At 36.7% G+C, this 144,179-nt stretch overlaps 2 protein-coding genes and 1 non-coding gene across 7 annotated transcripts in view; 2 read left to right on the top strand and 1 right to left on the bottom strand.

Moving 5' to 3' along the window:
- The window catches only part of SLCO1A2 (solute carrier organic anion transporter family member 1A2), a 58,533-nt gene extending 1,417 nt beyond the window's left edge, over positions 1-57,116 (top strand). For 2 of the 5 annotated variants that reach the window (XM_070453726.1, XM_020869516.2), the window contains exons 2-17: positions 918-1,027; positions 3,823-4,008; positions 4,350-4,471; positions 9,410-9,551; positions 11,532-11,664; positions 19,875-19,981; positions 23,708-23,854; positions 28,088-28,186; positions 29,284-29,499; positions 31,418-31,582; positions 33,979-34,174; positions 38,906-39,068; positions 41,282-41,454; positions 48,942-49,006; positions 49,549-49,666; positions 54,554-57,116. In XM_070453726.1, coding sequence (XP_070309827.1) covers positions 4,412-4,471; positions 9,410-9,551; positions 11,532-11,664; positions 19,875-19,981; positions 23,708-23,854; positions 28,088-28,186; positions 29,284-29,499; positions 31,418-31,582; positions 33,979-34,174; positions 38,906-39,068; positions 41,282-41,454; positions 48,942-49,006; positions 49,549-49,666; positions 54,554-54,770 — 2,001 coding nt within the window. In that variant the 5' untranslated portion in view covers positions 918-1,027; positions 3,823-4,008; positions 4,350-4,411 and the 3' untranslated portion in view covers positions 54,771-57,116. Of the gene's footprint in view, positions 1-917; positions 1,028-3,822; positions 4,009-4,041; positions 4,236-4,349; positions 4,472-9,409; positions 9,552-11,531; positions 11,665-19,874; positions 19,982-23,707; positions 23,855-28,087; positions 28,187-29,283; positions 29,500-31,417; positions 31,583-33,978; positions 34,175-38,905; positions 39,069-41,281; positions 41,455-48,941; positions 49,007-49,548; positions 49,667-54,553 lie in introns of those variants that run through there. The other 3 variants (XM_020869517.2, XM_070453727.1, XM_020869518.2) reach the window with 3 other exon arrangements.
- A 9,878-nt stretch (positions 57,117-66,994) lies between these two features.
- On the bottom strand, positions 66,995-131,139 carry LOC110122120 (solute carrier organic anion transporter family member 1B3-like). Its single transcript, XM_020869519.2, has 15 exons — positions 131,035-131,139; positions 128,143-128,289; positions 98,997-99,138; positions 96,853-96,985; positions 92,677-92,798; positions 91,425-91,571; positions 91,133-91,231; positions 87,942-88,187; positions 84,344-84,508; positions 81,574-81,769; positions 77,672-77,837; positions 75,394-75,578; positions 72,679-72,743; positions 68,807-68,924; positions 66,995-67,764 (listed from the first exon to the last, which is right to left on the bottom strand). The coding sequence occupies exons 2-15, from the start codon at positions 128,230-128,232 to the stop codon at positions 67,569-67,571; spliced, it is 2,070 nt and encodes a 689-aa protein (XP_020725178.2). The 5' UTR covers positions 128,233-128,289; positions 131,035-131,139; the 3' UTR covers positions 66,995-67,568.
- LOC139030750 (U6 spliceosomal RNA) lies at positions 105,601-105,707 on the top strand. Its single transcript, XR_011483152.1, has one exon. It is a non-coding gene; the product is annotated as a U6 spliceosomal RNA (small nuclear RNA).
- Positions 131,140-144,179: the final 13,040 nt, after the last annotated feature.

The raw sequence follows: 144,179 nt of genomic DNA, 5'->3' as shown, positions 1-144,179 counted from the left end.
AACAAGTTTTTGTATCTAAAACTATGCCTATGAAGGCAAAAGAAAGAGAAATTGGGATAAAAATATGAAAAATGAAACAGTTTAAGTTGCTGATGTGAAAAAACATTGGCTACTCCCATAATTATCTAATCATTCCCTAGAGTTACTTGGCATGAAATGTAACACTGATGATATTCACAACCAGCTCTCCTAAAGACTTCGAAGACAGATTTTAGCTTTACTTTTCCAGGTCTTGGTTTATTATCCAATGTTTGTGCATGCTAAATCATTTCAGTTGTGTCTGACTTTTTGCAACCCCATGGACTGCAGCCTGCCAGGCTCCTCTGTCCTTGGGATTCTCCAGGCAAGAATACTGGAGTGGGTTACCATGCCCTCCTCCAGGGGATCGTCCCAACCCAGGGATTTAATCTGCATCTTTGGTGTCTCCTGCTTTGGCACGTGGTTTCTTTACCACTAGCACCACCTGGGAAGCCCATATTATCTAGCACTAGACAGTAAAGTAACTGGGTATCCAAAGTAACTGGGGTAGGTATGTCTATTGCTGGACTACTGATGATGGTTTTTACTTATATTTCTGAGTGCTCCATTCTTTGCTTTGCATAGTAAAATCATATGTGCAAGTCTATTGCCTGATTAAGTTTTTCCCTTAGTGTTAGCAGAGTGATGCATTCCTGATACCTCCTCTGAGTTTGCACTTAAAATAATGCCTCTATTTGTAAGGCTGATTTCAGAATCCATTGTCTTATTCTTTGATTTCTGATGAAAAGGAACTAATAGAAGCAAGATAATTCGGTAGGCATCAAACAAAGAGCTGTTGTTGACTCTCCTTGCGCTTCTTTGGCATGTACTTGCCTGGTTTGGTATTCGCTGATATGATTTCAGCTGATACCACCAAGAGGCTGTTCTCTTTTTTGCAGAGCAAGGAGCCATTTGAAGATTCTGGAAATAAACAAGTTTTATAAGATTTTTGTTGATGTGACCCTGTCTTTTTTCCCAGGGAAAGGATGTTCTCCTAAATCTTCTTCATGTATGTACTATTAGTTTTGTCATGATAAAGTAAAGCTTTTATTATGTTGATTCAATAGTGTAGAATAATAGAAAATTAAATGTATGCATTTCCCCAGGTAGTTTGTAACAATAGAAGCTATGTTTGTGTATTTATCATTGGGAAAAGAGCTCAATAAGACCATTTCCTTATTTTATAAAAAATTGTATTCTTAAAAAAAAATTGTATTCTTTTATGGTTGAGATGCATCATTATGGGCTAGATACCAAGGGGTGTCAAAAACCTGAGTGTTGTTGTTTCATGGGTATAGACTTTCAATCACATAAGATGAAAAATTTCTAGAAATCCACTAACCAAACACGTGCTAATTGTTCTGGAGTGAACAATTCCATAATGTGATTTTACCACAATTAGAATGAAAACAAAAAGACACAAAAGGCAGAGTTGTGACCAGTAGACATGGAAAAAATTCAACTACATTCATGCTGCAGAATTACCTGCTCCCGTTTGAATGCTTAGAAGGAGTTAGAGAAATAAACTGATTCTTTACTTAATAAAACTGCTGCAAGGCATTTTCATCAGCAGTGATGATTGATGGGGATTGGGTCAGTGATGCTGCAGTCCTAGAAGCAGAAATCACCATGTGGACAGAGCTGTGATGACAAAAGGGTTCATAAGGCTGGCTCTAGTCTGGTCTTCAGGATATGAAGGAAAAATCATGTGTAGTCTCTGATTTAGGGCCAAAGTGCTCAGCAGTGATGGTGACATTAATTAATTTTGTAAGATAAGAAGAATAAAACATATTTACTTATTTCCACTAAAATTTTTCCAAAGTGTCTGAAAAGCTGAAATGTTTTCACTGTATAAGTTGGCAAATTTGGGAAAGTTTAGTGCTAACTGAGGGCTTCTCTGGTGGCTAAGATGGTAAAGAATCTGCCTGCAATGCAGGAGACATGGGTTTGATCCTTGGGTTGGGAAGATCCCCTGGAGAAGGGAATGGCTACCCATTCCAGTATTCTTGCCTGGAGAATTCCATGGACAGAGAAGCCTGGTGGGCTACAGTCCATGAGATCTCAGAGAGTTGGACACGACTGAGGGTTAACACTAGTGCTAATTGAATCATGTTTAATTCTTTCCAAATCCTTAGCTTTAAACATTGCATTTTGTCCCAGTTAAGACAATTGTTTAAAAACTTCTTTCAAGGCTGGAAACACATTTTGTAACAAATCCTTGAGGCATGATGATAAAACCTGCACAGTATCACAGTGCTTATAAGGAAACACAGAATTCCCCAGGGTAGGGATTTTCTCTTACCAACTCCAACTTCTATGCCTCTGCAGCAATATGGGGAAAATGGGCATCTAGAATAGTCATGATTTTAGCCACCAAGATGCAAGAGTACAACTTTGATGCCAAGAGGAATAAGTTCTCTCCCTCTTATTGTTTAGTTAGGTGGTTATATTGAGCTCTAATACATTGAAATATAAGCAAGCAAGGATGGGGAAAAAAGGGAAAAAAAGCATAGGAGAGAGGGATTTAGAAATGGATGAGAAGGAAAAAATGAGGGCAGATAAGTTTATGATAAAACCAGATAAGGACTGTGTGTGCTCAATCGCTCAGTCTGACTCTTTGCGACCCCTTGGACTATAGCCTGCCAGTCTCCTCTGTCCATGGGATTCTCCAGGCAAGAATACTGGAGTGAGTGGGTTGCCATTTCCTTCTCCAGGGGATCTTCCCAATCCAGGATAGAGCCTGGGTCTCTTGCATTTCCTGCATTGCATCCAAATAGATGAAGACCAAAGAAGAGGAGTTCCTAGTCTTTTGATAAATCATCCCTGTCTATGGGTTTTTCTAAAACTAGTGTCATGTACTTGCACTGTACTTAAGGTGATTTGGAATTTTATGGGAGGGATTTCAGTGTGAATTCATTTGTATTGTCATTCAGAAGTGCTAAGTTTGGTCTCGAATACTTTTCACTTGTGACCTATGAATTTTTTTTACCACTTACATACCAAACGCTTTGTATTTGATCACACACTGTCCAGTTCTATTCCAATATATTTTATTGAAGAGTTTTACCTTTCCCAAGAGAAATATAAGTTCCTTGGGATCTGGGTTCAAGTACCATCCACAGAACTTTATTCTTCTCTAGTGATATATATTTATTGTCTTTAGGGCAACTTATCTGTCCTGTTCTCAGCTGGAATCCTGTGCTTAACACAATGATTGGCATAGAGTAGACTTTTGATACATATTTGTTGTTTTCATAAAAGAAGGACTAAAGATAATTAAATTCATATATAATTTTTCAGTGGCTATTGCGTTAATGTGTGTAGGGAATTAGATTCAGGTTTTTAAAAATTAAGGCCAGTCTGGATATTGTTAAATGGATGTGTTTCAGAAGATTTTAGTCAATTAATCCTGGGGATACTGTTATGATAGCATCTGACAGCTTGAAGTAAATTTACTAGAATAAATATTGTCAGAGTGAAATAGTTTGGTTTTGTTACAAAATATTGCCCTGGTTTCAAGAAAGGAAATAGGCAAAATCTTTGAAAACTCAGTAGAATTTAAATGACTATGCCATCTTTTTATTTTACATATAAAAGCATGTATCTATATACTGTGTATATATACCTAGACACACATATATCTGTATTTAATATATATGTATATGTATAGATCACCACCTTTGTTTGGTCTTCTCCTAGATCTCACTTCTTAACTGGCAGCTGTAAGATTCCTTTCCAGATCAAAGAATTATTTGTTGTTTTTACTTAGGCTATTTCCATGATTAAAATTCCATGTCTCCCCAGGTTTCCGTGAATCAGCAGTGCCCCAGAAAGTGTTTCCCTTCTTGAGACTCCAGGGAAGTCTTGGAATCCAAAGAACTTGAAGAGGGAGCCTGGCCAAACAAGATTTTTGAGTCTTTGTAGGCTTGCTAAACCAGATACTTAGCACACAAATCAAAGTCCGTGTGTTCCTAAAAGCAGCATTTTCATGTAAGTCCAGGGAGCTCATTGTGGTTTTATTTATTTTGGCTAAAGAAGTGAAAAGTTTTGTTTTAGCCATATGATTATTATTTTACCAGAACATAACAAATTATTTTAATCTTTAATCTCACTAAAGAGTAACTGAAATGATTTGATGTAACTTTTTCAATGGAAAACTAACAACTAAATCTTTTCTAAGGTCATTACTTTCCGGATCTGAATCAGAAGCTTCCTAGGTATTTTTGTTACACAATGGATTCTTGATTCTGTTACTCAGATTCAGTGTTTTCTTCCCAGGAATGATGTTTTATGACTGTCAGTAATTTAATAGATTTTTGTCTTCTTAAAAGACTAGAATTAAGAAATATCAAGATCTAGAACATAAATATCTTGGACTATTCAGAAGAACAACATGGGAGAAACTGAGGAAAGAATTGAAACTCATAGAATAAGATGTCTTTCCAAGTTGAAGGTATGGACTTGCTTTGTGTGGATATATGTATATGTACTGTATTTTCTTTTTAAACCTAGATCTTGTAAAGTTGTTTATATCTTCATGCACTAATCTGATAACATCATACTACCTGATATATTGATAATTTCTTACTTTAATGAAATTGGTTTGTAACTGAGAGTGTGTCTAAATAGGATTATTGATTCAGGAAATTTAATCAGAATAGCTTTGAAGGATTTAAATGGGAGACAGGATCTTAAACATTTTCAAGCACACATAATACAGTACAATTTACTTTCCTGGCTACTGCTGCTAAGTAGCTTCAGTCGTGTCCGACTCTGTGCGACCCCAGAGACGGCAGCCCACCGGGCTCCGCCGTCCCTGGGATTCTCCAGGCAAGAACACTGGAGTGGGTTGCCATTTCCTTCTCCAATGCAAGAAAGTGAAAAGTGAAAGTGAAGTCACTCAGTCTTGTCCGACTCGTAGCGACCCCATGGACTGCAGCCCACCAGGCTCCTCTGTCCATGGGAGTTTTTAGGCAAGAGTACTGGAGTGGGGTGCCATTGCCTTCTCCGAACTTTCCTGGATTAAAGGCCTATTTAACGTTCACCCTTCTGGTGAGAGGAGTATGGAGATCGCTCCTGGAAAACGGTACATTGGACAGAAAAGCTTTGTTAATCTGTATTCAGTGATGACTTCACAATGACCCACTAAAACAAATGCTTACTTCAAGCTTTGGCAACATACGAGTCATTCTCTATAAGAAAAATGCCCATTTTGCTAGCTGTTTTGGGTACTCTTAACTACTTCAGAGCAATTCTTTTTGCATAGCCATAAAACCATTTTGCCTTCAAGCAAAATTTGAATTTATTTTAGACCCGAAGATCTGGATACTTGTCTTGATTCTACAGCTAGTGCCTGTAAGTGGCTATCAAACTATGACACTGTCACCAATTTTCTTCCTATCAAAAGTTTGTTTTCTCTTTATATGTGTGTAGGAAAAATCTACATATGTACAGGAAAGTTGAGAATCATGATATAGAGTTAGAAAACTACTTTTGCCTGAAATGCTACATTAATTATGTATTTTAAAAATCCCCCTAAATTTTTCCTTAATTCTGATGTCCATCTCCTAAAACCGAGGATTTAAAAATAAAGCTTGAGGACCAGGCTTCCTAGATTTGTGCTGAGTTCAACTGCTGGTTTGCTGTGTGCCCTTGGATAAGTTGCTTAACCTCTTTGTAGACCAGTTTTCTCCTCTGAAAGAGATAATGATAATTTACTCTTATCTCATAGAATTTTTTTTTTCTTTTTACATGCTCTGAACAATGACTGGAATATTGTAAGCTTTCAATAAATACTAGTTATTATTAAGAGCATTTGTGGATAAAAGTCAAGAATTATATATTAACAATTGGCTTTTAATTTTTTGTAATGTTGGAGTTTGGCAGGATAAGATATTGATCTGAATGTGACAGCCACGTATTGCAAGTACAAGTTTATTAGGTAAAAGTTGCTTAATAAGTCGAGCATTTGTGGATAAAAGTCAATAATTATATATTAACGATTGGCTTTTAATTTTTTGTAATGTTGGAGTTTGGCAGGATTAGATATTGATCTGAATGTGACAGCCACGTATTGTAAGCGCAAGTTTATCAGGTAAAAGACAGTTGCTTAATAAGTCGTCTGGGTTTCTCTGATTCTCTCACCTTAGAAATCTGCTCATTAAGCAAGCATTTTTTGAAAGTAATAAAGGACTCTCTTCAACAAGTTTGCTTCAAAGGCTGGGGCATTATTGAGAGCTGATAGGACTAGCTTTATAAATATCAAGGTTATTTTGTACTAGACACGGGTAAGAATAGCCACTATTTAGACAGTGGCTACCTAGATGTTTCAGGAAAAGGAAAGTGGGATCATGATTTATCTAGTTTCCTTTCTTAAAATGTTAAATAAAAGAAATTATTCCTTAAAATATGATTTGTACTGTGCTTGGTTGGCTTTGCTTGTTATTAAATATAAAATCTGAATTATAAAATCATGTGAAAGTATTTACAGTGTGCTCTGCAAAGATTTACAAGGAGTTGCCAGACATGGTTTTTATAAATGGGATTTATTATAAAAGGACAAATAGCTAGAGATATAACTATGCTATATAGTCAGTCATATGACAATATGCATTTTGACTTATATTGAGCTTGATATTTAAATTTCCCAAGTCTTTTCCACATATATTTATATTCAGATTTCCCCAAATCAATTGGTGAGGTAACTTTTGGCTTAGATGTAGTTAATCCTATTGAATTTCATCTATAGTCAGCTTACTTTCAGAACTGACTACTTTTTCAAGATGTTTTTGAATACTGATTCTGTCATTTATCCAATAAATTGCACTGAGAACCTATTGTTTGTGAGACTGAAGACACAAAGGTAAATAATATATGGCTCCTATCATTGAGATGCTCACAGGACAGTGAAGTAGGAGGTTATAGGCATCCAAACACATAAGTAAAGTGTACTGTGGGGAATTCCCTGGAAGTTAAGTGGTTAGGACTCTGGCTTCCTTTGCAGGGGACTAAGATCCTTGAGCTGTGTGGCAAGGCCAATAAAAAAATTAATTCCCTTAAAAATAATAAAGTGCACTGTGCTGAGGGCTGTAACAGAGGCAGGAACACAGCAGAGTGGAAAGATAAGGAGGATACCTGGGAATTAGAAAGACAAGGAAGACTACACAATAGAAATAATGGTATAGTGAATTTTAAATATTGAGCATACATTTATCAGATGCACAAAGTGAAGAAAACACTACAAGTGGAGGACCACCTGTAAAAGTCACTGAGATGTAAAGTAGCATGATGAATTAAAAGAACTATAAGTAGAATATTATGCTTGGGGACAAGGGGCAGGAGATGATAGTGAGATATAAATGAGGCTTTGTTTGCATGTAAAAAGTAGGGGTTTTTGTTAATTGGAATCCACTGAAAAGTTTCAGAAAGTGGAATCACATGCTAATTATGAATTTTATTCATTAATTGGATGAATAATTATCATGCTCCAAGTTAGTGGTGGTGGCAGGTAGAAGGGAGATTGGAAGTCGGAAAGAGTAGAGGAGACAAAAAAAATGATTGAAATTGTCTAAGCTAAACTGTGTATCAATTTGAGAGATTTCAGCATCTGGGTGGTAGTTAAAGCTATAGAAATATGAGAATTACTAGAAAGAAGATATCAGGCGAAAACTAGAGGGTATGAGACAAATGCCTGAAGAAGTTGGCCAAAGAAGAGATGACTGAATACAGAGTCTAGCAGGTAGGCAGAGACATAAATATGCATTGGGAGAGGAAATTTTAGGAAGGAAAGAGAGATTGATGATGCTAAATGACTCTGAGACATCAAGTTAGCTGAGGACCGAGAAGTACCTATTGGATGTGGAAATCAGGAAGTTATTAATGACCTTTTACAGAGTAGCTTCAGGAGGAGCTAGACTGTAATAGACTGAAGGGTGAGTGGAAGGTTTGCGTAGGCAATGAATCTAGACTCTTCTTCCAAACAGCTTGATAGTACCTGCACCAGGGCAGAAAGAAGATTTTTTAGGACAGAAATACCTTGCATATATTTATAAGTTAGTAGAGAGGGAGGTAGTGAAGAGTATGAGGTTGAAAATAGAGGAGGGGGTTAGTAATTGATGAATTAGGATTTCAGCGATGGAAAGAATGGGTTCCAGAGCATGGATGGATAGATTTTCTTATATAGGGGGAGGGATCCATCCTTTTAAAAGTGGAAGGAAAATTAGAGTGGCAGGGAGAGGTAAATTTGAAGGTGAAGATGCTGAGACCATTTTCTGATCAAGAGGAGCACATGGCTGAGTTGGAGCCCTCCCTCTTGAAAGGAATGTATAAATTATGGGGTTGGTTCAAGATTGAGAAATTGGAGGGGTAAGGATTTTAGTGTATGTGTGTACTAGCTGGACAGTGAATTGAATGGTCTTTCAGGATGGAAGTGTCATCAGGAAATACTTTTAAGGAGGTCAAGGAAAAAGCCCCGTGGTATAAGATTGGAGACCACCATTCAGGTTGACATAAACATATTTATCCCTAATTTGTTGATTTTGAAGCAGTAATTAATCTACCTAACTTATGATTACCCAGTATACAATGCTCCTTTTTCAAATCCCTTTCTAAGATCTAAATATTTTCCTTTCTGATTTAATAAAACTATCAAAATGTTAACCTTTCATATTTAACCATGCTCGTTCCTACTGATCACAATGATTCTATCTGTTAAGTTGTCCTTGATTTTTGTTATGGATTATGTCAGCCTGACAGCTGTCTGGAGTTATACCAATACATAGGAAATGTGATTCAATATGTGGAATATTGTATTCTTATTTGTTTATCTTAGAAAGTATCTGTTCAGTTTAGAAATATTTCTGTTATTGTTTATAATTAAAATATTGCTTTAAATAAATTAACTGGCAGCAAATAGCAAAATACTGCTGTATACATTGCATATAGCTTTGCCTAAAAGAGAACTTAAGCAAATTTGCTACAGAAATAATGCCTTTGTGTAATGCTACATTCTTTTAAAAAAATTAACATGAATGTATTCTTTTGTTCTACCATAGCATTGTAATGCTGAAAATCTATTTAAATCATTTGCTATGTCTTATTTAGAATGATAACTTGTTTCTATGTATGTATAAGACATTTCCATAAAATAATGAGGCTACCAATGACCTGCAAAATTCAATATCACTAGTCAATTAGTTCAACTTTGAATTTTTAAAGTGAGAACATAGCATAGAAAACAAGAAGAGTTCACTTTAAAAGGTTCTCTCAAACATAAGAGTTACTTGAACTGGAAACAACCAGTATTTTGGTAGAAGATATTATATCAACAAGTGGCAAATATACAATTTAAAAATAAAATTTTCGTGTTTTCTTGTACTTTTTTTCTTCCTAGATGTTTCTGTTGGCAATAACATGTGCATTTGTATCCAAAACACTATCCGGATCTTATATGAATACCATGCTCACACAAATAGAAAGACAATTCAACATCCCAACATCTCTAGTTGGATTTATTAATGGAAGTTTTGAGATTGGTAATGAATTGTTTTTGCATTGCTTCTTTGTATGTATTGTCTATGGAGCTAGTCTGAATTTTACTTTCCTTATTTTCTGCTTTACATCATTCAATCTGACTGCATGTATTTTCTAAAATGGCTTAAATAACCTGGCTCACTTTGGAGTATATTTAGAAAGAATTCATTTAAATATTACCCCCAAATAACACTTAAACATTGCCACATATCCAATCACGGGTCTTTTTATTCTAATGGTTAAATTTTTAAAAATCTAATAGTCTTTTGGTCAGCTAGCATGAGCAGCAGAGTGTTCAGAGTACTAATATTTAATCTATCACTTAATGACCTTTAGGGCTTTATCTTCATGTTTAGAAGACATCAAGGGGAAAAAGGGAATTCATTTTTTTTTTTAAAAGCAAATATTTTTCTTCTCCTGTTGTTTCTGGGAGGTTGACAATTCTCTTTCCTAAGTGGGAAGAAGAAACTGTTTTCGTGTCTCATTGACTTTATTTTAGAAACAGCCTGTAGGGAAGCATAAAGTCTATTCTTGGGCTCTGGTATTTGTGGCTGATTGGGAAGATGTGAGGCCAGAGAGAAAGAATGAGGAAGGGAAAGATTTCTCCTATGAGCAAAGTGGCAGGGAACTACAAAAGCTACTCCTGTAGTTTTAGAGTGGATTTTACTTCCTTTAAGAGGAAAGTTGCCTTTAATACTTTTAATCAGTATCTGACAGAAAAGTTAGAATTGGAGAGAGGCAAAACTGAAACCAGTGATGCTTGATCTTGTCTTCTAGTCTTCCGTCCTGTCAGACCTCATTCAGCATCACACGTGTGACAGATCCTGGCCGCGGAGCCAGAAATCACTCCTTCTATAGGCCCTTTGAAAACCCAGCTCACGGTCTAATGAAGGGCATAGATGCAAAATAGTTTAATTGAACGCAGTAAGTTTGGTGACATAGGTATATGACAGTTCCTATAGGAACACAGAGTAGGGACACAACCTCCCTTAATGAAGATAGGCTCTTGACGTAAAGGTTTTCCAGATGAAGAAACAGGGTTGATAAGTTTGAAGAGAATTCCTGAAGAAGAAGCATAAGGATGAAGCAGTATGGTAGCTCATGTATAGAGCAACGTTAAGCCCAATATTATCAACTGGCCAAGCTTCAGGTGGGAATTACTAGATTATAAATCTGGAGAAATGGGCAGGAGTGAGAAATAAGCTACTGGAGAGCTTTGTATGCTCACTACAAAACTTATCTTTTATCCTCTAGGTAACAGAGAGTCACTAAGAGATTGGCCAGGGTTATTAATATTTCTGTGTCAAGGACCTCTTTGGCAATCTGATGCCAAATGTTCTCAGAATAACATTTTAATTGAATAAATTAAAAATTACAAGAGTACAAAGGAAGCCAGTTATTTTGAAATAAATTTATCAAAATATTAAAAATAAAATATATTTGCATTTTTTACCAACACATTAGATAACAATATCTACACCAGTTTTGAAGTAATCATCAGTGTCAATAATATTTTGAGGCATCTGCATCAACTGTAATGTCATATGCAAATACCTGTAACTTCTGTTGGTGATAGTTGGTGACAAAATTGTACATGCTTCCAATACTACTGAAGTTTGCATCTGCTTTCATTGTCAAAAGAAATACTAATGTTTAGTTAATTTAGTGAAAATAAAGATGCAATTTTATTTTCGTCACTCAAGTTCATGGAACACCTGATTTCTATTCATGGACTATTTCAGGGTTTATAGATTGCAGGTCAAGAACATTTGTTGAAACATATTGTAAAACAGAGCCCTCCTTCATGGCAGGAGTTGTGTTTTAATCACTTATTATTTTGTGCACCTCTAGCACCAATTCCAGTATTTGAGATATTTATTATACAATGAATGCTGGATAGTTAATGATTGGGTGAGGCTGTTAATTCAGACTTTGATCATAATTATTGAAATATTCATTTCTCACATCAATTTTTTTTCTAGGAAATCTTTTGTTGATCATATTCGTGAGTTATTTTGGACCAAAACTGCATAGACCAATAATGATTGGTGTTGGATGTGTGGTTATGGGCCTAGGGTGTTTCTTACAATCACTACCTCACTTCCTCATGGGCCGGTAAGTATTGCAGCTTCCGACGATTTTTTAGGTGCAATTTTCAGCTGCAGGAAATAAGCTTGGATTTCCTTTCTAGGAAAAGTGCTTCCTAAAGGCACAGAGAACTGTCATGAGAACTGTCATAAGAACTGCAAGAAGAACTATAGGTGCAGATTCTGTCCTACTTGCCTCTTCTACGCTCTTGGCTGTCTGACTTCCATTTAACATGTCGATTTATGAAACAGAGATTTGGGACAGAGTTGAGTGGAGTTGAGTCTGATGAAGATTCTTTTTTTAATTTTAATTTTTTAAAATTATACAACTATGATAACACATTTATCAGAGACTTGGAAAATACAGAACAAGGTTGCTATATATTATAATTATTTTTTTAAGTAGATAAATTGAGATCTTTGTTGGAGTTTCAATATCAAAGTCTCAAAAATTAATAGAATGAATATACAGAGAAGTAGAAGGATATAGTGAACCAATTCAACATAATTAAATTTATACAATTTTCACACAATCAGTTCAGTTCAGTCACTCAGTTGGGTCTGACTCTTTGCGACCCCATGAATTGCAGCACACCAGGCCTCCCTGTCCATCACCAACTCCCGGAGTTTACACAAACTCATGTCCATCAAGTCAGTGATGCCATCTAGCCATCTCATCCTCTGTCGTCCCCTTCTCCTTCTGCCCCCAATCCCTCCCAGCAGCAGGGTCTTTTCCAAAGAGTCAACTCTTTGCATCAGGTGCCAAAGTATTGGAGTTTCAGCTTCAGCATCAGTCCTTCCAATGAACACTCAGGACTGATTCCTTTAGGATGGGCTGGTTGGATCTCCTTGCAGTCCAAGGTGCTCTCAAGAGTCTTCTCCAACACCACAGTTCAAAAGCATCAATTCTTCAGCACTCAACCTTCTTTGCAGTCCAACTCTCACATCCATACATGACCACTGGACAAACCATAGCCTTCACTAGACGGACTTTGTTGGCAAAGTAATGTCTCTGCTTTTTAAAATGCTGTCTAGGTTGGTCATAACTTTCCTTCTAAGGAGTAAGCGTCTTTTAATTTCAAGGCTGCAATCACCATCTGCAGTGATTTTGGAGCCTAGAAAAATAAAGTCTGACACTGTTTCCACACAATAGTAGGATACAAATTCTATTCAAATTTCCATAGGCTGTAAACTGGGGGACACTGGAACGTAGCCAGGGACATCAAACAAGGTGCAAAAATTTCATGGCCTAAGATCACACAGTCTGTTCCCTTATTGTGGAATTATGTTAGAAATTGATGAAATTTCTTAGGACCTGGAAAAATTTGGGATTACTCCTTTCTAGGGACAATTTTTTTCCCAGTTATTTCTGTTTAATTATAAGTTATTCTGTACAGTTATAGTTTTCATTTAATTATAGGTCAACAAGAGATAGACTAGTCTCCAGGTTGATTTTTATTTTAACTTTTACCACATTAATGAGTACAAAGTTGCAAAAAGTAAAATTATTTTGAAAAAGTGTTGTCCTCCACCCCTTCAACATTGCTCATGTTACTGCTCCTCAGAGGTGGCCACTCCCAACTCATTTTGCTCTTCTGCTCTTTGCTTCCATATTTCTAAGTAAATGTTTATCCTTTTAGTTTTTGATACTTTAGTGTTATGTAATAAACATATTGCCTTCCTACTGTAAAATCATAGTCACTATTCCTGTGACTATGTAAATATTTTTTATATTTCAGCTGAACCATGCTATTTTTCCTTTTTTATATCACTTTTAATTTTTCCTAGATTAAATAATTGCCTCATTTTATGTATATTAAAAATATTAATTGATTTATTTTTGGTTGCATCAGGTCTTAGTTGCAGTGCATGGGTTGAGTAGTTGTGGCCCATGGGCTTAGTTGCCTTGCAGCATGTGGGATCTTAGTTTCCTGACCAGGGATTGAACCTGTGTCCCCTGCATTAGAAGGTGGAATCTTAACCACTGGACCAACAGGGAAATCCCCCTCATTCTATATTTGATTCGTTTTCATTTCCCTTGAATCATCACCAAATTCTCTACCAGTAGGGTGATGTCTTCTGAATATACTCATACACATCAGAGGGTTTCATTTTTGTCTTTGAGCTGCGTCCCCTGCCACCATGGATTCTCCACCTGCAGTCTGAACTAGGAAATCTCCATGTCTGCGGCATGGCTGCTTCCTTGAAAGTTTCACTCACTATTCTCCTTGAAAACTTGTTTTGCTTCTTTCTTCCATTCAATTACTTACTTCCTGGGTATCATATCTCCCGCTTTCCTTTTTGTTCTTACTCTTTGTGGAAAACATTATCTAATAGGTTTCTGAGAAAGTGTAAGGGATGTAACAATTTTAAGACCTTGGACATCTGAAAATATTCCTATTTTCCTTTCATACATGGTTTACAGTTTACCTGGTATAAAATCCTGGCTTGAGGTTTTCTCCCTAGGGATGTTGAAAACATCATTTTCAATGTTTTCCTCAAGAATCCTGTACCATTTTAAACCCTGTGACCAGTTTCTTCTCTCTGGAGTTATTGGGATTTTCCTTTGAACTCCAGAGTTTGAATTCATGGTAATTGCCTTGGTATAAGTGTTTTTCCTTTATTGTTATAGGTGCTTTCAATCTGGACATTTATAAAAATTATTTGCATTGTTTCTTGGATAACAACCCTTCCCCCCACTTTCATTCCCCTATGGCATGGTGTGTGTGCTCGGTCGTGGCTGACTCTGCGACCCCACGGACTGCAGCCCACCAGGCTCCTCTGTCCATGGGATTTTCCAGGCAAAAATACAAGAGTAGATCACCATTTCCTTCTCCAGGGGCTCTTCCTGACCCGGGGATCCAACCCAGGTCTCCTGCCCGGCAGGCAGATTCTTTACCAACTGAGGAATGGCGACCGACTCCAGTATTCTTGCAACACGAATGAGCACACATGCTCTGGAACTTCCACTCCTCCACTTCTCTTTATAAAACTTTCATTCATTCCTGAATATCGTTACGCTCTGAGTTAACCTACAGTTTTCTCATCTTTTCTCTCCAATTTTCTATCTGTCTTCTCATTACTTTCAGGGGAGATTTCTTTTCTCTTCCAAACATTTGAGTGCATTTCTAACTTTTGCTCTCATATTTTAAACTTCCAAGGTATTGTGTGTTGTTCTTTGAAGGTATCTTTTTAAGAAACATCTTGCTCTTATTTTAAGCATGCAATGTCTTTTTCCATCTACATTTTCTTCATATGTCTTCTTGTCTCTGTCTCTTTCAAGTGTACAGTTTTTTATTTGCTTTGTCTCTGTTCTTATGTTACAGGTCTTCATACATCTGGTGGTCCTTGGTTAGCTATTCATACTTAAGAAACAGGGATAACAACAACAAACTAACCGGAAGTTCTGTGTCCATGTGTACGACATGGTGGTGGGAGGACTTCTTCCCAGCGCAGGGACTAGATGGTTCAGAGCTGGCTCAGAACTGCCCATAACCTGTCAGTTAAACTAGGCAGGGGTTCTCCAATCTGCTGTCTGAGACATGGTGCAACTTGGCTACCAGCCAGGTGCGAGTGGGAGTCTCACTCTTCAGTACATAGATTCTTCTTTTACTTAATATCGCTAGTTTTTAGTGTGGCCTCTTAGACGACTTAGGGGTTAAATGATAACCACAAGCTATCCTCAAAGTGCCTGTTCTGACTGTCTGCAGTCAAAGGCCATTTTGGTTGGGCTGGTGGACAATGCCTATAAAGGTTTAGCTGCTCTTTATACACATTTTAAATCAATCCTCTGATTTTGGGGATCACACCCACTCCCACCTTGATCTAGTATCCTGTCTGAAATTTACAAGGATGTGTGGCTCATGTTTGGTTGCTCCCCTGCAAACGCTTCCTCGAGCCTGTGCTTCTCATATTTTTTAGTTCAGTGACCACCCACTTATTGATTTTCCCATTTTCCAAATCTTATCTTCTTGTCAAAATTTCAAATTCGCTTTCTTCTTGTCAATCTTCCATTCTCTTTACCTTTGTGGCATTATATTTCCTTTGCCATTTTATAATCCATCAGCTGTTATTTTGCTGAAGTTTTTGGGATGAACAGACTTGGAATGAATTATTTTGATGAGTTTCATGGATCAGATAAATGAAAATGATATGACATCTTCTCAGGCATTACTGAAGGAATCAAGAGTTTTCAGGCAAAAAGTTTTTATTATCCTTTTATTTTCTATCCTGTCCAAGACAACATCAAGTAATATTCAGCTATTATTTACATTTCTTTCTACCCTCTGCTAAAGGTGTTAATTTTTTGTCTGAAGCTGGCATGTCTCATGGGATCATGGGATTGGAGACAAAAGCCTTTGTCCACAGTTCACAGCCAAGCTCTGTGGCCATGACTGGACAATTGTTCTAAGGGGAAGGTATATTGACCTTTTTTATTATGTTCAATAGCATAGAAACTAGACTTATCAGTGACTTCCTAGTATAAAATTTTTAGCTCATTTGTTATTCAGAAGGGCAATTCTATTTATATATTTATTTTGGCTTTCTCTTATCTAGTAGAAATATAGAAACTAGTCCAGCATAATTTCTAACAAAGAGAGACTTAGCTGGAGATATTTTCTTTCATTATTGCAGCTTATAATTTACTTTCAGAGAAAGGGCATGGGGATCTTGATGTGTACACACTATGATATTTAAAATAGATAACTAATAAGAACTTGATGTATGGCACAGGGAAATCTACTCAATGCTCCATGAGGACTGAAAAGGGAAAAGAATCTAAAAAAGAGTGGATATATGTATCAGTCCCAGTTCAGTCACTCAGCAGTGTCCAACTCTCTGCTACCCCATGAACCGCAGCACGCCAAGCCTCCCTACCCATCACCAACTCCCGGAGTCCACCCAAACCCATGTCCATTGAGTCGGTGATGCCATCCAACCATCTCATCCTCTGTCGTCCCCTTCTCCTACTGCCCTAAATCGTTCCCATCGTCAGGGTATTTTCAAATGAGTCAGCTCTTCACATTAGGTGGCCAAAGTATTGGAGTTCCAGCTTCAACATTAGTCCTTCCAATGAACACCCAGGACTTATCTCCTTTAGAATGGACTGGTTGGATCTCCTTGCAGTCCAAAGGACTCTCAAGAGTCTTCTCCAACACCACAGTTCAAAAGCATCAATTCTTCGGTGCTCAGCTTTCTTTATAGTCCAACTCTCACATCCATACATGACTACTGGAAAAACCATAGCCTTCACTAGATGGACCTTTGTTGGCAAAGTAATGTGTCTGCTTTCTAATATGCTGTCTAGGTTGGTCATACCTTTTCTTCTAAGGAGTAAGTGTCTTTTAATTTCAAGGCTGCAATCACCATCTGCAGTGATTTTGGAGCCCAGAAAGATGAAGTCAGCCACTGTTACCACTGTTTCCCCATCTATTTCCCATGAAGTGATGGGACCAGATGCCATGATCTTAGTTTTCTGAATGTTGAGTTTTAAGCCAATTTTTTCACTCTCCTCTTTCACTTTCATCAAGAGGCTCTTTAGTTCTTCTTCACTTTCTGCCACAAGGGTGGTGTCATCTGCATATCTGAGGTTATTGATATTTCTCCCAGCAATCTTGATTCCAGCTGGTGCTTCCTCCAGCCCAGCGTTTCTCATGATGTACTCTGCATATAAGTTAAATAAGCAGGGTGACAATATACAGCCTTGACATACTCCTTTTCCTATTTGGAACCAGTCTGTTGTTCCATGTCCAGTTCTAACTGTTGCTTCCTGACCTGCATAGAGGTTTCTCAAGAGGCAGGTCAGATAGTCTGGTATTCCCATCTCTTGAAGAATTTTCCACAGTTTGTTGTGATCCACACATCCAAAGGCTTTGCCATAGTTAATAAAGAAGAAATAGATGATTTTCTGGAACTCCCTTGCTTTTTTGATGATCCAGCGGATGTTGGCAATTTGATCTCTGGTTCCTCTGCCTTTTCTAAAACCAGCCTGAACATCTGGAAGTTCACGGTTCACGTACTGTTGAAGCCTGGCTTGGAGAATTTTAAGCATCACTTTACTAGCGTGTGTGATGCGTGCAATTGTGCGGTAGTTTGAGCATTCTTTGGGATTGGAATGAAAACTGACCTTTTCCAGTCCTGTGGCCACTGCTGAGTTTTCCAAATTTGCTGGCATATTGAGGGCAGCACTTTCACAGCATCATCTTTCAGGATTTGAAATAGTTCAACTGGAATTCCATCACCTCCACTAGCTTTGTTCATAGTGATGCTTCCTAAGGCCCACTTGACTTCATATTCCAGGATGTCTGGCTCTAGGTGAGTGATCACACCATCGTGATTATCTGGGTCATGGAGATCTTTTTTGTACAGTTCTTCTGTGTATTCTTGCCACCTCTTCTTAGTATCTTCTGCTTCTGTTAGGTCCATACTATTTCTGTCCTTTATTGAGCCCATCTTTGCATGAAATGTTCCTTTGGTATCTCTAATTTCCTTGGAGAGATCTCTAGTCTTTTCCATTATATTGTTTTCCTCTATTTCTTTGCATTGATCACTGAGGAAGGCTTTCTTATCTCTCCTTGCTATTCTTTGAAACTCTGCATTCAAATGGATATATCTTTCCTTTTCTCCTTTGCTTTTTGCTTCCCTTCTTTTCACAGCTATTTGTAAGGCCTTCTCAGACAGCCATTTTGATTTTTTGCATTTCTTTTTCTTGGGGATGATCTTGATTCCTGTTTCTGTACAGTGTCATGAACCTCCATCCATAGTTCTTCAGGCACTCTGTCTATCAGATCTAATTCCTTGAATCTATTTATCACTTCAACTGTATAATCATAAGGGATTTGATTTAGGTCATACCTGAATGGTCTAGTGGTTTTCTCCGCTTTCTTCAATTTCAGTCTGAATTTGGCAATAAGGAGTTCATGATCTGAGCCACAGTCAGTTCCTGGTCTTGTTTTTGCTGACTGTATAGAGCTTCTCCATCTTTGGCTGCAAAGAATATAATCACACAATGATTTTGGTGTCGACCATCTGGTGATGTCCATGTGTAGAGTCTTATGCTGGTGAAGAGGGTGTTTGCTATGACCAGTGTGTTCTTTTGGCAGAACTCTACTAGCCTTTGCCCTGCTTCATTCTGTACTCCAAGGCCAAATTTGCCTGTTACTCCATGTGTTTCTTGACTTCCTACTTTTGCATTCCAGTCCCCTATAATGAAAAGGACATCCTTTTTGAGTGTTAGTTCTAGAAGGTCTTGTAGGTCTTCATAGAACTGTTCAACTTCAGCTTCTTCAGCGTCACTGGTTGGGGCATAGACTTGAATTACCGTGATATTGAATGGTTTGCCTTGGAAATGAACAGAGATCATTCTGTTGTTTTTGAGATTGCATCCAAGTACTGCATTTTGGACACTTTTGTTGACTATGATTGCTACTCCATTTCTTCTAAGGGATTCCTGCCCACAGTAGTAGATATATGTATATATATAACTGATTCACCTTGCTGTACAATAGAAACTAACATAACATTATAAATCAACTACACTCCAAGAAAAATTAATTAAAAAATAATTTACTTTTTGAGAAAGGGCCTAGGATTCTTGTGGTAATTTGCCTATGGTATATAAAATATACGTTCACAATCTATTAACCATTTTGTGCTTATGAGAAGAGAAAATGTCATTACACTGCACTGTCACAGTGTTTGAATATCCAAAGGTCTCTCATTATGATGGGCAAATACTTTGTTTTCCTTGGAGATTGGTGAATGCATGAAAAGATTATTGTTTGGATTCTCAGAAAGTGGGAGTATGTATTTTATGAGCAAACCTTAGAGAAAACAAAGTGGGAGACTTGTTTCATTATGTTGTTCCTCTCCCCCCACAAGCCTTTATTTTCCTAATTATACTTTGTAGAGTCTATTATTTTTCTTAGTTTTTGTTCCTTATCCCACAGTAATATTTCCAGGGAATGATCACCTAAAAAATCACAAAAGGTTGAGTTAGGTAATCTAAACTGTAGATATGCAGATAATCAAAAGCTAACTGTGAGTGAATCGCACATTTACAAGAGTGGCGAGTTCTTTTTGACAACATCAATCCAGGATGATTAGGTGTCAAAGATAAAAGGACACCTCATTTCCTGGGTTTGGATGTTGTCTCTTAAATGAAGCATGAACATCTTCACAATGCTCATGTTGTCCTCATCGATTCCATAACACAAGCATGTTTTTGTGTTTATACAGATATGAATATGAATCTACAGTTTCAATTTCCGGCAATTTGTCCTCAAACAGTTTCTTGTGTATGGAAAATGGAACCCAGATTTTCAAACCAACAAAAGACCCATCAGGTTATAAATTTCATTACTTTGGTTAATTTGTAACTGAACACTTTCTATGGAGGGGCTTTGAATGGGTTATTGGGTTTGGTTAAGTAAGGTAAATGAACAAAAAGATATTTCCCCCCAAGGATTTTTGAGAGGATCACAGAGAATAGGAATGGAGAACAGAGAATGTTAGTCCTCTTATATTTGCATATACTTACTAAGCCTGCCTTGTCTATTCTTTAAAATGGTTATTTAAAAAAAGTCAGGGACTTCCCTGGTAATCTAGTGGCTAAAACTGCATTCCCAATCCAGGGTCCCTGGGTTCAATCCCTGGTCAGGGAGCTAGATCCCATATACCACAGCTAAGGGTTCACATGCTGCAACTAAAAAGATCTCACCTGCCACAACTAAGAACTGTTGCAGCCAAATAAATAAACAGATATTAAAAAAAAAAAGTCGAATATATCCTCCCAAGGGCCGCTGTAGAGTTAATTCCATTGTGGAAAGCATCTTAGGATAGGTTTATACTGACGATTTGGTCTATACAATTTTCTAAACAGGAAACAGAGGTAGAAAGAAAAATCTTAAGATTTGTGTTATATTACTGGCCACCTTATGCAAAAAACTGACTCACTGAAAGGGACCCTGATGCTGGGAAAGATTGAGGGAAGGAGGAGAAGGGGAAGATAGAGGATGAGATGGTTGGATGGCATCACTGACTCAATGGACATGAGTTTGAGCAAACTTCAGGTGATAGTGAAGGGACAGGAAAGCCTGATGTGCTGCAGTCCATGGGGTCACAAAGAGTCAGACATGACTGAGCGACTGAATAACAAACAATTGATATTCTATAGCAAAGAGGTGACCCTACAGACTTGCCTCAGACCAGAACTTCTTTTCCTCTGATGGGGACATTTTCATGTTGGATTCATATTAGTGAAAGTTATGGTGGTCCCCTAGGTTGGAAATTTCACTACCAGCATGGAATAAGAGGGAAGCAAAATAGTTTATTTTTCTTGATGTATACTTGATTTAAAACATTGTGTTAGTTTCAGATGTACAGCAGAGTGAATGTTATACATATATATATATATATATATCCATTCTTTTTTAGATTCTTTTCCCATATAGGCCATTATTAAGTATTGAGGAGAGTTTCCTGTGCTATTATCTAGTGGGTCCTTATTCAAAATAGTTCAAAGGAGTTTAAGAATAGCTGTCTCAGAAACTCTAAGCGAAAGGAACCCCCTGGGGAAACAAAGGGAAACAGTGACATCAGCAGTAGCCTGTGTTCCCCTTCAGCTGGTTTTTATCAAAGAGTGATTCAGGTCCTATTTCCTATTTTTCTTCATGTGCTTTGTAGTAGATAAACAAAGCCTTCCCAATATGGTGTGCCTCCAGGAGAGTGTGTTGATTCCTTGAATCCTTGGTATATTCATTTTTGCCTCAGAGGAAACCTAGAGTTTGCTTTATACCTATAGACATAAATCTTTATGCTTGTCAAAGATAAAATATGAATACCAAGAAATGGAGATTATGATTTTCTGGACTGGACATGACTGACAGATAGCCTCACAAGAAATTTCAACATCCAGCTGTGTTCAGGACACTCACTTCTGCAGGTGGCACAGTTTACTAGTCATTGGGAAAATGCAAATAAAAAACCACAATGAGATACCATCTTACACCTGCCAGAATAGCTGTCCTAAAAAAGATGACAACTAACAAATGTTGGTGATGATGTGGAGAAAAGGGAACTCTTGTAGGCCCCTGATGGGAATGTAAATTTGTGTAGCCACTGTGAAAAACAGTATGGAAGTCCCTCAAAAGATTAAAAATAGAGCTAACATATTGCTGTTCAGTTGCTATGCCGTGTTTGAGTCTTTGTGACCCCATGGACTACAGCCTGCCAGGCTCTTCTGTCCATGGGATTTCCCAGGTAAGAATACTGGAGTGGGTAGCAATTTCTTTAGGATTCAGAAATTCTACTCCTATATATATATATAGTACATATATATATATATATATATATACACACACACACATATATATATAACAAAAATATTAATTCATAGAGATATAGGCATCTCAATGTTCACAGTTACATTATTTATAATAGCCAAGATATGGAAGCAAGCTAAGTATCCATCAACAGATGAATGAATAAAGAAGGTGTGGTATATACACAATGGAATATGTTAGCCACAAAGAAGAATGAAATTTTGCCATTTACAACAACATGGAGGGTATGCTTGGTGAAATAAGTCAGAAACAGAGAAACACTGTCTGTTTTGACTTACATGTGGAATCTAAAAAATGAAACAAATGAATGAATATATCAAATCCAAAACAGGCTCATAAGTACAAAGAACAAACTAGTGATTACCAGTGGGGAGAAGGATAGGAGAGGGGAAAACAGGAGAAGGGAATTAAGAGATACAAATTACTAGGTGTAAAATAAATCAGACAAAAGGATATATTGTACAACACAGGGAAAGTAGCCAATATTTTATAGTAGCCTTATATAGAGTATAATCTATAAAAATATTGAATTACTATGTGGTACACCTGAAACTAATATAGTATTGTAAGTCACTATACTTCAATTTTAAAAAAAGTTATTTGGGGGTCAAGTACATAGTGGACTCTGTATTACTATGCAGTTAAATATTTTTAGTTTCTATAAAATAATTATAACTGTAGAGAACTTAAACTCTTAAATCTTATAGTAACAATTCTAGAAAGAGATACTTGTGTTTTTTCGTCTCCCCAAAGTTCGTATATAAATTGGGTAGCAGTTATAGCAGTTAGCTAAGTTTAGTAATTGCTAGTAAATTAAGTCTCTGCAGGGGAAAAAAAGGTTATGACTTTTAGTGTTTGTAAATTTCTGTGGTGTAAATACTCTCACCAAACTGTTGCTAAATACTGAATTGGGAAAAGATGTGTGTATTCACATCTCCTAACCCAGTAGGAACCGGCTCCAGGATACCACTTATTGTTGGCCATACCTAAGTATCTGTTAGAAAATGCAAAAAAGATAGCCCAATGAGTCTTTGCTGGCATAGTAAAGTTTTTTCACTTTATGCAATATTGCTTTGAATTCAATATCTATATTTTTAAATAACTTTTGCTTTATATTGGAGTCAGATCACCTGGAGAAGGAAATGGTAACTTGCTCCAGTACTGTTGCCTAGAAAATCCCATGGAAAGGGGAGCCTGGTGGGCTACAGTCCAGGGGGTCTCAGAGGATCGAACACAGCTTAGCAAGTAAACAGCAGCCGTGAAAGAGTTGATCAATGGGCTTCCCTAGGGTGGCTCAGTGCTAAAGAATCTGCCTGAAATGCAGGAGATATGAGTTTGATCCCTGGGTTGGGATGATCCCCTGGAGAAGGAAATGGCAACCCACTTCCGTATTCTTGCCTGGAGAATTCCGTGGACAGAAAAGCCTGGCTGGCTACAGTCCCTGGGGTCACAAAGAATCAGACATGATGCAGCAACGAAATGACAACAAAATGGCTGATTAACAGCGTTGAGATCCTTTCAGGCAGACAGCAAAGGGACTCAGCCGTACATGTACGTGTGTCCATTTCCCCCAGACTCCCCTCGCATACAGACTCTGGCATAGTAAACTGTTGGCAAGTGCTGGGGTCACAGAAAAACTGTGACATGCTTACCAAAAACTCAGAGTTAAATATTGCTAATATTTCACTACTCAAACACTAATGCGATGCCTTTTTTCTTTTAATGCAGAGTGTGTGAAGGAAGTTAAATCATTAATGTGGGTGTATGTACTAGTTGGAAATATTATACGTGGAATTGGTGAAACTCCCATCATGCCTTTGGGTATTTCCTACATAGAAGATTTTGCCAAATCTGAAAACTCTCCTTTGTATATTGGTGAGTTGGAAAATCTACCTTAGCCTCTTTTCAGGACAGTAATCTCCTTGGGCATGGATATGAGTTATTTATTTAGATGCTTAGGCATTTCCAGAATGTTGAACAGAGTGCTTTGGTGTAATAGGCCATCAATTAAAGTTTGTTGAATAGAGCAATTATAAGCTATCTTCAAGTAAGCCACTTTGCTAAAACTGCTTTTTACTATTGAAAATACCAATAATCTAGTTCCCCTGGAGTTCTATTTGCCTTCTCCATTTCCTTGACACCACTATATACCCAATCTGTGAAGAAATTTAGCAATGCTTTCTCTAAAATGTCATTTATTCAAATCTTTCTCACTATTTTCATTACTTCTATTTTTGTTCAGGTCTTTGTTAGCTTTGATAGTGTTCATTTGATCTGTAGTAGTTAAAATCAGTTTCTTATAAAAATTTTTGCAGCATAATTTTTCTCAAATATACTTAATGTCTTCTCTCTCATGTTGATGAAGCATGCTGACTCTTTATTAAATATGAGCTCTCCACTTATTCCTAGCTCTGCCCTCAATTTGTCTATTTAGTTTCCTATGTAGTTTCTCTTTATTACAATCTCTCTATGATATCACAGCCTCTCTACAATATTTTCCATAAATATCTGTCTTCAGACCTTTGGTTATGTTTCCTGAAATTTCCTTTTCTAAATTCTATCAGTACCTCCTACAATAGGCAACTTAACATTCACCTTTGTATGTTGCCTTACAATCTCCTAAAGAGTCTTAATTTATTGTGCATAATTTGTTTATATTCCTTAGTTACTCCATCTGCTTGTTAGTTGTAAAATCATAACTTTGAATACTGGGATATTTTGCTATTAATGTTGAAATAGCTTTTTAAAACCAGAAAAATCAAAGAGGGTGAGAGAAAGTAGGAACAGAGGTACATATAATGAGGAGTTAAAATATTTAGGAACCATTATTTGAAGCAACTTTGGGAGATTTTTGATGACTTATTGATTTTGCAATAATCTTTTTCAGTGTCTTTCTATTCAATCCTTTCAAATCCCTCTACATACTTATATTGGAAGAATACAAAATGCTCACCTGCAATAAATTAACAAATGTCTTGTTACAATATGTATTTCTGTCTTCAACAAATATTAGAGTATATAATACATAGAAACAACTGATAATCTCTAGATGTATTAAGATGAGTAAGACATTGTCCATATAAAATTTAGCATATAAATAACTACATGTGCTCAGTTGCTAAGTTGTGTCTAGCTCTTTGTGACCCTCTGGACTGTTGCCCACTGGTCTTCTCTGTCCACAAGATTTTCTAGGCAAGAATACTGGAGTGAGTTGTCAAGCCCTCCTCAAGGGATTCTTCCTGACCCAGGGATTGAACCCTCATCTGCTGTGTCTCCTACAGTTAGATTCTTTATCACTGAGCCACCTGGGAAACCAAATAATTACATAATTATAAATAAATGAAATTTGATAAATATGTATATAACTAAATTTGAAAAATTACATTGAACTTAGGGGAAAGTGAAATAAATATGGCCAGGTATAATTTAACTAGCTACATGTATTTCCATGGAAAAAAATTTCCATGTATGTCTCTGGAGTTTAGGAAAGAATATGAAAGCTAGACATAAAATTTGAGGATCATCTATACAGAGACAAAAATAAAATCAAGAGGGAGAAATAAGATTGTGATAGGATGACTCATGTGATATAGTGAAAGGTCCCAGGATAATATACTAAGCAACATTCTTATTTGTTGAGTAGAAGGAAGGAAGGAAGTAGAAGGAAGAAAATTTAAAAAAGGGGTAGTCATAAGGGAAAAAGTAGAACAATAGATGAATGTATAGATTTCTGAGTCTTAAGAAGAGCATCAAAAGAAAGCTGGCCAGATAAGAAGATGAAGACCATAAAAAGGACACTAGGTAAGTGGCTGAGCAACTAACATAGATAAGTGGCAAAGAGATCACCGAGAGTGTTTTGAGTAGAAAGTGATAGCATTTGAGTAGAGTGAGTGGTGAGGAAGTAGATGCAGAGTGTAATGACAGGAAAGAAATCAGTGTGAATTTGATATATTGCAGAAATCAGTGAATGAGGGAGATTGAACAGATACACAAGAGAGAGTGTTTGGTTGAACAAGACATCAGAGACGACAGACAGGGTTAGTATCAAGAAGTCAGGTGTGTACAGGGTGGACTAACCCATAGAACTATGGAGAAGGCATAAGCAATACGTGAAGATCTATTTTGAAATAAAGAGGAAGAAAGTTGAAGAAGCTCATGCCTTGATCTTTAATGGAAGAAGGGAAGGATCACTATAGACTCAGAATTATAGACAAGTCGTGAGATAGCTGATGATAACAATCCAGATGAGTAAAAAGTCAAGTGAGGATGAAGGGGGATGTGGAGGGTAAGAAAGGATATGACAGTAAGATGGAAGAGAAGTATCATTAAAAGTGAGGATAGAACCAGAAAAAGTTCAAGTGTTCTAACTTGGGAGTATTCCCCAAATTGATCTACATATTCAGTGCAATGCCTAGGAAAATTATAATACCAGTTGCTTTTTATTTTTGGAGAAATGGACAAGCTGATCTTAAAATGCAAGTGGAAATGCAAGGGGCACTGGGCAGCCAAAACATCCTTAGAAAGTAACAATGAACTTCCCTGGTGGTCTAGTGGTTGGGAATTCATCTGCCAGTGCAGGGGATACGGATTTGATCTCTGGCCCAGGAAGATCCCACATGCCTGTGGCAACTAAACCCATGTACCACCGCTGCTGACCCTGTGTGCCCTAGAGCCCGTGCTCTGCAGTGAGAGTAGCCTCCATTCACCACAACTCGAGAAAAGCCCATGTAGCAACGAAGACCCAGCACAGTCAAAAATAAATGAATAAATAAAACAAACAAAAAAACACACAAAACAACAGACTCACACTTCTGATTTCAAGATTTGATACAAAATTACAATAATAACACTGTGATTCTGGCACAAGGGTAGATCTATAGGTCAATAAAATAGAAGTGCTAGTCTAGGAATCAACCCATACCTTTATGGTTAATTGACTTTAAGATAGATGTTAAGATCATTCAATGAGAAAAGATTATTTTCAACAAATGGTGAAAGGGCAACTGGCTATCCAGGTGCCAAAGTATGAATTTGGATTCCTATCTGGTACCATATACAAAAATTTAACTCAAGATGGATAAAAGACCTAAATGTAAGAGGTAAACTGATGAAACTCTTAGATGGAAACACAGGTGTAAATCTTCATGACTTTGAACTAGACAACAGTTTTTAAATATGAAACCAAAAGCACAAGCAACAAGAGAAAAAAATAGATAATTAGACTTTATCAAAATTTAAAAGTCTGTGCATTTAAGGACATTATCAAGTTGTTGATTTGGGAATGAATTTTTTCTGAAAATATGCCACAAGAAATTTATCATAACCTGATATTGCTTTAAAATTCATTCAAAAATATGACTGTGGAAAACATCAGAAGGGTTTTGCTCTATATTGTGACTTTTTCAATAGCAAGATCTCAGCTGTAATAAAAATGTCCACCCATGATACAGTATTGAAAATTCTATCCCAATATGGGACTCAGTAATGGTTTACTCACAAAACACAACAGAATTCGCCATAAAAGGCTATCACTTTAACCAACCTACAAGAGAACCAACCACAAGAGAAAATGGTTGAATCATAATATGGACAGTCTACTAATCTAATCTTTGTCTTATCAACTTACCAGATCAATTTGAGATTGTGGAATCTGATGCCATAGAATTTAAAGATTCACATTTCCTTAGTTTCATTTCAAAATTATTATTAAGGAATGGAGTCATACAAACACTCTTATCATTTTAAGTAAGTTAGTCTTTCATGAGTGAAAAGGGATATTTTCATCTTGGAGAAGGGAGTTTGCATACAATATCCTCATCCTGCTGCAGCCAGTCACTTCTAGCCACAAGTCTTTACTTGTAACCTGGCATGAAAGAGAATTTGGAGGCCTAGAGAAAGTGGCATCAAATTATGAGATTCCTTTTTCAACATTTAAAGAAACAACTGTGTTACTTATTGTAAATCAAGTTTAAGTTTCCAACAGATTGAATACGTAAGACAAAAATATCTAAGGTAAAAACAATTCAATCCTCAGATTCTTCATTTGATTAGACCTCTTTTTGTGGGTGTAGTACTTTACCATAACTTTACGTTTACCTTCATTTTTAGGGTTAATCGAAACAGGAGCTATCATTGGTCCTTTGATTGGTCTTTCATTAGCGTCATTCTGTGCAAATGTTTATGTTGACATTGAATCGGTGAACACAGGTAATTCCATAAAATCTATACAATGTCTATAATACACAAAGCATCATCAAGTATGTCATCACATTTAAATTTTGCTTACTTGACCCTCAGATAGAATCTCCACTTTTCAGGTGACCAAGTTGAGGTTGAGGAGTTTAAATAATTTTTCAAGTATTTCAAACCAGTGAACAGGAGAGCATGATAAAATGGTGATGTTCTAACACAGAATCCAATACTCATTCTATCGCATGGGTCATATTTCTTTTTTTCAGGAAATTTAAGCACATAGGTTTGAATTTTTTAAAATCAAGCAATCATTTGTGGATAACAAAGTAGAAAGTGAAAGTGAAAGTCACTCAGTTGTGTCTGACTCTTTGTGACCCCATGGACTATACAGTCCACGGAATTCTCCAGGCCAGAATACTGGAGTGGGTAGTCTTTCCCTTCTTCAGGGGATCTTCCCAACCCAGGGATCAAACCCAGGTCTCCTGCATTGCAGGTGGATTCTTTACCAGCTGAGCCACAAGGGAAGCCCAAGTATACCGGGGTTGGTAATCTATCCCTTCTCCAGTGGATCTTACTGACCCAGGAATCAAACCAGATTGCAGGTGGATTCTTTACCAACTGAGCTATACGGGAAGTCCCCTTATATCTAATTAATATGTACATATTTATATATATATATATTTTGTGTGCTCAGTTGTGTCTGACTCTTTGAAACCCTGTGCACTGTAGCCCACCAGTCTTCTATCCATGGGATGTCCCAAGCAAGAATATTGGAGTGGGTTGCCATTTCCTACTCCAGGGAATTTTCCTGACCCAGGGATCAAACCCGAGTCTCTGGCATCTCCTGCATTGGCAGGGGAATTCTTTACCACCTGAGAAGCCCTTGTACCTATTTATTAATTCCTTACCTGGTAGGACAAATAGTCAAACTAGTTTACTGCTAGGCAACATTGTAATACTGTATGTTTTCAGACAAGTTTTATCAGTGTCTGAATTTTATGCAAATTCTATACTTGGCTAGAACTTGACAGTTGTAATGGTAATAATTTTCTATAGCTTGTATAGGAAATGATGACTTAAGCTAATAAAAAAATATGTATATCTCTTTACAGACGATCTGACCATAACTCCCACTGATACTCGTTGGGTTGGTGCATGGTGGATTGGCTTTTTGATTTGTGCAGGAGTGAATGTGCTCACTGCCATTCCTTTTTTCTTTTTGCCCAAAACGCTTCCAAAGGAAGGACTAGAGGATAATGCTGAGGCCATTAAAAATGACAAAGAGAAACAAGGAGACGTCAAGAAGGAAAGGGATGGAATCACTAAAGGCAAATATAAACATTTCAAGTCTATATAATTTCCTTTTATTTTCTATAATTGTGTCTGTATTTTACTCTGACATTACAGTGTGCTAGGCTACATGAAGACAATTTGATATTAACAGACAGCAGTCAATTTCTAGCTAGTCTGATTCTTCACATGCTACTACATGAAAGTAAGCAATATTATTTAGAAGCTGAATCATCTCAGATCAGCATTTATATAAAATTTTATGTCAAGCTGGGCATTCAAATAAATATGTAAATAAATCTGTCCCCATTTGCCTTAAAAAACTATTTTATATAGAGCATGCTGCTGCTGCTGCTGCTAAGTCGCTTCAGTCGTGTCCGACTTTGTGCGACCCCATAGACGGCAGCCCACCAGGCTCCCCCATCCCTGGGATTCTCCAGGCAAGAACACTGGAGTAGGTTGCCATTTCCTTTTCCAATGCATGAAAGTGAAAAGTGAAAGTGAAGTCGCACAGTCGTGTCTGACTCTTAGCGACCCGATGACTGCAGCCCACCAGGCTCCTCCATCCATGAGATTTTCCAGGCAAGAGTACTGGAGTGGGTTTACCATTGCCTTCTCCGATAGAGAGCATAGATCTAATTAAAAAAGAAATTCAAACCAAGGATAAAAAGAGGAAAGATATATGCTAATCAAAATAAATACTATATAGTTCTGAGACAAAAATACTAGCTTATCTGTGAGCTTCTTGGAAGCTAAGGCAGAAAAAGAAAAATGACAGGTCATGTAATTCTCTGTATTTGATACAGGAAAGGATAACAAGGGCTTAACTCAGAATAAGAAATCTAGAAAATAAATAGAAACTACTCAGACTCATCTATTATAACAGAATGTCAAGAAACATGGGTAACTTAAGAAGCTTCAAAGAGCTCTAACACGTTTCTCCCCGGCCATGACTTTATTCATGAATATGAATCCTACAACTAGATTCATTTCTTTCCTTCTCTTCCAGTTTATTTATTGATTGTTTGTTCTAGATGGTTATTAGGCAGTTTATGAAGCAAATTAAGATAGTATATGATAAGCAAGGAAATCAAGATGAAGAACGTGAAGATAGGAGAAGTAAAAAGAAACCGTAAGTGACACTTTGACCTCAAATGCAGGCAGCATGACCCAGAATCTTTGCCAGGGCTAGGCCACAAATTTGACTCTGAGCTTTCTTAGTCCATACAAACAGGAAAATGTTTTGGTTAAAGCATTTACACAGTATGTAAAGTGTATCTTTATTATATACCAAATGATTTGCATGGTATATTCTTAGTGTATACCAAATGAATCAGGATCTCAGGCATGAGACCTATTTTAAGAGATTATTTGTGAACCATAAGCAGAACCACCAAAATTGTACTGCAGAAGCAGAGAACCTAGTACTTGAGAAAATTTTTATGCTGTGAATTTCCACATGTGTCTTCATTTTAAATGCTCAGGAATGATAATATCAAATGTGAACCTCTCTATCAAATTAATTTCCTTCCTGACTTCAGAGAACAGAACGAGAGAATAAGTATCTCTCATGCTAGACAATATCTAAAGAGAGGATAGTAGTAGAGGAAAAAAGAAGGATAAAAAAGGAAATGGTGTGAACTCGAACAATATTTTACTCATGTTACGCTTTTTCCTGAAGGCGCGATAGTAACTTAGTGAAGGTAAATGTTTGTGTTTTGATCCATGTCCAGTCAGCAGTCTCACTGACTTGGAGAAGCTACCAAAACAATGATACAACTTTATGTTTCAAAGGGTAAAAAGAATCAAAATCAATCATTTTGTAATGCACATTTTGTAGTGTGCATTACAAAACAGGAAAACAGAATTTAGAGGGGAGGTTGATATTTAAGAAAAAGTCAGTCATAAAATGCAAAGCCAACTGAGTGTGACACCTTTGTCATTCTTTCCTTTCAGATTTTTTACCCTTCATGAAAAGTCTTTTATTCAACCCAATTTACATGCTTTTCATACTGATAAGTGTGCTGCAGTTCAACGCATTTGTCAGTATGATTTCCTTCATGCCTAAATATATGGAACAGCACTATGGAAAATCAACTTCAGAGGCAATCTTTCTCATGGGTATGTTTGTTCTTCTCTGTATTTGTAGCTCACTTTTTTCCCCCATGAAATGCTGAACAGTGTGATAATGAATCTAGGAAACTCCTCAATTGAAATCTGTTGGGATATTTTTGCCTGCGGTACTCTCCCCCTTCTGCTTCCAGGGAAATCGTGAGAGGGTAGGGAAGGGGAGAAGGCAGAGAATCCTGATTTTTTTTTCTCTTTGAGTCTTTCTCTGGGCTTGCCTGGTGGCTCAGAAGGTAAAGAATCTGCCTGCAGTGCAGGAGATCTAGGTTCAATCTCTGGGTTGAGAAGATCCCCTGGAAAAAGAAATAGCAACCCACTCCAGTATTCTTGCCTGGAGAATTCTATAAACAGTGGAGCCTGGTAGGCTATAGTCCATGAGATCGCAGAATTGGACATAACTGAGTGACTAACACACTTAGTTCTTTCTCTAGTCAGAATGCAAATATGAAATGTTTGTAGAAATCTTGGGGAATGCGCGTGTGATAAAATTTTCACATTGGTAATTTGTTCGTGTAAAAAGTAAGACAGTTAATTCATCAGGAGTTGTATTTCACTTCCAGATTTTGCTTTTCTGGCTCCAATCCATTAATTCCATGGTTTCTAATTTAGCTCCTCAGCTCCTCTGATTTTATTTATTTATTTATGCATTTTTGGCCGTGCTGGATCTTTGTGACTATGTCCTAGCTTTTACTAGTTGTGGTGAGTAGGGGCTACTTTCTAGTTGAGGAGCAGGGGCTCTTGAGTGTGAGGGCTTCAGTTAGTTGAAAAGCATGTGGGCTCAGTATTTGCAGCTCCCGTGCTCTAGAGCACAAGCTATTCGTGGCACCAGGGTTGAGTTGCCCCATGGCATGTGGGATCCTCTAGGATATAACCCATGTCTCCTGCATCAGCAGGCAGATTCTTTACCACTGAGCCACCAGGGAAGCCCCTCTTCTGGTATTTTGAGATATCTCTGCTATGCATATATTCTGATTTTCCTGCTACCACACTAATCTCTGTGGACTTAAAAAATATTCACAACCTAAAAGCTGAATTATGGCTTATTCATGAGAAATTTTTAGGACTTTTAGCCTGGGAAATAGCATCTCAAGTAACCCCCTGAGAGAACTGCTTCTAAGAGGTAAGGGAGTGAGGAGCTAGGTTATAAAGTTTTTCAACAAAGGGCAGGTAGTCAGAACATCAAAAGATGATTGCTAATTAAAGGAAACCAGATATGGCAAGTTAAGGAATTTAGCACTTTTCTATGTATGGAAAAATGCAAGAGTCTGGGCTCACTGAAATCATTCCTTTGAAATGCATCTCAGCTATCTGGGGCCGGTTCTGGGTGTTTTAACATCCTGAATTTCACATCCTCAGGGCTCACCATAGGGAGTGGCTGCAGTCTGATAGCTGCTAGATGTCACGTATTCTTTCTTTCCTGAGCTCCTTCAGGGCTCACCAGCTCGCCATCTGTGGTGGCTACAACTGCTGATGACTGTGCTGTCCTTTATTTACTGTTATGGCACGAAGCAGTCTATTTCTCAACTCCATAGTTCTACTCCACCTTGAGTTTTTCCTGAGATTTTTTTTACTGTTTTGAAAGGAGAATTTCCAGATTACATGTATCCACATCACCTAGAGTGTTAAAGTCCATATACCTAGGACCCATCTCAAACATACTAAATTGGACTCTCTGGTATGGGACTCAAGAATGGATGTTAAGCTCTTCCAAGAATGTGATTCAGTAGACAGACCTTGGTATTGTAAGGATATAACCTAGGGCTCTCTTTTCCCCCCTTTTTTCTTTCCTTTATTAGGGGATTAGGGGAGGGAGAATGCTAGTCAGTAGGAGTAAGGCATGGAATGTAAAGACACTTGACAATTACAGGCTCAGCAAAATATCTTTAAAATACCTTGAGCTGAGTCAAATTCTTAACAATCAGAGTGGGAATAAACAGCTGTAGAATCATACAAATCATACTATTTATGATTTACTATTACTATTTATGATTTAACAATATACATTACATATAAATCATTATATATATAATCCCACCCAAAGAACAGGAAGTAATAAATGGCTGGTTGACTTTGATTTGTCACTTCTACCTGCATCCTAAGAAAAAAGATATAGAACATAATCCTTTCAGACAAGAAATTTACATACTTCTTCTATTAATTAAATACATGATAGTAATAACAGTCTTCCAATATTACTTTGATGTTGTGGGAGTATTTAAAAATCTCCTTGTATGTAATATGTAACTAAGTAGGGATAAGTTTAAATTAAACTTCTTCACTATAAGTTGGACCTAAATGATTTTTTACATAAGACGTAGTAGATCAACGTGTTATAATATTTGTTCCTTCGCTATGTCACTTTGTATATAATATTCTAATTGCATTTATAGGTATTTATAACTTCCCTCCAATATGCATTGGATATATAGTTGGCGGTTTAATTATGAAGAAGTTCAAGATTACTGTCATACAAGCTGCCCACATAGGATGTTGGTTATCTTTTACTGAGTATATTTTCTATTTTTTGTGTTTTTTCATGATCTGTGATAGTTCTTCAGTTGCTGGCATCACCACATCTTATGAAGGGTATGTTGTTTTCTAATGAATATTATACTCTTTCAACTGTTAATATTTTCCACAATGATTATCCATGACCAGATTAGTTGCCCATTGGAGTTAATTTGTGGTCTTTCTCCATCTTATTAAAAAGGTTGGGAATATATCACAGAGTGAGTGAGTTTATGATTGTGTTTTTGTGTCTTTGTGATATACTAGTAGACAGTAAAATGAAGATCACAGAAACTACCTATGGTTTTAGGTTGTATTAGGATGTGTTATGCATACATTTTATACAACCATAAATAGGTGAAATTAAGAGTTGACTATATATATATATATACCTTTATATTTTATATTTATATTATATATATATTATATTTATATATTTTATATTATATATTACCTTTATATCTTTCCTTGATGGGCTTAAATTTAGCTTAACTGAATCATAACACATGTATAGCAATGCTACAAAAATGTATAATGTATAATATACATTACAATATATAATGTATAATAATGTATAAAAATACATTTATATATTTTATTTGAATATATATATCTATATCATTGAATGGGTTTAGATTCATATTTTGAGGGTTACCTGGGTTCACAGGAAGATTTTGCATATTGATGTGAATTTTTAAAATTCATTTATAGAACATATCTAGATAAAGGAGTAATTAGTTAAGATGAAATTAAGAGAATCATAAAATGGTTCCTTTAAAATTATCAAGGACTATATGATTAGAATCATGTCAAATACATAATATGAGTATTTATTAGATTGCATCATGCAAATGTAATCATATTATACCATGCGAAATGCTGGGGTGGATGAAGCACAAGCTAGAATTAAGATTGCAGGGAGAAATATCAATAATCTCAGATATGCAGATGACACCACCCTTATGGCAGAAAGTGAAGAAGAACTAAAGAGCCTCTTGATGAAAGTGTAAGAGGAGAATGAAAAAGTTGGCTTAAAGCTCAATATTCAGAAAACTAAGATCATGGCATCCGGTCCCATCACTTCATGCCAAATAGATAGGGAAACAATGGACACAGTGACAGACTTTATTTTTGGGGGCTCCAAAATCACTGCAGATGGTGGGTGACTGCAGTCATGAAATAAAAAGATGTTTGTTCCTTGGAAGAAAAGCTATGACCAACTTAGCATATTGAAAAGCAGAGACATTACTTTGTCAACAAAGGTCTGTATAGTCAAAGTTATGGTATTTCCAATAGTCATGTATGGAAGTGAGAGATCGACTATAGAGAAAGCTGAATGCTGAAGAATTGATGCTTTTGAACTGTGGTGTTGGGGAAGACTCTTGAGAGTCCCTTGGACAGCAAGGAGATCCAACCAGTCCATTCTAAAGGAAATCAGTCCTGAACATTCATTGGAAGGACTGATGCTGAAGCTGAAACTCTAATACTTTGGCTACCTGAAGTGTAGAACTGATTCAGTGGAAAAGACCCTGATGCTAGGAAAGATTGAAGGCAGGAGAAGAAGGGATGACAGAGGATGAGATGGTTGGATGGCATCACCGACTCAATGGACATGAGCTTGAGTAAACTCTGGGAGTTGGTGATGGACAGGGAGGTCTGATGTGCTGCAGTCCATGGCGTCGCAGAGCCTTGGACACGACTGAGTGATTGAACTGAACTGAACTGAAAATCTTAAAGATTATCTCCATGTCCAATTATCCTGATTCCCAGAGCAAATGTATAAAAAGGCATCATCTAGTCATGAGCCAGGACTTTAATTCAGTTTCTAGACTCCCATGCTAGGGTTCATTTTTATCATATTACATTAAGCCAAGAAAACTATTGTAATTAGACTTTTAGATTTGTTTTTAAATTGAAAGAAAGTGAAAGTCGTTCAGTAGGGTCTGACTCTTTGTGACCACATGGACTGTATAGTCCATGGAATTCACCAGGCCAGAATGCTGGAGTGGGTAGTTGTTCCCTTCTCCAGGGGGTCTTCACAACCCGGAGATTGAACCGAGGTCTCCCACATTGCAGATAGATTCTTTACCAGCTGGGTCACCATGGAGGCTCAAGAATACTGGAGTGGGTAGCCTATTCCTTCTCCAGGAGATCTTCCTGACCCAGGAATTGAACTGGGGTCTCCTGCATTGCAGGTGGGTTCTTTACCAGCTGAGCTACCAGGGAAGCCCTCTTTTTGAATTGAAATATGCCGGGGTCCAGCCTTGGCAGGATCCAGGGGGTACCCTCGGATCGAGGGTGTCGGCGAGAGAGAGAGAGAAGACACGTGAGACCAGCCTTGATAGGGCCAAGTCTGCGAGGGAGAGAGAGAGAAAGAGAGAGAGAGAGAGAGAGAGAGAGAGAGAGAGAGAGAGAGAGAGAGAGAGAGAGAGAGAGTGATCAGACGGGGGCAGGGTCTGGCAATGCTTTATTTTTTACTATAGCTTTATATACCCTAAGTTAGTACATTTATAAGCGGAAGATAGTTTAACATTACATCAGCTTGTTCTTCACAAAACCAGGGTGTTTTCTGCATACTTCTTTGTTTATGAGGGTCTTGTACATTATCTTTTGGCCTTGGGGCCTATTAACATTTTGTGCAAGTCAGGTGAATGTAAACCTGTTTTCTGTTTCTATGGTGACCTTAACTGAAAGGTAGCAGTCTCATAGGGCAACAGTACAGAGTAGAAGTATAATCTTGTTAATACAAAAATTAATCCTTCTGCAGAAATTGTCAGTTGCATTGTTACCACACTAGGGCTAAGTTCTTATTTCTCTAGATCTTTAACTATATTAACAATGGTTTCTATAACACAACTTTAGCACATTAAAAGCAAAAACACAGCAAGCAAAACACAGCAAGCAAACGTCAACCCAATAACAACCTTTAGAATAATTTTTTGTTTTCTAATAGGACTCCTTCACCCCTCAGAGAGGCTCTACGTCTATTAGGGCCTTTATATAATCAGGTTCTTTATGCTATTTTATGATTAGGATATTATAAGCAATCATGTATATTAGCACTAAGGGCATAAATGCATTTGGCTAACAAACTGCCAGCAAAGGAGTTTAAATTAAAACACTCCTTTCACCCTGGATAATCTCATAAAATACCACCACCTGGGAAACTTATTGATTAAAGTTCTAAATTGATTCTTATTTGGAAAGAGATTGGGGAAGGCCTTCTGCCTGTGTCACAGAAATTAGGGAGTAGTCTATTGAAGCAAGCATCAGAAAGACAGATATCATCTTTAAGGTGAGCGCAGGGGGCAGCTTTTCGAAATCGCTGAAAACCTAATCTGCCTTGCCCGTCAGATTTTCTCCCTCATGACCTTGTCATGGGTGGGATCTCGTGTGCTGGCTCCCAACAGAAATATAGTTGATGTACAATGTGTTAGTCTCAGCTGTACAATAAAGTGATTCAGTTACACACACACACACATAGTTCCCTATGATATATAGTAGGTTCTTATTTATTTTACATAAACTATTTTTTATGCCATTTCATTTATTTTCATAGTGTATATCAGTTAATCCCAAACTTCTAGTTTTATCCCTCCTCTCCTTCCACTTTGGTAACCATAAATTTGTTTCCTATGTCTGTGAGTCTGTTTCTGTTTTTGTAAATAAGTTCATTTGTATCATTTTTTTTAGATTCCACATGTAAGTTATATCATATAAATGTTTGTCTTTCTCTGTGTCATGTCCTTTTCCCCCTGATTTTATTAAGACATAAATGACAAAAACCATCAGGTATAATCTGATGATTTGATACATTATATGTTCTCGGGTCAGACTCTGCAGACCCCGGTGATCCCTCAGTGGACTTTCTGGGAAGATTGCCCCAATCTGGGGACACTGGGCTCTCTTTTCGCACCGGAGAAACCATAAGCAGAGGGGAGCTCTCTCGACGTGGTGCTGTGCTAACCTGGGGGAGGAGCCATCCAGTCAGAGTTTTACTGCTCCTGTTATCTTTCTGAGGTCATCATTCTTGGTCTCTGTGATTCAGGGGGTGCTTTGGTCTCATTGCTGGGTTCTGGGATTTTCACAGCAGTGTCTGTTTAAGGGTAGCAGTGAATTGGTCTTCTTGATCATCACTGAACAGCTTATCTTACTAGAAGACTGTATTCATTTACTCAAATAGTTACATTTCTGGAGCTAAATATATTATCTGCATTATAAATTGCACTTATAGATTTTGAGCCTTTGGGATCACTTTTATAAAACAATAATCTCTCTTGTTACTTTGCCACCATATGGAGGTGGCTCCAGTGGTAAAGAACCCACCTGCCAATGCAGGAGATGTTAGAGACATGGGTTTGATCCCTGGAGGAGGGCATGGCAACCCGCTCCAGTATTCCTGCCTGGAGAATCCCAGGGACGGAGAGGAGCCTTGTGAGCTACATTCCATAGAGTCACACAGATTCAAACATGACTGAAGCAACTTAGCATGCATGCATGGACCAAACATAGGGATTTATTTATCTTCATTTTTGAGTTCTGATTAATACCTGGAAAAATACTTTCTGTATAGTAGGTTTTCAGTTAATGCTTGTTTACTGGCTTTTATTTACTTGAAAGAAATCATTGAAAAAAGTGGCTACAGTCACCAAAGCAAGGTATCTGTTAGGCCAGAGTTATAATATCCAGGCCATATATTGACAGTTGAAAGATTTCTGTTTCTATTTTGGGGAGCAGAAGAAATAGAATTGAGATGAAAAGGCTCTAATATTCTTTCAATATCTATGGCATTATTTTAAATCATTTCAGAGTGCATCAAGATTTACACGTGGAAAATTTCCTTGCTGACTGCAACATGGGTTGTAACTGTCCAACCAAAGTGTGGGACCCTGTGTGTGGAAACAACGGCTTGTCATACATGTCAGCTTGTCTTGCTGGTTGTGAGGTATCCTCTGGCACGGGAAGAAAAATGGTAAAACATCCTGGTGGCCTTTTTCTTTTTTTTCTAACAGAACTTTGGTCTTATGAACTGCATTGGTACATTCCAGCTATGAACTTGCTCCATATTTGACAAAAGTAAAATTAGTCTTTCCTCAACACCAAATTAGAAACTTTTGTGAAAAAAATGTTACCTTCTATAGTATATCTGCTACATACAAATGCATTCCATTCTGAGAGCTCGTTTGTAAATCCAATTTGTTTGTAAATCCAACAAAGTTAGCTTAGATACCCAACTAACACAATCAGCTATGTAGTACTGTGCTATAATAGGTTTCTAATACTTACCACACAAATAATACAAAAGAACCAGGCACTCAAAATAAACATTTTTAACCTTACAGTACAATACCTTGAAAAGTACAGTAGTCCAGTACAAGAGCTGGCAATTCAGGGGCTGGCAGTGAGTGAACAATCGAGAAGAGTTACTGCTGGGCGGAGGCAGGGGAGGTGGGAGATGGTAGACAGAAGGGTCGTCAGCAGGAGGAGACCGAGGGCAAACTGCGACTTCACTCACACCTGATGCTGGTGGCACAGGTCCTTGTTTCCTGCTGGATTCAGTGGAATCTACCCTCTTGAAAAGCGGATCCAGTGACTTCTGGATAGTAGCACTTTGTTTCCCATCAGAGATGCCACAGTAGCGCTAGATTGTGCACTGTCCTACGTTTGTGTTCGGTGCCTCAGAAACTAAGTGCCTCCTCAAATAAGGAAAATGCCCTTGCCATTTCCTGGCTTGTGAATCTTTTCATTTTCTCAGTTACTTCTTCCTCTTGTCTCTGTCCTTCCTCTGGGCCTCCAGTTCTATCAGGTCTTTATTAGTAAGCTCCTTCTGTTGCACAGAAAGGACTTCAATATTATAAGAACAAGTGACTTCTACCATCTTTAAACCTCACTCCACTCTCTCAATTATTTTCACTTTTGTTTCCATCGTTACTGCTTGGTGCTTCTTAGCAGTACAAGCTACATCATCGCTGCTCTTACACGTGCTTCCAGACATGCTGTGCTTGAAATGAACATTCTGCACTACTGTGCTCTGTACTGTGCTGTGTGGTGTTGGGCTTCCCTTGTAGCTCAGCTGGTAAAGAATCTGCCTGCAATGCGGGAGACACAGGTTCGATTCCTGGGTTGGGAAGATCTCCTGGAGAAGGGAAAGGCTACCCACTCCAGTATTCTGGCCTGGAGAATTCCATGGACTGTATAGTCCATGGGGTTGCCAAGAGTCGGACACAATTGAGCGACTTTCACTTTCACAGTAAAGGACACAAAAGCACAACCTCCTGTAGGTGATACATACACGTGACTGTGTATGCCAGACACACGAGCTGACTTACATGATTGGATGTGTGAATGCAGGCTGACATCTTTAAAAGTTCAAAACTTGAAGGGTCGTGTGTAAGGGACTGATTGTGTGTGTTCACTTGGTTTACATTTTAACTTCCTAGATCTTATTTGAATGCTTCAGCATTCCTGAGCATTGATGTTTAGCTTCGTAGCAATTGACATGATTACTCAACTTCATTTAAAACTATCTAGACTGAAAAATAATACTATCGACCAAGATAGAGTTGGCAGTTTTGATCTCCATTATTCAGTCAATTGTTTTGCTATTTCTTCCTTCTTTCTGTGTATATACACATGCGCTTTCTGTGTTTTTTACATCCTGACAGCTTTTTAAGAAGATGGAATTGGGCATGTTTTCTTACTTAAAAAATATCACTTAAAATCTTGGTTAGTGATCAAAATAAAATATAAATTTTGATTTTTATTAAAACCTGGGTACGTAAGAATTCAAAAAGGGTTGACTTTATTCTGTTTGTGAAATAAACTTTATTTTAAACAAAGCTTTGTTTATTGGTAAGTATCTAAATACTTTAATTGGGCATTCTGAAGCAAATTTTATTTGTTATATTTAGTGTATGTCAAAATAGTGTGCGTTTGTAAAAAGCATGACTTTAGGACAGCTGAGTTATTGCAAATTTACTTAACAAATTTAGAAAGAAGTACCATTTTTTGGAAACCACCCTTCTATGTTTTGTCACATGCTATAATCCTGAGACAGATCATAAAGTATATGACAATAAAGGGAGTAAACAACATCTATCTTGATCTAACTGGGAAAAGAAAACATTTAAGATTTGTGTTCAAGAGTTTCCTTCCTTACATAAGGTAATATATTATTTTTGACAGGTGTTCCAAAATTGTAGCTGCATTCGAACACCAGGAAATTCATCTGCAGTTCTTGGGCTATGTGCCAAAGGAAAGGACTGTTCCATGATGCTACAGTACTTTTTAATCTTGTCCGTGTTCAGTAGTTTCCTATATTCTTTATCTGCCATACCTGGATATATGGTTCTCCTGAGGTACAAGAATTATTTTCTTTATTTGGATTTACTTCTGGTTATTTAGTATGGAAGCTTTTTCTATGAAATTTCACTTGAAACTCACAGTATCTAAGAACTTGGTGCTCTAATATATTATACCATTTATTAAGATTTCCCAAATAAACATTGCTGAATTTTACAAAAATTTTTAAGTTAGCAACATTAAATGTTCATCTGCTGGTATTTCCCTCCCTATCTTTCCTACCTTATTACTTAGAGTTAAATTAGCAAATGCTTATGGTTTACCAGAAAAAGAGACACATTTATATTTTAGGGTAAACCATATGAAATGGTCATTTTCCTAGGTGAGAGTGGTTGCCTATAGTTCATTTCCTGTAGTTTGATGTATTAGGACAGTGGAATTAAAAGCTGTTGGAAGTCCCAGTTTCACCAGTTATTATCAGTAGGGCAAAGGCAGGTGAATTGATCTTTCTGAGCTCTTTTTTTGTTTAATAATAAAATGGATATAATAATGAATGCTCAACTGTTTTAAGAGGCTCTTGTGAGACACAAATGTTGAAGGGCTTACTAAAGCTAGGAAATTGGAGAGCTAGATTGTAACCTTAGGTTTATCACAAAAGCTTTTTCAATGACAGCATCTTCATGACTCATAAGCAATTTTAAACATAGCTAGTAAACAAAGTCCATAGTTTTCTTCATCTTGAAGAAGAGTTAAATTAATTGTAATTCTCAGTTCATAGTTTATCCTAGGTGGGGTAAGGTTTTTCTCTTAATTTATTTTACTTTATTTTTTTTTCATTCCATTTCCCACTTCCTATCACCATAGGCATCCACAGTAATATGATAGACATACAGTCTTAAATACATGCTTTCCTTTGTAAAGTACTGTTTGCTGTGTATTGTGTTTTATATTCACAGAAACAGTACTGTGCTACAAATTTGTTTTGGTTCAATATGCACATGCAAACATAAATTCACCAAATACTGCTATTATTTATGAGTTATTCTCAAACCATCAGCTCATGCCTCCTTATTGGGTTTCCCTCATAGCCCAGTTGGTAAAGAATCTGCCTGCGATGCAGGAGATCTTGGTTCAGTTCCTGGGTTGGGAGGATCCCCTGGAGAAGGGATAGGCTACACACTCCAGTACTCTTGGGCTTCCCTTATGACCAGCTGGTAAAGAATCCGCCTGCAATGCAGGAGACCTGGGTTCAATCCCTGGGTTGGGAAGATCCCTCGAAGAAGCGAAAGGCTACACACTCCAGTATTCTGGCCTGGAGATCGCCATGAACTAGAGTCTCAAAGAGTTGGACATGACTGAGCGACTTTCATTTTCACTTTCATAGCATCACTAATATTTAGAATTACCGAACTTTCTGACTTTTACTATTCCAATGGGTATTAGATGGTAGCTCACTGATGTTTTAATATGTGATTTCTTAATTCAATGAGTTTAGGAGTTTCCTTTAACTTTTTTCTAGCTACTAGTACTTTTACTTCAAGATGCTTATACATTATTTTTGTCCATTTTCATGACAATTCTTATATTTTTCTGGTGAATTATAGATGTTAATCTAATATGTTTACTTGATACAATTATCTTCTCCTGATCTCTCATCTTTTCTTCAAATTTTTTCATAGTTTTTTTTGTGAAATTCAATCCTAACTTTTGTTGTACTGAAATCTGACAATTTCCTTGCCTTAGAGTTTATGTATTGGGGAGTCACATTTCAAAAGGGTTCTATATTACTAATTTATAAAAATATTCCCCTAAATTTTATCCTACCAGTTATATAGCTTTTACCTAGTTCTTTAAATCATCATAAGTTTATCTTTATGTGTGGTGAAAGGGAGAGAGATATTCAATGTTACTTTTATCCAAACAATTGTTTTCCCAACATCATAGCATAAATAAGAAGTCTTATTTCCATTGATTCATGGTGCCATCTTTATCATATTTAAAGTTTTTATATAACACAGGATGTTTTCATGCTTCCAGAGTTTTATTTGCCTGCTCTCAAAGTAGTGACACTGCATATGTTCATATCAATACTGTAGCTCTTCTTCATCCACTCATCACTTTCACCTTCATTCTTCCTTTTCTTCCCCCCAAATTGGTTTAGCTATTGATGCATGAATCTTTATACTTACATGTGAATTTTGATTGTATGGATTATATATATTAATTAAAGAAACTCAAATATTTGTGACCATGAAATATTTTTCCATTTATTTAAAATTTCTTGTATAGATACTACACACACACACATATATAATATATATATATACACACACAAACACAAAAAATGTACCATGTACAACTATATATGTACCCATTTATATCCAAACACACATATATATGTGTGTGTATATATATATATATATGTATATATATATATATATATGGATAGGGGTTTATTTGTAATTTAATATGGTACAATTTTCTCTTATATTTTCTAGTTGGTTATTGTTGGTTTAGAGAAATGCTGTTGATTTTTTAACATTTACTATTTATCCAGCAATTTTTCTTATTTGTCCTGATAACCTGCTGACTTTGTTAGGTTTTTTAATAGAAATATGTGCACACAAGGAGAGTTTTATCTCTTTGCTTCTAAAGTTTATACATCTTAGATTTTAAAAATTTTCTTTTAGCATCAACTTGGACCTCCAAAACTGTGTTAAGCTGTAATGCTTGCTATAGATTTTTAGTATATAATTTTCATCTAGTTTCTGAGTTTTTAATCACAGAATTAGTATCAAACTACTATTTTTCTTCTAGGAAAAAATTTACATATAATCTTCCAATTCAGTACTTTTAGTGTAGTGAAAAAAGTGATAGATTTTTCTATGTTGAACTGTTTGGACATCTAAGAAAAATCATAGTCAGTCACATTTAAATAATAATTTATTTAAAATTATTGTATCTATGTTGGTTGGTAAAACATAAATGTTATTTTCTATTCTGTTTGTTTGTTTTGGAATCATTCTAGGCCCACAAAATGAATTGATAAATTTTCTATTTTTCAATTTCTGGAACTACTTACATTAAATATCTATTTGTTGAAAGTTTTATGAACTCACTCATAAAACTACTTGTACTACTTGGTCAGTAAAACTTGGTTATTATTTTCATAAATATCTCATTATAACATTTCAATTTAATGTGTTCATTTACATTTTCCATTTACGCTTATATCAGATGTTACTATATAGCTGTTTATAATATTCTTTGATCATTCTGATATTCTCTAATATATCTGAAGGGCTTTCCATTTTTTCTGTATTTTGTTTATTGCATTTTCTTTTTTTTTTTTGATCACTGTTGCCAGAGGTTGCTTTTAATTTCTTTTTTAAAGAATCAATTTTTAGTTTTTTTGCTCTTTATTTCATCTATTTCTGCTTTTTATTTTATTTATTTAAAATTTTTTTCTTTTGGGGCTTTTTTCTGTTGTTCTATATCTAACTATTTAACACTTGCATAATTTGCTCATTTTGATTAATAGATATAAAATGATGCATTTCCTTCCAAGTATTGCTTTAGCTGCTGCTGCTGCTAAGTCGCTTCAGTCGTGTCCGCCTCTGTGCGACCCCATGGACTGCAGCCCACCAGTCTCCTCCATCCATGGGATTTTCCAGGCAAGAGTACTGGAGTGGGGTGCCATTGCCTTCTCCATAGCTTTAGCTATACCTTAGCTAATATTTCCTATGAAGTTTTATTTCTAACTGTTTTGTAACTTCTTAGCTATAAGGATTTCATGCTTTTGTGAGATCATAGGCAGTATGTTAGAGGTAGAGGAGAAAGAAAAACTCTTCAGTAAAATTTAAATACCATATTTTCTATATTAAATGGTAACCATGGGAGCAAGAGGGTCATGTGAGGTCTCCTGACTTTAACTACTTCCTTCTGAGTAAAATCATTGATGTTGCCTAAATAACCAGATAGTGAACTGGTCAACTGTATCTCACTCTATTGTGCTGAAGAGTTATTTAAGACGGTAAAACACTTATGACAAGAAAATGTCTGTCAGTTCAGTTCAGTTCTGTTGCTCAGTCACGTCCAGCTCTTTGCGATGCCATGGACTGCAGCACGCCAGGCCTCCCTGTCCATTACCAACTCCCGGAGTTTACTCAAACTCATGTCCATTCAGTCAATGATGCCATCCAACCATCTCATCCTCTGTCATCCCCTTCTCCCCCCTTCAAATTTCCCAGCATTAGGGTCTTTTTCAATGAGTCAGCTCTTTGATCAGCTACCAAAGTATTGGAGTTTCAGCTTCAGCATCAGTCCTTCCAATAAACACTCAGGACTGATCTCCTTTAGGATGGACTGGTTGGATCTCCTTGCAGTCCAAGGGACTCTCAAGAGTCTTTTCCAACACCACAGCTCAAAAGCATCAATTCTTCAGTGCTCAGCTTTCTTTATAATCCAACTCTCATGTCCATACATGACTACTGGGAAAACCATAGCTGTGACTAGATATATTTGTTGGCAAAGTAATGTCTCTGCTTCTTAATATGCTGTCTAGTTTGGTCATAGCTTTTCTTGCAAGGAGCAAGTATCTTTGATTTCACGGCTGCAATCACCATCTGCAGTGATTTTGGAGCTCCAAAAAATTAAGTCTGCCACTGTTTCCACTGTTTCCCCATCTATTTCCTATGAAGTGATGGGACCAGATGCCATGATCTTAGTTTTCTGAATGTTGAGCTTTAAGCCAACTTTTTCACTCTCCTCTTACACTTTCATCAAGAGATTCTTTAATTCTTCCTTGGTTTCTTCCATAAGGGTGGTGTCATCTGCATATCTGAGATTATTGATATTTCTCCCTGCAGTCTTGATTCCAGCTTGTGTTTCATCCAGCCCAGCATTTCTCATGATGTATTCTGCATATAAGTTAAATAAGCAGGGTGACAGTGTACAGACTTGATGCACTCCTTTCCCTGTTTGGAACAAGTCTGTTGTTCCATGTCCAGTTCTAACTGTTGCTTCCTGAGCTGCATACAGATTTCTCAAGAGGCAGGTTGGGTGGTCTGGTATTCCCATCTTTTGAAAAATTTTCCACAGTTTGTTGTGATCCACACATTCAAAGGCTTTGGCAGAGTCAATAAAGCAGAGGTAGATGTTTTGGTAACTCTCTTGCTTTTTGATGATCCAGCTGACTTTGGTAATTTGATCTCTGGTTCCTCTGCCTTTTCTAAAACCAGCTTGTACATCTGGAAGTTCACAGTTCACATTGTTGAAGTCTGGCTTGGAGAATTTTGAGCATTGCTTTACTAGCGTGTGAGATGAGTGCAATTGTGCAGTAGTTTAAGCATTCTTTGGCATTGCCTTTCTTAGGGATTGGAATGAAAACTTATCTTTCCCAGTCCTGTGGCCACAACTGAGTTTACCAAATTTGCTGGCATATTGAGTGCAGCACTTTCACAGCATCGTGTTTTAGGATTTGAAATAGCTCAACTGAAATTCCATCACTTCCACTAGCTTTGTTTGTACTGATGCTTCCTTAGGACCACTTGACTTCGCATTCCAGGATGTCTGGCTCTAGGTGAGTGATCACACCATTGTGATTATCTGGGTCATGAAAATCTTTTTTTTATAGTTCTTCTTTGTATTCTTGCCACCTCTTCTCAATATCTTCTGCTTCTGTTAGGTCCATACCATTTCTGTCCTTTACTGAGCCCATCTTTGCATGAAATGTTCCCTTGGTATCTCTAATTTTCTTGAAGAGATCTCTAGTCTTTCCCATTCTGTTGTTTTCCTCTATTTCTTTGCATTGATCACTGAGGAAGTCTTTCTTATCTCTCCTTGTTATTCTTTGGAACTCTGTATTCAAATGGGTATAACTTTCCTTTTTTCCTTTGCCTTTGGCTTCTCTTCTTTTCACAGCTATTTGTAAAGCCTCCTTAGAAAACAATTTTCCTTTTTTGCATTTCTTTTTCTTGGAGATGGTCTTGATCCCTGTACATTTTTTGTACAATGAACATTTTCTCCTGTACAATGTCACAAATCTCTGTCCATAGTTCATTAGGTACTGTATCAGATCTAATTCCTTGAATCTATTTATCACTTCAACTGTATAATCATAAGGGATTTGATTTAGGTCATACCTGAATGGTCTATTGGTTTTCCCTACTTTCTTAAATTTAAGAGTGAATTTGGCAATAAGGAGCACACGATCTGAGCCACAGTCAGCTCTGTCAACTATACATCATCTCTGCTTAGAAAGCAAATTTTAAAAATTACTATCTTTACCTATTCTGCCAGCTGGTGGAATCATATATTCTGTGTGCCCCTGACTCACCATACTTCAAAGTTCCCTAGTGTAAACATGTGGAGTCCCCTAAAGCTCCAAAATATTTAGGTGCAGGAATTCCAATTAAATTAAAGGAAGAAATTAAATTTAAATTCCAGTTTAAATTAAAGGGAGAATTTCTCCCTACAATTAAAAGGGACAAAGAGGAATCCATTAGCAAGGTAAGAAGATAATATGATAATGGTAAGATAATTGGTAAAAACCAATAATATGATGTTTTGCTAAAAATATATTGTGTCCTTTTGTGTAAAAATTTGCTTACATTTTCTCAGCTTTGGTTAGTCAAAGAAGGGAAGGGAATACCTAGGAAAACTCTAAGTGAATTCATTGAGCAGATAGCCATGCTAATGCTAAAGTGAGTTGAGCATAGAAAATGCCAATGGAAGTGATAGTCTTTATTTCTACATATAAGGGCTTCCCAGGTGGCACAGTGGTAAAGAATCTGCCTGCCTGCAATGCAGGAGACCTGGATTTGATCCCTGAGTTGGTATTCTTACCTGGAGAATTCCATGGACAGAGAAGCCTGGCAGGCTACAGTCCAAGTGGTTCCAAAGACTTGAACATGATTGAGTGACTTACACACACACACACACACACACACACACACACACACACACAATGTCTATGTAAGGAATTTCAGGCAATGGTGAAAAGGTGGGGGAATTTTTGGAAAGAATGGATGAATCTGTGCAGCTTTTAAATAGATACCAAAACACTTAAAATATGTTTGCTTTGGATTTTTTAAATCACTTTCCTTGGAAAACTTTATTCTTGTTTTCTTTTCTGTCTACATTTACTTATGTAAATCCTTGGCTTTTCTATATTTTGTTAATATGAGTAATTTAAATATACCTAATGTTGCATTTTTCTTTGGTTTGAGGTTAAAGGTGTGACCATTAGAATCACAAACTACTTTGAGAAGAGGATACTGGGGTAGAAATCAATTGATATTAAATGTTTTCTTCTCTGATAACTTTATGATAGAAATGAGTGAGCAAAATGTGTGATGGATAAAATGCCAAAGACCAGAGGTGGGGGTTCTGTGAAACTTATGAATGGAATAATTAGGCCTTGAATAGCCAAGACTTGAGTATGCAAGAAAATTTGATAATGCTCAATGCGTTACTAGCATACAAACAGTTGTTTTAAGAAACTATGGTAGTTTTAAAATTTATGAATTCATTAATTTTTTAGGTGTGTCAAGCCTGAAGAGAAGTCTCTTGGTGTGGGATTACATGCATTCTGTACACGAATACTTGGTAAAAATAGTTATTTTTCCCAATATCACATCGGACCACTGTTAAATACCAAGTAAATGAAGTCACTCCCTCAGAGTAACAATTTAGCAAGTATCCCTTCTGCTTGTAAATAGCACTTTGTAATTAGTATGAGAATAAAGAACAAGAAGAAATGAAAAACTTCTTCCTTTTACTTGAAAAAGACCTACTTGACATTCTACTTTTCATCAATACACTTGAAAAGCAAAGAGGCAATGCTTTAAAATAAAGTGTGCTTGTGGTTCACCCAAAATATTGCAGAAAAAAGTATAAATAATCATCAATTCAATGGTTTTCTCTACTGATAATTTTTTATTTTGTCTTTATCCATCTGATTATTTACCTTTTTTAATCTAGAAACTTAACTGTAAAAGTAACTTCTAATTTCTAAAAGTAAATTTAAAGCTCTATATTTATATTCTGTTAAACTGTTCTACAAATAGAGAAAATTTTAATACTTTCAAACAAAACAACATATCTTCTTACCTTGCTAATGGATTCTTCTTTCTTCCTTTTAATTGTAGCTGGAATTCCTGCACCTATATATTTTGGAGCTTTGGTGGACTCCACATGTTTACACTGGGGAACTTTGAAGTGTGGTGAATCAGGGGCATGCAGGATATATGATTCCACCAGCTTCAGGTAAAGATAGTAATTTTAAAAAATTGCTTTCTAAGCAGAGATGATGTATAAAATGGTACATGGTACCATGGTACGTGTCTAACACTTTCTTTGTCAGGTGACTGGACTACTTTTGGTTTTATTTACAAAATAGGTACTGATACTATATCTCCATTTCTTATTTACATATTCATTTTATTTCCTCAATATTTTCAAAGCACTTGATAAATATAAGCACAGGTGGCTTTTGAAAGGTTGTTCCTTAAATTGGTTGCAATCAGTATATTACTGAAGGCCATGTCTGTGCAGTAACTACCTATCTAAGCTATATTACTCTCAAGTATCGTCGTTTAATCCTACATCATTCCAACATTTTACTAGCTTAAATCCTTGCTTCCTTTGGCCATCCACTTCTGATGTCTAAAATATTTTTTTCTCCCTTAGTAAATTTCACTGACACAGTATTCTTCATGTTTCTTCAAGTCTTATTTTTTGTAAATATAGATCTGATTTTGAAGAAACTTCATCGGATATCAACCTGTTTTGAACAAAAAGACTCTTCCTTTTTTCTCTTTATTTTCAGATTCTTTTCCATTTGGAGACCTGAATTTTGTTTAGATTTGTCTTAATTGCTCACTATGGGCAGTAAGAAAACTCTTTTAATTACTAAAAAATGGTTTGATATTGTTTAAAAGAGTCTAAGGTCTTCTCTTGATCAGTAAAAGGATATATATGTCAAGAACTGTGAAGAGAGCAGACAGAATGAGATTCATGTTTTCATCAGTTCCCTTTTCCTCAGTTATATTGACTATAAGGCAGACAGAATTTAAAGTAAGAAAAAATCATAGAGTTAAACAAGAGTATTACTTAATAATATAAGAAATACTTTAACAAAAATATATAGCAATCATGAACCCATATAAATCTATCACTATAACCTCAAATATATAAAACAAAAATTCACAAAATTACAAGCAGAAATCTACAGAGTGGAAAATTGCAACACACATTTACAACAAGTGAATATAAAATACAGGTGAAAAATTCATGAGGATATAGAAGATTTGAACCATCTGACTATGCTAGATATATAGCGATTTTTTTTTAACCCAACTATCAGCAACTGTAGGAAAATAATGGAAATCTCTTTGTAAAACAGATTTAAAAAAATCTTTTGCATATTATTGCTGTGATACTAAGGAGGGAATAAGACACAGATACACCCAAGAACTAGATTAAATGATCTGCTCCCTCTGTGATTATTTCTAGTATCACTATGAAAAAAACTAGGAAAAGCCTAAGAACCTAGGGAAGTAGGAAAAGCAAAGGGAAAATGAACAGATTTGGAGAAGTAAATACGGAGAAACAGAGCAAGCAAAGAAAACCAAAATAGACAAACAACAACAAAATACTCAAAAAGAGTTTGTAAACTAAAACATTAAAATACATGAATAAATTCAATAGTAAAAATGACAAGCACATAAATTATCAGTTGAAACATGACTTCATTCAAATTTACTCTAATGTAAGAGTCTGACAAACTTTAAAATAAGATGTTTAACCAGCCTAATAGGATTAAAAATAAATTGATAGCATAATACCCATTAAAATGAATAAGAAATAACAAAAAAAATTCTAGCAGAAATAAGAATATGAATAAGAACTCTTGGAAATATTAGAGATTAAATGGATAACACTGGAATAAAAGGAATTCTAAATAGATAATAAATTTCAAGTCCACATAAGTTAAAATGAGAATTGGTGAACTGAAAGTGGTTATTGTAGAAATTATCTAGAATGAAAATTAATGATTCGAACTCATAAACAAAAAATAACCACCTTAGTAATTTTAAAGATCAATTAGCAATTAAAAGATATATCTCAGAAATTTTCAGAACAGAGAGCAGAAGAAATAGCAGAGATAAACTAATGAAATAATGACTTAGAATTTCCTAGAATTTAATAGAGACATACATTTTCAGATCAAAAGTGCTCTTTACATGCCTAGTAGGATGAACTAAATAGATATATCAAAGTGAAACTACAAATGTTCAAATTAAGAAAAAAACATAAGCACAACCCAGAGAAATAAACATATGGCTTATAAAGAAATATGATTAGACCAATAGTGATAGATTATCAACAACCATAGATCCTAATATCTTTATGATACTATTGCCTTGGGTTTGAGTTGAAACAAAAAGGCAAACTAGAGAACAAGAAATGGGCAAATATGACTGCCTATAAAACTAAAAACTTGTTTGTAATTAAAGACACTTGACAATGAAGAATGATAGAACATAAATCGTGAGCATCAGGGACTCTCATACACTGCTGGAGGTGAATAAAAACTACTGAAAAGAACTTTGGGAAATATTTACTAAGTTGCAGGCATCAAAAGATATCTACTTCCCTTGTGGCTCAGATGGTAAAGCATCTGTCTACAATGTAGAAGAGCTGGGTTCGATCCCTGGCCTGGGAAGATACCTTGGAGAAGGAAATGGCAACCCACTCCAGTACTCTTGCCGAGAAAATCCCATGGACGGAGGAGCCTGGTGCAGGATACTGTCCATGGGGTCGCAAAAAGTCGGACATGACTGAGCGACTTCCCTTTCTTTCTTTCTACCAAGTTGCATCCTCTAAAATCTTTAGACATATTTTAGAGAAACTCTTGCTCACATGCACAAGGAGACATGTCAACCAAGGTTTATTGCAGTTTTATTAATATTAGAAAAAAAATCTGAACAAAAGTGTCCAATAGGAAAATGGATAGTAAGCTGTGGTGTGTCTATTACCGAACTCAGGTTTGGTTGCTAGGTATTCGAGAGGCAGTGCTGGTAGAGAGGAAAGGTGCTTGAATCAGAAAAGCTGCCAATCTTGGGAGAAGGTGAACTCATGTCCAGAGACCAACTCCAAGGATTCTGCTCATGACTGTTTTTAAAGGAAAAATATTGGGGGGAAGGATCTCAGAGAATCATCGAGGCAGCAGGGTGGGTTCTGTGATCTCCACTGAGTGCAGACTGGCTGACTCTCTTCAGGTGTTATCTTGCCTGAATGATCTTCCTGCAGGATTGCCAAAAGAGCTGTTGGGGGGCAGAGAGCTTATCATTTTTTAGCTATTTAATTCTTCATTCGTACCTCTTTTTATCTAGGAAAAGAATCAACAGGTTAGGCAACACATGGTGTACACTCAAGAAAGCATAAGTCAGGAATTGGTTTCAATTGTTTAGTGATTTCTTTACTATAATTAGGTTTTTAAAGTTACAGGGGACAGAAATGAGTAACAGAAAAAGGGCAAAACAATTGCTTTTATGTTCATATGTGCAATGTAGTTAAATAGTTAAAAAGCAACAATGTAGAACTACATGTATAAGCCTCGTTTTAAAATGGTGGACAGATAGAAAAAAATTTCAGAATAAAAACATAACATTATGCCAATTATTTAAAATGTAAAATATATGCAATAATTGTATAAAGTATGAGTGGATACATGCATAATTTGTAAAGCTATAGAAATAAAGTAGGAACAAATTCCATAAAATTCAACATAGTGTTACATCTGGAGTGGGTTAGAATATAATAGGATCATAGGAATACACAGAGGAATTAAATGTATTAATATCTTTTAAATTGGTCTGAAACAAAAATGGCAAAATTTAATCATTTAAAAAACCTGGGTGATGAGTATAAATATGTTTAGCTCTTTTTTTCCTTCATTCTTAATATGTTTCCTAATAAGAGAAAATTTTAGGACTAGGAAAATAAATACAAGAAGCAGAAATTCATAAATAGACTATAGACCATAGAAGTAACCAAAAAGCTGTGCTTTTGAAAAGATTAAAATGTAATAATAGCAATCTGGAAAGGCAAATAAAGAGAAGATGCACAAATAAGCACTATTAAAAATGGAAAACATAAGTACAGATACTTCGGAATTTTAAACATTGTAATTTGGAAGGATATTAAATAGAGAGTTTTTTAGATAAATATGTATTACCAAATATTACTATAACTATATAGAAAACATGAATATTTTTATAGTCATTAAAAAATGTGAATGAGTCACAAATTTTCATCTTCCAAAGGCATCTAGTCCAGAGGCTTTGAAGGCAAGTTTTACAAACCTTCAATGAACTGATGATCCCTGCTTTATGCAAGTTATTCTTAGACATGGAAGAAGAGGGCAAATTTCCCTGTTCATTTTATAAAGCTAATGCAATCTTGATATTGACATTAGACAAGTTCAGTACAAGGAAAAAGTACAAGCTGATTTTAGTTATGCTTGCAAAAAGTTAACAAATTGAATCTATTAATGTGTAAAAACTAACAAATAGAGTTTGTTCAGAATAATAATAATAGTCTTGGCTATTCTGCTAACTACATACAGAAAAATGATTTGGTGATATTTTACAAATTCAAAACTGAAACTTTGAGCAAACTCAGAAGAGAAAGCAATTTCCTTAACCTGATGAAGATCATCTAAGGAAACACAGGAGTAAATATTACAATTAGTGGTGCTTCTTTGGAAGCATTCTTGCTAAACACTGAAATAAAACTGCTATCACTGTCAGTATTAAATTTAAGTTGGAAAGTGTATTTAATGTAAAAAGATAAAATAAAAATAGTAACAAAAGATTAAAAAGAGGAAAATAAATTTTGATTTTCCTGGATAAAAAATTTCCCAAATCATTTTTAACAAAAGTTAGAATTAATCAGCTAGCGAATGAAAGCTCATGAGGTTCATTCCTAAGATTCATGAGATTCATTCGTAAGGCTGACCTGCAAAACAATTAGCTGCTGTTGTCCTTATGGGGTACAATATTAATAATTAAAAATATGCAAAGCTAGTTATTATTCACCACAATATCTTCATAAGTTTTAATATGTTTTAATTTTTTTTTTAAATAGATACATCTACCTTGGATTACCAGCAGCACTGAGAGGATCAAGCTATATTCCAGCCTTTTTGATCCTCTTTATTTTGAGGAAGTATCGACTACCTGAGGAAAATGCCTCTTCAGAAACTATGCTTGTGGCAAAGCTTACAGGGAAGGAAAATGAGGGCAAAGAAATGGATCAAAATGCCAAAGTTTTGAATGACGGTGAATTGAAAACAAAGCTATAATGCTCTTTTATATCATGCTTTCCAAAATTGGAGAACACAATACAACTTAATCATTTTTAAAATCAATAGAGGTACTGCAGATAACTTTTCCTTATTTTTTAAGAACCTCAACATTTTTTTTTTAACTCAAGGGGAAAAAATATTCATGATAGTATTTCTGAGGCAACAATGGCATTTGAGATTTTCCTCACAGAGACATTTATAAACAAAACAGAACATTAGAACCAGCTTTATTTTTATGTTAAATTGTTAAAACAACAATTTCTCTTTTAACTAATGCAAAATATTTCCCACATATCTTCCAAATGATTTTTTAAAATTTCCTATTATGAAAATCTACTTAATTCTATTGGAATCCTGCTTTGATATCGTGATTATTAGGAGACTGAAATTCCTGTCTTCATATGTGAATATCTAAGGATTTTGTTCAAATTTAAGTGAACAGAGTGAAAGAAATGAACAAAGTCAAAGACTTTAAGGGAAAGAAGCCTACATGTTTTTATTTTATTTTGGAATTATTCTTAAACTCTTCCTATTTATTCCAGACATGATTCTTTTAAAATAGATTATTCAAAATAAAGGACAGAAATGGTATGGACCTAACAGAAGCAGAAGGTATTAAGAAGAGGTGGCAAGGATACACAGAAGAACTATACAAAAAAGATCTTCATGACCCAGATAATCATGATGGTGTGATCACCAACCTAGAGCCAGACATTTTGGAATGTGAAGTCAAGTGGACCTTAGCAAGCATCACTACAAACAAAGCTAGTGGAGGTGGTGGAATTCCAGTTGAGTTCTTTCAAATCCGGAGAGATGATGCTGTGGAGGTGCTGCACTTAATATGCCAGCAAATTTGGAAAACTCAGCTGTGGCCACAGGACTGGAAAAGGTCAGTTTTCATTCCAATCCATAAGAAAGACAATGCCAAAGAACGTTCAAATTACCACACAATTGCACTCATCTCACATGCTATCAAAGTAATGCTCAAAATTTTCCAAGCCAGGCTTCAACAGTACATGAACCATGAACTTCCAGATGTTCAAGCTGGTTTTAGAAAAGGCAGAGGAACCAGAGATCAAATTGCCAACATCCACTGATCATCAAAAAAGCAAGAGAGTTCCAGAAAAATATCTAGTCCTGCTTTATTGACTATGCCAAAGCCTTTGATTGTGTGGACCACAACAAACTGCGGAAAATTTTTCAAGAGATGGGAATACCAGACCACCCAACCTGCCACTTGAGAAATCTGTGTGCAGGTCAGGAAGCAACAGTTAGAACTGGACATGGAACAATAGACTGGTTCCAAATAGTGAAAGGAGTATGTCAAGGCTGTATATTGTCACCCTGCTTATTTAACTTATATGCACAGCACATCATGAGAAATGCTGGGTTGGATGAAGCACAAGCTGGAATCAAGTCTGCAGGGAGAAATATCAAGAACTTCCGATATGCAGATGATACCACCTTTATGACAGAAAGCAAAGAAGAACTAAAGAGCCTCTTGATGAAAGTGAAAGAGGAGAGTGAAAAAGTTGGCTTAAAACTCAACATTCAGAAAACTAAGATCATGGCATCTGGTCCCATCACTTCATGGCAAATAGATAGGGAAACAGTGGCAGACTTAATTTTCTTGGGCTCGAAAATCACTGCAGATGGTGACTGCAGCCATGAAATTAAAAGACGCTTGCTTCTTGGAAGAAAAGCTGTGACCAATCTAGATAGCATATTAAAAAGCAGAGACATTACTTTGCCAACAAAGGTCCATCTAGTCAGGTTATGGTTTTTCCAGTAGTCATGTATGGATGTGAGAGTTGGACTATAAAGAAAGCTGAGCACAGAACTGATGCTTTGAACTGTGGTGTTGCAGAAGACTCTTGAGAGTCCCTTGGACTGCAAGGAGATCCAACCAGTCCATCTTAAAGGAAATCAGTCCTGGGCGTTCATTGGAAGGACTGATGCTGAAGCTGAAACTGCAGTACTTTGGCCAGCTGATGCAAAGAACTGACTCATTTGAAAAGGCCCTGATCCTGGGAAAGATTGAAGAGGGAGGAACAGGGGACGACAGAGGATAAGATGGTTGGATGGCATCACCGACTCAATGGACATGAGTTTGAGTAAACTCCAGGAGTTGGTGATGGACAGGAAAGCCTGGCGTGCTGCAGTCCATGGGGTCACAAAGAGTCGGACACGACTGAGTGACTGAACTGAACTGAACTGACTCACTAATATGCTATCACTTGCTTTCAGTTCATTCCCTCCTTTGTGATTCATATCATATATTTTCTCATTTTGTCCAGAGTACTGACAAACTTAGTCAAGTAATTAAAAATCATGTAGCAAAGATTTTTGAGGTTTTTTTTTTCTTCACCTATTCAAACTTGGCAATTAAACTTTGCAGACCAATATGATCCCCTGAAAATTGGTTGCATCATTTAAGAAGAAAACAACAGAGAGGACTGAGTAGAACAGGTTTGGGTGGAAGATTAAAAGTTGAATTCTGTGCCCATGAAATTTGAGATTTCATCTCTGAGTGTATTAAAAAGAACCATGATTCAAGACAGGAAGTGTTGACACTGGAGAGAGGAGCTAAAATCATTGTAACTGAGGAGTTCCAACTCAGGGGAGGTGTGGCAACTGCGGTGATGGACCACTGGGTATTAGGGTCAGGTGAAATGAAACTTGGAGCTGCTGTATTTGGCAAGGGAGCAAATGGGGAGAGTGGTCTGCAAAGTAAAAGAGGAGCAAGGACTCACCTCGTATCTAGAGAGTTGTGAGAAAAACAGCTACCATATGAGAAGCTTTTTGGGGAAGCAGCATCCTCAGGAGAAACTTGGATTTTGGTGAGGCTGAAGCTGTGAAAAAGAATGCTGGTTTATAAGTTTTAGAATATGAACAGTTTTGGAGATGAGGGACTCAGAATTCCAGGGAACACACTGAAAGTGGGAAGATTTCAAAATTTGAGTCTGAGAGAAAAAGTTGATAATTGGAAGTGTGGAAATTGGACAATGAAAATTAGAAGAAAGGGAATGAGGGAGCATCCGGAATTCTGGGAATTTTTAGGTAACTGACATAGAGAGATGAGTCCTGATGGATTTCAAGGCAGATGGTGTTGGCAAGACCATGAGTGTCAAAATCAGGCGGTGTCATGACTGGGTTCCCTCATGACTCCTTGTCACGGAGGTGAAATGAAGAAGCAGAATCTTGCTTGAGTACCTGTGGCTCTTTCTTGACTACTACTGATGGGTTTAAAGTGATCAGGGAAAGCTGAGTCTTAACTCCATGCATGGTTCACCCACTTGAATACCCTAAATGGAGCAAAGTAGGTCAAGAGAGATGATTTTGGACCCAGTGTCTTGGGCTCACCCTTATTCCTTGCTGGGAAAGATGGTATTTTGCTGTAGGGTTCTTTTTTGATGCTTCTTGAGTGTTGGAATGCTTTTGTTCAAGTTCATGAAGCCTGGGAAAGTCAGTTATTATTCTAGGCATTTGGCCTCTCTCAGGATAGGTTAGAAGTAAAAGTATAGCAGATGAAAGTAGAGAGAAACAGCAGGAAACAGGTGATGGGAAGCCTAGAGTCATTCATGGTCTTATTTAATATTGCGAGGAGCCTAAGTTCTTGGAATAAGAAATGGTTTAATATATTATTTATAATTGTAAATATAACTAATATTTATGGGAACTTTACAAATAAGTACTTAGAAAAACCATGAAAATTGGGGAAAAGCATAAAGGGAAGGAGAGGAATTTTTCATATTTTATAGCACAGAGTTAAATGTGTTTTAATCATGATAAATTCAGATAAAATTGGCAAACACATCTTATCGGAACCACAGAGAAGTGGCTGCCTCTGCAGCATCAGACCCAGGAAGAGACGCAAAGAGCAATGCATTTTCTTTTCATTTTTGTCTCTCTTATATTCTGATTTCCTTTCCCTGTCACCACTTCCCTGGTGGCTCAGACTGTAAAGCGTCTGTCTATAATGCAGGAGACCTAGGTTTGATCCCTGGGTCGGGAAGATTCCCTGGAGAAGGAAATTCAACCCACTCCAGTACTCTTGCCTAGAAAATCCCATGGATGAAGGAGCCTGGTGCAGGCTACTGTCCATGGGGTCGCAAAGAATCGGCCACGACTGAGCGCCTTCACTTTCCCTGTGAATGCAAAATACAATGAAAAAATAATGTTTCACAGAAAATACATCAGCAAAAACAATAATAAAAGAAGTAAGGCATTTTAGAGAAAGGGAAGAAACTGAGTCCTCCAATTGTGAGAGCTTCAAAGGTTCTCCAGTGGGTGTTTATTGAACAATTTTTTTTCTATACTTGGTCTAGAGGTTTGTGTGTTGGTGCATGTATGTAAGGACATGGTAATAAACTAAGTTGTAGGCTGTAAAATTCAAGTTGGTGCCATTTTATTAGGTGAATACATATACACAGAAAACAATGACAGAATGATAAACAGCACAAAGTAATTTCAAACCCTATGAGTCACTAAGTAATGAGTGACTCATAAGATGAATCACTAAGTAATCAGAATTTTTTTTTTTTCCGAAAGCTTCCCATCCAGTCTTGAGGGTAATGATGACTTTGGGTTGATAAAAGAAAGATTAACACTATGTCTTGATTCACAGAAGGGTAGAAACAAATGTAAGAACATCTCTTTTGCTGCTGGCTACAGTTACAGAGACTAAAAGCTTTGATCAATGACATACTGGCAGAGGCATAGATGGGAAGGGATTTCTTTCCAAAATAAGAAGACAAAGCTCTCTGGGAAGACATTTTGCCCTTTTTCCTCTTCCTTTGGGAAATGAAGATGCTTGACTCAAGGAGTGGCAAGAAGCACTGGGATGAAAGATGAGGAAACATGGTGTGGCAGGGAGACAGGAAGAGCCTGGCCACTAGCCAATACAGGGCTGAGTTTTATGGATTTTTAAGCTTACCAAATTTGAGAGAAAGGCCTATAAAAAAATTCAAAATGGGGACTTCACTGTGACCCAGTGGCTAAGACTCCATGCTATCAATAAAGGGGGCTCAGGTTTTATCCCTGATCAGAAAACTACATCCTGCAGTTAAGATCTGGTACCACCAAATAAATAAATAAATAAATATTTTTACTAAATTCAAGATGATGAATACAAAATAAAGTTGAGTGAATATTTATTTAGAATAATAATAAAAAAAAAGTCATAACAAATTCCATGTGTTATACTCCAAGAAGATCATGATTTTTTTTTTAAATCCCAATACAAACATTAGTGTTAAATGGGAAATTTAATTTTAATAAAGGTTTCCTGCTGAGTCCCTTGGGCAGCAAGGAGATCAAATCAATCAATGCTAAAGGAAATCAACCCTGAATAGGGTTGATTCAACCCTGGAAGGACTGATGCTGAAGTTTCAATACTTTGGCCACCTGATGTGAAGAGCTGACTTATTGGAAAAGACCCTGATGCTGGGAAAGATTTAAGGCAGAAGTAGAAGAGGATGACAGAAGATAAGATGGTTGGATGGCATCACTGACTCAATGGACATGAGTTTGCTCAAACTCTGGGAGATGGTGAAGAACAGGGAAGTCTGGTGTGCTGCGGTCCATGGTTTCACAAATAGTCAGACATAACTGAGCAACAGAACAACAACAACTCCTAAGGAAGAAAAGCTTTTCTCTTCCATGAGGATGGGCAACAAAAACTGTAGCTTGTGGTGCTGGTGAAAATTCCTGTGGCTGGGAAGGGTAGCAGGAAGAAAAGCTCCACCACCCAGGGAAGGACAGGTCACCCCCAAGATCCTGATTCACTGAGCCTTCCTGTCTCCATAGCCATGTCCACATGAGACAAGAGATAGGCTCCAGACTAAGAAGGTGGAATTTGTGCCCTGTGGATAGATACCCCACAACAGCAGGCCTGAGAGAGGATCTGAGTTCTGCTCAGATAAGACATCAAAGACATCATATTCCTCATTCTCAAAGTCGAGGAGACCTTCCTAACTACAAACATACAGAAAGGCTCCTTGGAAATCCAGAGAGAGGGGGCATCACCTCAGAGTGATATCAACCTACTCATAGGCCTCTTCACTAGAATTCATCTTGGCTAAGAGATGTACATGCATACATGGGAGGATCCTATTGTTGATTTCCTTTAGGATTGACTAGTTTGGTCTCTTTGGTGTCCAAGAGACTCTCAAAAATCTTCTCCAACACCACAGTTCAAAACATCATTTCTTCAGTGCTCAGCTTTCTTTATAGTCCAATTCTCACTTTCATACATGACTACTGGAGAAACCATAGCTTTGACTATATGGACCCTGAGATCAACCAAATACAGATTCAGAACCAAATGAAGCAAGATGATTTGTTGAAGAAAAAACCCAGAAGAAATGCCCCATAAAAGGGATCCAAACTACCATGAGGGCTTGACTCTCTCTCTGAGTTTGCCTGTGTGCCTGCTATCCACATAGACTCTTTCCTCCTAATAAACAAACACTTTACTTGTTTTACTACTTTCCATATCTATGTGGAAATTCATTTCTATGGAGTTGATGGGCCAGGGGACTTGTCTCTGGTCACTGGTGCCTGATGGTCTGCTGCTACTGCTAAGTCACTTCAGTTGTGTCCGACTCTGTGCGACCCCATAGACGGCAGCCCACCAGGCTCCCCCATCCCTGGGATTCTCCAGGCAAGAATGCTGGAGTGGGTTGCCATTTCCTTCTCCACCCTGATGGTCTAGTGGTTAGGATTCAGTGCTCTCACTGACTTGGTCTGACCTCAGTCTCTGGCTGGGAACCAAAACCTTGCTTCAAGCCGCTGCAGACTGAAGCCACCCAAAATCATACCCACGGTAACAGGATCCAGTAAAAAGAAGAGTGGGGTATATTTGGGTGAGTGGCAAGAGACAGATTTTTCCTGGGTAGCATGGCAAAGAGAACCAAATCCATAAGTGAACCAAATCCACAAAGGTAATAGATCCTAAGTAAAGTTTTCCTAGAGGAACCTGAAGCTCTTGGTGCACTGAGGGTAACCATGCATGTGTGCACGCATGCTCGGTCACTCTGTGGTGTCCGATTCTTTTGCGACTCCATGTACTCTAGCCTGCCAGGCTCCTCTGTCCATGGGGTTTTCCAGGCAAGAATACTGGAGCTGGTTGCCATTTTTTACTCCAGGGGAATCTTCCCGACTCAGGGATCGAACCTGTGTCTCCTTCATTGGCAGGTGGATTCTTTACCACTGAGCCACCTGAGAAACTCCTGACGGTAACCAGAGCAACAATACACATCAAACCCAGCCTCACTCTTGATACGGAGCCCACACTAAAGGTCTAGTAGAAGGAAAGATGTGCTCATCTCCAAGTTTGAAAAATATTTACCTCCATGTCAACTGTCAGCTACTACATTTATAGCCTTCAACAAAAATTATAAGACACAAAAAGGTAATAAAAAACACAGAATAGACAAGGCAATCATCAATCCCAAGCCCAGATATAAAACAGATTAGTCAAATTATGAGAATTATTAAAAAAACAACTTTAAAAGAGTGAATGTGACTCAAAAGGACATTTTTACAGAGGGCTTAAATGTATAGCATCATTATGGTAGGATCAGTCTTAAACATAATGGTGAATAGACAAAAGTTGTTTAGTGCTTATGATCTCACTTTTCTGTTACTTTTGCTCTTGCTTCCTGAATATCTTCATGTTTTCTACTTCCACTCCTTTAAAAAATATATTGCTTAAAAATGATTTAAATCTCTTGCCCACTGTGATTGGAATCTCACTCTGGGTAAATATATGATCTCTTCCTACTGAACTAGAGATGAAGTCTTAATTCAAAGGGATAATGTTCTAAGGATAGAAGTTGAAACAACCTCAAGTTTAACAGTGGAGATTGGTTGAGACCCAGAGGTGTATCTGTGGGGGTTTTTTAGTGATAATTTTAAAATTTTATTGTTTACTTAAAAATGCACAATGTGAGAGTTGTAAATTAAGTTTTATTTGGGGCAAAATGAGGACTATCACCCAGGAGACATATTTCGGATAGGTCTGAGAAACTACTTCTAGGAGGCAGAGGGCAAGGTCAGTATATATGTGATTTTGGTAAAGGGGGTATACATGCAATCAAGCCCATATTTTTTGCAGAAGATTTCTTCTAATCATGAGGAGTAGTCATCACCATGAAGGATTCTAGCACTTTTCTAGATACGAAGAGGTACAGGTACAAGAACTGGGTTCCTAAAACTGCCTCCTGAAAATATCTGACCATCTGAAGCTCTGTCCTGCCATTTTCCCCAGAGCACAGAGTGCCTCCTTTCTGCTGTTCACCATGAACTCCTCTCAGAGGGTGTTAAAGTCAGCAGCTGCAGCAGCATATGATTTAATCCTTGTAGAGATAGATGGCAAGTGCCAATGTGCAGTTGACACCACTTTTCATCTATCTCTGAGCACATTCCCTTTACAAAACCTTGTAGGCTCATAAACTACAGGTTTAGAGTTGGTGTTGCTGAAACCACATTGCTCATCTAATCATCTCATCAGGTTGGTTCTTAGTTTCCAAGTGGTGAGCAAGCCTCTTTAGGGTTTCCCTGGTGGTGCTAATGGTAAGGAAACTGCCTGTCAATGGGTTCGACCCTTGGGTCGGGAAGATCCCCTGGAGGAGGGTATGGCAATCCACTCCAGTATCCTTGCCTAGAGAACCCCGCAGACAGGGGAACCTGGTGGTCGACAATCCATAGGGCTGCAAAGAGTCAGACACGACTGAAGCGACTTAGCACAGGGCACACGGGCACCTTAGCGAAGGGGCACAAGAGGAAAGTGACAATGGCCACTGCCAAATTTGTTGTGATTAATTCTCAATACTTTTTTCAGGGGGTACAGTCTCCAGAAAGATGAATATTGAAATTGAGGCAAAGATTAGCATGGTCCCTATGAATGAGATACATGAACATCTTTATTCTAATATTTATTACAATGTATATTATCATACATTTGTATTTTAAGTCTTTAATAAATTTGCTAGAATACTGCTTCTGCTTTGTGTTTTAGTTTTTTAGCCAGAAGTCAAGTGGGATCTTAGCTCCCCAATCAGGGATTGAACTCACACCTCCCACCCTCTAGTTTGGAAGTTGAAGTCTTAACCACTTGACCAAGAGAATAAATTATCATACATTTGTGTGCCTATACTCCACCTCATTTGTGGGCTCCCAGAGGGCCAAGATTCTGTTTCATAAATGTTTTAAATCTCTTGTGCTTAGCATCAGATGGCAGTCAAAAAATACTTTTTTGACATTAAAAAATTTACATTTTCATTTAAAGATGGTAAAGAAAATCTTCAAAAAATCAGAAACCATCATTACTTATCCAATGACTTAACGCAGCTCTTTTTGCATGTTGTTTTTAGTTCTTATTTATAACATTCATATTTCATGTGACTGGCACTTTTGGAGTTCATTCGCGCATTCATTCTTGCAAGAATAATTCTTTCAAGAATAATTGATAAAGCACCTATTTGTCAGACACCAACTAGATATTGGGGGCTTCCCTGGTGGCTCAGATGGTAAAGAGTCTGTCTGCAGCTCAGGAGACCTGGGTTCGATCCCCGGGTGGTGAAGATCCCTTGCAGAAGGAAATGGCAACCCACTCCTGTGTGGGGTCACAAAGAATTGGACATGACTGAGCGACTTTCACTTTCAACCAGATAGTGGGAATAAAATAAGTAGGTAAAGTAAGTTTCTACCCTCCTAGAGCTTGTGACTAGTGGGGTACACAGATAGTTATCAAATAACCATAATAAGTGTGAAATTACCATTTTGATAAATGCTATACTGCTACAAATATATTGAAAGTTTTTTTTTTAAACCAATGAGGAAGTCAGAGACATTGAAGGAATATTGACTGAACTTAGATTTGAAGGCTGAGAAGCAGTTACATGGAGAAAAAGAGCATTTCAGGAAAAGACATTATAATCAAAGACCCCATTTCATGGAGGTGAAAGAGAGTGTGAAGACACAGTGAAAACAAGGAGACCTCAGTCTGGATACTCACGTCTTTCTTCAGAGCAGGAAGGCAGTCTACCAGTAAATCTCTGATTAATACTTCTTTCCCAACTCCATTTCTTCCTCAAAAATAGATTCCTTAGCTTGGTGCTTTGTTTGCCCTCTCAATCACTTACCTTTGTTTCACAAATTGCTTCTTTATCTTTTTATTCCACATTTTCACTGATGTTTAAAATATCTACTCTTCTTTAGATTCTATTCCCACATAGGTCATTACAGAATACTGAGAAGAGTTCCCTATACTGTACAATAGATTCTCATTAGTTATCTATTTTATATAAAGTAGGTGTGTATTTGTCAATCCCAGTCTTCTTTGTCAATCCCAGTCTTCCATCCCTCACCCTTCCATGCTCCCCCTTGCTAACCATAAGTTTGTTTTCTATGTCTATGACTCTATTTCTGTCTTATAAAAAGGTTCATTTGTACTTTTTTTTTTAGGATTCCACATATAAGTGGTATCATATAATATTTGTCTTTCTCTGTCTGATTTACTTCACTCAGCGTGATAATCTCTAGGTCCATCCATATTGCTGCAAATGGCATTATTTGTTTTTTTCTAAATGTATCTGCATCATGGATTTAGGTTTTGGGCCATTGACGTCTTTCAATTTTATCCAGTGTATGGTTTAAATAGAGTCTTGCATTATTTTGCTTCCTTGAAGACTTTTCTTATCATATTCTTATCTCCATTGAATATTTCGCCTAGGATCTGTATTTGTGTTTAATAAATGCCATTGAATTAAAGATTAATATTTATTCTGGATTCTTGGATTCTGAAGTAGATCAAATAATCTGTTGTATATGTGTGAATGCTCCTTTCCTTCACTGTACATGTCACATATAAATATAAATTATCTTTTAATTTATGCAATTTTATAAAACTTTATAATTCAATCTTGTTAATGTTCTTCTTCCCCTTTAAAGTGTAAGCTCCATGAGGTAGTATCCTTCTTTGTTTATTTTACAGTTATATTTCATTTTACCTATCAGTTTCTTGACATTCAATAATTGTTGAAGAAATAAATATTCAAGATACCGCCTTTATTTTCATGCAATGTTTTAAAAAACAGCTCTGTAATTTTCTCTCTTTATTTTTTAATGAGACAAGATCCCATTAGACCAGTCATATAGTAACCTTGCCTGTGGGTGATTTTTCCAAATTTCTGCTTTTTTGATTAGTGAATCTTTCTTAGGTCTAGTTTGACACCACATTAATATCTGTAACTTCCAATGTAATTCTCAGATCCTAGCAAACATTCATGTGGTGTGTCTTTGGTATACTCAGGGATATTATCTCCTATCATATAGTTTGGTTTTTTGTGTCTCTTTATCAAGAGTTCTATGTAAACTTCAAAAAATAATTCTGTTTATTTATTTTTGGTTGTGCGGGGTCTTCATTGCTGCTAGGCTTCTCTCTCGTTATGGAGAGTAGGGCTGTTCTCTAGGTGCGGGGTGCAGACTTCTCCTTGCCACGGCTTCGCTTGTTACGGAGCGTGGGTTCTCGGGTGCACAGGCTTCGGTAGTTGTGGCACGTGGGCTCAGTAGTTGCAGCTCCTGGGCTCTAGAGCACAGGCTCAATAGTGGTGGTGTGGGGGCTTCCTTGCTCCACTGTGTATGAGGTCTTCCTGAATCAGGGGTAGAACCTGTGTCCCCTGCATTAGCAGGAGCCACCAGGGAAGCCCTATGCGGATTTCTTTAAAAGGGAGGTCCAGGCTTGTACCACAAATGTTTAGAATCAGAATCTTGGGTGGGTGTATGATTGTGATTTCTTTAAAAACACGTTTCACAGGTGATTTTAATGACCTCTATTTTTTTTTCTTTTAGCCTATTGAGAGTAAAAACTACAGTTTTTAGCTTTCATTATAAAAAGCTGTCATCACTAGCAAATGCAACTTTCAGTTATTTGTTCTCATTCACTCCACTTCTTGTCCAACTTGTGGAGGTGTGAAAGATGACTCTTTGTGTGCTAAACATAAACACAAAGAGCCAGGCAATTATGAGACAGTTGGTAAATGATTCAGTGCAGACTCCATTTCTTATAGAGAGCAGACAAAGTGAAGACACACCTTTAAATGGGCTTTGCTTTCTCAAGTTAATGTCAGTGTTTCTTAATCACTTCCATGGACCTGAAGAAAACACAGTCTGTAATACGCTCTCTGACAACAACAACTTGCAAATTTTCAATTAGCTCTATTTCTTCAGTAGTATTTTAATAAAAGATTGGAAGAATATGCATCAGGGGTTGTGTGATAGCCAAACACAATTTCAAATTATAAAATAATAAGGTCTGAGAAATATATGACTTAGTTTATGAATGACAGATGTCATGATAGCATACGTCCTCCATTATAATAGACTTTAGGTTTGAATAACATGGTCCAAACTGGTTTATTTGTAAGGTATCAGGCTTTTCTCCATATTTAGACTACTAATTTCTCTCTTCCTTTTCACCTATACCTATTTTCCAGTCACTAGTTTTATTGTACTACAATCATCTGAACAGATATTTTTCTTCTGTTACATATTAATTATAACTTTCACCTAAAATTTGCATAGATCATGCATTCTAATCTTAACCACAAATGCATAGTCATATGTTAACAATGAGTACTCCCATTTTTTTTTCCCCCTTTGGTTTTGGCTCCATATAGTATAGAATGTGGGAACTGTCAGTGAAAAGACCAGGAACTACTCAAAAATAACATCCCACTCAATTAATACAATCTTATTTAAAAACACAGCAGCAGAAAAAGTTTTTCTCCCCTAAATATGTGTTTCATGGTCCACTTTGACATCATTAATTAATGGTCCTGAGTTTGCTTCATTCATGGCTTTTGTTTCATTTTCTGATGCCTTAATATCTTTCCCTTGGTATTTTTTCTTCATAGCAGAAATCAATACAATGAATAAAATAATGACTGGGAATTTTAATGCTGTAGTCAAGCCAAAGAAAGTATGTCTGTCAAAAGAGAAAAAAGAATCCATGTATAAAACACTTTACATTGTTGCTCTCCAGTATGCAGAAGACCTTAAAAAATGATGCTTGAAATCTTATGTAGAAATACTGAAGAAGCGATTCCAATGACTCTTTTGATAGGAGCAGAAGAAAACTGTGATTATTTTTAAAGGAATGTTGACCCACAGAAGCCAAGGATGGTTCAAGATCTGCCCAAGTGCTATCCATAAAGTAAGGTGTGTTTGGAATGTTTAACTTTCTCAAAGACTGATTAGTTCATGTGTAATGAGAACAGATTATAAAGGAAATGAAGTGACTGTGAGATAATCAAATTGAATTCATTTAGATTGAACCAGGAGCCTATGTTTACCTTATAGGCTTATGGTCCACAAGATCCTTGTAGTCTACTGAAAATTTTTTACAACAACCACATAAAATTACCTAGTATGCATGATTTATTCCTGTGATTTTCAACTGGTCAAACATTAGAATCACCTGAGGGGATTTTAAAACCCTCATTCCCCAGGCCATACCCCCCAGACCAATTAAATAAAAATTGCTGAAGATGGGACACATAAATTAGTATTTTGAGGGGATTCCCTGGTGGTCCAGTGGTTGGGACTCTGTACTTTCACTGCTGAGGGTGTGGGTTCAATCCCTGTTTGAGGAGCTAAGATCCTGGCAAGCTGTGTGGTGCGGCCAGGGGAAAAAAAAAAAAAAAAGAAATAAGCATTTTTAAAAGTTCCTCAGGTGATTGTAATGAGCAAGAAAAATTGATGACCACTGACCTGGTAGGTTAGGAAGCTCTTGTCTCATAATGTTGTTAACTAAATGTTGACATACTTTATGCAAAAGATACTTTGAATAGTTATTAGGTTTAAATGAAGGTGAATAGAATCAATTTTATAACTTTGGGCTATTTATAAAGTTTATTAAATGGTGGCTATAACTATTAATACTGTTACTACACTGAAAATGATATCTCATTCTTTAGGAATTAACAGAGTCAAAGGAAAATTAATGAAGTACATTTATGACAACTTACCCATATAACGAGGAATTATATATCCTGCAAGCCCCTTGCTTCCCATGGTTGTTGATGGACCACTTCATACAAGCTCTATCAATCAGAGCCCCAAAATATATAGGAGCTGGAATTCCTCCTGTAACATCAGATGAGAAGATGTCAATGGAGGAGAATGTTTCAAATGAAACAGTGACATTCCACATTGATACATTTTGGATTCTGTAAAGGTTGAAAATTTTGGAGGACTCATCCATTGATTTGGTTTAACTCTACTTAAGAATCAAGATTACTGGGACTTTCCTGGTGTTCCAGTGTTTAGGACTTCGCCTTGCAATGCAATGTGTGAGGGTTTGATCCCTAATCAGGGAGCTAAGATTTCACATGCATTGTGGTCAAAAACTAAAACATAAAGTAGGAGAGATATTGTAACAAATTCAATAAAGACTTACAAAAAAGCATAGTTATTTTTTTAAAAAAAGATTCAAAATTATTAGGAATCTCCAAAGCTCAAATCACATACAATAGCATCTTTCATCTACCTTTACCATGCCAACACACATAGGGAAAAAACGAGATTACATGTCTTTACATTGTTCTTCTTATAATACCAATTAACTTAAGCCTGGTTGGCAAAAAGCAGAAAACTGTCAGTAAAACACAGAGGTTATGTTGGTCATATGTAATTTTTTTCTTAGGCAAGGGCAGCTGAAATAGAAGGAGTAGAGATATAACTTCACAGGGAAAGCAAAAAATTCTGCTCAAATGCAAAGACAGATGCTGCAAAGACAGAAGATTTTCAACTCAATTTTTAAGCAAAATTTAAGGTGAATGCCAGGTTTTACTGGTGGATCAGTGATAAAGAATGCACCTGCCAATGAAGGAGATGCAGTTTCAATCCCTGGGTCTAGAAGATCTCCTGGAGAAGGACATGGCAACCCACTCCCATATTCTTGCCTGGGAAATCCCATGGACAGAGAAGCCTGGCAGGCTACAGTCCATGGGATCACGAAAGGGTTGGATATGACTTTGCAACTAAACAGCAAACAACAACAAGGCTCCTGGCTGTGCTTGCCTCAGGGCTCCACTCTCATCATCTTGGAGTCATTAGAGTCCACAATCATGCATTTTCCCCTCTATTGATTGTGTTCATTTTTAATACCTCTTGAAGCAGCCTGGGCTGTCCAAATTACAGGCTCTGGTGCTGAATTTTGTTTCTGTTAATGTTCTGATCATCATGATGTCGAGGTCTTCAGTGGTCTGTTACCTAACCGAGTTTTCACTTGTAGTGTATGGTCTTGCAGTTTTCAAGGCTTTTCAGGAACACTTTTGTTGTTTTATAGCGAAGTGCCCACTGCTCTTGTTGTTATTGTTTGGTCACTAAGTCATGTCTGACTCTTTTGCAACCCCATGGACTGTAGCCTGCCACGCTCCTCTGTCCATGGGATTTCCCAGGCAAGAGTGGGTTGCCATTTCCTTCTCCAGGGAATCTTTCCAACCCAGGGACTGAATACATGTCTCCTGCTTGGCAGGCAGATTCTTTACCACTGAGCCACCTGTGAAGTCCATCTACCCTTACTGCTATTTTAAAAAACTCTGAGATTGACTCCTACTTCTAAGCAGTGGTAATGTGACCAAAAGTTTAGAGATATGCCGAATTTCAACTTCTATATTGTTACATAAAAATGATAGTGATTCATAGTTTACACTTTTGGAAATCCCATTTACTTATGAAGTGAAGTGAAGTGAATGTCACTCAGTCGTGTCTGACTCTTTGTGACCCCATGGTCTATAGAGTCCATGGAATTTTCCATGCCAGGATACTGGAGTGGGGAGTCTTTCCCTTCTCCAGGGGATCTTCCCAACCCAGGGTTCGAACCCAGATCCCCTGCATTGCAGGCAGATTCTTTATCAACTGAGCCAGAAGGGAAGCACATTTACTTATAGTCAGTCTCAATTTGAGACTTAGAATGAGAAACCTCAGAATGTCAAGGAACTGGTGTCTGAGACAAAGATACCTGATGAAAATTGGTACTGAGAAACCAGGATTAGGAATTCTCAGGTTTTCACAAATCAAAGCCATCCTTTGTAAAATGAAAAATCAGTTCAATTCAGTTGCTCAGTCATGTCTGATTCTTTGCGATCCTATAGACTGCTGCACACCAGTCCTCCCTGCCCATCACCAACTCCCAGAGTTTACTCAAACTAATGACCATTGAGTTGGTGATACCATCCAATCATCTCATCCTCTGTCGTCCCCTCCTCCTCCTGCCTTCAATCTTTCCCAGCATCAGGGTCTTTTCCAATGAGTCAATTCTTCTCATCAGGTGGCCAAAGTATTGGAATTTCAGCTTCAACATCAGTCCTTCCAATGAACACCCAGGACTGATCTCCTTTAGGACGGGCTGGTTGGATCTCCTTGCAGACCAAGAGATTCTCAAGAGGCTTCTCCAACACCACATTTCAAAAGCATAATTTCTTCGGCACTCAGCTTTCTTTATAGTCCAACTCTCACATCCATACATGACTACTGGAAAAAATATAGCCTTGACTAGATGGAAGTTTGTTGACAAATTAATGTCTCTGCTTTTAAACATGCTGTCTAGGTTGGTCATAACTTTTCTTCCAAGGAGCAAGTGTCTTTTAATTTCATGGCTGCAGTCACCATCTGCAGTGATTTTGGAGCCCCCCAAAATAAAGTCTGTCACTGTTTCTACTGTTTCCTCATCTATTTGCCATGAAATGATGGGACCAGATGCCATGATCTTAGTTTTCTGAATGTTGAATTTTAAGCCAACTTTTCCACTCTCCTCTTTGATTTTCATCAAGAGGCTCTTCACTTTCTGCCACTTTCTGCCATAAGGGTGGTGTCATCTGCATATCTGAGGTTATTGATATTTCTCCCTGCAGTCTTGATTCCAGCTTGTGCTTCATCTAGCCCAGCGTTTCTCATGATGTACTCTGCATAGAAGTTAAATAAGCAGGGTGACAGTGTACAGCCTTGACGTACTCCTTTCCCTATTTGGAACCAGTCTGTTGTTTCATGTCCAGTTCTAATGGTTGCTTCCTGACCTGCATACAGATTTCTCAAGAGGCAGGTCAGGTGGTTGGTATTCCCATCTCTTTAAGAAAAATATATGCCAACAATTTATTTTTCCAATTTAATAAAGTCACAGAATCTTTCTGGGTCTGATGTACACCCTGGAGTTGTTTTGGAGATATCATAACTGCTCCAAAAGGGAAAAGCAGAATCTTCAGAGTTGGTTTTGGGACATAAGTCTGCCTTCTCTCCAGATTGCTGGCTTTTTTGATTAAAGCAACTTTCCTTTCTATCAACACTTGCCTCTGGAGTTTTGACTGGAGTATTGACTTTTAAGCAGGCAGCAGCCAAACCTGAGTTCAGTTAACACCCATTCCCTTTTGCATTTTACATTTCTAATAAAGGTTAGCAGCTTCTGCTTTGCAGAACTAGTCAGTGGGACTGTGAAAGTCTGCATTTGTTGTTTGGCACGATCTGTGGGCCTTTGGAGCTGTTTTGAACATTAAGCCCCTCAGTATATAAGGATAGCCCTCCACTCTGCATATGGGAAGAAATATCCCTACATCTTAAGTTAAAAATCTTTGGAGACCACTGATTCTTGTTTTAGAAAGAATATAATACAAGTGCAATGATGCCTTATTCTTACAGATTGATTTTTACATAGAATTGACAATCGAATTTTCTTTTAGGTCATTTAGTTCTCCTTTATCTCATTATTTTTCATTTACCACAAAGATACAAATAATTTTTACTTATACCTTTAAAAAACTTTCTTACAATTAGAAATCTATTACATTTACTCTTTGACATGAAAAATTGTATCTGAAATTTAGCATCTACATATTTATCATACCTAGTGTTCGAATAGTTAGTGAATGGAAACCCATGGCAAGTGATTTCAGTTCAGGTTCAACATTTCTGAAATAAGATAAAGGTAAAGAATCATTAAACATCCTTACAATACCAAACTGAGTTAATATCAAAGCATTTTTCAGTATTATTCTTTATGACTGAATGAAAACCCTCAAGTGAAGCATTGACATTATTTAATTATATTTTCAGTTGTTTTAGAAGGCAAACATCTGAATGGCATTAATAGTTATTACTCCTTTACTTATTCAATGTGTTACAAGTTTAAGACAGTTTTACAAACATTTTCATGCTTTATCTTTAGGAAATCCTGAGATAGCGGTTGAAATAGAATTTATGGTATCTATGAAGACAATAATTTCATGTAATCTATTTAGTTGACATAGGCCAAATGAGAAAGCAAATATGTTTATGTAGGTTTTCAGACCGAGTAGAATTCTTTTTTGTACCTTCTTTCTATCATTGCTGTTAACAGAAAAGTTAACTAATATGTTTCATAAACAACAAAATATAACCAGGAAGATCAAAAAAGTTATCTATATTCTCGTGTCTAGTGTATTTGAATGTCATTTGAAAGGTAGTAAGTACATATTTATCCTTTCTTAAAAATTAACTCAGTCTTGCCTTTAGAAAGTTCTTTCCACAATTTCATTTTTCTATGTTCAGTTAGCTAATGACATGACCATCTCTGATACAGTGAGGGACTAAGGCTCAAAAATTCTGTTTTTACCGAAATATTGATTTAACTGATACAAAGGCTTATTTTTTTTTGGTTTGAATGACTATATTTATTCAGAGATAAACTTTGTCATTTAACAAACCTTTGCCAAGTTCCTCTTACGAGATTCTATGCTAGTCTTTGTTCTTGATAAGAAAACGATAAATCATGTTTCATAGTAACTAGATGCCTTTGTTATTGTTTAGTCACTAAACAATGTGTCTAACACTTTGCAACTCCATTGACTGTAGCCCACCAGGCTTCTCTGACATGAGATTTCCCAGGCAAGAATACTGGAGTGGGTTACCATTTCCTTCACCAGGGGATTTTCCAGACCCAGGGACTGAATCCATATCTCCTGCATTGGCAGGTGGGTTCGTTACCACTGAGCCACCAGTGAAGTCCAACTAGATGCCTTTGATAAGTCATTTAGCCTCTCTTAGCCGTAGTTTCCTTATTTTCTTAGTAGACTTATCTTGTATGTTTTGAGGATCCAATATAGTGAGCTAGCCCTCCAAACCTCCATTTTCTTTACACAAAATTGTCTGTTAAGTCTTTTAGGAGTGCTACTGTTAAGTGAGATTCTCAAAAGTATCCAAGAAAGCTTATAAAAATAGACAATAAAAAAATTAAATTAAGCATAACATAATAAAAATTAAACACAGCAGAGTTATTCATTAAAAGAGAAAATGAATTGAAAGGGGTTTTCATCTGCTTTTTCAAAAGACAGGGACACTTCCAACTAGCTGAACTGAGGACTCACAACAATGTACTTGAGGGCAGTGAAGTCATGCTAGCATGAAGAGGATGTCATGCTAGTCAAGGAGGTGGTTTCTTTCCTGAGGACATAGTCATGAGGGAACCAGCCGTGACAGTTAACTAGTGCATTTAGCTGTCTCTCATGAATATCAGAATTTTTAAAAAGGGCTTTTGGAAAGAGAGAGAATGCAGTTTGCCTTTGGCTGAGCTCTCTGTAACAAGTGCCTGAAGAGTTACTTTTCATTGCTGTTGATTTTGTAAAGGGTGCTTTTGGCATGCATGCCGGATACAATAGAGGCAAAATTGAGATATTTGTTATCAACTTGTATTTTTACCCAAGGAGTGGGATAGTGGGCAGGAGAGTTGAGGGGACTTGGAGCCCCCTTCCTGCAAGGGGGCTTGAAATCTTAGACAGCTCAGTGGAAATGATATATTTATGTGTTACAGTCTCACACACACACACACACACATAATGATCACAGACACTCCTACATCCACATGCACACACACTCACAGACCCCAATGCTCACACTTACATACATGATCTCATGCATACACACATCATTATCACGTAAAATATTGTTCACTGCAGTGTGAGTCCTACATCAATCTGTATGGGAACAGGTACTTTAGGTATTTTATTCACCGTGAATTATTCTTCACCAAATGTGGTTTAAATATTTGCCTATTCAATGAAGAAAGGAATCAATTCTGCTCATATGTGTTTCTTTTCTCTATGGTGGTATTGCAGAGACTAGGTCAAAAGCCATTCTTTTGGCTAGGATTAAAAACTTTGGAATATCATAGACTGTTTATATTAGTTTGTCTGTCTGGTTCCCAAATTTTTAAAGAAGAAATGAATAGGTGATTCACTCTGAGAGGCATCTTAAAATGAAAATTAGAAGTTCTTTTAGAATCACAACAGGATTCTTCCACATTGAGGCAATTGTCAATCAGTCTCTGTCTTAAAATTCTTATTAAGAGAATAAATTTTGTAGTGGAGATCAAATTTTGTAGATTTTGTAGTGGAAGAATCCAAGGCAAAATTATTAATAATTATGGCAGTGAAGTATCACAGTAATTCTAAGAAAATACACTCAGAAAATTTAAATGTTACAAAATCTGAATTTGGTTTCCAAATATATTATGGAAAAATATGTATATTATTAGGTATGTTTATAAGCTAATATACATAAAACCCCTTTTAAAAGATGTACTCACTTAAAAATCAGCATGATAGTTGAGGTGCTTCCCAGTGAAGCAGAAAAAAGGATAAGTATTTGCGCTACTGTGTAAATATAAAATTTTCTCTTACAGTCATCACTTTTCGGACATTCACCCAACTTCATCGAGTTATTTTTGCTCTGGAAACCATTTTCTTCCACACAACTACAGTTATGAAACACCTAAAAATAGTTTTTGAAATATTACAGAATATATTTGTAAAATATGACTGGGCTATAAATATATTCCATTATATTTAAAGACATCTCACTCACTTAAGTTAAAATATTTACAGTTTTAAAGAAAAAATTCTAACAATGTGAAGTATTGAAAGACATAATAGTTTTCTGGATTCCTTTCTAGATAAAAAAAAATTTTATTAACTTTTCAGTCGTCCCTAAATTAAAAATTAGGAAACAGTAGAAAAAAGTAATGTCTAGAACTCTGTAAATAATTTTCTCATTAATACGAAATTTTATAATATTTTTCTACTACTCACTTTTATTTTCTATAGCATACTTACTCTCTTTAACAATTTCTATGATGTGGGACAACCCCTGGGTAGGAACTGTCTAGGGAATCCAGAAAATATAGTAGTTTTGGAGAGGTCAAACCCAGGACTAAGTCCACCCACTAGAATGGAGCAGAGTTCAGGCAAAAGGAACCAGGCAGAGATGCTAGAATTATGCTTTGGCCAGCAAACACACCATTCGATTGCATAATGACAGATTCTAGGATAAATAATGCCATTACCCAAGAGGTTCAGCACAGCAAAATACCCTAAAAGTTAGGGCTCAGCAGGAGAAAATTTAGGAACAAATGATTTTTAGACTTACTTTAGCAGGCAATTTATGTAGCTAGATGGCCTTAATAAATTCTTTTCTGAGTCTAAGCTAAATGAAAGTTTAAGGGAAGTTTGAACCCGTTAATGCCAAAGACAAAATATTGAGGGAGGAACTGAGGAAGAATTTGAGTTGATACTTATTTGATGACCGAGTTTTACCTTTTTACTAAGTATAATATGGAGAAGCTCTTTATATAGCAAGCCTAGTGGTCAATAAAACCAAACTTAGGTACAAAGAACATTATTTTGAGTGATTAAGAAGGGATGACATATTACTAAGAATTTGGTAAAAGAACTCCCCAGTGGTCCCCAAATGATAAAATCATTGCTAGTTTTAAGATATTTCCATAGTAGACAGAGCTCTCTTTAGGATTCTATCATCATGTGGCTTCCAGCCCTTCACTCATGGACATGGTGGAACAATATATTAAAAGGGGAACTCTTAGTGAAAGGCACTATAGCCATAAATATGAGATGTGGTTTTTAAAGTATAGTCTTTGGGGAATTTTTGTGCAAATTTATGTTTCATCTTCAAAGAATCTAGGTTCTTCAAAGTTCTTGGTGCCATTCATTAATGCAATTAGCATGAATATGAACAAGAAAAATGATGGGAAAATGTTTGAAAAGCAAAGACAGAAGGATGTGGTAGAGAGCAATGATCATATTGAATGATATTGCTAACACTGGTGATAGGAAAAGGGCCCAGGAAATGAGATATTCAGTGGATTGGAAGTGGAATGGATAACACCATGGGTGATGCCCAGCTGTTGGAAGTTACCTAGAGGATTGGGAAGAACTCATAAATTGTATGGAAGGGGATATTTTTAGTGAAGAAGGCAGTGGCATTCCTACGGGAGTTGTTAGCAATAGGTAAACAGAGTATTGTTACCTTGGATAGGAGAAGTGCCAGCTTTGGAAAAAAAATCAAAATTAGAAGTCAAAAATTGGACAGTCAAGTGAGCAAGAAGCCTTAATCAATTTCTTGGGAAGTCAAAGGATATTGAGCTTAGAGATAAGGTCGCTAGAATCTATCTGCAAGACCACACATAAATGGCTGTTTATCTAGGTTGACAAGGGATTGGCTCAAGACTTCCACTTGGTATCTGAAGAGTAGCGCATCTCCAACCTAATGGAAATCATATCCTTTAGTCAAATGATGTGCTTCCTAAAGATCTAAGTGTTCTTAAATTTCAAAAGGCCATAGTCTTATAAACGCAAGAAGAAAAAGTGGGAGTAACCTTCTGAAAATTCAAGCCACTTTGTTTACATATTATGGCCATCACAATGACAAGCAATAACGGGAATCTTTTTCTATCTCTTTACTGGGGACCTTAGTTGTAAAAAGATTTGACATGTCATTATCAAAGTTTGGTAAGTTATATCAAATCTGCAACTTTGATTAAAGAGAAGAAAGTAAAAACTAATACTCACAATAGACTTTTTGCTGCCACTTGAAGACGTACATCCTGCTAAACAGGGTGATATGTAAGTTATTCCATTGCTCCCACAGAGTGGTTCCCATTGAGTTGGATCACAATTGCAGTCTGAGTTGCAATAAGAAAGTGGTACATTTAGATGTGATGCCACTGGAGTATTTCTGGAAATATATGATAGACATGTATCAGAGAGAGAAGAAAAAGGGGAAGGAGGAAAAAAAGATGAGGAGGAGAAAAAGAGAAGGAAAGGGAAAGGAAGAGAGAGAGGAAGAGGTAAGGAGGAATAATGGAAAGTGTTGTCTTTAAATCAGAGAAATCTTGCTTTTGCTTTCCCAAAATGACAAGAGTTTATTTTTGGTGCTTATTGACTTTTTCACCTTTTATGGCTACCCAGACACTATTTATTATGTAGAAAAACTAAAACATAAAAAAGAGACCAAAGAGGGTAGGTTTTACGAGGCTATTAAAAATTACTAAAAAAATCACTTTATTTTTCTGAAAATAATTCTGTTCAGTAGGGGCATGGCATTAGGCTAAGGTTCTTCCCAGCTCACTGTAAAGTCCCATGAATCTGTGAATATTACTCAATTAGTTTGAATTTTAAAATCTATACTTTACAGAAGAAAAGAATTCAACATGGACAAAGGAGAATACTTAAGAATCAATTTTTTAAAATCAAGAGCAATATAATCAATTGAGAGAGACTAGAAAAGCTTCATAAGGAACTACAACAAATTTTATAATAATTTACTGTAAAACATAGTTGTGCTTATGAAATATAATCTTATGGCTATATTTATAAAACAAACTATTTGCACAATTAACTTTCTGACTACAGATTTTTTTGAAAAATTCTTGTTTTTGGTAAAAATCTTAATGAATTAGCTTTGAATGAGAAAATAATTTTCACAAAGAAAGAAAGAAGTAGACTCAGAAATTCTGTAATCAATAATTTTACTAAAAGCATCTAATATCTAATCCTACTTGGAGACATATAACAGATGGGGAGTAATTTAGCATAATGATTAATAACCTAGTCCAGACATTGCAATTAGACAGTCCTGTGTTCCCATTATGTCTGCCACCTCCTAACAATGTGACTTCACTTTCTAAAATCAGTTTTGCCATTTCTAAGTCATAAATCCACATAGAAATTTGTTTTGGAAAAGTATTAGTTTAACTGTTCTCAAACTTTCTGTTCTCAGCAGTATTTTCATTCTTGAAAAGTATTGAGGATCCTAAAGGTTTTTTCTTCAAGTGTGTTCTATTTAGTGATATATATATATGTATCACATATATATACACTACTAGAGATTAACTGCAGTAAAAAATTAATACATGAGAATGCACAAGTGCACACATCTTTAGCCATCAGACTGATATTATTATCACATATCTTGTAGCCTTAGAAAATATCACTATACAAGCACTGGCAACTTGGTCCAGCACTCTGTAATATCCTAAACAGGAAAAGAATTTTGAAAAGAATAAATACAAATGTATGTGTGTCTGAATCACTTTGATATACACCTGAAACTAACACAACTAACTAATACATGATTGTTAATCACCTATACTCCAATATAAGATAAAAATTAAAACAGAAAACACCACTAGATATTCATGAGAAAATGAAAAAAGCAAACACTATCTTGTATTAGTATGAAAATAGTTCAGAATTTGTTGGCCTTCTGATAAAGTCTATAGGTTCTCAGACCACATTCTGAGAAAAGTGAAAGTGAAGTCTCTCAGTCGTCTCTAACTCTTTGCGACCCCATGGACTGTAGCCTACCAGGCTCCTCCGTCCATGGGATTTTCCAGGCAAGAGTACTGGAGTGGGGTGCCATTGCCTTCTCCAGAGTATCTTCCCGACTCAGGGATCAAACCCAGGTCTCCTGCATTGTAAGCGGGACGCCTTACCGTCTGAGCTACCACCTCTGCATTGTCACACTTTAAAAATGCACCCCAGTGACTAGCACTTCATAAATGCTGCATATATACATTCTGTTAATAGTCATCACGAGACAATGAGTTTCATGAGGGTGCTGGTATATCCTGTAAATCTTCTTGACCTTTAAGGAGGCACTTAGTGCAATTTTACCGAATTAAAAATCACACAGAAGTCTAGCTGCCTTCTTTGACTAGATAGCACTGTTACTGAACTGTTTTCAGGGAATTGACTTTAGGTTAAAACCTATATGCTTGTGATGTGTGAAGTAGCACCATTCTGGAGTCACTGATTGGTTTCAAACGAGTCAAAGTTTCTCCAGGTCTCAACTAGAAAAGGAAGAGGATATAAGAGGGTTGGGTTGTGTAATCTCCAGGGTTCTTTCCCCCCTAAAGTTCAATGCTCTAGGTACTCTGTGTTTTGATTTACCAGAGTGAGTGATAGTCGATAGGAATATTCAACAACAAAGAGGATGAGGACAGAGTGGGGAGATAATTCAAGATTAAGTTGGCAAGCCTCCAAGAATAAGATGATGTTAAGTGAATGTGGGAAGGTTCAAATGGACACCTTTTAAGATCCAGAGTTTAAAAGCTCAAAGCCAACAATAAGCAGTGCTAAGAGCCATGGTTACTAAACTGTGATCCAGGGATCTTTACTTGTTACTTGGTGTGAACTTGCCTAAGCCAAAATTGTTGGTTATATTCAGGAGATGACAATAAATCTTCATAGAATCAGAAAGTACATTGATAGAGGCCAGAGGTTTGGGGTGGAGGGCATGGGGAGAGGCAATGGGGAATTAGCATTTAATGGGGACAGAGTTTCAGTTTAGGAAGGTTAAAAATTCAGGAGATGGCTTTTGGTGAGATTTGTACAGCAATATGAATGTACTTAGTAGGCACTGAACTGTACAGCTAAATATGGTTAAAATAGTGTGTTTTACACCATGTGATGTTTACCACAATAAACAAACAAAGAAAGCTGCACAAAGAAGTGTGCCCTTGATTTGGGGTAGAGGCCATAGTCCTGGTGGCTGAGATGGTAAAGAATCTACCTTCAAATCAGGAGACCCAGGTTTGATCCCTGGGTTGGGAAGATCCCTTGGAGAATGGAATGGCAACCCACTCCAGTGTTCTTGCTTGGAAAATTCCATGGACAGAGGAACCTGGTGGGCTAGAGTTCATGGGGTCACAAAGAGTTGGACACAGCTAACACTTCCACTTTTCATTGTAGTACTAGGTATACTGCACAATGTGTGATAATAATGAAAAGTAGAAATTTTATAGGCCTAATATGCTATTATATGTAAAGAATATCAATTCTAGTGCTAATAAAGATAATACCAGAAAACATAATAGGTGTACAGAAAAGGAGAACCCAGCACAATGTAAGGGTTTTCTTATAAAGATAATTGTTAAACATCAAAATTAACTGCAGATAAAGATTGTTCAGTCAATTTTGGAAAATGTCATTTATGTTTTTCTCATGTGTCAGCCAAGACCATAGTGGTTAGGACTAAGAGTTTTGGAGTCAAAACCTTAAGATTTGAGTCAGAATCATATAATCTGTGTCTCTCTCTAAGTTTTGCTCTTCTTATCTATAAAATAGTGACAAAAGTACCTATCATTCATTGTAAACACTCCATAAGTAATAACTATTACTATTACAGACTATATAGCTTTTCTTTTGTGTATCTATGTTTTAAAGAATTTTATTTTATATTGGAGTACAGTTGATTAACAATGATTGTTATAATTTTTCTTTAAGGAGGGAAAAAAAGGATCTTAGGAAATGAATCTTTTGAGATCTTAAGAAATGTTTTAAGAATTTATAAATTTACATTCCTCTCAGCTTAAAGTTTAGTAAAAATTGGTATCTGCCTTGCTTTTCTTACATTCTCTTACATTAAATAGCTTACATACTGTTCAGTTGATATATTGATATATACAAACCCATCATAGGTCAGGGTTAGTCCAGCAACTGATTTGTTTTCACAGATTAGTGCAAAGTTTATTAGATGAAACAAGAAGGATATCGAATGGGCACAAAGTGCAAATTTGGCAATTCCAACCAAGGTAAATTTGAACTTTTTAACAATAAATCCTCCTGTAAACATTCCAGCTGCCAAAGATGGTATGGTTATGAATCCTAGAAGTAAGAGGAAAAAAATGTAATTATTAATTATATAAATATGGTTATCCCAAAAGTCTTCATGTGTGAAATGCTATCTATCAACCAAATTAATCCAATCTTATTACTTCTTAAACAGAAGACTGACAGTCTAGGATGGAAGTAGAGGACTAGTTCACCATGTGGAAGAGACAAAAATAATTTCTCCCTGCCAACACTAACGGTTTAGCTTCCCAGTAGCAAAAGTCAGTGACTGAGAATATTTGTATATCTGAACATATTGTTTCTATAATGTACTTTTTGTTCTCTCCCCGGAAAACTACAACAAAGTATCGTCTTCCTGACTCTGAGACTTTTATCCTATCACCTAAATCCTATATATTTCTTTAAACGAGGACATATTTCTTTAAAATGAGGATTTCCTATCCTTAAAAACTTACTATAAAATTTCTCAGTACTTTAGATTTGAATACTTAATTAATATCTCTTCTTTATTCATCTAAACACACATATGCCCTGAGGTGATAAACAGGCCTATATGTGATATCACGAATAACTGATTCCCCTTGTAACTTTCATTTCATAGTCCTGCATGATTTGTTAAAGATGAAGATTCTCCTAACAAAAAAATTAGGCTGAGAACCTTATTAGGAGTTAAATTTATAGTTTTAAGTTATCCAAAATTACTGCAGATGGTGATTGCAGCCATGAAATTAAAACACACTTACTCCTTGGAAGGAAAGTTATGACCCAACTAGACAGCATATTAAAAAGAAGAGACATTACTTTGCCAACAAAGGTCCATCTAGTCAAGGCTATGGTTTTTCCAGTAGTCATGTATGGGTGTGAGAGTTGGACTATAAAGAAAGCTGAGCACAGAAGAACTGATGCTTTGAACTGTGGTGTTGCAGAAGACTCTTGAGAGTCCCTTGGACAGCAAGGAGATCCAACCAGTCCATCCTAAAGGAGATCAGTCCTGGGTGTTCATTGGAAGGACTGATGTTGAAGCTGAAACTCCAGTACTTTGGCCACCTCATGCAAAGAGCTGATTCATTGGAAAAGACCCTGATGCTGAGAAAGATTGAAGGCAGGAGGAGAAGTGGACGACAGAGGATGAGATGGTTGGATGGCATCACTGACTTGATGGACATGAGTTTGAGTGAACTCCAGAAGTTGGTGATGGACAGGGAGGCCTGGCATGCTGTGGTTCATGGGGTTGCAAAGAGTCCTGGCAAGCTGTGGTTCATGGGGTTGCAAAGAGTCGGACATGACTGAGCAACTGAACTGAACTGAACTGAACTGAAGTTCGATAAGAACATCATAAACAATTATTTTCTTGTTTACTTATGACCTGTTTATATACCTCTTGATAAATCTAGCTTTAACTTATCAAACATTAAGTTTCTACAAAGAGCTGGGCTCTATACTGGGTATTCTGCTCTTCAGAATCTTATATTGGGGGTGTTGCTCTTTTAGTCACTAAGTTGTGTCCTACTCTTACAGCCCCATGAACTGTAGCTCACCAGGCTCCTCTGGGATTTTCCAAGCAAGAATATAGGAGTGGATTGCCATTTCCTTCTCCAGGGGATCTTCCTGACCCAGGGATCGAACCTGTGTCTTCTGCATTGGCAAGTAGATTCTTTCCTGCTGAGCCACCAGCAAAGACTATACTGTGGGTAGGGAAAGAATAATATGAGGAAACCTTTCCTTCATAAACAAGCCTTCATGTATCATTGGAAATAGATACTGTAGCTCCCCACCCCCCAAAAAAACCTCTCTAAAATATGATATTTTTGGTTTGAATTATGTAGATATCAATGATGTGTTTACACTGATTTTTCTTTTGGAAACAACAATGCCCTATTTTTTATAAGTATTTGGGTCCTAATTCAAAGTTCATGAATGATGGGAGTATAATAGTCACATTATGAAAGGATTTGCCTCATGATCTCAGCACTAGATTGTAAGATCCAGTTATACAGATATTATAGCTACATGTATATTCACGTTCACATGTCACTTTTCCTTCAGGAATTCATCTCCTCCAAAATTACTTGAAGGCTTTGCTGGTGGCTCAGTGGTAAAGCATCCACCTGCCAATGCAGGAGATAGAGGCTCAAGCCCTGGCCCAGGAAAATTCCACAATGCATGGAACAACTACGCCCCTGGCCCCACAACTATTGAGCCTGTGCTCTAGAACCCGGGAGCCACAGCTACTGATCCTGTGAGCTGCAACTACTGAATCCTGTCTCCATAGAGCCTGTGCTCCACAACAAGAGAAGTCACCACGATGAGAAGCCCACACACTGCAATGGAGAGTAGCCCCTGCTCACCACAACTAGAGAAAGTCCTTGCAACAGTGACCCAGCACAGTCAATAAATAAAGGAATGATATCATAACAAATAACATGAGATACAACTTCAAAGGCAGAGCAATGGTAATATCACAAGATGGATGGATCTGATAAAATTTGAAAAAAAGAAAACTGTGTTTCATAAAACAGGAAATTGCCTTCACAACAAAATGTCACTCGGAACTCCTTTCCTCAGTAGTTTGTCGTTTATAAAGCAAACATAAACAATGGGTCTCACCAAGCAAAATGCTCGTCTCAGATGCTGACTTGCCATACTGCTGTTCAACGTATTTGAAAATGTAAGTAATAGAACCAATATGGCTGCTGGCTTGTAGCAGTGTCAAAAATAATGTTAAAACATACAGGGGATTGGTAAGGATGCTTTTCAAGGACTGGAAGAAACCTATAAAAACATCAAAAGAAAGAAAATATAATGCAGCTTGAAGATACATTAATATCTTAATCCGGTAAATATAATTTATATGACTTAAAATTCCATAAATTTCTAGAACAGAAAGTCAGAGTACTCTACAATTCTACTGTCAGCAGTTTTCCTAAAATATATTACTTCCATTCTTTCCATATGTACATTCATATTTTTAAGAATAAACTAAATAAAATGGAGTATTTATTTTGTTCATTTTATTTCCGAAATGGGATCAAGCATACATGCTGTTTGTTATATCAACTTGCTTATTCACTTCACATTTGGCTAATAGCACTCTACCATACAACTGCATACATGTTAGTTCATTTATTCATTTATTTAACAAATGTTTGGGTTTTGACTGGGTACCAGGTAATATGTTAGGCACTGAAGGAACAAAAGCTAACGAAATGTCTCTTTTTTATTAGCATTTAATAGTATAATTATTATGTTAATAACATAATTATTAAGTAGAAATTTACCTTAAAGATAGTATGAACCCAAAGCTCACAAAAATAGAATACTAAGGTTCAAAAATCATAAAGGTTAATTTAGTACCAGGACTCAAAACTGTTTTTTTCTGGTATATAGTTTCTACCATAAAATACTGCTTCAATAATTCTGGCAGTATTAGCAATCACCTTTATTAAACAGATATTGTGTCTCAAATGACATTATGACACCAGTAGGCAAAAACCCATGCCTACAGACAGGAGTGTAACAAATCCATAATTTCTGTACCTAGCAAGAATTATGTGATTTCAGTCTATGATTACCAGGTTAACCAGCTGCAATGGGAGTTAAAGTGGAAAGAATCACTTAGAAAAACAGTGGGAAGTGTCAAAGTCTAGCAAGACCGAACCAGATATCGTTCTTGAGAGATGGATGGTGTGGACTTTGAAAGGTCTTGTTCTGTAGAACTCTAAAGGTTTCCATTAAACATGGTCAGAATCAAAAGTTCTATCCAACGGTAATTAAGAAATAGCTTCATCTGCTTATAATAATAGAAAAAAGATTAGGGCAAAGGACATAGAACAGGAAAGAAGAAGATGTACAGAAACGTATAGCAGGAATAAATAACATTTAAAATTATTAGGTCAAAATGCTAAACTTTGCTCTTTGGGATTCCCCAATCAGGAAGAACCATTGACTTGTGAGGCATTCTATGTGAGTTGTGATTTTTGATCAAAAGAAATAAGACATATAGGTTCACCAAATCATTGAATTTTTGAGGTGACTGAGAACTTGGACATCATTTGTACTTCTACATAATCATGATCCATTATGTAACCTCAATAACGGATCAATAAACAACTCATGTGACATTAATCTGATAATCTCAGAAAGAAATTGCTCCATTTTTGGTCGATTCTCCATGTTTACAAATTGTTTCTTTAATGAACTGAAAGCTTTATTTCTTTCTAATCAATTAGTCTTATTTCTGTTCAAATTAGATACATACTTTTTCTGACTAAAACTTCTTAGTTATTTCACCTATTCCTAGTAGCACATATGAAGGATCTCTTTGCTATCTTATATTGGTCACTATCTTGCAAACACAGTTGATAATATAGATGATGGTGTTGGAGAAGACTCTTGAGAGTCCCTTGGACTGCAAGGAGATCCAACCAGTCCATCCTAAAGGAGATCAGTCCTGGGTGTTCTTTGGAAGGACTGATGCTGAAGCTGAAACTCCAATACTTTGGCCACCTCATGTGAAAAGTTGACTCATTGGAAAAGACCCTGATGCTGGGAGGGGTTGGGGCAGGAGGAGAAGGGGACGACAGAGGATGAGATGGCTGGATGGCATCACCGACTCAATGGGCATGAGTTTGAGTAAACTCCGGAAGTTGGTGACGGACAGGGAGGCCTGGCGTGCTGCGATTCATGGGATCGCAAATAGTCGGACACGACTGAACAACTGAACTGAACTGAACTGAACTGAACAATTGTTCTAATTTTGTATTTTCATTATCCTCTCCATTCTTTTTGGGCTTCCAGTCAACCATGTTCATTACAGGTTTAAATAATCAACTACTTTTAATGGATTTAATTTGCTGCAGTATGAAAATAGTATAAATTGGATGAAAATTCAATGGGATGCTATTTTTAGTTAATTTCAAAAACCTCCCCAGTGATGTGCTGGTAAACGTTTAACAACTGATTCTTGGGAGCACAGTGCCTGATTTGGGTATTTCCCAATTTTGGTAATAAGTGGTGGTAACTTCTCCTATTTGGCCAATTTCAAGTTACCAATGTAGTTGAAAAATTAAATCTCTCATGAGCCCATACAAGTAACACCACTGCTTTCAGATTCGAGAGGTGGAGAGGAGAAAGTAACAATAAAAGGAGAAGGTGGAAGAACTGATGGGAGGGAGAACTTGGGCTACACCAACAGTCTCTAATGTCACTTCAGTTTTAACTTGAAAGGTTGCCAAGGGTTCAGGTGTTGTTCTGCTTTGACCCTTACTGCTCCACCATTGCTGTGTGATCTGAAAACTGCACTGTCAACATCTCTTTGTTTTAACCATCTTGCTCTGACTGCTGCTGTATCAATCACAGATTAGCGCTCCTAAATTGTTCTCTATTCGTCTTTGGCAGCTTATGTTGGAAAGGAAAGTCACTATCCTCTTCTATGGGGGATTCTTATTCATATGACTGACTCCAGTACTCTTCATTACTACTCTTGTTTCTACTTCATTTTTGAATATTTAGGTAAGCAATTTTTTCTATATAAGTGCCAAGAAGGCAATCTTACTCTAATTATCTAGAAAGAAACTTGATCTGATTTCCTTCTGCATGCTCCATGTCTCCACCTAAGTATAATTAAGTTACCCAGTTTATAGGCACTCAGAATTCCTTATATAGGCACTACATGGCTGTTGTCTATATACTTCTTGTTACAACCTCACTGTATTGTAAACACTTGAAAAGCAGAGGCAATATTCTATTATGAGGGCATAATATGATTCCTGGTACCATTTGTGAAGCGAAAGAAAGGAAGGAAGGGAGGGAAATAAAGAAGGGAAAGAAGGAAAAGAGAGAGAAAGGAAGGAAGCGAGAGAGAAAGCAAGAAAGAAAAAGAGAGAGAGTCCTTTTAACTCATAATTTGTACTATATAATTTGGAAATGACTATATACTCTTTGGTTTACTAATAACAGATAGTTTTTTAACCTTTAACTGGTTTCTCCCTGCTAAAGACCACAGCCTAATCCTCTTCTCTACAGAGCTGATATGTGTTCAGAAAATATTATGAAGTTTAGTAGGAATCTTAGAAGAATAATCCAACCAAATTTAGTACAGAAGAACACTCACTTTAGATGATTTGAGTATGACATTATTTTGGAATAATCACCTCTCTCACTGGGATTAACAATTCCAAACTGACTATAAATGTGAAATACTTACCAGTTACAGTGTCAGTAACATTTTGCCCAGTCTTGGTCAAACTAGCCATTTGACTCTTTTCTTCATTTTGCATAGGCAAAGATATTGAGGATGCTGAAGCTTTTTTTTCTTTATTTGGTTTATCCAAAGTTTTGGGCAAGAAAAAGAATGGTATGGAAGAAATAATGGATATTAGTCCAGCTGCAAGGAAGCCAAGCCACCAAGCACCAACCCAACGAGAGTCCTGAGGAGTTATTCTGACAGTGCCTGGAATAAAGAATTAGAAGAAGCCAGTCAAAAATCATTTTGAAGTGTAAGAATTTCTGGGAAATAATGGTAATAATTGCTGTTCTTCATAGATGAAGAAAGTAAATGATGTTTCATCCATTCTGAGACAATTTTTTCTCACACATTTTCATTTTTGAAATAAGGGTGAGTCTAGCATTTAATGACATCTTACAGTTGTTGTCTAGGAATCTGTCACGACACTGTTGTCATTGATGGAGCCTGCGTGAACTTGGTGGTTTTTGTGTTGACATGACTGAACAGCTGCCCTTATGGAACGATTAAAGCCTGAAAATTGTTTGAGGGCCAGCTTTGGAATTCTCTGGTGGCTCAGTGGTAAAGAATCCAACTGCCAGGACAGGAGACACAAGAGATGGCAGGTTCTATCCCTGGGTTGGGAAGATCCCCTGGAGTAGAAAATGGCAACCCACTCCAGTATTCCTACCTAGAAAATTTCATGGACACGGGAACTTGGCGGGCCGAAGTCTGTGGGGTCACAGAGTTGGACATGACTGAACATCACAACAATGGCAACATGGAAGGCATGAATCCTCACTGTCTGAAAACTTATATTGGCACCATCTTCTGAGGTCAAGAAATCATCAGCAATGAAACTTATAGCAGTCTGCAAGAAATTCCCAGAGCTAATAGTAAGGTTTCCCCCCACTAGAACCTGCATTTCCAACTCTTCGACAGCACAGAGGATGATAATGGTGAAGATATATACATACTGAAACTCCAAGTTCAAAATCTGAACTCAAAATTTTAGGGAAAATTTAACCATTTTATTTCAATAATATTTTCCCTTAAAGCTGTGTGAGTGATATGTATGTGCTATATTTGTGTGTGTTAGTTACTCAGTTGTGTCCAACTCTTTGCGATCCCATGGACTGTAGCCTGCCAGGCTGATCTGTCCATGGAATTTTTTCAGCCAACAATACTGGAGCGGGTTGCCTTCTCCAGGGGATCTTCCTGACCCAAGGGTCAAACCCGGGTCTCTTGCATTGCAGGCAGATTCTTTACCTTTGAGCACCAGGGAAGCCCATGTGCTATATCTAAACAATTATAAATGAACTGTTTCAGTGAGTAAAAAGCAAACATTCTAATAAGGAAGTACCACACACACAAACACACCATAGAAATCTGAAGCACAAGAATGGTGTTGTTACTCTTTGATGAGAGTAACATCTCTTAGCACGAGAAAACATTGATTTGATATAAAGAAGTAAATTATTCATTCTATTTATTGAAGTGGTTTTAAACTATGCACAGATCTGAGTTTAAAATTGCTTTGCATGTTCATATTATTTCATAATCAGCAACTCTAGTAGACTTTAGAAATGATTGGTAAAATCAGAGACTCCATCTATATGCCAAGTACTTACCATCTGTCAGAAATGTCATTTTGGTAACATTTTTTTGTGCTCTATCCCTGGTCTACACATAAGAACTAGAGATCATAACCTGTCTAGACACAGCCTTCTGAAGTGTTCTCCTTTGCTCACACACTATCATAAAAATTGGAAGATTCTACATGGAAGTCTGGATTTCTAGATTTTTTTAAAAACCAATCAGTAGATTTTGTCAGTGCTGGATCCAGATTTCTGCATGAAAAGAATAGTTTGAGTCTGAGTACTAAATGCATTTTCAAGTGTGTCCAGAGGGTAGCTCACCACCATCAGTTCTTACAAGTTTAACCATCATACTTAACACTCTTTATTCACTTGTTATCTAATTGGCTCCGTTGGCATTGGAGCTTGCCAATGTGTACTTCATAATATGTTTACATCACACTCATGACTAACTAAGAGAAGATGTAATTAAGTCTTGATATTTAGTGGTAGAAATGGGATTACCATATATCTAAAACACTATGAGTAGTAATTTCTGACTACAGAAAAGAGGCTACAAAACTATCATTCCAAAGATTTTAATAATCATTTATTTCTAGGTCCCTGGTGGTAAAAGAAATGATGAACCTGGAAGTGAATGAATAGAAACATAGAATATGTTTCACACATCCAAAATAGAAGACATAACATATTCCATCAGGTCCACATTTTAGCTTTATATTAAAATACTTGCAAGATTGTGGTTATTACTGGACTTCTGTGAAGTCTACTCTATGTAGACCTGGTGCAATAGAAAATCTGATTTGCTTATTTCCAAATGCTAATTACTTATTATATGTCAATACAGACACTATATTATTATGTTCTAAAAGAGATGGCATATCAGTGTACACATATTTGTGGCTCATTATGATAAAGACGGCAGTAAAGACATGCTCTTGGTGATTAACAGGGGTGTTTAACTTTTGGTGCCAGTAGAACATGGTGAAGTAAGACTTCTCTGAAGAGGAGCCAAGTTTTAGAAGAGACTTTAAACTATGCAGATAGAGAGGGTTTTCTAAGAAATGCATGTAAGTGACATCAGAGGGTCAACGGAGAGACCTGCAATTAGTTTGCAATTATTTTGGATGAAATCATCTTAAGTTCCTTAAATTTTCTTATTTTGTGCTTATTTGTAAAAGCCTGATTTAGATAGCTATGTGTGTGCTCAATTGTGTCAGACTCTGTGACCCCATGGATTGTAGCCCCCCAGGCTCCTCTGTCTATGGAGTTTTCCAGGCAAGAATACCGGAGTGGGTTGCTATTTCTTACTCCAAGGGATCTTCCTGACCCAAGGATTGAACCAGCACCTCTTGCATCTCCTGCACTGGCAGGCAGATTCCTTACCACTAGCACCACCTGATGTTGATAGGAGATGTATTTTATTTTTATTATAGATATTAACACATTTCTTGTTTGTAACTTTTGACAATTAGTCTGCAAAAAGCCACTGAAAGAATGAATTCACTTATTTGGAAGGATGCTGTCATGTACTTCAAAAGCATTATCATGTTACCTTGTTCTGAGGGTACTTACTCAGATCCACATATCCAATATCCACGTACATTTTAGAAAACTGAGATACCAGTAAAAAGCCAATGATTGGACCAATCATTGTTACTGCAAGCAAATTACCTAAAAACATTATAAAAAATTTTTATCAGATGCCAATAATACATGGTTTTTATTAAATTTTTTAAAGTAATACTACTCAATATATTTCCCCAAATAACTTTTCATTAAATAAAAGAATGAGTTGAGGAGCACTGTTATTTCAAGTTACACCCAGGGGAAGTAACCATAAAATCTAATATTTTCTGTACATTACCCAAATACAAAGAAGAATGTCCTTCTTCAGCAAAATCATCGATGTAAGAAATCCCCAAGGGTCCAATAGGGGTTTCCCCAATTCCACGAAGCATATTACCCATTAGAACATATATCCACATATATGATCCAGAATCCTTTTCCCAACCTATGTAGACAAGAGAATGCTTTATTTTAAACATTAATCTTAGCATTCCTGTTAAAAACTCAACTAATGTAACCCTTTAATTATTCCATTTAAAGTGTTTTGTTCTTTTCTAATTAGAAGAATGATTTATAGTCACATTACAGAATTTGACAATGTAGAGAAAGACAAAGAAAACAAGTAAAATGATCTTAATCCCACCACGCACAGAGAGCCACTTCTGATGTTTGTTTATATCTTTCACGTTTTTAGTGAACACAAAAATATGCATAATATTTTTTATGTTCTTATAGCAGGATTTCAATGACTGCATCGTAGTGTGCTGAATAAGTTTCATTATTTCTTTAATAAATTTCTTTCCTTGTTTGTTGTTATTGGCTGCTGAGTCGTGTCTGACTCTTTTGCAACCCCATAGACTGTAGCCCACTAGGCTAGACTGTCATGGGATTTCCCAGGCAAGAGTAGTAGAGTGCCATGGGATGCCATGATTATAGTGATAAATAAATCCTTCTGTATATTCCTGATTATTTCCTTTAAGATAAAGCAATAAAAGTAGAATTGCTGATTTTAACAGATATGCATATTTTGTCCTTTATCATCTTAAAAATTAACTTCCAAAAGAGAAATTTATACACTCTCTATAATACATGAAATGTGGCTTTTTCCTCTATCTCATTTCTTTTTTTAATTTTTAATCTTTTCCTATCTAATAGGTAACAAAATTTTTAACTAATACTATAATAAAAATGATTTGCATTTTAGTAGGTAAACAATCTTTAATTTGTGTAATAATTTGCATTTTTCATAAAGGGTAAAACTACATTTAAAAATATTCATGCCACTTCCTCTTCTTTTACATTAGTGGCATATTTTCTTTGCCAATTTCATATCAAAATATTTCCTTTTTTCTTATTGCTTCTCGAAGCTCTTTATACATTAACAATGATTTTTGTCTTACATACACAAAATGAAAATGTTTTTCCTATTGTTTTTTAATAAACTTTGCTAATAGATAACATAATAATTTGTTATAGATGTAATATGATTGTTACATTTTAGAATATTTATTTGTGACAGTAATATTCAATAGTGTGAATTCAATTCTTACCTTTTCCCACTACCTCCAGTGATGTTCTATTGGGTAACAAATTTTGGTTAGTCAAACAAGTTGGTAAACTTGATGTTGAATTCTCTGATGGATTAAAAGCGGTATCTTTAGAATACCTGTAACTGTAAGAACATTACTATATTTGCTGAATAGTTTTACTTTTTTCCTAGAAATGCAGAGGAATTTTCCCCTTTAACTGTACCATTATCTTCTCCAAATTATCAGGATACTCTTTGTCAGTTTCCCAGCCTACATGTTAGGAGAAGTGATAGGTAAAAGTAAAAAAGAAGTGTTCACTAAGAAATATCTTGTAATACTACCCAGGCAAGGTGGATTCTCACATTGCTGTCATCCTAAGAATTCTTATATTCTGGTCAAAGTATGAAATATCTTGGTTTCAAGTTTAAAAAAAATTGCTAAGTGCATTTATTCATCCCTTTGAATTATCTTCAAAGATGGTTACAACCTAAACTTTCAAAATTAATTTACAATCATACTGATTCACCTGCATCTTCCATCAATAATTTACCTGAATTTCTTTCATGGACACACACACAAACACACACACACACACACACACACACACACACACACACTCACACACACAGAGTCATATGCCTGACTCCTCAAAACTTAGTTTAAAAAGTTCTAGTCTATTTCAGTTTGATAAGGAAGAACTTAATTAGAACAACAGAGATGGACCTAGAATAGTACAAATGTTGTTACTTAAAAATACATGAATGGACAGAAAGGTATTGTGCTTAGTAAAAAAATCAGGCAGAGAAAGACAAAGACTGTATGTTTTCACTTATATGCGGAACCTAAAAAAATAAAAAGAACATATATAACAAAATAGAAACAGACTCACAGATACAGGAACAAATTAAGGGTTATCAGTGGGAAGAGGATTGGGGGAAGATAGAGAGGATAGGTTAAAGGGATTAGAGGTACAAACAACTAAGTGCAAAAGAAATAAGATACTAAGATATGATGTACAGCACAGGGAATATAGTCAGCATTTTATAAATATAAATGGAGTATAATCTATAAAAATAATGAATCTCTATGTTATGCACATGTTACTATTATAATTCATCCATTATACTTCAATAAACAATATAAATTAAAAATACTGAGGTGCCCTGTGAGTTCCAAGGGCAACCTACTGTATGCCAGGCATTATGTGCAACTCCAAATCACTAGAAATAAAACACACAGCTTTTTTTATCAAAATATCTTACATCCTCTAAGATAAACATATATGATGAAAGATACAAAAAGGTTAATATGTCAGGTCCCGAGTTGTTGTAAAGGAAAGAGATGATCAACTTTGCTTGGATATTGAGAAGGGTGTGAATTAGAGAAAACTTCACAGTGAGGATTCCATAGGAGGTGAATTTTGAAAATAGAAAGGAGTTTAACAGGTAGACAAAGAAGGAAAATCACTCTAAGCTGTAGAAACACTATGAACAAAAGTATGACTTATAATGGCACATTTGAAAAACTCTAGACCTAGAGTGTGGTCCTCAATCATGGGAAGCCGTGTAAAATGAAACTGGGAAGATAGTCAAGGCCAAATCAATGAATTACTTGTATATGCAAATAAACCTAGATATTAATTCACAGGCAAGAGACTTTCAATACTTTGACTATACCAATAGTGAGAAATATATTTTGCATCACAATCACAATACATACATGTCCCCGCCCCCCCCCACAAATTTATAAAACCAAAAAGAAAGTTTCACAGAATAACTGTGTTTTCTTCTATTCTGTTCTATTCTATTCTATCCTATCATATTAGAAAATTGTTGGTCTCAATAATCTGAATTGATTTACTGATTGACAAGTTTTTCAGGATCTGAATTTTGAAAAATACTGCTCTAGGATATTGGGAGTTTTAAGTAGGAGTGAAATAATAATTGCTTTTAAAATGAACACCATAGGACTTCCTTGCTGGTCCAGTGGCTAAGACTCCAAGCTCTCAATGCAGGGGGCCTGGGTTTATACATGGTCAAGGAACTGGATCTCACATACTGCAACTAAAGATTCTGCATACTGCAATGAATATTAAATATATCAGGTGCTTGCATTAAGACCCATTACAACCAAATAAATAATTTTTTAAAATAAAAATTAAAAAAAGTAAAATGAATACTGTGGTATAGAATGTGAGTTACAATGAAGTTGAGATGGGATGCAGAAAGTCCAGGCCAGAGATGATGGGAAAGAAAAAAGGGACAACTTTGACATATAAGAGGTATAAAAAGCAAGATTTGGTGACCACTGGTTATGTGTACTGAAGCAAAGAGTAAGTCTAAGATGAGATCCTTGACTTTGGTTTATCTGTGGATAAATGAATCACTGCTGAAAGAGTGAATGTGAAAAATCTGAGTTGGTTTTGGCACAGAGATAAATTCAGTTCTGAATATATGGGTGGAAAATGTTTGTAGGATGTTAGGCTGGAGATACCCTTGAGGTGGTTGATTATGTAAACCTTGAGTGTAAGGTAAACTCACTGTATAGTGATAGTTGCATTTAATGCATGTACTTGACACAAATCATGTAGAGCGTAAAGTGAAAAAGATTGGTAAGGGAACTTAGGCAAGACTGACCCTATGGCATCAGAAGCAGAAGGAACGGGTGGGTATGATGGAGAAACCAAAAGGAGGAAATAAATCAAGAGGGAGTAATATGATGGAAATAAGAAGGAACAGTACCAGGAAGAAGAAAGACCTTATGAAAATCAAATATAGTAATTAACATAGTAACAAAAAAGCATGGCTGTTGGCATTGATAATGAGTAAGTAATTTATATCTTTAGCAGAAACTGCTCACTGGCTCTCAGTATCCACATTCTCCCCTTTCTATGGTAACAGAATCTGGGAACTTTAGCTGGGAAATGGATGCCTGAAATAAAGTCTATTTTTCCCCAAGAACTTTAGATATGAGGTGTAACAAAGTTCTGGCTAGCTTGAAGCCAGTAGAAGTGTTATGCTTCTGAAGATATTTCTTAAGCCTCATCCTGTGTGAGTTCTTTTTCTTCTTATTCTTCATCCCTTCTTCTGTCCTGTTGTAAGGAACAACATTGCCACAACTTAGACCATGAGGTCAAGGCCAGTCAAGGCCTAGGTTGGCTACATTAACTTTTTATGTAAAAAATAAGCTCCTATCTTCTTTAAGCCATCACTATTTTTGGTTTTCTGTCATCAGTATCTGACTCTAATTAAAACTACATGGAGACTCAGGTGAAGGTTCCGTGGAGATGGTAGTGGGAAAACCCAAACTGCAGTGAGTGGAATGGGGAAGTTGTGAGAAGCTTTTGGCAGGAAAGCGGTCTCTGCAAGAGGTCCTTTGTCTCTTCACTTTAGCAAAAGTATATTGTAACTAACTTTTAAATCAGGCACCCCATGTGCTACTCAATCTCCAGCCAAAGCACACATTTCAAACCTTTTGATCACAAGATATCTTACCTAACCTGTCTATTCCTTCCGTAGATCAAAGAAGTAAAAATGAAGAATAAGTAATTAACGAATGACCAGATCTCTTTCCTAGTTTTCCCTTCAGTGAACAAGCTGTGTGAACAAGGTAGCATCTAAAGAAAGATCACAAGAAGTTAAGCTTGCCCACAGTGGAGGATGGTAACGACTTTGACCCTCTTTCTCAATGATTAACAGATCCCTTCTCTTTTCCCTTCAAAAACTTTTATGGCTAAACAGAATCACGGGAATTGATTTTGGGGGCATAGGAATCCATCTTTTCCACAGATTGTTGGCATTCTGATTAAAAACAAAATTTTCTTTCTACCAACAATTGCCTCTCAGGTATTGAATTTTGAGTGGTGAGCAGCTGGACCTGGGGTCAGTAAATAAAGTCTTATTAAATAGTATCAAAATCTTGTAGGCAAAGACATAAAATATATGTTATAGTAAAAAGTCACAAAAAGCTTATTTATTTTCTATGAAACTGCACATGACTTATTGCTATTCTGTTTCAATATCAATGAGAGCCACGGTAGATAAAACAATGAGTTAATTATTTTTTAGAAAATATAATCCATTTCTATACATGCTTAGTGGACATTCTGCTTAAGGGGAATACTTATTTAAAAATAAAAAACAAAATTCTATGATTAGTTTACAAGGAAATGATCATTGATAGCATAAAGCCACTTACTATCCCATGAAGAAATGTGGTAAAGCAGTCAAAATACTTCCAGTTCCCATAATAATGCAACCAATTCCAATTAGCTTTGGTCTGTGTAATTTGGCTCCAAAGTAACTCACAAATACAATAACAAGCAAATTTCCTACAAAGAGAACAAAATTATTTTTATATGATTCACTATAGCAAACAGTAACTGAGTCCACATTTGTGTCCAACAGAATAGAAAGCCCAGAATGGATACAAATAAAGCATAAGACATAGTATGTGCATGCTAAATTGCTTTGGTCATGTCGGTCTGTGCGATCCTATGAACTATAGCCCTCCAGGCTCCTGTCTCAATGGGATTCTCCAGGCAAGAATATTGGAGTGGCTTGCCATGCCCTCCTCCAGGGATCAAACCTGCATTTCTTAGGTCTCCTACATTGCCAGGAGAATTCTTTACTACTAGAACCATCTGGGAAGCCCATGAGATGTGCTCCAAGATCTGGTAATCTAATTAGGATAAAACTCACTTAGCTTAAGCCACTCACTATACAGTTGTATGGTATTATTAATAAATAGACTTGACTTTAGATAAGAGTGAAAGGACTTGAATTACTTGGTGATATCAATGAAGCAAAATTTTTGAGGAATTTGGAGTTGAGTCGGTTGTTTTGGAATGGAGGAAAAATGGACAAAATTACTTGAGGAAAAGTATTCACTTGTGCATTTTTCATTCACTTTTAGCATTCTTTAAATTCCTATTAAGTACCTTCCATGGTCCTAGAAGCCAGAAGTATAAGAAAAAAAATAAACACTGTATGGTATCTGGGTAGAGGAAAATGGGCAGAGGCGTTCAGCAACCAGTTCATAAAATAAGAGAAATAATTCAATTTCTCAATAATTCAATTGCTCAATAATTATACAAAATCTCACTAGTATTGGAGAAATCCAAATTAAAATGAAGAAAACAAAACAATATACTCAATGTCCTTAAAAAAAATTTTAACCCCCAATTCTATATCCTGTTAAACAGTCTGCCCATTTTCCTTTTCCCCCACTTTTTAATGATTTGAAGGGACTCAAAATTTATGTCAATTTTATAGATTACATATATTTTTTACAAATATGCTCTTTTCCTTTGACCATGCCATTATCTATGTGGGAATCCCAGTTCCTCAACTAGGGATCGAACCCTCTGCTCATTTATCTCTTTTGTCAGCGATATGTATGTTCTTTTAGAGCAGATACCATACAGTGTTTATTCTTTTCTTATACTTCTGGCATCTAGGACCATGAAAGATACTTAATAGAAATATAAAGAAAGCTAAAATTGAACGAAAAATGCATTGAGTAAATATCTTTCCTCAAGTACTTTTGTCCTACAGCTATTTCCTATAGCTGTAGGAAAAACAGCTAAAGAAGTCAACATTCACAGATAGCACATTGTGTCCTAAGAATGCATTTAAACAGCTTTGAAACTTCAGGGGCACGTGTGTGTGTGAACCTGGAAATGGCTCAGATGGTGAAGAATCTGCCTGCAATGCAGGACGCCTGGGTTTGATTCCTGGGTTGCAAAGATCCCCCTGGAGGAGGGAATGACTACCCACTCCAGTAATCTTGGAGAATTCCAGGGACAGAGGTGCCTAGTGGGCTAGAGTCCATGGAGTCACAAAGAGTCAGACACAACTGACTAACTCTTACTTTTCTCAAACAGTAGAACCTAACAAATATTGCTTCAGAACTGTTCCTCCCTTCTGAAATCATCAGAATCGTATTCCTCTCTCCAAATTTTTCTTGCACTAGTGCATCTTGAGAAAAGGAAGGTTAAAACCCTGCAAAATAGTAGTTCGCAGACAGTGAGCTTGCGTAAATCAGAGCTGCGTAACCTCTATACTTTTGACATTTTGGACTAGGTAATTCTTTGTTTTGGAGCTGTCTTGGGCATTGTGGGATGTTTAGAGGCATTTCTGGCCTCCACCACTAGATGCCAGTACCATTCCCTATTCCTCAGTGATGACAACCAAAAATGTCTCCAGATACTGCCAAATTGCCACGGCAGGGGAGTGGGGATCCTTACCTCTGGTTCAGGATCAGTGGTGGAGAGCATATATGAACAGTTTTTACCTCTGCAATTCTGATTACTAAATAATCAAAATGCACATAAAACTTACCAATTTCAAAGCTTCCGTCAATTAAGCCAACAGTAGAAGATGATATGTCAAATCTCCTTTCTATTTGAGTGATGGAACTTTTCATAATGATTGCACCCAGTGACTTAGAAATAAAGCTGAGTGACAGGGCTGCCAAGAACATCTAATGAAAAGCAGGAAAGGGAAAAATGATTAATCATAAGATCACATAATGCTTATATATATATACAGAATTAAAAAAGCTTCTCTTCTTTACCTAGTATTTTGTGTGTGTGCATGTGTGTGTTAAAAGCATACTCACTTTCTTCTATTTCAATTGGTACTTCTTAGTCCTTTTAACATTAACATCACTATATCCATAAAGGATCATTTTCTAACTTGATTACAGCATCAGATTATTAGAGTAGGACAAACCTGAATTTTTCATTAAGTTAATGTCATTGGTTTCTCAGTTCAGTTCAGTCGCTCAGTCATGTCCGACTCTTTGCGACCCCATGAACCGCAGCACGCCAGGCCTCCCTGTCCATCTCCAACTGCCCGGGTCCACCCAAACCCACGTCCATTGTGTCGGTGATGCCATCCAACCATCTCATCCTCTGTCGTCCCCTTCTCCTCCTGCCCTCAGTCTTCCCCAATATCAGGCTCTTTTCCAATGAGTCAGCTCTCCGCATGAGGTGGCCAAAGTATTGGAGTTTCAGCTTCAACATCAGTCCTTCCAATGAACACCCAGGACTGATCTCCTTTAGGATGGACTGGTGTGATCACCTTGCAGTCCAAGGGACTCTCAAGAGTCTTCTCCAACACCACAGTTCAAAAGCATCAATTCTTCGACCCTCGGCTTTCTTTATAGTCCAACTGCCACATCCATAGATGACTACTGGAAAAACCATAGCCTTGACTAGATGGAACTTTGTTGACAAAGTAATGTCTCTGCTTTTTAATATGCTGTCTAGGCTGGTCATAACTTTCCTTCCAAGGAATAAACATCTTTTAATTTCATGGCTGCAATCACCAGCTGCAGTGGTTTTGGAGCCCAGAAAAATAAAGTCAGCTACTGTTTCCCCATCTATTTGCCATGAAGTGATGGGACCAGATGCCATGATCTTAGTTTTCTGAATGTTGAGTTTTAAGCCAACTTTTTCACTCTCCTCTTTCACTTTCATCAAGAGGCTCTTTAGTTCTTTACTTTCTGCCATAAGGGTGGTGTCATCTGCATATCTGAGGTTATTGATATTTCTCCCAGCAATCTTGATTCCAGCTTGTGCTTCCTCCAGCCCAGCATTTCTCATGATGTACTCCGCACATAAGCAGGGTGATAATATACAGCCTTGACGTACTCCTTTTCCTATTTGGAACCAGGCTGTTGTTCCATGTCCAGTTCTAACTGCTGCTTCCTGACCTGCATATAGGTTTCTCAAGAGGCAGATCAGATGGTCTGGTATTCCCATCTCCTTCAGAATTTTCCACAGTTTATTGTGATCCACACAATCAAAGGCTTTGGTATAGCCAATAAAGCAGAAATAGATGTTTTTTCTGGAACTCTTTTGCTTTTTTTATGATCCAGTGGATGTTGGCAATTTGATCTCTGGTTCCTCTGCCTTTTCCAAAACCAGCTTGAAGATCTGGAAGTTCACAGTTCACGTATTGCTGAAGCCTGGCTTGGAGAATTTTGAGCATTGCTTTACTAGCGTGTGAGATGAGTGCAATTGTGTGGTATAGCTTGAGCATTCTTTGGCATTGCCTTTCTTTGGGACTGGAATGAAAACTGACCTTTTCCAGTCCTGTGGTCACTGCTGAGTTTTCCAAACTTACTGGCATGTTGAGTGCAGCACTTTCATAGCATCATCTTTCAGGATTTGAAATAGCTCAACTGGAATTCTATCACCTCCACTAGCTTTGTTCGTAGTGATGCTTCCTAAGGTCCACTTGACTTCACATTCCAGGATTCTGGCTCTAAGTGAGTGATCACACCACTGTGATTATCTGGGTCATGAAGATCTTTTTTGTATAGTTTTTCTGTGTATTCTTGCCACCTCTTCTTAATATCTTCTGCTTCTGTTAGGTCCATACCATTTCTGTCCTTTGTTGAGCTCATCTTTGCATGAAATGTTCCTCTGGTATCTCTAATTTTCTTGGAGAGATCTCTAGTCTTTCTCATTCTATTATTTTCCTCTATTTCTTTGCATTGATCACTGAGGAAGGCTTTCTTATCTCTCCTTGCTATTTTTTGGAACTCTGCATTCAAATGGGAATATCTTTCCTTTTCTCCTTTGCTTTTCACTTCTCTTCTTTTCAAAGCTACAAAGAAGGAAATCCTATCACATGCTACAACATGGCTGAGCCTCAAAGACATGCTAATCGAAGTAAGCCAGTCACAAAAGAAGAAATAGTGTATGATTCCACTCAAGTATTTAAAGTATTTAAAGTCATTTTTTTAAAAGTATTTAAAGTATTTAAAGTGTCAAGTATTTAAAGTAGCCAAAATCATAAAAGCAGAAAGTAAAAATATGGGTTCCCAAAACCGGGTGAAGACAACATAGAATATTAGTGGTTAGTAAGTATTTCAGTGTTGCAAGATTAGAAAGTCTAGAGATTTGTTGTAAACAACACGAATATACTTAATACCACTGAGCTGTACCTTTAAAAATTGGTTAAGACAATAAATTTAACATCATATGCTTTTAAAACTATAAAAAATGTATTTTCCCATTAAAAAAGTGTGTGTAGGCTTCTGCTGAGAGAAGTAACATGTCCTCCTGGATAAGCTCAAACTGTCATTGTGGCTGACGGATAGAGGCATGTTACTACATAGGTTCATTTTTTCCCCTGGAACTTCTCTTCACTTTTGTCATCCCCTGATATATGAAATTTTATACAGATGTACAACTTCCTGGTGAGCATTTCCTCCTGCATTCCTCTCCCCTACCCTTTACTAATTTTAAAGTTCTGTTCTTTTTATAAACATGTATATAACTACATATAAGCAAATCTTATAGATATGTATATATACATATACACACACACATGTGTGTGTGTGTGTATGTGTGTGTGTGTACAGCCATGGGTGAATTTTTTAATTTATTGAGTTTGTTGCCTCTTTTCAAGAGTGGTGAGGTAAATAAATTATCTGGTGATTCTTGCCTGCCTGCTTTCTTTTACATATGGAAGCTCCCTTTCCTTGTCTTTGAAAATTTAGTCTTTGTGAAGCCTTTCTGGGATGGAGAGGCAGCAGGGTGACTCAGTGGTGAAGAATCAACCTGCAAATGCAGGAGACCCAGGTTTGATCCCTGGGTCAAAAAGATCTCCCAGAGAAAGAAATGGCAACCTGTTCCAGCATTGAATGGACAGAGAAGCGTGGCAGACTACAGTCCACGGGGTCGCAAAAGAGTCAGACATGTTGTAGTGACTAAAACAAGTTAATGGTTAATCTGCATGTGGGCCCTTCACTACTCCATGCTGTCACCAGCCACTAGGCTCCATATGCCCAGGCCGCCACCCACACTCACTTCTCCTGCCCAGGGTAGACGCCTCTGCAGTTTGCTGCTTGGACTAAGTTGGGGTGGGAGGGTAATTTGACAATCAGGTGAAATGTTAAACGAGGAAAGAGGCATTTTTTCTCTGACAGTGAGTGGAACACACTATACAGATGCCTGCTGCTTGTCTCTGGGACCTGTCTTGATCCCATGATCACTGGCTTTTGCCTTTGAAGCATCCCTGGAGTCATGTCCATGTTTTTCCAGCTTTCTTTTCCTGCACTTGTATTAGACTGTGATTTCTTTCTTTAGCCTAATTCTTTTTCCTTCTTAGTTTTTTGAAAACTGTTTCTGATTTACAGAATGTATTTTTTCTTGTTTTCTAGCACATCCACAAGTTGCTTTTAATATATTTTACATTTTTATTAAAACTGGTGGGGGGGAGGACATGGCTTCAGCCTTATTATTCGCAGTGTGCTATATTGAACTGGAAATCAAGTTCTACCTTTTCTTCTCTAATAAATAGAAAAAGATATTATGAGGCTTTTAATTAAACTCAGATGCCTGACACATTATGATTATATACTCCAAAAATGGTTTTTGGTTGTTGAATAAATTGTTGCTCCCTGGTTATAAATATGGTATAGAGTTTACATGGAGTGAAACCACTCATTTTTTAGATTTTTAGCTTTTAGATGGACATAATTACAATAAAATAGTTATGAAGACTAACTAAAATAATATACATAAAATTTTTGGCATGTAATAAGCATTGATAAATGTCTGATTTTATTATCACTGTGAGCTATCATCACTCAGCTTTTGGCTGTAAATTCATTCAGTTAAAAATAGAACTCTGATCACTTTAGCCAAACACATGTTTTGTCAGGCACTATTTGAGCTGCTGCAGAATCAGTAATGAGCACACTTACAAAATGATTTATTGATTATTAAAGAAATACTGAGGCAAATTTTTATCTAAGTCCTGATCATCAAAGCTCTAATTGGTACAATCAAAGAGGAGGGGCTTTCAGAAAGTAACAGGACTTTATCTCATTAAAGCAGATACAAGTGTGACCAGAAGTAAAGCTTGTCTTATGCAAGAGCAGCTTTCTAAAAGTTCTGAAAAAGGTTTTGCAATGTCCATATTTTCAATCTTAAAAAGAAGATTAACTCAAAACAAAAGAGAGATTCAATAAAATCAAAATTTGTAAATTGGTTTTACAAAGAAGAAAAGAGTAACAGATGCAAACACAAGGGCTACAATAGGATTCTTCATAAACTAGGATTTTAGAAGGATATGGAATGAGTTACTGTAGATAGATTTATAAATGTGCTTTCTTTTATTCCAACTATAACCTGAGCTGTGAGCATTTTAGCCATGTTCCTAATGTGGGGCTGAAATTCAGAGAAAGAATGGTATGGTGATTTTCTTAGAACATAATAGGTAATAAAAAACCAATTTCTTCAATGAAAAATATTAAAAGACTGATGCCATGAGGATAGAGAATTCAAGATTGAGAGATTTCAGAACAGAGATACAAATATTCCCAATTGTCAAAAGCATTTTAAAATATCACAGACAGAAAGACACAACGAGCCCTGAGATAAAAGCTAAAGTTGGTATTTACCTGCAATAGTGGCAGGTCAGTCCTTTGTTTATTATGGCAAGAGCTCTAGAATTAAGGTCAGAAGGCAGTTCCAAGTTTCCACATTGCCATGTGTACAGCCATAATCAACAACATAAACTCATTTGAACCTTAATTCACTTACTCAGCAAATACTAGTTGAGCAACTACAGTATGACAATTATCTCCACTAAGCCTTGGAGTTGGAAAAAGACACAGCGTAAGAAGGGAAGTAAAAACAATTAAGACATAATAAATGCCCCCAAAGAATGAATGTCTTCCTGGTCCAATGAACAAATAATGCCAGTATAATAATGTAATGAGTAGTGGAGTTGCTACACATTTATAAATCTATGAGTATGCAGGGCAGTGGTTAATTCTATCTGCAAAGGTCAAAGTTCCTATAGATGTGGTAACATTTGGACGAAGTCTTTAGGGAATAAAAGAAGCTTAGAAACCAAACAAGAAATAAACATTTTAAACAAAATAGGAAACTCACAGAAAGCTCAGAGTAGTGGAAGAACACAGATCATTTGCAAAACAAAAAGAATATCTGTGGGCGAAATATAAGGATAGAAATATGCCAACTGCGGCGAGATCAATCGGCATTTTAAAATGTGACCTAAGGAAATTAAATTTTAGAGGGCTAATTCTGTAGTCATGAGGAAGATGAATTTATGGCAAAGACATTAGTTAGGAAGCTGATTTCGGAAAGAAAGATGAGCAGAGATGGGAAGAGGGGAACAGAAGGTTACAGACATGCTTGGGAGAAGTTTAAGAGGAGAACCAATAAAATGTGGGAATAACGGAATATAAGTATTCTGATTTTTGTTTAGTAGTTTGCTTCATTTTATGTAGTAATACTATTATTTGGGATGAGAAAAAGAGAAGTCTTAGGGAAGACAATGAAACCATCTCCTCACAAATCAAATTTGAGATGTCTAAAAGTAAACTTCTACCTGATAGGCACAGGTAAGGCAGGTTTGGTGCTCAGGAGAGAGTTTTGTATGGAAGCAGTTTTGAGATTTACCAGTGGATAATTGTACAGTTAATCCATATTCAGGCTTCTTACATTAACAGCTTATTCCTACCTTACTGCACCCTAACTTTTCCATAACTCTCTCCTTTTTTTTTTCTCAGTAAAAACCAAGATTTGTTTACATTTCCATGAATCAAATCTTATTTTTTGTATTATTCTTCTTAATAATCACCCTCAGCAGGCTGAGGGTGATTTTTAAACATTTAGTTCTCCAATGTAACTGAATAAGTTCCCACTGGACTGATCCTGTAAAGTCTTAGGGGAAAACAAAAAAACACCCCAAAACATGGGAGAGCAAAAACAGCTGTCAGAGTCTGGAGAGGAGTTGACACTTAAAAGGAAACACCTAAGGTTCTTTTTCTTATGGCTTTAAGGTGAGCCCACGGTTAGCATTATTCAGAAAAGTCAAAATTCTTTTAGAAAACTCACAGGACTTTTGACCTGAAGAATAAGAAAAAAGAATTTAGATTAAAATTTAGGGGAGAGTGTTTGCTTTGGCAGCACATATACTAAAGTTTGAACAATACAGAGAAGATAAGTATGGTCCCTGCACAAGGATGACATGCAGGTTTGTGAAGTGTTCCGTATTTTTTGTGATACTTCTTTAAAGTCTATGAAATATATTAAAGTGTGGATAGACAAGAGGAAATTAACATTTTGCCTGTGATTTAAAAAAAGCCTGTAGGTCGTCAGTGTAATGTTCTGATCAAAATGTATATGTAGGGGCTTCCCTGGTGGCTCAATGGTAAAAGAATCTGCCTGCCAATGCAGGAGACACAGATTTGATCCTCTATCCAGGAGGATCCCACATGCTTTACAACAGCTAAGCCTCTGTGCCGTAACTACTGAGCCTGTGCTTTAGAGCTTAGGAGCCACAACTACTGAGTCCAAGTGCCGCAACTACTGAAGTCTATGCGACCCAGAGCCCATGCCACATAACAAGAGAAGCCACTGTAATGAGAAGCCTGTGAAGAGAACTAGAGAGTAGCGTCCACTCACTGCAACTAGAGAAAAGCACGTGCAGCAATGAACATCCAGCATGTATACATAAATTTTAGAAATGTATATGTATACACATATGATTGCAACTGTATTATCTTAAACTCTCAATTTTTTATCTAAATATACCCTTGCATCAGAGGAGCCAAAGCACTTGGATCAGAAAACCTGCTTGTATTTTTGCAATAAATGTTGGTCTAATCTGAAAAATAAATTCAGGGGAAAATCTCATAAAGGAGAGATCCAGAGAATGGGGGTCTTAAATTCTGTATGTAAACTGTCCAAATAATTGACCTCTGAACAATTTAAGCTAGCCCAGCTAAGGATAAAGTAATTGAACTGAGATTTGAACTATTGCCTAAGAGGTAGAGATTGCAATTTCAGGTCAACAAACTTAATTGCCTTGTAACACAAACAAAAAATATCAACAAACTTTGGAAGAATATAATGATGTCCAAAATTACCAACACATGAAGAGCAAGGAAAATGTAGCCAATTCTCAAGAAAATTAACAATCAACCAAGCCCAACCCTTAGATTATGTTAGTAACTAACACATATGTTACTATCGCTGGACAAGAATTTTATTTATTTATTTTTTTAATTTTTTTTTCATTTATTTTTATTAGTTGGAGGCTAATTACTTTACAATATTGTAGTGGTTTTTGTCATACATTGACATGAATCAGCCATGGAGTTACATGTATTCCCCATCCTGATCCCCCCTCCCACCTCCCTCTCTACCCGATCCCCCTGGGTCTTCCCAGTGTACCAGCCCTGAGCACTTGTCTCATGCATCCAACCTGGGCTGGTGATCTGTTTCACCCTAGATAATATACATGTTTCGATGCTGTTCTCTTGAAACATCCCACCCTCGCCTTCTCCCACAGAGTCCAAAAGTCTGTTCTATACATCTGTGTCTCTTTCTGTTTTGCATATAGGGTTATCATTACCATCTTTCTAAATTCCTTATATATGTGTTAGTATACTGTAATGGTCTTTATCTTTCTGGCTTACTTCACTCTGAATAATGGGCTCCAGTTTCATCCATCTCATTAGAACTGATTCAAATGAATTCTTTTTAATGGCTGAGTAATATTCCATGGTGTATATGTACCACAGCTTCCTTATCCGTTCGTCTGCTGATGGGCATCTAGGTTGCTTCCATGTCCTGGCTATTACAAACAGTGCTGCGATGAACATTGGGGTGCACGTGTCTCTTTCAGATCTGGTTTCCTCAGTGTGTATGCTCAGAAGTGGGATTGCTGGGTCATATGGCAGTTCTATTTCCAGTTTTTTAAGAAATCTCCACACTGTTTTCCATAGTGGCTGTACTAGTTTGCATTCCCACCAACAGTGTAAGAGGGTTCCCTTTTCTCCACACCCTCTCCAGCATTTATTGCTTGTAGACTTTTGGATAGCAGCCATCCTGACTGGCGTGTAATGGTACCTCATTGTGGTTTTGATCTGCATTTCTCTGATAATGAGTGATGTTGAGCATCTTTTCATGTGTTTTTTAGCCATCTGTATGTCTTCCTTGGAGAAATGTCTGTTTAGTTCTTTGGCCCATTTTTTGATTGGGTCATTTATTTTTCTGGAGTTGAGCTGGAGGAGTTGCTTGTATATTTTTGAGATTAATCCTTTGTCTGTTGCTTCGTTTGCTATTATTTTCTCCCAATCTGAGGGCTGTCTTTTCACCTTGCTTATAGTTTCCTTTGTTGTGCAAAAGCTTTTAAGTTTCACTGGGTCCCATTTGTTTATTTTTGCTTTTGTTTCTAATATTCTGGGATGTGGGTCATAGAGGATCCTGCTGTGATTTATGTCGGAGAGTGTTTTGCCTATGTTCTCCTCTAGGAGTTTTATAGTTTCTGGTCTTACATTTAGATCTTTAATCCATTTTGAGTTTATTTTTGTGTATGGTGTTAGAAAGTGTTCTAGTTTCATTCTTTTACAGGTGGTTGACCAGTTTTCCCAGCACCACTTGTTAAAGAGGTTGTCTTTTTTCCATTGTATATCCTTGCCTTCCTTTGTCGAAGATAAGGTGACCATAGGTTCGTGGATTTATCTCTGGGCTTTCTATTCTGTTCCATTGATCTATATTTCTGTCTTTGTGCCAGTACCATACTGTCTTGATGACTGTGGCTTTGTAGTATAGTCTGAAGTCAGGCAGGTTGATTCCTCCAGTTCCATTCTTCTTTCTCAAGGTTACTTTGGCTATTCGAGGTCTTTTGTATTTCCATACAAATTGTGAAATTATTTGTTCTAGTTCTGTGATTTTCAGAAGCTACCATTGGTAGCTTGATAGGGATTGCATTGAATCTATAGATTGCTTTGGGTAGTATAGCCATTTTGACAGTATTGATTCTTCCAATCCATGAACACGGTATGTTTCTCCATCTGTTTGTGTCCTCTTTGATTTCTTTCATCAGTGATTTATAGTTTTCTATGTATAAGTCTTTTGTTTCTTTAGGTAGATATACTTCTAAGTATTTTATTCTTTTTGTTGCAATGGTGAATGGTATTGTTTCCTTAATTTCTCTTTCTGTTTTTTCATTGTTAGTGTATAGGAATGCAAGAGATTTCCTTGTGTTAATTTTATATCCTGCAACTTTACTATATTCGTTGATTAGCTCTAGTAATTTCCTGGTAGAGTCTTTAGGGTTTTCTATGTAGAGGATCATGTCATCTGCAAACAGAGAGAGTTTCACTTCTTCTTTTCCTATCTGGATTCCTTTTACTTCTTTTTCTGCCCTGATTGCTGTGGCCAACACTTCCAAAACTATGTTGAATAGTAGTGGTGAGAGGGGGCACCCTTGTCTTGTTCCTGATTTTAGGGGAAATGCTTTCAATTTTTCACCATTGAGGGTAATGCCTGCTGTGGGTTTGTCATATATAGCTTTTATTATGTTGAGGTATGTTCCTTCTATTCCTTCTGGAGAGTTTTAATCATAAATGGATGTTGAATTTTGTCAAAGGCTTTTCCTGCATCTATTGAGATAATCATATGGATTTTATCTTTCAATTTGTTAATGTGGTGTATTACATTGATTGATTTGTGGATACTAAAGAATCCTTGCATTCCTGGGATAAAGCCCACTTAGTCATGGTGTATGATTTTTTTAATATGTTGTTGGATTCTGTTTGCTAGAATTTTGTTAAGGATTTTTGCATCTATGTTCATCAGTAATATTGGCCTGTAGTTTTCTTTTTTTGTGGCATCTTTGTCTGGTTTTGGAATTAGGGTGATGGTGGCCTCATAGAATGAGTTTGGAAGTTTATCTTCTGCAATTTTCTGGAAGAGTTTGAGTAGGATAGGTGTTAGCTCTTCTCTAAATTTTTGGTAGAATTCAGCTGTGAAGCCATCTGGTCCTGGGCTTTTGTTTGCTGGAAGATTTCTGATTACAGTTTCTATTTCCTTACTTGTGATGGGTTTGTTAAGATCTATTTCTTCCTGGTTCAGTTTTAGATAGTTATACTTCTCTAAGAACTTGGACAAGAATTTTAAAGCGACTAATCTAACTGGGCACTCTGATGTAGAGGAAAGTATCTCAAAATGAAGGAAATGAAATGGAACATTTCACACACACACACACAAAAAAAAAAAACTGAAAAGAAGCTATAAAAATGAGAAAAATGCACTATCCAAAATAATATGCATAATAAAAATGCTAATTTATACCACATCTTTTGAATAGATGTATGTGTACTCTCTTTGTAATCTGCTTTCCTATGACATAGATATTAGTATACATGCAAATTTTCTTAAACAGAAACTATAAACAGTCAATATATCCTTTGAAAAATGTTTGATAGCAGAGATAAAGATGAAGGTTTGCATCTGACATCCTACAGAACACTTGGTTTATCCTCATTCACTAGATATTTCTTTTTCCAATTAATGCAGGAAGGACATGAAAACAATTTGTTATTATCTGGCAGCTAATATTTGCTAGAATGTATTCCAGGTATTCTACAAGTGTTATTTCTAATGCTCACAAAATCCTTGCCTGTCATGCATTTCTGTCTTCAGAATAAGAATAATAAAGTTTAGAGATGCAAAGTTATTTAACCAGAGGAGTACAGATAAAAATGTAGGAGAACTGTAGTTGAAATGCAAGTATTTCACACATGAAAAGCAAAACAGTTCTTGGATATGATATACACACACACTTTTCCTTCATCTCTTTATCATCCTAAATCACATCCTTGTTCTCTCTCACTTGGCTTATTTTTTTTCTTAATGATATAGATTCTGACAGGTGTAAGGTGATACCTCATCATAGTTTTGATTTGCATTGCCCAAATCATTAATGATGTTGAACATCTTTCAATGTACCCTTCTGTATCTATGTAGGTGTGGCCTTTCAAAGGCCATCATATGTCTTCTTTGGAAAAATGTATTTCAGCTCCTCTGCTTAATATTTTTTTAAATGAGGTTGGTTTTGTTGTTGTTGTTGTTAAGCTCTGTGAGTTTTTTTTCATTTATTTTGGATATTAACCCCTTATCTGACATATGATTTGCAAATATCTTCTCTCATTTAGTTGATTGCCTTTTCTTTTTGATGGTGTCCTTTACTGTGCAGATCTTTTGTTTGTTTATTTTTCTTTTGCTTCCCTTGCCTGAGGAGACATATCCAGAAAGTATTGCTGAGACCAATGCCAAAGAGTGCATTGCCTATCTTTTCTTCCAGTTTAATGATTTCAGTTCTTACATTCAATTCTGAGTTGCTTTTTAAAGCTGTCTACTCCTGGACATCTGTTTTTGGGACTTTCTTGATTACTATTTTAATCTTTTCACTAATGATCAGTCTGTTCAGAATTTATACTTCACCACAATTCAGTCATGGAAGGTTGTATGATTCTAAGAATTTGTCCATTTTCTTTCTAGATTGTCCAATTTGTTGGCAAATAGCTGTTCATAACATTCTCATATAATTCTTTTTATTACTGGGGAATCTGTTGTTATTTCTCCTCTTCAGTTCTGAGTTTATCAGTCTTCCCTCCTTTTTTCATAGTGAGTTGAGCTAAAGGTTTGTCAGTTTGTTTATCTTTTCAAAAACAAGCATTTAGATTCATTGATCTCTTCTATTGTCTTTTTTAGTCTGATTCATTCATTTCAGCTCTGATATTCATTATTTCATTCCTTCTACTGACTTTGGGCTTAATTTGTTCTTCATTTTCTAGTTCTTTAGATGTGAGATTTTATATATATATAAAATATATATATAAAATATATATATATATATAATTTGTTAAAGTAGACCTCTATTGCTAAAAAACTTCTCTCTTAATACAGCTTTTGCTGCATCCCATAAATTTTAGTATGTTATATTTTTATTTTAATCTGTCTGAATTTTTTTCCTTTGAAGTATTCATTGAAGTTGTTCAGTAGCATATTGTTTACTCTACAATATTTGTTGTTTACTCTACAATATTTGTGATTTATCCAGCTTTGATTTATAGTTTCATGCTATTGTAATTAGGAAAAAAATGTTTGCTATGATTGCATTCTTCTTAAATTTAGTGTTTTGTATCCCAACATGTGGTTCATCCTTGAGACTGTTCCATGTGCTCTTGATAAGAATGTGTATTCTGCTTCATTTTGATGGAATGTTCTAAACAAATCTGTCAAATTTTCTGGCCTAATATTTCATTTAAGACTGCTGTTTCTTTGTTGGTGTTTTGTCTGGATGATGAATCCATTGATGTAAGCAGGGTGTCAAAGTCTCATTATTGTGTTGCTCTCAAATTCTTTTTAAGTTTTTTATAATTGCTTTATATATTTTGTTGCTCCTATTGTTGCATATGTATTCATCACTATTATGTCTCCTTTATCATTGTGTAATGCCTATCTTAGTGTCTTGTTATTTTATTTAGCTTGAAATTCATGTTGTCTGATATATATATGGCTACACTTGCTTTTTCTATCTGCTATTTGCTTGAAATATAATCTTTTATCCATTCACTTTGAGCCCATGTTTGTCCTTAGAGCTGAGATGAGTCTCCTGGAAGGAGCATATAGTTGGGCTTTATTTTTAAATCCATCCAGACTACCCTATCTGCCTCCTGAGAAATCTGTATGAAGATCAAGAAGCAACAGTTAGAACTGGACATGGAACAATGGACTGGTTCCAAATAGGGAAAAGAGTACTTCAAGGCTGTATATTGTCACCTTGCTTATTTAACTTTTATGCAAAATGCATCAGGTAAAATGTTGGGCTGGATGAAGCACAATCTGGAATCAAGATTGCCAGGAGAAATATCAGTAACCTCAGATATGCAGAAGACACCACCCTTATGGTAGAAAATGAAGAGAAACTGAAGAGCTTGTTGATGAAGGTGAAAGAGGAGAGTGAAAAAGCTGGCTTAAAACTAAAATCATGGCATCTGGTCCCATCACTTCATGGCAAATAGATGGGGAAATGATGGAAACAGTGACAGACTATGTTCTTGGGCTCCAAAATCACTACAGATGGTGACTGCAGCCATGAAATTAAAAGACACTTGCTCCTTGGAAGAAAAGCTATGAGCAATCTAGTCAGCATATTAAAAAGTAGAGACATTACTTTGCTGACAAAGATCCATCTATTCAGAGCTATGGTTTTTCCAGTAGTCATGTATGGATGTGAGAGTTGGACCATAATGAAGGCTGGACGCAGAAGAATTGATGCTTTTGAGCTGTGGTGCTGGAGAAGACTCTTAAGAGTCCCTTGGACTGCAAGGAGATCCAACCAGTCCATCCTAAAGGAGATCAGTCCTGAATATTCATTGGAAGGACTGATGAGGAAGTTCCAAAACTTTGGCCACTTGATGCAAAGAGCGGACTCATTAGAAAAGACCCTGATGCTGGGAAAGATTGAAGGCAGGAGGAGAACAAATGACAGAGGATGAGTTGGTTGGATGGCATCACTGACTCAATGGACATGAATCTGAGTAACCTCCAGGAGATGGTGAAGGACAGGGAAGCTTGGCTTGCCACAGTCCTTGAGGTCACGAAGACTAGGACATGTTTGAGTGACTGAACAACTGACAACAAAGACACCCTGTGTTTTTTTTGCATTGGTGAATTCAATTCATTTACCTTTAGGGTGATTATAGATAAATGAGGACTTAGTATTGTCTTTTTGTCTTTTGTTTTCTGATTTGTCTACATCCCCATTTTTTTCTGTTTGTGTTTCTCTTTCTGTTAATCATTTTAGTTTGGTAGGTTTTTTTTTTTTTACTCAGGTTTTTCTGCTTCCTCTTTTTTAAGATTTGTGTCTCTGCTCTAGATTCATGGTTACCATGAGGTTTGTATAAAATATCTCATAGACAAAATAATCCTTTTTCTGCTGATAGCACCTTATCCTTATTTGCCTATATAAGTCCCTTTCTTTTCAACTTTTATGTTTCTGCTACCTCAAATTATCCTTTTTTATGTTGTGAGTTTGTTACCAATTTAAGGAGGTACAGTCATTTGTATTACTTTTTTCTTTAACCTTATTCTATAATGAAGTGTTTAAAATTCTATTCTGATATGTAGTTGCAATTTTTAGACTCTATTTATCACCTTCAGTTCAGTTCAGTTCATTTCATTTCAGTCGCTCAGTCGTGTCTGACTCTTTGCGACCTCATGAATCGCAGCACGCCAGGCCTTCCTGTCCATCACCAACTCCCGGAGTTTATCCAAACTCATGCCCATCGAGTTGGTGATGCCATCCAGCCATCTCATCCTCTGTCGTCCCCTTTTCCTCCTGCCCCCAATCCCTCCCAGCATCAGGGTCTTTTCCAATGAGTCTCAGTTTTATGTACCCTTGACTTTTTGTTTTTGGTAAAAGACTTTTTGTTTCTGTTAAAAGAGTTTCAATGTTTCTCTTAAGGCAGGTCTAGTGTTGATGAAGTTCTTCGACCCTAGTTTGTCTTGGAAAATCTTCATTTCTCCTTCATATCTGAATGATAACTTTCTAGAAGTTATCATTATCTAGCTAAGATATTTTTGGCTGACAGTTTTTCTTCATTTTGAAAATGTCATTCCACTCTCTCCTGGACTGTAATTTCTGTAATTTAAGAAACCTTTTTTCCTTTGTAGGTTACCATCTATTCTTTCCTAATTGCCTTTAAAAGTCTTTTTGTCACTGACTTTTGTTAGTTTTAATATAATGTGTCTTAGAGAACATCTTTTAGTTTTGAGGTAATTAGGTATCCTCTTAGCTTCATAGAGAATGAATATTCTTTGTTGCACTTCCAATTTCTGCCCCACATTTGGAGAGTTCTCAGCTCTTGTTTCTTTAAGTAAGCTCTGTTCCCTTTTCCCTCTCTTCTTCTGGGATATCCAATATGATAATATTTCCCTTCATAAAAGAGTCAGCTATTTCTCTAAGAATTTCCTCATTTTCTTATGTATTAATTATCTCTCCTCCTTTATATCATTTCGAGATTTCCACCTTTGAGCTTGCTAATTCTCTCTCATATTGTCTGCTCTATTTTTAGCGCTTACTAATGCATTCTTCATCTTGTTTATTGAGTTTTCCAGTTCCAGAATTGCCCTCTCTCTCTTTTTTTTTTTTGTTAAGAATTTTGATCTTTTTTACTAAAGTGTCCCTTCTGTTCACTCATTTTATTCCTGAGCTTATTGAATTGCCTTTCTGAGTTTTCTTGTAACTCATTCAGTTTCTTCATGACATTTTGGATTCTCTATCAGTTAGATCACTATACTCTGTCACTTTAAGAAAATTGTCACCTTGTGACTCTGAGATCGTGGATGCCTTGCTGCTCTCAGTGTCACCACATAGGTCACTGGAATGGCAGGATCTCCTTCAGCACAAAGACTTCTTGACCACAGAGAGAGGGAAAGCACAGACTGGAAGCTGGGTTTTCAAGTGCCTCTGCTGTGTTCAGAGTTATCAGATTCACGGGTGCACCTGTTGGGTGGGAGGTGTGGCTCAGAGTTGTAGGCACCTCCCAGACTAGAGGAAATCATCACAGACCTTGTTGCCATTACTGCCCAATTTCCTATGGATTTGGGCATTGCTATGCCTAAGAGGCTGGAGCTATATTCTCTGAGGCTGTTGGCTCAGCAGCCATAAATGGGGGCCTGGGATCATAGGAACTGCCTCTGCTGTCCCCCAGTTCCACCTCTTCTATGTATTCCAGTCCACTCAACTTTGGTGTACAGATGCATGGATTCTCTGGCATCCTGATGTGTTGTGCAGAGTCAGCGTTGCTAGGCTGTGGATGTTCTACTGGTTGCAGATTTAAGGGGATGGAAAAAGGGAGACGCTCACTTTACCATGATTTTAATGTCACCCAATTAGTCTTACTTTCAGAATATTTGTAATCCAAAATTGGGCTTCCCCAATGGCTCAGTGATAAAGAATCTGGCTGCAATGTGGGAGACACAGGAGATGCAGGTTTGACCCCTGGGTCAGCAAACTCCCCTGGAGGAAGAAATGGCAACTTGCTCCTGTATTCTTCCCTGGAGAATTCCATGGACAAAGGAGTCTGGTGGGCTTCAGTCCAAGGGTTGTGAAGAATCAGACGTGACTGAACAAATGAGTACAAACATAATCTCAAATCACTGTGCTATTTGTATTATTGAGACAAATTTATTGTTTTCTTCTAATCTTTAAATTGTATAATTTCTGAGAAGAATTCCTAGCTAGAGTGCTTTGTGAATGGCATTATTATTAGACTTCAGTTTCCATAAGATTTAGTCTAATTTTTAAATGAATCTTGGACCTCAAGGAGATCAAACCAGTCAATGCTAAATGAAATCAGTCCTGAATATTCATTGGAAGGACAGACGCTGAAGCTGAAGCTCCAATACTTTGGCCACTTGATGTGAAGAACTGACTCATTAGAAAAGACCCCGAGGCTGGGAAAGATTGAAGGCAGGAGGAGAAGCGGATGACAGAAGATGAGATGACTGGATGGCATCACTGACTCAATCGACATGAGTTTGAGCAGGTTTCAGGAGTTGGTAATGGACAGGAGAGCCTGGGGTGCTGCAGTCCATAGGGTCACAGAGTTGGATGCAACTGAGCGACTGAACTGAACTGAACTGACCTGAAGTATTATTGATTAAATATGCTACTTCCAAACAAGATTGGAATACAATTTATTGGTATGTTTCAGAAAAACTAAGTCCTTGATATACTGTATCTCTTTTTTCTAACCCTGACTTTATTTCGTATATGGAGTTTATATCTCATATTTCCCTCTTCTTTCTTCTAATATCCCCTACCCACTACTTTGTTTCTCTTAGCAAAGGTAGAGAATTATTCATGGATTACCTGGTATTCATGTGATGCAAGAAAAAAGAATGTATTTTGCAATCAGAAGATCTAGATCCAGTTGTCTTGTTTTTAATTTCCTAACCCAACAAAGATGAAAAAAAATTACACAGTTCACTGAACTTGTTTCCTAATCCATTAAAAGATAATACAAAATAGTTAGGTTATTTATTTTATAGGGTCATTGTAAGGTTCAAAGGAAATTATGTTCATGAGCTCATGGATGTGTTTGTGAATGTTTGTCAATGCACCAAATGTATGTAATTTGCAAGGTCACTATAGATTTCTCCTCTTTTTTCTTTTTATTAACATGACTTGTTTTTAAAACTTTGTTCCATTCACACTCTGCAAATATATATATTTTTCTTTGCACTAGTGGAAGAAGAGTGTTAAATGCCAAAGCCTTTCCTACCACCCTCTGTAAGACATATCATAACCAAGTTAGAATCATTTGTATTATAGAGTTAAACATATTTAAAAAAAAAAAAGAAAAAAATACTATAAAGTGCTTATCTAATACCTGGGCTTCCCTCATAGCTCAGTTGGTAAAGAATCCACCTGCAATGCAGGAGACCCCAGTTTGATTTCTGGGTCGGGAAGATATACTGGAGAAGGGAAAGGCCAGTATTCCAGTCTGGAGAATTCCAGGAACTGTATAGTCCATGGGGTCACAAAGAGTCAGACACAACTGAGTGACTTTCACTTCACTATCTAATACCCAGCCCAAAGATTTAATTTTTATTAAATATTAACCTTATGTTTTAAAAAATATTTTGATGTGTTTCTCATGTGTTTGATGTCTTTGATTTTTATCTCTTTGATTGAATTTTGCTTTATGTAATTTTAATACATTGGGAAAATCACTTAAAAATTTTTTGATATTTGATATATTTCTTCTTTTTTCCATTATGTACTAATTACAGGCAATTGTATTGCCTTAAAATTCACTTTGGAAAATTATCTTGTGGCTAATTCCTTTTTTTAAAAAAACAGATTTTATCATTTTAAATTTCTTTTTATCTGTGCATTTTGATTTGATTAATTTCTGCCAAATTATATATATTCATTGTCATAATCCAGAGCTTTGGGTAATATACTGGTTATTGCCTATGCGATTAGTTTTAGTGCTTACCAATTTTAAAGAGCTTTATGAAAATTTGAACTTCTTTTGGCATAAGCTATTTCCTTAATTATTTAAATTCATATGAATGCTGGGAGGAAAAATGGTAAATAAATAATTTAAGAGTATCTATGTAATGTGCCACACTAAGGCACTGTATGAAAAATTATGGATGGAGGATTGTGACATTGTACAGGAGGTAGTGATCAAGACCATCTCCAAGGGAAAAAAAAAATGCACAAAGGCAAAATGGTTATCTGAGGAGGCCTTACAAATAGTTGAGAAAAGAAGAGAAGCAAGAGGCAAAGGAGAAAAGGAAAGATATACTCATTTGAATACAGGGTTCCAAAGAAGAGCAAGAAGAGATAAGAAAGCCTTCCTCAGTGATCAATGCAAAGAAATAGAGGAAAACAATAGAATGGGAAAGACTAGAGATCACTTCAAGAAAATTAGAGATACCAAGGGAACATTTTATGCAAAGGTGGGCACAATAAAGGACAGAAATGTTATGTATCGAACAGAAACAGAAGATATTAAGAAGAGGTGGAAAGAATACACAGAAGAACTATACCAAAAAGATCTTCATGATCCAGATAACCACAATGGTGTGATCACTCACCTAGAGCCAGACATCCTGGAATGCAAAACCAAGTGGGTCTTAGGAAGCATCACTACAAACAAAGCTAGTGGAGGTGATAGGATACCAGTTGAGTTATTTCAAATCCTAAGAGATGATGCTGTGAAAATGCTGCACTCAATATGCCAGCGAATTTGGAAAACTCAGTGGTGGCCAAAGGACTGGGAAAGCTCAGTTTTCATTCCATTTCCAAAAAAGGTGATGCCAAAGAATGTTCAAACTACCATACAGTTGCACTCGTCTCACAATCTAGCAAAGTAATTCTCAAAATTCTCCAAGCCAGGCTTCAACAGTACATGAACTGTGAACTTCCAGATGTTCAAGCTGGGTTTAGAAAAGGCAGAGGAACCAGAGATCAAATTACCAACATCTGTTGGTTCATCAAAAAAGCTAGAGAGTTCCAGAAAAGCATTTACTTCTGCCTTGTTGACTACCCCAAAGCCTTTGACTGTGTGGATGACACCAAACAGTGGAAAATTCTTCAAGAGATGGAAATACAAGACCACCATACCTGCCTCCTGAGACATCTGTATGCAGGTCAGGAAGCAACAGTTAGAACTGGACATGGAACAACAGACTGGTACCAAATAGGGAAAGGAGTACATCAAGGCTGTAGATTGTCACCCTGACTATTTAACTTATATGAAGAGTATATCATGCAAAATGCTAGGCTGGATTAAGCACAAGCTGGAATCAAGATTGCTGGGAGAAATATCAATAACCTCAGATATGCAGATGACACCACCCTTATGGCAGAAAGTGAAGAAGAACTAAAGAGCCTCTTGATGAAAGTGAAAGAGGAGAGTGAAAAAGTTGGCTTAAAACTCAACATTCAGAAAACTAAGATCACAGCATCTGGTCCCATCACTTCATTCCAAATAGATGTGGAAACAATAGAAACAATGACAGACTTTACTTTCCTGGGCTCCAAAATCACTACAGATGGTGACTGCAGCCATGAAATTAAAAGGCACTTGCTCCTTGGGAGAAAAGCTATGACCAACACAGACAGCATATTAAAAAGCAGAGACATTACTTTGCTGACAAAGGTCTGTGTAGTCAAGGCTATGGTTTTTCCAGTAGTCATATATGGATGTGAGAGTTGGACTATAAAGAAAGCTGAGCATCAAAGAACTAATGCTTTTGAACTGTGGTGCTGGAGAAGACTCTTGAGAGTCCCTTAGATTTCCAGGACACCCAACCAGTTAATCCTAAAGGAAACCAGTCCTGAATATTCACTGGAAGAACTGATGCTGAAGCTGAAACTCCAATACTTTGGCCACCCGATTTGAAGAACTGACATCTTGGAAAAGACCCTGATGCTGGGAAAGATTGAAGGCAGAAGGAGAAGGGTACGACAGAGGATGAGATGGTTGGATGGCATCACCGACTTGATGGACGTAAGTTTGAGCAAGCTTTGGGAGTTGGTGATCAACAGGGAAGCCTGGTGTGCTGCAGTCCATGGGTCACGAAGAGCTGGACACCACAGAGTGACTGAACTGAACTGAAGGCACAGTATAATTAAAATAAAATGAAAGACAGAGAACCTTTTAGAATCAAGAGGAGAGAAACTTGTCATAGAAAGAGGAACCCCCAGAAGACTAAGAGCAAGTTTTTCAGCATAAACCTTATAAGTCATGAGAAATGGAATGATATGTTAAAAGAACTCAGAAAAAAGCAAAAAAACCATACCATCCAAGAAAACTATACTGAACAAAAGAAATCTTCCAGATGAAAGAGAGGTAGACTCTCCCAGACAAACCAAAGCTGAAGGAGATCTTCAACAGTAGATTTCCCTTATAAGAAACACTCAAGGGAGCTCTTCAAGTTGAAATTAAAGAATATTAGATAGCAGCATGATAGCAGAAGAAAGCACAAAACTTGTAGTGAGGTAGACATAGAAACAAATACAAAATACTGTATTACTATAATAGTAGTGGGCAAATCAGTTTTTATTCTAGTATAAAAATTTAATGACAACAATTTTTAAAAAATTATAAAAAATATTTTAAAAGATAGTATATGTAGATGTAAACTGTGACAATAATAATGTAAAGTATATGAAAGGGGAGAATTTAATATGTAGAGCTTTTCTGCTATCAAATTTGTTGTTATCAGCTTTATAGATGTTATAATTTTAGATATGGAGTCACAAAAGATGCCATTTTGCCAAAGCATTCCTGAGGAAAAAAGATCAAAGCTGAATGTGTCACTCTCCCAGATTTTAGACAACTGTACAAAGACACAGTAACCAAAACAACCTGGTGCTACCACAAAAAACAGATACACACATCAACAGAACAGAATAGAGCCTAGGAAAAAACCTCATATACCTATGGTCAATTAGTCTACAATAAAGGATGTAAGAATATACAATGGAAAAAAGATAAATCTCTCAACAAGTGGTGTTGGAAAAAATGAACAGTCACATGTAAGACAATGAAATGAATACATTTCCTCACACTAAATGTGTGTATGCAATGGAATATTACTCAGCCATTAAAAGGAATTCATTTGAATCAGTTCTAATGAGATGGATGAAACTGGAGCCCATTATACAGAGTGAAGTAAGTCAGAAAGATAAATACCAATACAGTATATGAACGCATATATATGGAATTTAAAAAGATGGTAATGATAACCCTATATGCAAAACAGAAAAAGGGACACAGATGTACAGAACAGACTTTTGGACTCTGTGGGAGAAGGCGAGAGTGGGATGTTCTGAGAGAATAGCATTGAAACAAATATACTATCAAGGGTGAAACAGATCACCAGCCCATGTTGGATGCATGAGACAAGTGCTCAGGGCTGGTGCACTGGGAAGACCCAGAGGGATGGGATGGGGAGGGAAGCGGGAGGGGGGATCAGGATGGGGAACACATGTAAATCCATGGCTGATTCATGTCAATGTATGGCAAAACCCACTACAATATTGTAAAGTAATTAGCCTCCAACTAATAAAAATAAATGAAAAAAAAATGTGTGTATGTATATATATACACAACTCAATATGGATATATATATATACACACACACAACTCAATATGGAATAAAGAGCTGAATGTAATACCTGAAACCATAAGACATCTAACAGAGAACATAGGCAGAACACTGTTTAATATATATTGCAACAATAATTTTTTTGGATCTGTCTCCTAAGCTAAAAAATTTCAAGCAAAAATAAACAAAGGAGATATAATTAAATCTAAAAGTCTTTGCACATCAAAGGAAACCATGGATAAAAAGAAAAGATAGTCTATAAGATTTGAAAATCATATGACTGGCAAGGTGTTAATACCCAAAATACATAAATAGCCTATACAACTCAATATTTTTAAAAAAATAATTAAATAATTTGCAGAAGATCTGAATAAACATTGTCCAAAGAAGATATACAAATGGCCAACAGACACATGAACAGACACTCAACATCAATAACAGATAAATGAACATCAAAACAACAAGTGTAAGATATAACCTCACACTTGTCAGAATGGCTATCATCAAAACTACAAATAATAAGTGTTGGTGATGATGTGGAGAAAAGAGAGCACTTGTACGCTGTTGATGGGAATGTAAATTGGTGCAGACACTTACAGTATGGAGGTTCCTCAAAAAAACTAAAAATATAACTAATATATGATCCAGCAATTCCACTCCTGAGTGTATATCTGGAAAAATCAAAGACACTAATTTAAAAAGATATATGCATCCCAATATTTATAGTATGACTATTACTCAACCATAAAGAAGAATGAAAATCTCCCATTTATAGCAATGTGAATGGGCCTAGAAAATATGATTTGATAAAAACAAATACTGTATGATATCACTTATATGTGGAATCTAAAAATTAATACAAACAAAGGCTTTTTCTGTATAGCAAAACAGAAAAAGACACAGATATAGAAAAAGAACTAGTGGTTTCCAGTGGTGAAGGGGAAAAGAGGAAGGTCACAATTAGGTGCATGAAATTAAGAGATACAAACTGCTAAAATAGATAAGCATTAAGTCTTCCCTGATGGCTCAGATGATAAAGAATCTGCCTGCAATGTAGGAGACCTGGTTTCAATCCCTGGGTCAGGAAGATCCCCTGGAGAAGGGAATGGCTATCCACTCCAGTAGTCTTTTCTGGAGAATTCCATGGGCAGAGGAGCCTGGTGGGCTATGGTCCATGGGATTGCAAAAAGTCAGACTTTTTGTGACTAACACTTTCACTTTCAAGGATATAAGATATAGCACAGGGAATTATATCCATTATCTTGTAATACGTTCTAGTGTAGTATAGTCTGTCAAAATACTGAGTCTCTATGCTATATGCCTGAAACTAATATAATATTGTGAGTCAACTGCACTTCTATTAAAAACTAAAATTTAAAAAGAAGCAAGACTCAACTATCCCCTATATATAAGACTCTCACTTTCTTACTTTAGAACTAAAGACACACAAAGACTGAAAGTGAAATGACAGGAGAAGATATTCCACGAAGTAGGTAGACAAAAGTGGTTGCATTTACTTTAGACAAAATAGATTTTAAGTAAAAGTGTCACAAGAGACAAAAGAAGACATTAATATTAATATTAATTGGCAGAGTCAATTGACCAGGAAGATTTAATAAATATCTCTATCTTTCTATCCCCAACATCAGAGTACCTAAATATATAAACACTGAATGGAGAAATAAACAGCAATACAATAATGGTAGAAATTTGAATACCTCATTTTAAATAGTAAATAGAATTAATAAAGAAATGGATAACTTGAACAACATTTAGACCAAATTGACCTAAAAGACATACACAAAACATTCCACCCAACACTAACATATTACTTTCAAGTGTACACATATCTTTGCATGTTTCGCCACAAAATAAATTTTTAACAAATCTAGGAAGATTAATCTCATCCTGAGTATCTTTTCTATCCACAATGGGATGAAACTAGAAATCAATAGCAGGGTAAAAACTGGAGAATTCACGAATATGTGAAAACTTACAACACCCTCTTGAACAACAGTAGACCAAAGAATGCTAAAAAGAATTTAGAAAATACCTCAAGACAAGCAAAACTGAAATCACAACATACCAAAACATATGGGATGTACATATACAGTACTAAGAAGGAATTTCATAGTTATTAGTGCCTATAAATAAAATGAAGAAAGATCTCAAATCAGCCATCCAGCTTTACATTTCAGTGCACTGGAGGGACAGTGGTTTCATTCTCACACACACAAGGTGATGACAACCTGCCCTAAGCACGATTGCCTGCATAGTCCCATGCAGCATATTTGGAGTGGAGTTTTGAGTTAGCAAGATGGCCTTGTGTATAAAGTATGTTAATTGCTGTCCAATAATAAAGCTCAGAGAAGCAATAAAAATAATGGTTCAGTTCAGTTCAGTCTCTCAGTCATGTCCAACTCTTTGCGACCCCATGAATCACAGCATGCCAGGCCTCCCTGGCCATCACCAAGTCCTGGAGTTTACTCTGACTCATGCCCATCGAGTTGGTGATGCCATCCAGCCATCTCATCCTCTGTCGCCCCCTTTTCCTCCTGCCCCCAATCCCTCCCAGCATCATGGTCTTTTCCAATGAGTCAACTCTCCGCATGACACGGCCAAAGTACTGGAGTTTCAGCTTCTAGCTACTAATAGTACTATACACCAGATGTTCTCCTGTTGTACTTCTATTAGTGGATTTACTTCTTAGCATAATTCTGTCAGTCAGATGCTATTATTTCCCTTTCACAGATGAAAAATCTTAGATACAGAGAGGGTAAATGAGTTCCTCTAGGAAAAAAATATATTTACAGGTTTTGGAGATTAGGACCTGGGCCTCTTTGCATGCCATTACTCTGCTTAACTATGAATATGTTAGGTAACATTGTAAGGGGATATTAAGTTTGCAAATGGAGTTAAGGTTGCTAACCAGATGACCTTGAAGAGACTGTCATATATTCTCTTTGATAACTCAGTGTAATCCCAAGCATCCTTGAAGCATGGATGAGAGAGCAGAAAATTCAACACAAATGTGATGCAATGTAACAAATATTTGATTGGCCATCATGAGCTTTGAATATAGCAGAGAGTTATTAAAGTTTCTAGAAACTGGAAAAAACAAGGAAATTAACTTTCCTCTAGAGTCTACAGGAAGGAACACAACCCTACCAACGCCTTGGGTTTAGCCCAATGAGACCTATTTCAGACTTCTCGACTTCAGAATTGTATGATTATTACACAGCTGTAATAAATTTGAGTCATTTTATTCCATTAAGGACATAGATATGCACACACACCTATGCATATGTGTCCATTTGCATGTCAGTGTCAAGTGGTGAAAAATGCTATGAAAAAAAATCAGTTTGGTTGAAGAGTTATGGATAGGAAATGTTATCCGTATATATGGGTGATATATGATATATATGTGTATATGTATATAATACCACTGTCTATATGGGGTGGTCAGGGATGGGATAATGTTTAAACAGAGATATGAGTGAGATGAAAGTGCAAGATATGGGAGTATAACATTTCAGATGAAGAAACAGTAAGTACAAGTTTCTCCAAGTCAGAAGTGCACTTTGCATCTTGGGAAATAGCAATAGGACAGAGGCAATAAGCCAGAGGAAAACTGTGGGATAGGGATTCTGTTGGTGGATACAAATGGGATAGTTATCCTAATGATTTCTGGAAAAGGAATAGGAATGAAGGTAGACTGAGACAATTTTTACTTTTGCCCTGTTATTTATATTTCTTTGAAGATGATGCATTACTTTTAAGTTTTTAAAGAATTTCATTATAACACAGCAGTACAAGATATATGAAGTACAGAAACAGGTATAAAGATGAACAGTGTACTGGCAGGGTTTTCATAACCTACTTGGTTCTGCTCAAAAATTGAGGGAAAGGAGTAAGAAAGAATCAAATCATGCTGTTGTTTGTTATTCAAGATTATTTGCTATCTATTTACACTTTTACACATTCTCCATGCTAATTTTATATACACACCTCTGAAACAACATGTGCATTTGTATGTGTGTGGGCACATATGTTTGCTTGAAGCTGAATTATTTGGTATGAAGGGGAATATTTGGAAGTATAGAATGACAAAGAGTATTTAAAAATCCATTTATAAATCCATACTTACCAGAACATCTTGAGGGTACTAATATTATGGAAACTCATAGATACTTTAGCAACATGGAGTACAATTGAGATCATAGGATTTCAGACTGCCTGAGTTCAAACCTTGGATCCACCACTTACCAGCTTAGGGACCTAGAGAATGTCATTCAACCTCTTAAAAAAATTTTTTTTTTTCCCATCTGAAAAGGGATATAATAGCACATGGCTGACAGAATTGTGATAATTAATACACCCACTAATAGAACTAAAACAGGCTTCCCTGATGGCTCCATGATAACAAATCCACCTGCAATGCAGGAGATGCTGGTTCCATCCCTGGGTTGCAAATACCCCCTGGAGGAGGGCGTGGCGACCCACCCCAGTATTCTTGGCTGGAGAGTTCTATGGACAGAGGAGCCTGGCAGTCTATAGTCCGTAGGGTCATAAAGAGTCAGATACAACTGAAGCACCTGAGCACACATGCAGAGCTGAAACACTAGAACAGAACTTGCCTGGTGGTACAGTGGATAAGAATCCTGCCAGTGCCAGGCACACGGGTTCAGTCCCTGGTCTGGGAATGTTCCACATGCCGTGGAGCTACTAAGCCCATGCACAGCTACTGAAGCCCATACACCTAGAGCCGTGCTCTGCAACAAGGGAAGCCACCACATTGAGAAGCTCCATCTGCCATAACTAGATGAAGCCTGCATAGCCAGTGTTCAGTTCAGTTCAGTTGCTCAGTTGTGTCTGGCTCTTTGTGACCCCAAGGACCGCGGCACATCAGGCTTCCCTATCCGTCACCAACTCCCGGAGTTTACTCAAATTCATGTCCATTGAGTTGGTGATGCCATCCAACCATCTCATCCTCTGTCTTTCCCTTCCCCCACAATCAGTCTTTCCCAACTTTCCCATCATTCCCTATCTTTTCCATCAACTCGTTTCCAATGAGTCAATTCTTCGCATCAGGTGGCCAAAGTATTGGAGTTTCAGCTTCAGCATCAGTTCTCCCAATGAATATTCAGATTGATTTCCTTTAGGATGGACTGGTTGGATTATTACACATCCAGTGTAACCAATAAAAAAAACAAAAAATAAAATACTAGAATAGTGTCTTGCATAACAGTAAGTGCTCAATAAACTATTTTTGTGATTTCTTCTCTGGTCTTTATTATTGGACTGCAATTAACATACTTCATACTCTGATGACTTGCTCACTTGAAGCTTTTCTACAAATATGCTGCAAGAGACTACACAGGCAACTTTATTTCTTTAGATAGTTTGTCGTCATCTTGAATACATGTGCAAATGAAATCACTATAACTGTCCATGTTTAAAAGCAAAATGATCCAGCACATCATACTACCCCTAGACAATACAATTGTTCCAAATGCATTAGCCAGTAGCTTCGCCTGGTGACTGCTTCTTGGCTTAAATATTACTTAAATATTTCATCAGAATAGACTTTACCAGTAATCTCTAAAAAACAAACAGACATCATGTTCCCTGGACAAAGTTAAAAAATACCTTATATAACATGATTGCAATTGAGTTTAATCTCTGGTCTTTATTCGACTAGATAAAGCTATAACTTCGAGGAAAACATTTTAAATAATGATTAGTATCATCCTGGTTGAGTTTTTTCTTTCTTTTAGTCTTCTCTGCATGTGTGTGTGCTCAGTCATGTCTGACTCTGTGACATTTGAACCATAGCCTACTAGGCTCCTCTCTCATGGGATTCTCCAGACAGGAATACTGGAGTGGGTTGCCATGCTCTCCTCCAGGGGATCTTCCTGACCCAGGGATCAAACCCGCATCTCTTATGTCTCCTACATTGGCAGGCGGGTTCTGTATTACCACTAGCACCTCCTAGGAAGCCCTATGGGGGTTTAAAGGCTTTATTACCATATGTAAAATAGATAGCCAACGGGAATTTGCTGTTTGGCCCAGGAAACTCAAACAGGGACTCTGTATCAACCTAGAGGGGTGGGATGGGGAAGGAGATGGGAGGGAGGTTCAAGAGGGAGGGGATATATGTATACCTATGGCTGATTCATGTTGAGGTTTGACAGAAAACAACAAAATTCTGTAATGCAATTATCCTTCAATAAAAAATTAATTTAAAAAAGGCTTTGATTCAAGAGTTTTCCATTTACAATCTAGATGACTTCATGCAAACTTCTCAATTTCCCTGTGTCTTGGTTTCCTTAATACTGTGCTCAAGAATTGCTTTTCCCTGTCTGTCAAAATCCCAATACAGTCTATATCATTCAGTGTTTCACTGTTTTGTGACAAAAGCAAGAGACAGGATTATCACTTTTATCCATTGCATACAGAAATATTAACTGACCATCCCAAGTCATCAACTAGGCTTTTGGGCCGGGTCTTTTAGTTATTACAGATCTCTTTTCCATCAGACTACATTATTTAAATTAATAGAGCAAAATTTCTATTTTTTTTAATTAAATAGGTCAAGACCACAAAGTGATTCAGAAGACTGATAAATCTTCTCTGTCAATAGGTCAAATATAAGATTTTTTAAAAATATATTATCCATTATACAAAGACTACTTTTATTCGAATCATAATTTTTATAAGTACCTTTTGTTCCATCAGGAATGAAGAGAGGATACCAAAATCGTTCTAAATTTTCAACATTAATAAATTCTAAGCGGGAAATATCACCAAGGGAATACTTTTTCTGATTTAAAGACTGATGTATACCAAGATAAGCATCATTCTGTATTTTAATGTATGCTTCTTTCAAAAACTCTAATTTGAAATAGAGTGTTCTTTTAAAAAGACTGGCTGCCTTTTCTTGAAATAAAAATTCTCCCTTCACTTATTTTAGTTTGAAAATATAAAACTCATTCCACCTTGAATCCATTGCAGCAGTTTCTAGTTTTCTTTTTCTCAGAAGGTTGTGCCTCTGCGGTCTTATCCGAATGATGATTTTGGTCCATCATTGAATTGCATATATCATGTGAATGTTTTCAGGTGTTGTTGATATTCAAAATGATCACCTTTTGAAAGAGAGAAAGCATGTTTTATTTCACATTAACAATTCAGAAATTAGAAAAACATCATGATCAACATCCATCAATAATTCCACAAATATTCATGTAGGATTTATTATGTCCTGATGAGGCAGAAATTGCTAGACAGTCTAAGACTCTGAGACCTTGGTTCTTTTTTAATTTCATTTTTTTCCTCTTCCCAAGTAAGCATCTCACTCTTTGTTCCAATTACCAGGCATTCAGAGGAATACCTCCTTGGTCTGGAGGGTCATAAAACATTCAGACCAAGGATAAGACAATCATTACCTGCTGTCCAGTTTATCAAGGGGTGGGGGGGTGGAATCCCCCAAACTCCAAGAAGACCATTAGCTCTTAAACATATCTTTGGTTCTTAAATAATGGTCTGGGGTCTTGAGAAAGTGTTGAGGGATGGCATCACAATGTCTAGAGAAACTGAGAAATGTGGGATCCAAAAAAGCCATAAAAATGACAAACTGGACTTTGTGACACTCAAACTGATTGGTCAAAAAAGATGTATGTTAAAGTCATGAGCCAACCAAAGATATACAGTTTGATACTAGTACAGTATAAAACTGCTGTAACCCCTGCCTTCTGGGTGCTCTTCACCCCCTCTCAGTGTCTATTCTGTGAGCTTTGTATCTCTCTCCTTTAAAATAAACTTTGCCTGTGTGAGTGTTTGCAAGTTTGCAGATTTCATTCTTTGGCTCCATGAACAGAACTCGGGTTTCACGTTTCACTGAACACTGAAATGCAAAATGAAGGAGAAGCACACACACACACACACACACACACACACACACACACATTTCTAGTTTCAGTGAGATTATAATTTAGGAAGATAAATTTATAGAGGCAAACTTGAATCAACAAAGAAGGTAAAATAGAGTTATACGCTAGATTAGATTCAATAAATTATTAACAATATCTATTAGAAATAAGACTTGGGGAATTTCCTGATGGTACAGTGGATAGGAATCCACGCCAGTGAGGAGGACATGGGATCGATCCTGGTCCAGGAAAATTCCACGTGCCACAGAGGAATTAAATTCACACCACAACTATTGAGCCTGTGCTCTAGAGCCCTCGAGTCACAACTACTGAGCTAGGAAGAGTAGTCCTTACTTGCCACAACTAGAGAAAATCTGTTCACAGCACAGCCAAATAAATATTTTTTTTAAAGAGAAAGAAAGAAAATTTTTTTACATTTTCTGCATGTCTACATTATAAGATCTAGGAAGACAAACACATGTTTGATTCATCTTTGCATACTCAGTCGTATCCAACTCTTTTTGACTCTATAGACTGTAGCCCACTAGGCTCCTCTGTCCATGGAATTGTCTGTGAAGAATACTGGAGTGAGTTGCCATTTCCTTCTCCAGGGGATCTTCCCAATCTGGGGATCAAACCCACATCTCTTGCCTCTCCTGCACTGGCAGGCAGATTCTTTAGCTCTGAGCCACCTGAGAAGCCCTTAATTCATCTTTATGTCTTTACAAAGTGTCAAACACTGCCTTCCACATAGTAGATAGTCAAAATGAGCAGAAAAAACAATGTAATGAATTATAATTAGAATGGCCTAAAAAGGTTTCATAGAGAAAATACCTCTGGAACCAGGCTCAGAAACCAGGTAGAGTTTGGACTTGTTAAAAAGAGCTTGGTGTACTCTTAAGTACCTCTCAGAGAGTCTATGGTCACGCCTAATATCACCATAACTGCAATTCCACTTTATTTTAATTAGTTAAACAGAATCATTCTTTTTCCTTGTATTTCTACTACTTTCCCGGACAGACTACTTGTCCTCACCTCTCTCCTCATATTGGGAAAAATATCCAGATAAAAAGTTGGAAAAGTAAGCACTTTTACCTTATTTCTGGAAAAATATTAAATTGTAATAAATCACTACAAATTAATTAAAAGTGGAAATCAATTCAGAGTTGACTCTAAACATTGTGACATTTTACCCTGACCTATACTGGTGGTACTGAGGTGGGGGGGGGGAGGGAAAAAGCACTCACTAACTTCTTAGATCTTTTACAGGTCTGTAAATAACTTAGTAGTTTTAAATTAAATAACCTTAGCAATAATTATGAGGCTAGCCATTTTCCTGAATTGGAGAAGGGAACTGATATTTTTGAGTCCATATTTTGTGCCAGGAACCGGGCTGAGCAGAATTTTTTCTCATTGAATCAGAGATAAAATTAACTTGAAAACCTATTTCCTCCCCTTGAGTCAAACTTGAGTTGAAACAAGTAACATCAAGGTGGGTAAGTAGCTTTGAAACACATCCGATTTCTCAATGTTTGCCAGCTAACTCTTCAACCCACATTATCCACTTGGAATCAAAGAAATCAAGAGCAAGTTTAATAATTCTATATAGTCAGTGATAATAATTGCCTTGTGGCATGTTTTGAGAAGATAATCAGAGGTTTGTATTTTCAGACTTGAAGTTCCACTTGGATAGACAGTAATAGGAATGGGATTTCAGACGTTATTGTTAAATTATCAATGTCTGATTTTCTGTCTTTTATTGTCAAAAACATAAGCCTAAGGCTCAGCTACCTCTAGAAGATAGGTTTGAAGGGCTTAGAATATACACATGTAGAAGACACACAGCATAAAATGTGTAATATTTATCATGTCCATCAAAACAATTTTTATCCTTGATATTTGTGGAAGTTTCTCAAATAAGAGAAACAATGAAGTTTGAGAATTTCAAAGATTCTTTCTTACCTGGACTTAGGATCCCACGGCAACAACCACAGGTCTATCCCTTTATCTGTTGTCAGAGTCTCTTGCTAAATAGATAGCTGCTATTTGTTTTTTTTTCAGTCCAATGATGATTAACTATCTTATTAGGTCATTGTCCTAGGCAAATAGAAGAAAATTGACTATTTATTATAAGAATCTCCACTGCACACATATTTTAAAAATTATATTAATAATGTCTCAGAAGTTACAAATTATTTGTATATAAATGTTCAAAAATTAAGCTTTATTTCTGAGAATAAGTTATATTTGCTTACTCAGTTTGCATATTTTTCTTTAAAAATACAAATACAACAGATTATCCAAAGTATTAAAACTCTTCCATATAAAGAAGACTACAAGGCAATTTTTAAAACTTGTCTATAGATTGCTTGAATGTTCAAAGGATCAAATACACTGTTTTTGCTCAATTCTATTTGTTGTGAATGTTGCTCAGTCATGTCCAACTATGTGCAACCTCATAGACTGTAGCCTGCCAGGTTCCTTTGTCCATGGAATTCTCCAGGCAAGACTATTGGGGTGGGTTGCCATTCCCTTCTCCAGCGTATCTTCCTGGCCCATGAATCAAACTCAGGTTTCCTTTATTGGAGGTGGATTCTTTACCAACTGAGCCATCAGGAATCCCCCTTTTGCTTGCTACTTGGGTGCAATTCTAACATGATGTGTCTGGATACCAGATGTCCCATGTGGAATAGTAAAAGTGCCAATTTATTATAAGATAGATTTTCTAAATGGCAAAATTTTTAAAGATGATGGAAGTCAAGACTACTTTGCATGATAGATTTCTTATATCAACGTCTGCAGAAAGATAGATCACACGATTTCTATTAACTTGGTTTTTAGAGAAGGGGAGAGCTTGATCCTGTTGCAAGTTTTCTTGAGGAGGTATGCAGTTTCATCCTCTCATTCTTTCGTTAACTCACTCAAACATTTTTGAATCCCCATGATACCTCTTTAACCCAGTCATTTGACTCTGTTCCGGAGGTGAACAGAAGTTAAGTAAAAGTGAAAGTGTTAGTCACTCAGTTGTGTCCAACTTTTGAGACTTCATGTACTGTAGCCCGCCAGGGTCCTCTGTCCATGGAATTTCTTAGGCAAGAATACTGGAGTGGGTAGCCATTCCCTTTTTCAGGGGATCTTCCTGATCCAGGGGTCAAACTCAGGTCTGCTTCACATGTACTGGTGTAAGTGTCAACCTAAAAAATTGTCACAACCTAAAAGTTGAGTGTTATGCTTTACTTGGTGGGAATTTTTAGGACTTCAAGCATGAGACAGTGACTGTAGCCATGAAATTAAAAGACACTTGTCCTTGGAAAAAAAGCAGTGACAAACCTAGATAGCATATTAAAAAGCAGAAATATCACTTTGCCGACAAAAGTCCATGTAGTCCAAGCTATTATTTTTCCAGTAGTCATGTACAAATGTGAGAGCTGGACCATAAAGAAGGTTGAGTGCTGAAGAACTGATGCTTCCAAACTGTGGTGCTGGAGAAGACTCTTGAGAGTTCCTTGGATAGCAAATAGATCAAACTAGTCAACCCTGAATATTCATTGGAAGTGCTGCTGCTGAAGCTGAAGCTCCAATATTTGGCCATCTGACACAGATAGCAGACTCATTGGAAAGGACCCTGATGCTGGGAAACTGAGGGCAAGAGGAGAAAGGGCGACAGAGGATGAGATGGTTGGATGGCATCACTGACTCAATGGTCATGAGTTTGAGCAAACTCTGGGAGACAGTGAAGGTCAGAGAGGCCTGGAGTGTTACAGTTCACGGTGTCAGAGAGTCGGGCATGACTTAGCTTCTGAACAACAACAAGCCCAGGAGACAGCATCTCAAGTAACCCTGAGAGAACTGCTCTGAGGAGGCAGGGGGAGGAATCAGGTTATAGAGAGGTTTGCAAGAAAGGGCAGGTAGTCTGAACATCAAAAGATTATTGTTAATAAAGGAAAAACAGATATCTCAAGGAATTTAGTGCTTTTCTGTGTATGGGAAGATAGAAGAGTTTGGGCTCATGAAATCATTCCATTCATTTGCATCTCAGCTATCTGGGGCCAGTATCTGACGTTTCTCACCCCCCTCCCAGCTCCTCAGTGCTAACATTAGGGCGTGACTAATGGCTGTTTGATAGCAGGTATTGTTCTTCCTGGGCCCCTCAGGGCTCAGAAATTCACATTTGGAGTCCCAGAGTTGTGGCTGGCTGTGAAACCCTTATTTGTTTATAGGACAGAAATACTCTATTTCTTAAAAGTAATATTCAAACCTTTCTTCTCTCACATGAATAAATAATGTATATTATATGTTTTATACATGTATGTTATTTATTATGCAGCATACTTACTATCATATATGTATAGGGATATGTGCATATACATATACATATAGCTATTATATAGAGATAGCAATGTGAATGTATATATATGTACATAGATATGCACATACACACGTGAATATATATATGCATATACTTGTAATGTGAAGATGCGAAGTGAAACTATTGTTATCCCTTATCTCTTCTTCAGGACAATCCTTGATACAACTGCAACAATATTTATTTAAGCCCTGTATCTCAGTTATTTGATCGATTAGTTCTATCCTGGCTTATTCTTGGAACTGATGGAACCACAGAAAGAACAAGAAAGTGTGGAGGGGAAAGGTTTAGGAAATCTCTGATTTCTCAATTAAAGGTAACTGAGAAAAGAAGATCTGGGGCTGGGAAGATTAGGGTTCAGCCTCCCAAATATTCCTCAGCAGAGCCAGCACCTATAGCAGTTGGGTCCCCACACCCAGGAGATTCTGATTCAGTTGACCAAAGATTATGACTTCTTAATAAGCACTCGACTGACCTTGTGTGTGACACCTGATTTTGAGAACCACTGTATCAGAGCTGGAGGATGTTTTGAATTGATTCTGTGTGCTTCCCTTTCATTCAGAGTCGGGATACAGTTTAGGTGTTCCTGTGCTAATAGTTTTCTCTCTAAATTTCTATTCTACTCTAGTCGCACCACCTTGTTTTGAGACAACCGTAGAAAGAATGAAGGTAAAACAGGACAAGTTAACTAGACCCTTTCTAATCTAATCTAATCTCTGGTGAAATTCTGGAGTGTTTCCAGAGATCAAAGACGTTTGCTCTTTTTCTTGCATGACTGTTTAAGCACTTAGACCGTTCTCCTTGTGTGACTTGTGGAAGAATAAAAGTGGTCAGAGGAAAGACATTGCAACAGTTCTTTCAAGATCAATACTATGCTAACCTCCATAGGTCAATAGAATTGCAAAATTTCCTAAAAATAACCTGATTGATATTTACTGCAGACATAATCACCCCAGTTCTGATGATATGTTATAGTCTTTGAAATCTGATAGACTTTGATGCCAATGTGTCTCTGCCACTTGCTAGCAGTATGAACTCAAGTAGGTTATCTAAACTTTTCTGAGCATTAATATCTGCACCTATAAAGTAGGAAGACAATACTTGGATTAAGGATTAAATAAGATACATAAAGTGCTTTGCACAGTACTGGACAAATTATTGATTCAGTACTTAATAAGATACATTGTATGACATTAGTGTATTATAAATATTTAAAGCAATTACTTCATATGAAATGAATAAAAATAAAATCTCTGAGACACACCCCCAGCAGTTTTTTTTTTTTCCCCAGAAGCTTTTTATTTCCAGAGTGCTCAGATGTGTCCACAGGCATTATTGAGTGGGGAGCCTTCAGGCTCAAAGCCAATCTGCAGTTGCCTACTCCAAACTTCTCTTGGCAATGGTCAAGAGGCCGTTCTGTAGCACAACATTATAAATCAACTATACGCCAATAAAAGTTAATTTTAAAAAAGAGGTGGGGACTTCCTTGGCAGTCCAGTGGCTAAGGCTCTGCTCTTCCAATGCAGGGGGCATAGGTTTGATCCCTTGTCAGGGAACTAAGATCATGCATGCTGCCCCAAATCCCGAAAGCTTTTCAGCATGACCAAAAAAAAAAAAGGGGGGGGAAATAGTGGAAAAATTATTTTAGAAAAAAGTGGGAAGCACTAGGAGGTTGCAGACTCCTGGAAAGAACTCACATCTTTCTACCCACCAAAGCTCTGGCATCATCATGATTGATCTTATTGTGGCCATCATCTCTCTTATGTTGATCACCACCACAAGAAGCAAGGGATTCTCTGATCATGCTTGTTAGTGACATTCTAATTTCCACATGACTCTGCACACACCTCTATTTGTTCCTCATCTCCTATCTCTCTCTCAGTCCTGAAATGAGATCCTTCTCTTGAGATTTTTTTGGAACTCATGAGTAATCACAAGTATAATTCCCTTTACCTTCAGCCTTTTTCCTGACACATTTTGCCTCACATTCTTGCTCTCACTTAAACTTGGCCTTTCCCTAAAGACATTGCCTCTCTGGCTCCTGTGATCAACACTGGATGCATTGTTCTCCATTTTACACCACATTGGAAGCACTGGTTTCCAATTTGCCGCTTTCCTTTTTTTTTTCTTTTAAGGATTTTTTGGATGTGGACTATTTTAAAATTCTTTATTGAATTTGTTACAATATTACCTTTGTTTTATGTTTTCATTTTTTTGGTGGGGCTGTGAGGCAATGAGGGATTCAATCCCTTCCCAATGAGGGATTGAACCTGCACCCCTGGATTTGAAGGTGAAGTCTTAACCACTGGACTTCGAGGGAAGGCCCTCCTTTCTGTTTTTAGACCTTCTCCCTTCTGAACCCATCGTTGTGAATCTCATATTTAAAGATCATCACTTCTTCATGGTGGAATCATCTATCAGTCCTTGAGTCGCTCCTACTTCTTCCATGAGTTTCAGCTGTTGGTTCAAAGCCAATCTCTCAAAGTATCCCTGCTGTCATAATTATTGGTAATGTCGATGGTCATGAAGAGAATACTTCTAATCCTTCCACTTCTTAGTTTTTCAACTTTCTCTTCCCCAGTGGTCTTTCTTCTATCCACTCCAATGGACATATCCTAGACTTCGTCACATCAAAACTGCAACTTCTCCCTACTGCCAGCTACAAGGATTGGATCTCCACTATCGATGTTGCCAGCTCACAAACTGTGGTACTCTGGAGGCAACAGTGCTTTCTAATGACCGGGATCTATCTGACTATTGATGGATTCTACCAGAGATTTCACTCTGCTTTATTTCATGTTGCCATTTCCCTCCATATCTGGGTTAAATTTAATGGTCACGGTCATCACTTTCATCCATATATCTTCAAGTGATTTATGACCTTGGTATCATTTTAATTGCTTGACAAAACTACAACCTGGATTAACTACAACTCTCAGATGACTCTGTCCATCCGTGTTGCTGAACATGACTAAAGGAAAATTCTCAACCATGTTGGCTTTAAATTTATGATCATGAAGTTCAAGGTGGGGATCTCTTTTGGGCTTAGGTATCATGCTGCATTTTCCCAATCCACATTTTGCCTTCTCAGTAACTATTTTGCACTTTCATCTCTTTCTCCTCAAGACACTAACACATCCTTTCCTATCTCCACCTTCAAATGATGATGATTTCACTAACAAAAATGAAGAACAACTTGTAAGTTGGTGATGGACAGGGAAGCCTGGCATGCTGCAGTCCATGAGGTTGCAAAGAGTTGGACATGGCTGAGCGACTGAACTGATTGAATGAAGAGCAAAATTTCCCAAATCTCCTTTCAATGCATCTATTAACCTGTAGCATTAGTACCACATATTCTGTCTTGATGAACTGTCTATGCTCTAGCTAAGACCAACCTCCACTTGTCCACTTGGGCTTCCTCTGGTGTTTTCAAGGATACCAATTTTTCCTTTCTAAAGAATTGTTCCCTTCAGCATATATGCATGCCATCACTTTTTCATCTTCAAAAATCCCTCTTTTGATCCCATTCCCCTTCCAGTTATCACTTTATTTTTGTGCCATTTTTACATTAAAAAAATCTTCTCAAAAAAGCTTATCTATAATTACTGTCTTCTATTCCTTCCCTCACATTCTCCCTTGAGTATACTTCCATCAAGTTTTTACACCCAACTCTTCACTCAATTATTCTTGCCTAATTTATTAATTACCTAAATGCTACATGTAATGGTCTTCAGCTGACTAGACCTATTAGCAGCAATTTTTCCAGAGTTGATTTCCTTCTCCTGAAAATACTTTTCAGGATACTATCTTTGGTGATTTTCCTCTTAACTTACTGCTGCTGCTGCTGCTAAGTCACTTCAGTCGTGTCTGACTCTGTGAGACCCCATGGACGGCAGCCTACCAACGCTCCCCCGTCCCTGGGATTCTCCAGGCAAGATCACTGGAGTGGGTTGCCATTTCCTTCTCCAATGCATGAAAGTGAAAAGTGAAAGTGAAGTTGGTTAGTTATGTCTGACTCTTAGTGACCCCATGGACTGTAGCCCACCAGGCTCCTCCATCCATGGGATTTTCCAGGCAAGAGTACTGGATTGGGGTGCCATTGCCTTCTCCGTCTTAACTTACTAGCTACTCCAATTCCACGTCATTTACTGACTCCTTTATATACTTTGACTTCTTAAAGTATTTCAGGGGATCTCCCTCGTAATCAAGTGGTTAAGACTTTGCTTTCCAATGCAGGGGGGAGCAGGTTCAATTCCTGGTCAGAGATCTAAGATTCCACATGCCTTGGGGCCCTAAAAACCAAAACATAAAAAAAGTAGTATTGTACCAAACTCAATAAAGACCTTAAAAACTGTCCACAACAAAAAATCTTTAAAAAAACAAATTGAAGTGCCTCAGGATTTGACTGTTCTATTTCAATGCTCTCATTTTTCTCATATCTTCAATGCTATCTATATGTTGGTAATTACCAAATTTTTATCTCTGATCAAGACTTCACTTTTGAGCTGTAGATTTTTCCATTGCCTGCTCACCATCCCCTTTTAGCTGTCATAGACATCACACACTTAGCATTTTCCAAGTTGTTCTCATCATTTTCCATTCCCAAACCTCATCTCCTGTACTATTCCCAATTCCAGGTGGTTCAATGGTAAAGAATCTACCTGCCAAGGTAGGAGACACAAGTTCAATCCCTGGGTCAGGAAGATTCCCCTGAAGAAGGAAATGGAAACTCACTCCAGTATGCTTCTCTGGAGAATCCCATGGACAAAGGAGGCTGGTGGGCTACAGTCCATAGCATCACTGAGTGAGTGAGCATGCACTCATCTTTCTAGTTGCATACACACACATACTGGAATCATTCTTGACTCCTCTCTGACACCATATCAGGCTCTAATATAAAAATATATCCTGAATGACTGTTTTTTTTTTTTTTTTTTTTACCATCAGCAGTTATCACTTTGGTCCTGAATTACTGCAATACCCTTTTACTTGTATTAAAAGTTACCTTCTTTACACTCACCCTCCTCCCCCCTCTTTCCCAACCTCACTTCCCAGTATAAACTTTAATAGAGCAGCCTGAACCCTCATGTCAAAACAGGTCATCTTTGACACTGCTCTACTGAAATCCTCCAATGGCTTCCTACCTTACTCAGCATAAAAATCCAAAGACTAGCCTCAAGGCTGTATAAGAGAGATCCTATAGCCAGGATCTTTGTACTTGCTGTTGCTTTTGTCTAGAATGTTCTTCTCCAGATATTTGCCTCATCATCTTTCATCATCATCATCATCATATTTCAATACCCACCTGAATGACACTTTCTCAGTGTTCTCTGAAAATTATTTTAAAGATTATCTCCTCTGACCTTAATATAGCTCCTCACTAATTTATTTTTCTCTTATAATTCATCGTATTATGAATTTTAGTCTTTAGAGGTCTTCAGTCTAGGATATATATTCTCTTGGAGAAATGAGAAGGCTTTCCAAAGGTTATGCAAGCATAGATAATGTTTTAGAGAAAAATTAACAGCTTTATTGAAGAATATTGAATACACAGTATACTGTTTGCTCAGTCACTCAGTCGTGTCGAGTCTTTGCAACCCCGTGGACTGTAGTCCACCGGGCTCCTCTGTCCATGAAAATTTCCAGGTAAAAATACTGGAATGGGTTGCCATTTCTTCCCCCAGGGGATCTTCCAACCCAGGATCGAACCCGAGTCTGTTTTGTCCCCTGCGTTGGCAGGTGGCTTCTTTATGATTGCACCACCTGGGAAGCCCACATAGTATACTGTACATGTGCAAATATTTTGACATATGGTTTCAATGATGAGACCAAAATAATGAACATTAAGTCACTCCCAGAAATTTTCTTCTACCTCCTCTAGTATTCCCCAACCTAGACCAAGTCACTGATGCTCTTCCAGCTATACAGATTAATTTATATTTTATAGAACTTTATACTAATGTAACCAAATTGTATGTACTGCTTTTTGTCTGACTTCTTTCATTCAGCATAATTATTGTGAAATGCAACCATGTTATATATATCAATAGTCTTATTCCTTTCAATGCTAATTAGTATTCTAATATATGGATATGTCATAATTTGTCTACTCACCTGGTTATAAAAATTTGAGTTTTCAGTTTTTGGCCAGTACAAATGAAAGTCTTATGAATATTCATTTACTTGTATTTTTGTGTACATATGCTTTCATTTCTCCTAAAAATTACCTAGCTGTGAAATTCCTGGCTCTTATGGGAGATTTGTGCTTAAGTTTTTAAGAATTGTTAAACTGCTTTCTAACACAGTTGTATCATTTTACATTCCCCTCAGCAGTGTTTAAGAGTTACAGCTCCTCCACATCCTCACTCATGTTGGTATGAACAGTTTTTTAAATTTTAGTCCTTTTAGTAGATGTGTAGTGGTATCTAATAGTGGTTTTAATTTACAATTCCCTAATATTAAATGATGCTGAACATCTTATCATGTATTTATTTCCTGTCCATATCCCTAAATATATTTTCACTTTTTCCTTTACTTTTGTCTTGTGAAATGTCTGCTCAAATCTTTCACCCAGTTTTGACTAGAGTGTTTGTTCTTTTATTATTGAATTGTAAGAGTTCTTTACATGTTTTCAAAGAAGGCCTTTCTTGGATAATTTTTTGCAAAGATTTTCAAGAACAAAAATTTTAAATTTGATAGAAACCAATTTATTTTTTCTCTTCAGTTTGTGCTTTTGTGTTCTACATGAGAACTCTTTACCAAAATCAAGGCCAATGAAATTGTCTCATTCTATTCTAGAGATTTTATATTTTTAGTATTACATTTTTGTCTGCATTCCATTTTGCATTAATTTTTGTATAAGGTGTGAGGCAATGGTCAAGATTAATTAAGTTGTCTATTATTATCTAATTTATTTAGCATTGTTTGTTAAAAAGATTATTTTTTCCCTGTTAGAATATTTGTAAAATATCAGTTAAATATAAATGTGTTGGTCTCGATCCATACTCTTTATTCTATTCCACTAATTAATATGTCTATCTACACAGCAATAACGTAGTATCTTATTTACTATAGCTTCATAATAAGTCCTGAGATGAAATAGTTTAAGTCTTCCCACTTTGTTCTTCTTCAACAATGTTGTGGCTATTCTAGGTCCTTGGCATTTTCATATAAATTTTTTAATCTGCTTGTCAACTTCTGAAAAAAAATCTCTGCTGGAATTTTGGGATTGCAGTCACGCTACAAATCAGTTTTGGTATAAATGGTATCTTAGCAATATTGAGTCATACAATTCATGAACATGGTACATCTTTCCTTTGTTTAAATCTTGTTTAACTTCAGCTCAGATTGTTAGTTTTCAGTGTATTGGTCTGTCATATGTTTTGTCAAAATTTTTAAGCATTTCATATTTTATACTATTATTGTTTTATTTTAATTTCAATTTCTGACTCTTCAGTACAAGTATATAGAAATAAAATTGATTTCTGTTTATTGGACTTGTATCCTGCAACCCTACACAACTCATTTTTTAGATCTAGTGGATATTTTAAAAAATACATTTCTTAGGATTTTAAATATAGGTTACCACGGTCTGTGCAAATAAAGACAATTGTATTTCTTTTCTCTTTTCCAATTTGGATCCCTTTCCTCCTCTTCCTTAGTGTACTGACTAGGACTTCCAGTCCCCTCTCTAGGCTAATCTATCACAAAATAAAAGTGGTGAGAGCAAGCATCCTTGCTTTGTTCTCAACATTAGGGGATAGAGTTTTTCACAATTAAGTATGATTCTACCTGTAGGTTTTTGTAGATGTTCATTAAAAAAAGTTTCCTCTTTCTATTTTTCTGAGTTAAATCATTAATAAATGGCTTAACATTCAAAGTCAATCAAGGTAATTCACTGCATCAGTAGGCTAAAGAGAAAAAAATATCTCTTAAACCTATATTATTTCAAAAGATGCAGAAAAAGCATTTGATGAAATTCTTCATTCATTTATGATTAAAAAAACTTAGCAAATTATGACTAGAATTGTCTTAAGATAACAGAGAGCATCTACCAGAATACCTATCTACTTCATTACTTTTTTATCGGTACTGGTGGATAGGGAGAAAATAGGGGATCCAACAAATTGGAGGTTCAATGAATTAGGAGAAAAGGTACCTGAGAGAATTTGAGGAATGAGATGAAGGTAAAATGTGGAAATCTAAATATATTATTTTAGAGCATTTCCAGATGATGACAAATACTAGAAAATGGTTACAGGATGGGTTTACTGAAGTGGAAGAGAGGTGTGCATTTTCTCACTGATCAAAAAGGCATAGAAATTCTACTCAAAACAACAGAGATATCATTTTCACCTATCATATTGGCAAAAAACTAAAAGATCAAATGCAACCAATATTAATGAAGATGTGGGAAAGCAGGTATTAGCCCACATTCCAGCTGAAGTGCAAATCATGTACAGCCCTTTTGGAAAGCAAACTGTCAGTATTTATTAAAATTTTAAATGTTTAAAAAAAAAAAGAAATTCTACCCAAGGCTGTGTTGTGCCTTCAAGGCAGCACTGAACAAATTTCCTTCTGTGATGATGAAAATGTTCATAAGTGGATTCTAAAATGCAGCAGTGTTAGCTACCCATGGCTATTTAGCACTCCAAAGATGACTAGTGAGAACAAGAAACTGAATTTTTAATTTTATTTAATTCAGATTTAAGTCGCCACATATATCTAGTAGCTACTTTATTGGATAGCATAATTTCAGGGTATCAATCTATACTCTTTTGGAGCCAAGGAAGAATGACCTTTTCCTGAGAATGTCACAAAGTCTCACTTAAAACATTACCTTTAACTTAATTCTTTGCAAGTATTGAAATGCCAAATCATAAGGCTATTAAGAAACAGAGAAGATAGGCAATACTCTATTACTTCTGTTTTCATGTATGATTTCTCTCTCTCTCCTCTTTTCTCTCCTTTTCATATCCTGCTATCTCTCAAGATTAAGGATCAAGCACAATATCAGATATTGTAATCATTCAATACATGACAGCTATTATGATAGCCTTTTTCTATTTATAAACAATATTATAATGAACATCTTTAATGTAAATATATGAATATGTCTATGATTATTTCTATAGGGTATAATTTTAGTACCAAAATTACTGATTCAGAGAGTGTAAGCTTTTAAAAACTCAGTTTTCAAATTGCTTGCTTTCCAGATAGACTCCATCAATAGTGGACCCTCCATATATATTGCACCTCTCATTTCATATCCATCAGTCATATATGCTTTCAGTCTTATAGTATAGCTGCAAAATGGAAACTCACTGTTTTCTCATTTGGCATTTTTTGATCATGGACCATATTTATGCTAATTCCATAGGATATTATGATCAAGTCATTTAACATATATGACACAGATATTACTTCCTTTGTCTCTTTAGTTTACTTTGGCTTAAACTCAGAAAAATATTTTTTCATCCTCAAATGGCAAAGTGTCCTCTTGAACTCCACTGGTATAGCATTTGGTTCACTGTAATAGAAATCCTAGTTATAACATAAACATTTTTTTTCTGGAAATTCTAACTTTCCTAGATAATTCTGAGTTTGTTTGCTCTCCTGCGATATATTATAAAAAGGACCAGTCAAAATTCCCAACATTGTTTCTGCAATGACAGGATTCTCCTGTTCTCAACTCCTGCTAATCAAGAGTCCCCTGAAATTCCAGTTATTTCTGACTTTCTTGAATCATCTTGTCCATTTTCCTCAGGCCTGTCTAAGTATGTCGTGTTCCATGGACTTCCTTGTGGCTTCCAAAGTCCTCTTGGATATCTGTAGCCGTCTAACAATATTCATAACATAACACACTGAATTATTTAATCAATCACTCCAGAAGCTAGTACTAGAGAGGCTGGTAGGTTTTGGAGTAAGAAGTGCTAGGTAGATAGGAGCTGACATGGTTACAAGTCAGAAGCAAATACAAAGATCCAAATGGAAATTACCTGTGCAGTACTGATGATTGTGAAATTCTCCCGCCAGTAGGTGGAAGCAGACTCCTGTCTGTAAAAAGTGATCCTATAAACAGCTCGTATATCTGAGCTGTTGTTTACCACTTTGCAGTAAAAGCAGCTTTCCTTCTCCAAGAATTTGCCCTTTCTTGGGTAATATTTATGCAGTCAGTAATCCTTATTCAGAGGGGATTAGGAGCCTTCATGAATTTAACCCATGCCTAGAATATTATAATATTTTCCATGCAAGTTCAGGTTAGGTAAAGCAAGCATAACAAAAGAGTAAAATCTCATCTGTTGTTGTTGTTTAGCTGCTCAATCATGTCTGACTGTTTAGCAACCCCACGAATTTTCTGTTCATGGGATTTCCCAGGCAATAACACTGGAGTGGGTTGCCATTTCCATCTCCAAGGGATCTTCCTGATCCAGAGGTCCTGCACTGCCAGGCGAATTCTTTATCACTGAGCCACCTGGGAAGCCCCACACATCATCTGAGTAGGATCCTAAATAAATTCTGTTCTTACCTTATTTTCATAAAAAGACAGTGCTACTTGGTTTAGGCTTAGGAAGGGAGGATTGGACTCAAAAGGGCAAATCCACAGAAAAGGAAGTAAGTGGGAGGGCAAACATGATTTAGTAATGGGGCTAATGTGACCTGAGCTCCATGAGGGCAAGGATATATCTACAATGTCGGCTTCGAAGGCTAACAAGTTCCAAATACCGAGTGGATATGCATG

This window comes from Odocoileus virginianus, chromosome 23, assembly GCF_023699985.2.
Source record: "Odocoileus virginianus isolate 20LAN1187 ecotype Illinois chromosome 23, Ovbor_1.2, whole genome shotgun sequence".
Taxonomy (NCBI): domain Eukaryota; kingdom Metazoa; phylum Chordata; class Mammalia; order Artiodactyla; family Cervidae; genus Odocoileus; species Odocoileus virginianus.
This window is presented reverse-complemented; position numbering and strand designations above follow the sequence as displayed.

Bases quoted from the DNA above. Each gene is read 5' to 3' on its own strand.
- LOC110122120 (XM_020869519.2), bottom strand. From the start codon at position 128,232: ATGATGGACCAAAATCATCATTCGGATAAGACCGCAGAGGCACAACCT. The intron at 84,509-87,941 runs GTAAGTATTTCA...ATGTTTTTATAG, and splicing joins TGTTACTGACACTGTAACTG to GTTTCTTCCAGTCCTTGAAA. The intron at 77,838-81,573 runs GTTTGTATATAT...ATATATTTCCAG, and splicing joins CTAACCCTGACCTATGATGG to AAATACTCCAGTGGCATCAC.